General features: G+C 39.6%; 2 protein-coding genes across 2 annotated transcripts; both read left to right on the top strand.

Moving 5' to 3' along the window:
* Positions 1–7175: 7175 nt before the first annotated feature.
* On the top strand, positions 7176–28670 carry LOC142860247 (sulfotransferase 2A1-like). Its single transcript, XM_075991227.1, has 6 exons — positions 7176–7374; positions 8444–8652; positions 10413–10539; positions 17803–17897; positions 23949–24126; positions 28455–28670. The coding sequence occupies exons 1-6, from the start codon at positions 7242–7244 to the stop codon at positions 28565–28567; spliced, it is 855 nt and encodes a 284-aa protein (XP_075847342.1). The 5' UTR covers positions 7176–7241; the 3' UTR covers positions 28568–28670.
* A 31145-nt stretch (positions 28671–59815) lies between these two features.
* Positions 59816–119822, top strand: LOC142860240 (sulfotransferase 2A1-like). Its single transcript, XM_075991215.1, has 6 exons — positions 59816–59979; positions 61255–61463; positions 63124–63250; positions 72542–72636; positions 115841–116018; positions 118754–119822. Exons 1-6 carry the CDS (start codon positions 59847–59849, stop codon positions 118864–118866), a joined length of 855 nt encoding a protein of 284 aa, XP_075847330.1. The 5' UTR covers positions 59816–59846; the 3' UTR covers positions 118867–119822.
* The last annotated feature ends 24357 nt before the right edge of the window (positions 119823–144179 follow it).

Here is a 144179-nt window from a genome sequence, read left to right as displayed (position 1 = left end):
TAATTGAACATGAGGAGCTGCCTGAAACCCATAGCAATGTCGCTTAAATAGCATTAAAACTTTGGTAAGCTGTTTTTCTTTCACTTTCACTCCACTTCCTTTTAACAAGCATTTTAGCAACTGCACATATTGCTGCTCCTGAGATAAGAAATTCTTCACATCTCTGCCCAATCTCGGAGTCTCACTGAGCTGTGAATGTATTTAACCTCTAGTCCTGGACTATCTGTACACTTGATTTCTTTGAGCCCCATGGGGTACATGCCCATGTTTCATGTTGTTTCATGTGAGATGATGGAACAAAGAGAGACTTGAGGATACAATGCAACTTTGAAGGAACAAGGGCACAAACACAGTGGATTAAACACTGAGCATCCTTGGAGAAGTATTTTAGTAATTGTTACCCAAAATGTATTTTTAGCAAGTCAACTTCCACATACCCGAACTTTGATCTGACGTAGGAGTTATCAGGAGAAACATAAAACCCAATCAATTCTCAGCTATTACAAATCTTCTTAGTTTGCCAAGAATGTCTTGTGACTAAAGTCTTGCAAAACATCTGAAGCTCTGACAGGAAAAGCAACTCCATAAAACTCAGATTACTATCACTGCTTATTTGCAAAAGGTTGCTTCCAAGATTAGATGTGTCATTACCCTTGAGTTTACCCAAGGCACAATGACTCTGCTAAATTTGCCACAGTAGCCTGTATATCTGTTGTGATGTGACTACTTTCTTTAGGATCCTATGCCTTGACTTTCCCACAATAATATGCTGTATCCTGAAACTATAAACCCAACACACTCTTCCTCCTGTAGGTTACTTTTCTCAGGATATATTATCACTGCACAGGATATGAAAATGAAGGAGGTTGCTTGATCTTTATTAACTCCCACCCTCAGTCCAAAGCACTTGGAGGACTATAAGACTGATGCTACCAGATAGCAACTAAAATGAGTACTTTTAACAGGGCCTTAACTTAGACATCAGAAAAGGGGGGAAGAGTGCATGTGTTTATAAAGATGGGCACAGACAGAAAGGGAAAAACTGAGTTGAGAAAGGTTTGTGTGCTATTGTTCTTCTCATTCAAAGGGCTAGCTGGCTGGAAATTAGATGGAAGCAGGCTTTAGGGCATAAACTTGCTTTCTTTTCACATTGGTGGCCCTCAGAATACTACACAATGGAACTCTTTTGTTATAATGCCTGATCATGGGCAATTTGTGTTTAGAGGCTGTGTAGGTTACTTGTGGCCACACAGCTAAAAACGGTTTAGTAGTTTGTGCTAAGACAGTAAGGAAGAGCACGACTGTCGCCAGAGCTGGCAAGGCCTGGGTATGAGCTTGGAAGGTTCTCAGCTATTGCCTAGTGAATTTACTCAGTTATTGCAGAAAACAGCCAAAGGTTGTTGTATTAAGTAATTGCTAACTAACTCAGAAATCATTCTTCAGCATTTGTGAGCCTGAGTTCCTGACCCCAAACTAGAAACTCAATAAAAAGTACAAAGACATAGAAATGGAACATAATTTAAAATGTTTTCCAATAAAATTTTGCTTTCAGAATGGTTTCCTATATTCTTAATTATTATAGAGATCATGCAAAATGCTGTCATGTGCAATTATTTTTATTACACTGGTACTTGATTTTGAGAAACTCATAATGCCTTAGCTGCACTGTATGACTCCCTCCTCCCCTCTCCCAATCCAACATCTCCCATCCTTTCCTATATTTATGATTTTTTCTTTAATTTTCATGGCTACATATATGATTCTTTCTCTTTCAGTAGCTAATGCCCTTATGTATACCTTTATGTATGGGTAAGATCATGTAGAATTTCCTCACCCTTATTTGTATACCAGTTGGTGACATTACATTGGTGGTTTGGGTATATATACTGTTGAGTGTCCATAAGTGTACTTCCTTGTCAGGTCTAGGGGATATATTCTATCAATAGAGAACATGGATGTCTGGGGGCTTTCTGTCCCCTTTTCTGTAGATTCCCCAAGGCTTAGGCTGAAAGGATTCATTGCAGATGTAACAGTTGGGGTTTGGCATCTTACAGTCAATCACCACCTGCATTTTGACCAGCTGCAGGACCTTGTGAGAGTCTTCATATATTGCAAAAAGAAGTTTCTTTGATGAAGGGTGAGAACTATATTAACCTGTGTGTATAATGATAGGTATTTAGAAATCAGTAGAAAGTATTCTGGTTTAGTTAGCTGTCAGTAGTTAGTTCAATACATGTATCTATCTATGCCCTTTTCAGGCCCAAGTAGTTGTCTATGTTTACAGAAGTAGACATGGCTACCCCCTTGTTGAGTGGATCTTAAGTTTAATTTGATAGTACTTGAAGCACCAACATGAAAGTCTGACTATTGCACCATGGTGGACGTTTTGACCATTCAGTAATTGTTGTGGCTCACAGATATCACATCTGGATATATAGAGTGACTACTACTCTTTCTTGGCAGCTTATCTCTCTATGAAATCCACTTCTCAGAGAAGAGGTTCTAGGTCAGTTTCAGTTAAAATTTCCCAATTTCTGTGTCTGAAATGTTTTGAAATGCTTCTACAACAGAGTAGTAGCTTCAAGTTCTATGAGCCAATAAAGTACAATAATAGATGATACTGTTTTGGAGGTCTCTTGAGCTACCCTGACCAGCAACTGAGAAGATGTTTCCCATGCATGATACTGGGTTTTTCTTAAATATGATATTACACATGGGGGGGGGAAGTATTTTCACTATAAATGCCATAACATCTTTAAAATATATGTTAATATATACACATATACATCTATATTATATGTGATTTTAGGTAAATATGAGATAAGGTGATTCTCTACAAATATATATATATATATTCATATGTATGCATGTGTATGTATATGTATATATGACCAACATTTCCTATAATTAATATTAAAGATCTTTTGAAAAGCCATATGAAATGTACTATTTTAGAAGCTTACTAAAATAATTAAAATTGCATTATGACATATAAGGGAGACAATCCTCCAACTCAAAATAACATATTACCAGTAAAATCTCAAGTACCAGGAACTGGCTATATCTTGTGAATTGTTGGCCAAAGGAGTTCTAGAGAATGCCAACAAAACATTATAGGCTATTGCCAACACTATTGGTTACTGAAGAGAAACAACCTTTATCATTGAAGATGGAGAAACAAAACTTGTATCCAAGCTTTTTCTCCACTGATTTTCATCAATAATGCTGGAAGGTACTGTGCACACTACAGAAGGAGAAAGCAATCATCAGTCTCACACATTTAAAAATCCTGTTACCTACAACAGTGACCTAATTGTGAGATATATTGGTGCAAAAACATCATAAACATTATGGGTGTAATCAACAACTTTCTAATTGTATTTAAATCCAACTCCATCAGCTGGAACCCACACCTGACACTGATAATGAATGGTGAAGCTAAGGCCCTAGGTGTCATACAGTTGTGGCATACATCTTTAATGCCAGGATTTGTGAGACAGAAGCAGATGGATCTCTGTGAGTTCCAGAGCCTCCCTGGAATTACTTCCAGCTGTCATGGGGGTGACGTTCTTTCTGGGGGATCCTGTGAAAGTAAGATGATGGTTAAATTTCAGGATCAATGTCTTTTAAAATTGCAAATAGTCTCTGAGTATTTTGTGGAGATCTGGTCAGAATGTTGTACAAGATGTGCACCATTTCAGCTAACCAAGTTGGGATCGTCTTGTGCAGCTGGTACCCAAAACAGGTCTTGTAGTAGCGCTATCAGTATCATGACGTCATATAAACCAGGTAGAGTTGTTGTTGTGGGGCCCCATCTTCTTCCTGGAAACTTCAAATGTCACTTCAGGAAAAACTCATTGTTCATTGTGAAAAACTTAAACATTAATCATATAGACATATATAGACATATATATACATATATATATTCAATGAAAGGCATGATAGATATATTCAATGAAAAGTATGATAGATATGAAGAAAGGCAAAGATGTTTTCTAAACTCATATTTCTTTCTGTCCCATATCATGACTCTTGACATGAGACAGAAACTCCAGAAACTCTGGGTTTTTCTCTTACCAACAGGCTTGGAATTGGAGAGGGACTGAGCCAGAGTCCAACTTCAAAACCAGCTCTACATATTTATAAAGAAATGCTTAATAAGACATATATATATATATATATATATATATATATATATATAAAATTAATACTTACAAAATGTGTCCATCAATCAGTAATTAAATATTCAGGGTTCCTTAATTTCTTTGAAGATGAGTATTTTCCTGTGGAGATAAGAAAAGAACCCTGCCTCCAACCTATCTGTATTTCTTACCATCAGTATGCTCGCCATCCTTATGAAAGAATTGTTATTTATCTTTTCCAAGTGGCTTCTCTTCTTCAAACCAAACCTTTATTAATTTTGACGGTATCCACAATTTTTCCTCACCTGTGGAGATAAGAGCAAAACCCCTTCCCCAACGCAGCACATCTCCTGGCTTCCATTGTGAGGTCAGCACATCCTTGAAATAAACTGGTTGATTTAGTTCAGTAGACTTTTCCATTATCCAATCCCCCAAAATGTAACGGCGTAAATGAATGCAGACAGATTGTAATATATATATATATATATATATATATATATATATATATATATATATCTTTAATGGAGAAATAGACTTACAGAACCACCGTTCCCGCGGAGACCAGGAAAGCAGAAGCAAGCACTGCGAGCACACTCGCCAGATTTATAGGTAAACATTAGCCTGAGGCGAACACGCCCCCTAAGGGTGCAAGATCAGTGCAGAAACAAATCAGGTAGTGGTGGCTCACAACATTAATCCCAGTACTAGAGAGTTACACACCTTTACTCATCATTAGAGGGAATGTGAAATAGGAGAAGAGACAAGCTCAATCTGTTTAGTCTGTTTAGTCTGCACAGTCTGTGGTTATCCAGCCTTGGTAGAGGTAAGACTTCTCTAGTAGCTTGACTAATTTGCTTTCCTGGTCTTCAGGTTGAACCCCAATATCTAACTCTGGGTTTTTATTATTTGTGCTGTATTTGATTCCCAGTGTTTGGGGTATGAAGTCATGTTAAAACCATTTGCTTCAGGCTTTTTAACCACCATCACAAGCCAGGGCTTCATGTCAGCTCCAGTCCCACCTGGCTAGGCCTTCTTTTCTTTTTTCAGCATTATGATTTTGCCTTATCACTAAAAGTCAATTAATCTGAGTGCTAAAATACAGGCCTTGGAAAATATAATAAAACAGATCACAGAGAGGTATGAATCCAGACAGAAGAATTTAATGGAAGGCCAACTTTAGCCTTGCATTATAAGATTAGAGAGGAATAGCCTAACGTTTTCAGACAACCAACCATAATATATCTTGTAATCTTACAGGAATTGCCAAATGGCAAAGGCTCTGTTACAGTTAACTGGACTCCTGTGCTGTTGTTAGATTTACAGATATTCAAGGAAGCAGTAGTCTCATATGGCATGCCGTCAACTTTTGTGAAGCAAGTGTTAAACCTGCAGTCAATTTGTAATAGAATTATCCATTATGACTGGAAATATTTGGTTAATGTAGTTTGAGAGACTGGTACACAATTTCAATGGAGTATCTGGTTCAAAGAAGAGACTAAGATTATTGAACCATGGAATAAAGCCAGAAGTCAGGAATCTGCCTTATCTTGTTATAGTTTTCCTTGTTTACCAGATGTAGAAAGTAAGTTATGGAAGAAAATAGATTATGTACAAGACTTTGGACTCACCAAGATAGGATAGATAAGGAGTATTTCCCTGAATTTATCAAATGCAAATGGACTAGAAATTGTTGTTGTACTTATTGCCTGTATATATTGTATATAGTTATTGTACTTACTGTATGTAGTTTTCCTTATACTAGTTATAACCTTTTTTATTTTAGACAAGAAGGGAGAAATACACTCGTTATTGATGTTTTAATAAATAAAACTTGCCTAAAGATCAGACTGGCAAAGTTAAGCCCCTAGAGGTCACCCAATGGTGGCACACACCTTTAATACCAGGCTTGGGTATTAAAGATGGATCTCTGTCAGTTCAAGGCCACCCTGGGCTACACAAGATCAAATGCAGAAACAAATCCAGGAGATGGTTGTTACACCTTTCATTACAGTACTAAGGAGTCACCCACCTGTAATTCTAGCACTAGAGGGAATGTAAAATGGAAGTAGAGAGTCTTAGTATGTTTAGTCTGCTTTGTCTGAGGTCAACCAGCCTTGGTAGAGGTAAGACTTCTCTAGTGCCTTGGCTGCTTTGCTTTTCTAATCTTCAGGTTGAACCCCAATATCTGGCTCTGAGTTTTATTATTCCTGTTATATTGGAAAGAGGGCTAAATAATACTAAGGATGTTTGAAAAAACATAGGGAATCATATTCTATCAAAGAGAGTCACTGTGGGCACCCACACTAAATTAGTCAGCAAAATGGCACCAGGTGGTATTCAAATAAAAATGAGGAAATTCTACATGGTCTTATCCCCATATGAAGAAATACATCAGGTCAATGACTGCTAAAAGAGAAAGAATCAGCTGCCTCAGGAGGGGAAATCCCATATTGGCCGTACAATCAAAAGTGCTCATACAATCAAAAGTGCTCAGTTTAGGATACATTCACATACATACAGAACTAAATGGAATCCATAGGTTATATGTATATTTTACCATGTGCAAATAGCAATGAAAATTAAGGAACACATCATAAATGTGGAAAATGGGGGGATGAACGAAGGAGAAGAGGGAGATGGTGAAAGTCATATAGTGCAGCTAAGGAACATGAAAATTCTCAAAAAACAACCACTATTTTTTTTAAAAAATTGCAAATGACAACATTTTGTATAATCTCTGTAATTTTTCTGCACATTTGAAAGCATTCTTAAAGCTAAATTATATTTAAAAAACATTTTAAATTAATCCCCATTTCTATGTCCTGGTGCTTGTTATTGATTTTCTAGTGTGGAGTCATGAACTCAAGCTCAGATATGCTAAAGAATGATCTCTGAATGAGTTCACAGTTGCTTAATACAATAACCTTTGACCGGTTGTTACAATATCTCTTTCTTCCTATCAGTAGCTAGTTTTACAATAAACTATGGGTGTTAATAATTTATTTTCCCACACTATAAATTTTAGTTCTCAAGATTTGCTAGAAGCTGAACAGGTAGTTAAGTCTGGAATCATAAGAGCATCTACAAAAATTCTTTGCCATGTCAGACTACCTTTGGTTTGAAGGGATGCCTTTCCCTGGTTTGGGTTATACAAAAGAATTACTTGAAGAAATCCGTGATAAATTTGTGGTGAGAGATGAAGACACAGTCATACTGACTTACCCCAAATCAGGTAAGGAGTTAGTGAGAATGATCCTAAACTATATAAGGAAGGTTAGAACTTGATCCTCATTAATTTAGGCAATGAATGAAATGCTCTCTATATCTGATTATCTAATGTTTAAAATAATTTGTGGGCATGAAGAGCTATGTGTCAGCAGATTTACACTCAGAGAAAGAACTCTTGCTTGATCTGTGTGGTCAGAGGATCAGTTAAACCATGAGAGCAATGGCAGTGAAACCTAAGGCAGACTCTGGCATTGTGTCTCTGTGTGGAAGAGGGAGAAAGATGAGAATTAACAAAAGAAAGAGCATCAGAAGAAAAAAAAGGCCCGGATATAAGAATATGTGGTGGAGACTACAGTGTCATGCAGGTGAATCACCATGCTTGTTGTCCAGACAGTGTAAAGAGTCTTAAATCTCAAGGAACCAAAAGGAGGCATCATGGGTTTTGGGGAAGGGATGCTTGCAGAGTGGAAGAAGCACTGAACTTTGAGTATGTATTAGGTTGCTAACATGAAAAATACAATAATATAGAAAACCAAGGGCAGCAGAATGCAGGAAACGATTCAGACAGTAACCAGAGAAGAAAGTTGGAAAAATATCCACTGACAGATGAGCATTTAAACACAAATACTAGTGTGTGTGGTAAATAGACAAAAAGGGATTTACTTATCTTAAAAAGAAGGTGTATACATACACACACTGCAGCATGGATGCATTTCAATGGCATTGCATTTTAAAAAAAGGGAGTCAGTCTCAAGGACAGATTTCATGACTGCATCCTTTTGAAATATATAGACTACTCAAATTCACTGCACCCAAATGGAGAATGGTGATGGCTTAGAACTGCAAGAGATGTTCAGTAGGCAAGTAGAGTATATTGAGTATAGTCTTAGTTTTTCCATGTAAAACATTGGGAATTGCTGGATAAATATGTTTTGTACTTACACCATATGTACATGGTGAGCAAAACAGATCTGTGGCTTGGAAATGCTGCACTGTTAATTGTATGGTTGTGTATTCTATTTGAGTCTTTTTCACAAGTACTTTAGAAATGAGTGACCATCACTTCTTTTCAGGAACTAACTGGCTAATTGAGATGATCTGCTTGATTCAGACTAAAGGGAATCCCAAGTGGATCCAATCTGTTCCCATTTGGGAACGCTCACCCTGGATAGACAATGAAGAAGGATATCAGTTATTAATCAACAGGAAAGGACCACGCCTCATCACCTCCCACCTTCCCTTCCATATTTTTCCCAGGTCTTTCTTCAGTTCCAATGCCAAGGTCAGTGTCCAGAGGTTGAGAAATTCTTTTTTTAATTGATTTTTATTGAGCTCTACATTTTTCTCTGTTCCCCTCCCTGCCTCTCCCCTTCAAACCTCCCACAAGGTCCCCATGCTCCAAATTTACTTAGGAGATTTTGTCTTTTTCTACTTTCCATGTAGATTAGATCAATGTAAGTCTCTTTTAGTGTCCTCGTTGTTGTATAAGTTCTCTGGGATTGTGGGCTGGTTTTCTTTGCTTTATGTTTAAAAACCATCTATGAGTGAGTACATGTGATAATTGTCATTCTGTGTCTGGGTTACCTCACTCAAAATAATGTTTTCTAGCTCCATCCATTTTCCTGCAAAATTCAAGATGTCATTTTTTTTTCTGCTTGTAGTACATTGTGTAAATGTACCACATTTTCCTTATCCATTCTTCAGTCAAGGGGCATTTAGAAATTCTTGATCAAAGGTTCACTGAACCTAGTATACCATGACAGGCTCTGCAGCTCTTGCTAAAATACACTCTGATTTTATAGATTAGGGGAGGAAACTGAGATTTCCAAGCATTAGGTGATGCTGATGTGTCCCCTACTCAGACTGTATCAGAGTAAAAGGATGTCAACCACCACACAGAGATCCTGGGCAGATATATGAGAAAAATGAAGTATCACAGTAGAACTTTTAGGAGCTACATATACAGGCCAAGCAGAGTTAAAATCTTAATGTATAGTGATTATTACTCTTTTGCTGTCATGAAAGTCAATTAGCCAATTTTGATTCCACAAATACCCCATGCACAGTGGGTGAATTAACCAAGGCAGAGTTGCTCATGGAGGAAGCAGTCTGAACAGGCACCAAAGTTCTAACCATGGAGATGGTTCAACAATTATGGCTCATCTCTACCCATTATGTCTTTCTGGTCTAGCTGTTCACTGAGATCAGTAACCATAGGAATCATCACCCATGTCCCTGTTAGAGGAACTCCAGTAGATATCAGAGATATCCATGTTTTGATCATTAATTGTGGTTACACACACACACACACATTATATGTTATATGTGTGTGTATACATATACATATGCATACACATACACACACATACATACATACATATATGTATATTCCTAAACACTTAAGTACAACCTGATCAGTCTGTACAATGTTCCTTGAATGTACATTTTCAGGACTGAGCATTTGTTATTGTATACCCAGTTGTTATGATCTTCCCAGTGGAAATTATTTTCTCTAACTCTCTGCATTTCTTAGTTGCCTGTAGGTCTTTTTTTTTTCACCATCGTGGAATGACACATTGGCATTAAGCTCTGCACCATGATTTTTTGAGAGGTATATTTGGTAGTTACAGTTACAGAAACCAATAGGTTTGTCATGTTGCAGATAGATTTAGCACAGTACTCATCACTTTATATATGTAAGATGCCCTTTTCTAGTGGATAGATGGCTCCTTACCCTGAAAGACGTTGATCTTTACAACTTTAGAATCAGTCTTGGATTATTATTATTGTTGTTGTTTTGTTTTCTACAGTATTAGTCACCTTAGTCAATTGGCTATTACATTTTTCAAAGCATATAAAATTATCAAGAGGATTCTGACTACATATATTTTTATTATGTATATAAAAATAATAAATGTTTAAAAAAATAATAAATGTTTTAGAAACCTCATGGATATATGTTTGGGATTTCATAATAATTTTACCAGTTAAAAAGTGGTGAATGACTATAGTGACCTTCATGTACATGTTTTTCTATTTTAGATGATCTATGTCATCAGAAATCCCAGAGATGTACTTGTGTCTGGTTATTTTTTCTGGTGTAAGACAAATCTCGTTAAGAATCCAGAGTCACTGAGTACTTACTTTGAATGGTTCCTCAAAGGAAATGGTGAGTGTCCCATTAAATATAGGAACTGGGTAAGGCTCAGGGACATTTTTCAAAGACAAGGTGAGCTATAGATTAGGCTGGACTTGAACTTCCTATATAGCTGAGGAAGACCTTGAAACTCTTCTCTTCCTGCATCTTCCTCTTGTGTTCTTAGACTACAAGCACTTACTACCATGTTCTGTTTATTTTATATTGGAGTTCAAACCCAAATGTCATGTAAGTTATTTTACTTAGATACATCTTTAGCCTTTAGTATATTATGTAGTCTTCATCTCTCTTGATCATATATTTCTACAATCAACAAATCTGTGCATTCAAGTTTCATGACCATTTCAAATATAATTGTGAAGTCTTCCTGTTCTCACACATCATTGCATAACAGTGCACAGCAACATCTTGCCCCATGGCCGACTATTCTGGCAACATTTGGAATTCTTTCTAGTACTAATGTAGATATTATCATTTTTGGTGGTTTGAATGACAAATGCTCCAAACACTATTTCAAAGCATCAATTGCAATATTTTAGATGACTTATGAGGAACAGCCTTGCTGGTGGAAGTATATTCTGAGTGTGGGCTTTGAGAGGTTAAATACTTAAACTACTTCTAGTTTCTTCCTTCTGTTTCATGATTGTAGTTAAGGAGATGACTCAGAGCTCCCAGTTTCTATAGCCCTGCCTGCCACTTTTCTGCAAGTACCTACTTTACCCCATCTTTTATTTTAATTCTCTAAGCATATAAGCCAAAAATAAGATGTCTCTTCCTTAAGTTCCTTTTGTTCATAGTATTTTATCAGAGCAACAGAAAAATAACACGTGGTTTTATTCCTACAACTCTTCTTATTTGTGGATTTTCTTGTTTTTTTTCACGTCTTCCCATATATTAGCCTGACCATACACCATTTTGTTAATATGCAACTTTCCAAATATTTTAAGTCACATTTTCTTATTTGTCTCAAATGTTTTTCATAGGCAGGGGTTCTTTATACTTTATCCTTTTATAACTTTTGTTGGAATATATCAATTATATACAATAATGTTTTTCATAAATTATATTTCTACACATGTATGTATTTTGACCACAATAATGACACACTAATCCATCTTGTCCTGTTTCTATATTTGCATAACCTTTTCCTCTTTTCAACTATTTCTCCTTTCTACTTTCATGTTCCTTTTCTTCATGTGTGTGTGTTGTGACACAGTTAGCTATTGTGGTTGCTATAGGCACACAAGTGAGGAGTCATTTACAGAAACATGGACACCTTAACATAACTACTCTACTGAAAAAGTACTTCCCTTCTACCAGCAACCACTAACTACATATAGATCCTTAAGAGGGGTTCTCATGAACACTGGCACCCAAGTTTGCTTAACTGCTTATAAATCCAAAGGGAAGGTGTAGAATCTTAGAAGTATTTGTTATCTCCTTGATAGAATATTAAAGAACCCAGTCTTGTGTGGGTTGTGTGAAATAATCACTGCTACTATGAGTTAAAGTGTGCTATGGCCATGTTATGTCTAGAAGACAGCATTCCACACCACTCAATCTTTAAGCTCTTATATCATTACTGTATCTTCTTCATCCATGATTCTTAACCCTTTATTGGGTTATTCATTTATGATGATCATTAAAAAGGCACTTATTCTCAGCACTTGGACCAGTTTTGAGTTTGCAAAATTATTTCTGGCCACTATAAGAAGAATCACCTTTGACCATGCTGATAATAGTGATACATAAGAAGAAACACGTCTACTTAGAAGACAAGTTAATGTGCATGTCATGTCCATTTCACAGAAAACAGTGATGGCTTCTGCACTAGGACCTATTTCTTAGCATGGAGATTCACCTATATTGACTGTACCAAATGTTAACTCTTCTCAATCCAAAAATTATTGGCTACTCTGATACTACAACTGCCATTATTGCACCATTTGGCATACCTTGTAAGGGTATTTAAGTATAGATCACAGTTTCCATAGCTGAGTAATACTACTGACAACAATCTCCCACTAAGAACCTTCATAATTCCTTCTGGTACTATGAAGACTATTCAGCAGAAAGGTATGTTTCAGCCCATTCCCAGCTTGCTCTCTTTATGTACTGTAACAAGCATATGTGGATGTTTATAGAAATATGGTCTTACCAGCTCATTTTTTAGTGGGGGGCAACTGACAACAGTGACAATTGCCTTTATTATTTGGATACTCAGACCCTTCATAGGGAGCAACTCCTAGGATGGTATCCCAACACCAGCAATGAAGTTTTCTATGATTTCTATGATTACTGGGAGCAGTATTGTCCACTCACACAAAGTGCTTTGATTTAAACTTTCTAATATTTTTAAATGATCTTACAAACTAATATGAAACATGATCAATAAAAATTCTGAGAGAGAAATTGTAGTTCAACATAAAGATCTGAAAAGCAAAGCAGGCAGCCACTAGGTCTACCTTGATCTCAGTCCGAAATGGCAATCATGCCTCCAGGAATTTCTGACCGCTGTTTCCTACCATTTTATAATCCTCTCAAGGACTGTAATTAAAGGCATTCACCACTGGGATTAAAGGAATGCACTGCATAGTTTGTATTGCAACTAGTGTGGCTCCCGGGATTAAAGGTGCATGTTATTGTGGCTACTGGGATTAAAGGTTTATGTCATTTCTGGCTGTCCAGAGTGGCAATCCCCAGGCAAACTTTATTGAAATACAAGTGAAATGGCACTACACTAATGAGTTTCTGTAAGGAACTTTCATATATTCTTGGTTTTGGTTAATTCTACCCCTCATATTTCCATATCTCTCTCTCTCTCTCTCTCTCTCTCTCTCTCTATATATATATATATATATATATATATATATATATATATATATATATATATATATATATATATATATTCTTTGTATAAACACATTCAATCTCATATTTCCTCCCTTCACATTTATACCATATATATTCTGGAATTTCTCTTTCCTTGATGTATCTGTTTTTCTTGTTGTCCTTTTAATGGCCCATTTCTAGTGTCCTGTTCTTTATAAGCACAAGTTAAACACACTAGTAATTTGGCTATAAGCCAGGGGTTGTGGGCACATGCCTTTAATCCCAACACTTGGGAAGAAGAGGCAAATGTATCTCTGTGAGTTTGAGGCCAGCCTGGTCTACATAGTGAGTTCTAGAATAGCCTCCAAAGCTACAAAGAGAAACCCCATCTTGAAAAAAAAAGGAAATTGGCTATGATAGTGTTTGTCAATCTATGACAAGGTTACCTCATTAGGTAAATTTTTTAGTTCCATCTATATTACTCAGAATTTCATTTTTAAAACTGAATGAAATTTTATTGTATATACCTATTACAATTTCATTATCTATTTTCAATTGATGGTCATGTAGTTTGAATCTGTTTCCTATTGGTTAGAGAGCTGCAATGAGGACTGATGTTTGAGTACTTTTGCACTTGCATATACCTAAGTATATCATAAAATATACCTAATTAGTATGAGTATATACTTAACACCTGATAGCTGAGTCTTATGGAACTTGTGTTTTCAGCTTGCTAAAAAGAAAATCCCACAGTAATTTCAATATAAACTGTGTCAGTTTCCCTCACAGTCCTGAGTTCCTTGCTCGTGCTCTCTCTCCTTCTGCTCCTGAATTGGACCTTGAGATTTCAGTCCGGTGCTCCAATGTGGGTCTCTGTCTCTGTCTCCTTTCATTGCCTGATGAAAGTTAATATCCAGGAGGATGCCTATATGTTTTTCTTTGGGTTCACCTTCTTACTTAGCTTCTCTAGGAACATGAATTATAAGCCCAATGTCCTATATTTATGGCTAAAAACCAATTATGAGTCAGTACATCCCATGTTCATCTTTTTGGGTCTGGGTTACCTCACTCAGGATAGTGTTTTCTATTTCCATCCATTTGCTTGCAAAATTCAAGTAGTCATTTTTTTTTTTACCACTGAGTAGTACTCTAATATGTACATATTCCACACTTCATTCATTCTTCCATTGAAGGGCATCTAGGTTGTTTCCAGGTTCTGGCTATTACAAATAATGCTGCTATGAACATAGTTGAACAAATGCTTTTTCGTATGATAGGGCCTCTCTTGGGTATATTCCCAATAGTGGTATTGCTGGGTCCAGGGATAAGTTAATCCCAAATTTCCTGAGAAACCGCCACACTGCTTTCCATAGTGGTTGTACAAGTTTGCATTCCCACCAGCAATGGGTGAGTGTACCCCTTACTCGACATCCTCTCCAGCAAAGGCTATCATTGGTGATATGATTTTAGCCATTCTGACAGGTGTAAGATGGTATCCCAAAGTTGTTTTGATTTGCATTTTCCTGATTGCTAAGGAGGTTGAGGATGGCCTTAAGTGTCTTTTGGCCATTTGAACTTCTTCTGTTGAGAATTCTCTGTTCAGTTCAGTGCCCCATTTTTTAAAAATATTTATTTATTATGTATACAATTTTCTGTCTGTGTGTATCTCTGCAGGCCAGAAGAGGGCACCAGACCTCGTTACAGATCGTTGTGAGCCAATATGTGGTTGTTGAGAATTGAACTCAGGACCTTTGGAAGGGCAGGCAATACTCTTAACCACTGAGCCATCTCTCCAGCCCCTAGTGCCCTATTTTTTAATTGGGTTAATTAGCATTTTGATGTCTAGTTTCTTGAGCTCTTTATATATTTTGGAGATCAGACCTTTGTCTGTTGCGGAGTTGGTGAAGATCTTTTCCCAGTCAGTGGGTTGCCTTTTTGTCTTAGGGACAGTGTCCTTTGCTTTACAGAAGCTTCTCAGTTTCAGGGGGTCCCATTTATTCAATGTTGCCCTTAATGTCTGTGCTGCTGGGGTTATACGTAGGAAGTGGTCTCCTGTGCCCATGTGTTTTAGAGTACTTCCCACTTTCTCTTCTATCAGGTTCAGTGTGTTCAGACTGATATTGAGGTCTTTAATCCATTTAGAATTGAGTTTTGTGCATGGTGATAGATATGGATCTATTTTCATTCTTCTACAGGTTGACATCCAGTTATGCCAGCACCATTTGTTGAAGATGCTCTCTTTCTTCCATTGTATACTTTTAGCTCCTTTATCAAAAATCAGGTGTTCATAGGTTTGTGGATTAATATCCAGGTCTTCTACTTAATTCCCTTGATCGACTTCTCTGTTTTTATGCCAATACCAAGCTGTTTTCTATACTGAGGCTCTGTAATAGAGTTTGAAGTCATGGATGGTAATTCTTCCAGACGTTCCTTTATTGTATAAGATTGTTTTGGCTATCCTGGGTTTTTTGTTTTTCCATATAGCCTTGATTATTGTCCTCTCAAAGTCTGTGAAGAATTCTGATGGGATTTTGATGGGGATTGAATCTATAGATTGCTTTTGGTAGAATTGCCATTTTTACTATGTTGATCCTTCCAATCCAGGAGCAAGGGAGATCCTTCCATTTTCTGGTATCCTTTTCAATTTCTTTCTTCAAAGACTTAAAGTTCTTTTCAAATAGATCTTTTACTTCCTTGGTCAGTTGCCCCAAAATATTTTATGCTATTTGTGGCTATCGTGAAAGGTGATGCTTCTCTGAATTCTCTCTCTGCATCCTTATCCTTAGTGTGTAGGGGGGCAACTGATATTTTGGAGTTGATCTTGTATCCTGCCACATCACTAAAGGTGTTTATCAGCTGTAGGAGTTCTTTGGTAGAGTTTTTGTGGTCGTTTATGTATACTATCATATCATCTGCAAATAACGAAAGTTTAACTTCTTCCTTTCTAATTCAAATCCCCTTGATCTCCTTATGTTGTCTTATTGCTATTGTTAGAACTTCAAGTACTATATTGAAGAGGTATGGAGGGCGTTGACGGCCTTGTCGTGTTCCTGATTTTAGTGGGATGGCTTTGTGTATCTCTCCATTTAATTTGATGTTAGATGTCAGCTTGCTGTAAATAGCTTTTATTATATTTAGTTATGACCCTTGTATCCCTAATCTCTCCAAGACCTTTATCATAAAGGGTTGTTGAATTTTGTCAAATGCCTTTTCAGCATCTAATGAAATGATCATATGGTATTTTTTTCCTTCAGTTTATTTATATGATGGATTACAATGATAGATTTTCATATGTTGAACCAGCCCTGCATCTCTGGGATGAAGCCTACTTGATCATGATGGATATTTTTTCTAATGTGTTCTTGGATTCAGTTTGCCCTTATTTTATTGAGGATTTTTGCATCAATGTTCATGAGTGAGATAGGCCTGTAATTCTCTTTCTTGGTTGGTTCTTTTTATGGTTTTGGTATCAGGGTAACTGTAGCTTCATAAAAGGAATTTTGCAATGACTCTTCTGTTTCTATATTGTGAAATCCATTAAGGGGTATAGGTATTAGGTCTTCTTGGAAGTTCTGGTAGAATTCTGCATTGAAACCATCTGGTCCTGGCCTTTTTTTTGGAAGGGAGGTTTTTGATGACAGTTTCTAATTCTTCGCGACTAACAGGTCTATTTAGATTGTTCACCTGGTCTTGGTTTAACTTTGGTATATGGTACTTATCTTAAAAAATGTCCATTCTTTTGCATTTTCTAGTTTTGTGGCATACAGGCTTTTGTAGTAAGATCTAATGATTCTCTGAATTTTCTCTGTGTCTGTGGTTATGGCCCCCTTTTCATTTCTGATCTTATTTATTTGCGTGTTCTCTTTCTCTCATTTAATTAGTTTGGATAGGGGTTTGTCGATCTTGTTGATTTTCTCCAAGAACCAACTTTTTGTTTTATCGATTCTTTGGATTGTTTTCTGTGTTTCTATTTTGTTGATTTCAGCCCTCAGTTTGATTATTTCCAGTCTTCTACTCCTTCTGGGTGAGTCTGCTTCTTTTTTTTTAGAGCTTTCAGGTGTGCTGTTAATTCTCTAATGTGTGCTTTCTCTGTTTTTTTTAAATGTGGGCACTTAGTGCTATGAACTTTCCTCTTAGCACTGCTTTCATGGTGTCCCATAGGTTTAAGTAAAGAAACAGCAGTATAGCAAAAGACATTCTAGGGCCAAAGCCCTTGGGGCCCTCCTTATCTCTTATTCAACAATCAGAGCTTTGCTTGTTGGTGAACCAATATCCTGAACCTCTACTGCCACAGGTGCTTCTCTGACATGGCTACAAGCAAATGTCACACTGAATACTTTAAATATTGGTTTGATTTTTCTTAGTAAAAATTTGCAGAAAAGTGAAGAATATCAGACAAACCTCACCTTCGTTCTTTGTAATCAATACTTTTCTCCCCACCAGTGGCATATGGATCATGGTTTAACCATACTTGTGCCTGGATGTCCATGAGAAAAATGGACAACTTTTTGGTACTGAGCTATGAAGACATGAAAAAGGTAACTAGCATTCTCAAAGCAGCCACACAATCTTCAGCAACCAACCCTGTGCAACACCTCATATTCCTCAATTTCCTCACTCCACCTACTCTGTCAGTGTCAAGCTCATGAGGTACAGAGGGTTCTGCATGGTGGAACAGAATAAATTGGAGATTTCAAAATATTATTAGAAAATATCTAAAATTTTTCAAAATTAAGTAATGACATACATCTAAATAGGTTGATATGCCATTACCTTATTTGATCATTGCAGATTTTATTTGATTGAAACGCACAAGTGAATGTTATAAACATGTTTAAATACTATGTGTGTCTCTCAAATAGCTCTTATTTTAGAAACTAGAAAATATTCCTGGAAGGGTGTCACATAATTGTAAACCTAGTACTGGGAAACAGAGACAGATTCAGGGATCATCTTTGGATGTTGGGTTTGAGGTTAACCTTGGTTATAAGAGACATTGTTTCTAAAGACCATTGATAGAAATATTTTTAAGCTATAAGTGAAAGGTAATTGTTTATGTATTACATATAAAGATAACAATTGTACTTTTACTGAGCAAGAAAAAATTACACTGATCACAATCTCTATGGGAGAAAACATTTGACCACCCTTAGTAGTGTTCAAAAACTTATCTAAGGTGGAGAAGAAGCAGTCTTACAGCCACTTTTTACCTATAGAAATAGACTCTGGTGATGATGAAGGTTACTGATAGTTCTAGCTTCTTCGGTTTTGTTAAATTTTTTTCTTATTTTTATTATTCAAATCAATTTTTAAAATTTAATCATATTTTGATCATACTTTTTCCCTTTCACAATTCCTTCCAAATATTCTCTACCTCTTTACCCACCTAACCGTAAGATCCTTCTAAAAAAACAACAAACAAAAAACAATAAAACAAATCTCCCCTCACAAAATAAAGCAATACCTTACAAGAAAAAAATATAAAACCAGAGAACTATAACCAAATACATGCACCCATACACATACACACAAACTGTGGAGTCTATTATCTCTTCATCAACTACTCCTAAATATGAAGACTTCCCTGAAGTGGTTGATATATACAGTGCTACAGCATTGCAGAAAACTGATTTTCCCATTCCAAGAAGATATAAATGACAGTACAGATGTTAACCTTTACCTGGTGGCTAAATTTTCGTTTATTCATTTTTTTTGAAAAATATAACAAGTGAAATACAATATGAAGAAACAATAGTATCACCTCAGAGTTTAAACAAGGCAAACCAACAGAATGAAAACAACTTAGAGAAGGCACAAGCAAAGACTAACATGTTTACACACGTGAGTTCAGGAAGCTCACAAAAACACCAAAATTAAAGCACTAATATATAAGCAAAGGACTGGTGCAGTCTGATGTGATACTTTGCACGCTGCTAGAGTCTGTGGGTTCATATGAACTTAACCTATGTTGATGAGGAATGCCTTGTTTTCTTGGCGTCTTCCCTCCTGTCTGGCTCTCACACCCTTTCTTTCTTTCTTTCTTTCTTTCTTTCTTTCTTTCTTTCTTTCTTTCTTTCTTTCTTTCTTTCTTTCTTTCTTCCTTCCTTCCTTCCTTCCTTCCTTCCTTCCTTCCTTCCTTCCTTCCTTCCCCCTTCCTCCTCCTCCTCCTCCTTTTCCTTTTCCTCCTCCTTCTCTCCCCTTCTCCTCCTCCTTCTTCTTCTTCCTTTTCTCTAAGCTCTAAAGGGAGAGTTTTGGTGGATACTTACCATGTATGGCTGGTTGTTCAAAAGTATCTCAGTCTCTGTACTGTCTGTCTATGGATATCTATATTTGTTCCCAACTGCATTGGGAGAAAGCTTCTATAAAGCTGTCTGAATAAGCACTAATCTGAGTATACCAAAATATCTTTAGGAGTCATGCTGTCACTAAATTTTTAGACCAGTATTATTTGGCTTTACCCCTAGTTTCCCAGGTTATCTAGTCTCTGCTCATCAAAGCACTGTCAGGTATGGGTTCTGTCTTGAGAAGCAATCTTTAAATGAAGTCAGTTACTGGCTGGTTATTCCCATGAGCTTTGTGACACCATTGCACTCGTATATCTTGCAGTTAGAACACCATTGTAGATCAAAGGATTTTTGGCTGGTTTCATGTTTATATTTCTTTTTTTAGTAGCATGCAGAATACATTCCTGTAAGAACGATGCTGGAAAGTGTGAGTGAAAGGTTTATGTAGTCATCAGTCCAGCATCTCCATATTCAATGAGTTGTAAAGGTATTGTCTTCAGCCATGTGAACTTGCTGTCAGTTTTTTTGAAAACAACCTATAATCTCAGCGATAGCCTATGTTGTTTAGGGGTTCTCAGGGGATAACTTTGGCAAACAAATCAATTAGATCTAACCCAATCTCAGTACTGGATGCTTCCTTTGGTGATAAGAGATGGCCATTTGGGACCATCTCACCCAATACAAGTTTATATCCTTTAGATTTCCTTCGTGTGTGTGTGTGTGTGTGTGTGTGTGTGTGTGTGTGTGTGTACATACATACATATTTTAGGAAGTTTCTGTTGTAATAGGCTGTATATATGTTTTATGAATTGTTCCTTAACTTTAGCAGTCTAATTCCATACTCTGTTCCTCAAGTCTCTCTCCTTTCTCCCTTCCCACTTGATCTTCCCATTCTAGCCCTTAACTATCCATCCATAGTTTATCCTCTATGTTTAGATTTTTTATTATTTTGTGATAAGGGGATTTTCTTTACCTCTCCAATCTATTTGGTGTTCTGTAGGCTACTTTTACTTTGATAGGTATCTACTTCTTTAAGCAGGAAAATTTTCTTCTATGATTTTGTTGAAAATGTCTTCTGTGCCTTTGACCTGGGTTTTATTTCAACCTCCACTATTAAGTTATTAGGTTTGGATTTTTCATAGTGTAACAAATATTCTGATTGCTTTGTGATGGGAGCTTTTAGGTTTAACTTTTCCTTTAACAAATGTATCTATTTCTTCTATGTTGTCTTCAATGCCTGAGATTCTCTTGTTTTTCTCTTATAGTCTGTTCATGAAGCTCACCTATGAGGTTCCTGTTGTGTTCCTAGGGTTTTTTTCCAGATTTTCTTCACTCTGGGTTTTCTTGATTAATTCTGTGTCTACTTTTACGCCTTGAATTTTTTTATATTATTCCACTGTTGGTATTTTCATAGATTTCTTTGGACAATTTGTTCATTTCATCTTTTAGGATCTCTATCATCACCATACAGGCTATTTAAAGGTTTCTACTTGTTCTACAGCTATGTTGGAAAACTAGGAGCCTGCTGTAGTAGGGTGACTGGGCTCTAGTGGAGACATTCTGTCCTGGATATTATTAATTGTGTTTTTAGGGTGTTGCATAGCAGCTGGTATCGGGAAAATTGAAATTATAGGTGATGATATCTGGTCCTGTCTTTGTTCAGTTGGTGATTCTTTCCTTATTTTTTGTTGCCCTGACTGGTACTTAGGAGAGTGTTGTTGCTGTGTGTTGCCTGGTAGGACATTTTTTCTGGGATCCTAATAAGTGTGGCCCCTGGAGATTCCAGGTAAAATGTGTTTCTAGATATGGAAAGATGGCTCTTAGGAATGGAGATGGGCTAGGAGGGGGCAGAAAAATTAAGTTCACAGGAGAGAAGACATCTGAGTTTTCCATGAGATCTGCTTAGTTAGTCACTGGGGAAGAACACTGACAGGCTACAACAGAAGTTTTGTTATAAAGCTGTGAGTGAGACTGGGCTTTAGACTTGGAAGGATGGAGGGAGAGATGAAGATCTGTAGTTAACCTACTTGCTTTTCTAGTTAGAGTGGCCTATGCCTTCTTAGGGGGTGTCTTCAGGATTTTAGGGCTAGAAGAAAGCAATGGATAGGGAGAATAAACTTTGGAGTATAAGACTGAAGACACTCACTTGCAAATGGGGCATTTGAGGGAGGTCAGCTGCTTAAGGTGTTAAACATAAAGCTGGGAATGAGATTTAAAAACTGGATTTGGAAAAGTAAATGGAGAGATGAAAATCAGGATTTAACCTATGTGCTTCCTTGCCCAACTTGAGCTGTGGTTTCCTAGGGATGCTTGATGGAGTTGGGGTGTGGGACAAAGCAATCTGTTGGGGGTAGAGCTGTTACGAGGTGTCTGTGAGTTCCACTAGAGATGTAGTTCACTAATGCGGGTGTTCTGTTGTGGAGCTGGGGATCAGACAGGATCTTTGGACTCAAATGAATGAAGAGGAAATAAAGATTTCTAGTTATCTTAGTTCTTCCATGGCCAGAGTAGTCTCTGGTTTCCCAAAGAAGGCCTGTTGGAGTTGGGTTTTGGGATGGTGCAATGAGTTGGAGGAATAAGTTTAAAAGAAGATCCTTTGGATCCATTCTAGATGGGGGTGTTGCCATGGATTTTCTGTGACATTACTGGGGATGAGACTAGGGATTTATATGTGTAGGAGGACAGGGAATGTTCAAGATCTTCAGTCAGTCTACTTAACTTCCCTGGCAGGAATCATCAAAACAATTTTTAATGAAAAATATTTAGGAGCAACAAACCAGGAAAATTAGATTATTCAAAAGGAACTTGATCTTGTTTTTCTTCAAGGAACAGAAAATTTCCTTGCAAATAGCAAAAACAAAAACTTCTTTGCCTTTTGTCAAATCATTTTTCACTTAATAAAATTCAGTATTCCCCAGAAATCTTCATACTAAGCTGTCTGTGCTTTGTGGTAGTTCAGTTTCCCATAAATCTGTCCACCCATTCAATACATTATATTTTATTACCATCATGGTTGTTTACCTTCCCATGATATGTTGATTTAATTGGTAATAAAACATGTAATAACTATTTTGAGCCAATAGTACCTTTACGGGCCCAGGAAAGGGGCTAGAATTCAAAGCAAAGTCTTCAGTATTCCGAGATTCTGTCTTGTTATGACAATCTCCTACGATTAAGGCAGTTGTGCTATTGCACAGCTATAGTTCTAGTATATGGGTATCTGATGTAGGAAAATGGTGAATATGATGCCCATCTGAGTTATAGCCCAAGATCATACCTAAAAACAAAATAGTATCTCCAAAAATACCCCCCGTGATAATTATTTTTATTTATTTATTTTATTTTTTATAAATTTATTTATTTATTAAAGATTTCTGTCTCTTCCCCGCCACCGCCTCCCATTTCCCTCCCCCTTCCCCAATCAAGTTCCTCTCCCTCGTCAGCCCAAAGAGCAATCAGGGTTTCCTGCCCTGTGGGAAGTCCAAGGAACCCCCACCTCCATCCAGGTCTAGTAAGGTGAGCATCCAAACTGCCTAGGCTTTCACAAGGCCAGTGCGTACAGTAGGATCAGAAACCCATTGCCATTGTTATGCAAGTATTGTAAAGCTTTGTCATTCTCAGTTTCCCATAGGAGACATTATTGCATGGTGTAAACGTTAACCTCTCTCAAATTATTTGTGCACATTGCCATCAATCCAACTTATCATTGTCTACAAATACTTTTAGAAGTTACTTTAAACATCTTAGGGCAGGTTGGTTATGGTGGTGCACACCTTTAATGCCAGAACTTAGTAAAATCATGTAGGTTGATCTCTGACCTCTTTGAACTTGATGTCAATCTAGTCTACATAGCAAATTTAATACACCAAGGCAGAGCTCTGTAGTGAGACCTTGTCTCAAGAAAAAGACATCCCAGTTCATTTAGTAGGCATGTTGGCACACACGTGTGAACACACAGAGATGGAAGCAGAAGGATCAGATATTCATGGTCCTCATCTATTACCAAGTAAGTTTGAGTATAGCCTTAATTATATGAGATCCTCTCTCTAACGCCCTCTCCTCTATAGAAGAAATTCTAACCTCTGTCTTTTAGGGCCAGAGATCAACAAGTCCATACAATATATAAATGCTGTGCGTAACTCCTGTTCTTTCTACATGGCCTGTTTCTTTCCTAAACTTTCAATGTTTTCTCATTTCTTTCTTCATGTTCCTTTTTTCCATCCGCCATCTATATTTCCTTTCTGTGTATCTATTCTGTCAGTGTTTTCTGTTTATTACCCTCATTTTGGTTTCCTCTTCTTTTAGGACACAAGGAAAATCATAGAGAAGATCTGTGACTTCCTAGGAAAGAAATTAGAGCCAGATGAACTCGATCTGGTCCTCAAGTACAGCTCCTTCCAAGCAATGAAAGAAAATAAAATGTCCAATTTTAGCCTCATCACGGAAGATGACGTTACTAACGGATTGGTCCTCCTGAGAAAAGGTGAAGAAATTTTCTAGCTTCAAAATATGTCAGAACAGCCGGGCAGTGGTGGCGCATGCCTTTAATCTCAGCACTTGGGAGGCAGAGGCAAGTGGATCTCTGTGAGTTCGAGACCAGCCTGGTCTACAAGAGCTAGTTCCAGGACAGGCTCCAAAACCACAGAGAAACCCTGTCTCAAAAAACCAAAAAAAAAAAAAGTCAGAACAAGTAGAGGTCTTGTTGCTCCAATAAGACTCTAAGGAATACTTGGGAACGTTTCAGAACTCATTGTTCATTACATCATGTTTTTTCACAGACCATACTGGGGAATATTTTGGTGGTGAATATGTGGTCCTCAGGAACTCTGAAAAAACCGATTTTTTTCTGGAAGTACATATTAGGATTGCAGATGGTTGTGTGCAATACCAATACCCTCATTGTGAAACAAAAGTGTAGATATGTTGCAATGAGGCTTTGTAAGCCTCTGTGTATCTTATACCTCAACTCTAAAGAAAATGTTTAATACAGAGATCAAAGATATATCTAGGATGATGGCCACAGAAAACACTTCCATTAATGGCTGAAGAAGATGTTTAACATGCTAAGATTGCTGAAACACTCCCATCTGAGAATAGGTCTCATAAAGACTAAGCAAATTATTCACACAAGTGTTATAGTCTGAAGCAATTTGCCAATCTAAATTTGAATTGCTTTAGGCTTGGGAATACTCAGTTTATTCTAAACTGTCTCCCCTGGAATGGGATTAGCCAGCTTCTCTACATCTGGATATCCTGTCTGTGTGGGGAAGACTGTGGTTATGGTTTCATAGTTGTAAACTTGAGGAGTAACTTTGCCAGAGTGAATCACACCTGGAGTATCATCTACATTTAATTAGCAGATAATAGGTGATATGAGACTCAGGTTTAAAGAAGCATAAGTCAGATGTCAGTTCTTTGGGGATGAGTAAAGAACTTGGGTATAATCTGGCAGTGGTGGTGCATGCCTTTAATCCCAGCACTTAGGAGGCAGATGCAAGTGAATCTCTAAGCTTGAACCCAGTCTGGTCTACAGAGTTAGTTCCAGGACATCTAGGGCTGTTACACAGAGAAACCCTGACTTGAAAAAAAAGAAATTTGGGTATATATGTAGGAAGTGAAGAATAATGGATTGAATAATCTTCTCCCAGTAATTTGCATGCTTCAGCCTTAACCTTCAGTTCTCCTCCATCACACAGTGTGAGGTTTAGATCTTATAAGGACATCAGGGATAGATAGATAGATAGATAGATAGATAGATAGATAGATAGATAGATAGATAAGTTTAAGTGGTTAACAGGTTTCATTTAATCCATTACTCCTGGTGTCCTTACAAGAGAGAGTTTGGACTCAGTTTTGACAACAAAAACATGTCTCCTCAAGAATTTGGTCATCTATACACTGAAGACTGAGGCCTCTGGAAGAATCCACTGCTTTTGAAAGATAATATCCCATTCCTGTGTGCTGTACTCTGTGGAGACAGAGTTCTCTGAACTAGAAATGAAGGTCTTACATAAGAATTCTCTCATTTCCTATATCAGATTGTTCCCCTTTTAATCTTGAAATTATGAACAGATCAAATATTAATTCTAAAATTAATTCATTACTTACCATTATGTACCTAATTCCCTAGATCATAATACATGAAAAGCTGTGTTAAGTGTTATGCTGGCCTTAACCTGGAGGAATTCTGTAGACCTGTTTTCATTGTCCTTTAGTTGCATTTCTCGGGACATATAAAATACCTTCTCTTGCCTCTGAAGAGCTGGTCCTTACCTGAGAGACTAAACCATTTGACCGAGTGGGGTTAATCTGGTTTTAAACATCAAGCCATAATTTTCCACAAACAATTTTGTTGATTATGGCTCTATATTTAGATACTGCAGGAAATAAAGACCAGGAAGATTACCATCCTTGTTCACTGGTTAGTTGACAGAACTTTTATAAAGACATTGTCACAATCAAAATATGTGATAAAAAGTCTTCTGACAAACTTCAAATATTTTAGATTTTTCCATGACAGAGTTCTTGAGTCATTAATAATTTTCACTGGTGTCCTGAGAAGACATTAATCTGAGACACAGAGGGAAGAAGACCTAGGGAGAAGCCCACTATCTACAGGCCAATAAGAACCAAGGGATGGTCTGGATAGCAACCTTTTGTGATACCTGCAGTCTCCAGATCTATGAGCAAACTTCTTTCCAACAAGAGTTAAGTCACCACACATAGCTAGCCAGAGATTGAGGGAATTTTCAGAAAGAACAAATAAAGAGAAATGTATGCTTGTTAAGTGTACAGGATATTGGCAAAGTTGGACTCAGAACTTCATGTGTGTATCTGCAAAGACATGCTTCTCTCATCTGGACTGATACATTCCAGTGGGCACCATATTGAATTTTCTGAGATTCAGGTAGCTCAGCATCTAATCTGGCTTATCAGGCATCAGACATGCTTTGGGAAACAATAACAAAGTTTGCTCTAGTAATGAAGATAATGATGAAGCTGAGAGTGGCAATGGATGCTGAAAGATTCCCATTATAACAGATTATGGTCACATCAATCAATGAAATATTATTTGAATATGGTATACCAATAATTATGATTTAATTAAGAATATTTTATATTTTCTTTAATAATACTACTGTAAATTAAAGTTACCTTACATGATAAATAAGGAATGGAAGGTAATAAGGTAAAGCATGACTTCTATTGTCAATCTTTTTGGCTTCAAATTCACATTCATCATTATCACACTGGGTAACATCTCAAAGACTAATTTTTTTTCTCATGAACAAAATGAGGATAAGACCAGTATCTTCCTCACTAATTCATGAATGCTTTTGTTAGTTCCATACTGAGTATATGGTATTAAATGATATGATTTGATAAATGAAGCTTTTGGTGATATAAGTTTCTTTTTCAAATATATTAGATATTAGATAAATTAGTTATTTCAGGCTTATCTTATTTCAGGGTTTATCTTCCTGTTGTACATGTGAATGACTGAGTGTGGTCATATACAAAAAGAAAATGTGCCAAAGTATTACAGCTATGAAATAAAATAGAACAAGAATGAGGACTACAGAATTCTACTTGGAAGGAAGATAGGAAGAAGTGGTCACAGTGACATAAATAAGGAAAAATGTACTAAAAGCAACTATATGGAACACATCAACACTTTAGGGTGGAGGAACATACAATACAATGGAATGTGAGCAGTTGGATAATATGGCATCTCAAATGTCAAAATTAAAGGTATACTAGAATGGAGTGATGAATCATGTAAGTATTCATGCATTATCAAACACCAAACTGACTGAAGACAGTAATCTTGAAATGTTCTTGGCTTGCAGTATCTGGGTATCCTGCATCAGATGGAAGCATTAAATAATTTGAATGTAGCTCCCAACAGTGTGTTTCTCAAGTTCAAAGAGATCTAATGTAGTAGGAGCAGCAGGCTGCTTCCCGCCACCCAGCTAGCTTTTTATACCCAAAATAATTACACAGAAACTGTACTTTTTAAACACTGCTCGGCCCATTAGTTCTAGCCTCTTATTGGCTAACTCTCATGTCTTGATTAACCCATTTCTATTAATGTGTGTAACACCACGAGGTGGTGGCTTACCGGGAAGGATCTTAACCTGTGTCCATCTTGGAGAGGAGAGCTATAGAGTCTGCCTGACTCTGCTTCTTTCTCCCAGCATTCTGTTCAGTCTACTCCACCTACCTATGTTCTGACCTATTAGGCCAAGTAGTTTCTTTATTAATTAACCAATGAAACAACAGATAGATAGAAGATCCACCTACATCAATCTGATGCCTCAAATCTCTGTAGACACCTGCATTCACTTGCGCCTATACACACATAATTAAAATTAATGTTAAAAGATGTTTTAAAGTTGATTGCATGCTTTGCAGAATTTTTACACTTAATACTAAAACTTAGAAAGAACAATTGAAGTCTGCTTCGAAAATTGAGATAAGAAACTTTTTTGGGTTGGATAGTGTGATGGAAGCAGAAATAACTGGAAGCACTAATAATCTGGACATAGAGAAGTTAGAGCTATTGTTGATGTTGTTAACTTGTGTCATTGATAGGTTGGGATAAGAGAAGGTGAGACATTATTTCTGTAGAGGTAAAAGTCTGATGCACATTATTTCAAGGAATAAGAAGTGTGCTCCACAGAGTTACTGGTGGTTCCACTTTATTAACTATGGGGTCCTTGTCAAGCAGATGGTAACAGCATGTGAAGGAGTGAGAACCGTATTAAGAACATCATTAACTCATCTATGTGTTTGCTTCACATTTTCCAGGCATGACTGGGGACTGGAAGAATCACTTTACAGTAGCCCAAGCTGAAGCTTTCAATAAGAAATTCCAAGAGAAAATGGCTGGTTTCCCTCCAGGGTTGTTCCCATGGGAATAAGTTCTTAAAACTTTTAAATAATGTAAGGACAGTGGGGTTTATCTTCCTGTTGTTGTACATGTGAATGACTGAGTGTGGTCATATAATAAATAATGTTACTGTATTTTGGAGTATTTTTTAATAATTGGTAGTAGCAGTAGTAGTGGAGTAATGGAGTAGTGGCAGCTATATTGTGTGTGTGTGTGTGTGTGTGTGTGTGTGTGTGTGTGTACACAAATTTCTATGTGTAGTGTCTTTAAAGGCCAGAATATTGCATTGGTTCTCATGAAGTTGCAGTTACATGATGCAGTAACTCAGTTGCTTTGAGTACTAGGAACTGAATTCGGATACTAAATAAGGAAATAGCTCTTGAACTATGAGTCATCTCTCCAGACCTAATCATGCTTGAGCCATCAAATATTTGATTTGTTTTTATTATTACTGGTTTGTTATACTTTATCAGCTAACTCCAATTTTCTTTATGGAATTCTAGCTTTAAAACAATCATTGTAGTCAGGCGGTGGTGGTGCACGCCTTTAATCTCAGCACTTGGGAGGCAGAGGCAGGCTGATCTCTGTGAATTTGAGGCCAGCCTGGTCTACAAGAGCTAGTTCTGGGCCGGGCTCCAAAGCTACAGAGAAACCCTGTCTCAGAAAAAACAAAAGATAGATAGATGATAGATAGATAGACAGATGATGGATGACAAAAATCCTTGTAATATTATAAAAATAATAAAAGCTACATGAAAATATAAGTGATTTTTACTCTGGGATATTTAGGTTAAAAAAATAAATAAATTATATTTATAGAGAATTTAAAACTTCATTCATATAGCCTATGATGTAAGAAATTTATAAAATTACATTTATGTTCAGTATTTTTTACCTGTTTATCACTTTTTCCCCTTTTCAGTAATTTTTAGTGGGTGTGTAGAGGTAGGCTGCTTGTATGTTCCTGGCTGCCCAGAAGTGAAATGATCACACAGAAACTATACTAATTAAAACACTTCTTTGCCCAATAGCTAATGCATATTTCTAGCTCACTCTTATCTCTTAAATTAACCTGTTTCTGTTATTTTATATTTTACCATGAGGCTCATAGCCTACCTGGAAGTTTCCAGGTGGAGGCTTGCATCTTTTTCTTCTGGCAGCTCCATGGCTTCTCTCGAGTCTGCCTTCTTTCTCCCAGCATTCAGTTTAGTCTTCCCCACCTAACTCTTCTCTGCCCTATCACAGATCAATGCATATTTTTTATTCATTAACCAATAAAAGCAATACATATACAGAAGAACTTCCTATATCATCTACCCATTTATTTCTAAATAAGAAAGAAGGTTTTAAGTTTAAGATAATAAAATTACATATAACAAAACAGGTATCAAGCAAGTATTACAGTTACAATATTTATATCTACTTTATCTTTTATCACAACTAAGGAAAGCTATAATTATAACTATCTATTCTTCAACTCCATCAAAGACTCCAGAAGAATATAGTATTACCTAAGTAAACAGGGAGTACATTGTAAGCAAGTTCCAAAACTCTAGAATTGACAGAGACATCTTGCTGCCTGGACAGTCACCCACAGTTCTTCTATACTCTTGTGGCATCTTCAGCCTACAGACCCATATTATCTGGCAGACTTTTCCATGAAGCAGGAAATTTCAAAGACAGTTTCGTCTGCATTGGTAGCTTGTCAGTCACTTTCTTCTGTTTCCTGAAGACAAGGGGTAGCAGAGACAGAGCAAGAAAGAGAAGGGAGCCATATGGGCATCTATCTTCCTTTTAAAATCTCCATTGAGAAATTAGGTGTAATTATAATATGTTTGCCTTTAAGTATTACTTGGTATTTTTACATTTAAGCTTTCAATATAATTTCTCTTTTATGTTTAGTATTTTGAATATTATATGCCAAGGAAACATACTTTTTTGTTCCAGACTGCTTGGTGTCCTGTATGCTTTTTGTAATTTTATTGGCATCTCCTTATTTTTCTATGATTTTGTTGAAAATATTTCCTGTACTTTGATTTGGGTTTCTTCTTTTTCCTCTATTTCCATTATTCTTAGTTTTGATTCTTTCATGGTGACCCAGATATCCTGGGTGTTTTGTGTCAGGAGAATTTTAGATTTAAAATTTCTGACTTTTATAACCCTTTCATCTACAATGTCTTCCATGTTTGAGAGTCTCTGTTCTATTTCTTGTATCCCAATGGTAAAATAGCATCTGCAGTCGCGTTTAAATTCCTGAAATATATTTTTATAGATTTCTTTTAGTTTCGGTTTCCTTATAGATCCTATTTTCATTTTCAGATTTTGAACAGTTTTATTCCTTTCCTATCACTGTTTCTCCTTTCAAAGATTTCTTTAAGGAATGTATTCATGTCCTCTTTAACAAACTATCATGTTTATAAAGGCTGTTTTAAGGGTTTTTCCTTTTGCTTTAACTATGTTGGGTTTTTCTGGGTATTGTGCAAGAGAATTTCTGTGAACTAGTGCAGGCATATTGTCCTGGCTGTATTATTGTGCTTTTACATGAGCATCTGGGCATCTGGGATTGGGAAGATGGCAGCTAAAGGTGCTTACTTCTACTCTTGTATTTTTCGAGTAATTTTTTTGGTTTCTATTTCCTCTCTGTTTCATAGAAAAATGTTGTGTCCATGTGTTGCCAGTAGGAAAATATTTTGAGGCTCTTATAGTTATAGTCACTGGGGATTCTGGGTAAAATGTATGTGTAACTGTTATAACCAGAAACTTAGTAATGTGGAGGTCTGGCGTCAGTGATATGACTTCACAAGAGGAAGGAAAGCACTGTGTTCCACCAGGATGTACTTGGATACTCTCCTAGGTACAGGGTAGTGAGGAAATGTCACAACAGAAGGCTTGCTTAAGAGCTGTGGGTGAGACTCGGGGACTGATTTGGAAAAATTGAAGGAGAGGTAAAGATCTGCAGTTTAGCTACTTGCTTCCCTGGTACAGAGTGGCCTTTAGGTTCCTAGAGTTTGGGTCTGGTAAAAAGACAAAGAGTGGTGGAAATAAATTTTGGAAGGGATGATTTGCATGATCCACTGCAAATGGATGAAGGAGTGGAAGGAGAGTTGAAGCACATGTTCTTCTGATGAGAGAGAGTAAGTTTGGTGAACCCTATTTCGAGGAGCAAAGGGAGAGGTAAAGATCTGCAATTAGGCCTTGTGATTCCCTTCCCAGTATGGTTTGTGGATTCCCAGCAAGTGCCTCCCAAATTAGTGGGTTGGTACAAAGTAACAAATCATGGGTGCAATGTTAGGAAGTGAAGATATGTGGCATTCAAGGAGATGAGGTTTAGGAGGTCCCATTTATTCAATGCTGCCCTTATTGTCTGTGCTGCTGGGGTTATACATAGGAAGCGATCACCTGTGCCCATCTGTTGTAGGGTACTTCCCACTTTCTTTTCTATCAGGTTCAGTGTGTTCAGACTGATATTGAGGTCTTTAATCCATTTGGACTTGAGTTTTGTGCATGGTGATAGATATGGATCTATTTTCATGCTTCTACAGGTTGACATTCAGTTATGTCAGCACCATTTGTTGAAGATGTTTTTTTTCATCCATTGTATACTTTTAGCTCCTTTGTCGAAAATCGGGTGTTCATAGGATTGAGGGTTAAAATCCGGATTTTCTATTTGATTCCATTGGTCAACATCTCTGTTTTTGTGCCAATAACAAGCTGTTTTCATTAATGTAGCTCTGTAATAGAGTCTGAAGTCAGGGATGGTAATGCCCCCGGAAGTACCTTTATTGTATTGGATTGTTTTGGCTATCCTGGGTTTTTTGTTTTTCCAAATAAAGATGATTATTGTTCTCTCAAGGTCTATGAAGAATTTTGTTGGGATTTTGATGGGGAATGCATTGAATCTATAGATTGCTTTTGGTAGAATTGCCATTTTAACTATGTTGATCCTCCCAATCCAAGAGCAAGGGAGATCCTTCTGTTTTCTGGTATCCTCTTCAATTTCTTTCTTTATTTTCTTTCTTTATTTATTATTAAAGATTTCTGTCTCTTCCCCGCCACCGCCTCCCATTTCCCTCTCGCTCCCCCAATCAAGTCCCCCTCCTTCGTCAGCCCAAAGAGAAATCAGGGTTCCCTGCCCTGTAGGAAGTCCAATGACCACCCACATTCATTGAGGTCTAGTAAAGTGAGCATCCAAACTGCCTAGGCTCCCACAAAGCCAGTAAGTGCAGTAGGATCAAATACCATCTTACACCTGTCAGAATGGCTAAAATCAAAAACACCAATGATAGCCTTTGCTGGAGAGGTTGTGGAGAAAGGGGTACAGTAATCCATTGCTGGTGGGAATGCAAACTTGTGCAACCACTTTGGAAAGCAGTGTTTCGGTTTCTGAGGAAATTGAGGATCAACCTACCCCTGGACCCAGCAATACCACTCTTGGGAATATACCCAAGAGATGCCCTATCATACAACAAAAGTATATGACCAACTATGTTCATAGTAGCATTGTTTTTAATAGCCAGAACCTGGAAACAACCTAAATGCCCTTCAATGGAAGAATGGATGAAGAAAGTATGGAATATATACATATTAGAGTACTACTCAGCAGTAAAAAACAAGGACTTCAATTTCTTTCTTTAAAGCCTTAAAGTTCTTGTCAAATAGATCTTTCACTTCCTTGGTTAGAGTTACCCCAAGATATTTTATGCTATTTGTGGCTATCGTGAAAGGTGATGCTTCTCTAATTTCCCTCTCTGTTTCCTTATCCTTAGTGTATAGGAAGGCCACCGATTTTTTGGAGTTCATCTTGTATCCTGCCACATTACTAAAGTTGTTTATCAGCTGTAGGAGATCTTTGGTGGAGTTTTTGGGGTTGCTTATGTACACTATCATATCATCTACAAATAACAAAAGTTTGACTTCTTCCTTTCCAATTCGAATCCCCTTGATCTCTTTATGCTGTCTTATTGCTATTGCTAGAACTTCAAGCACTATATTGAAGAGGTATGGATAGAGTGGACAGCCTTGTCTTGTTCCTGATTTTAGTAGGATGGCTTTGAGTTTCTCTCCATTTAATTTAATATTAGCTTGCTGCATATTGCTTTTATTATATTTAGGAATGAACCTTGTATCCCTAGTCTCCCCGAGACCTTTATCATAAAGGGGTGTTGAATTTTGTCAAATGCTTTTTCAACATCTAATGAAATGATCATATGGTATCTTTTTCCTTCAGTTTATTTATATGATGGATTACATTGATAGATTTTCATATGTTGAACTAGCCCAGCCTCTCTGGGATGAGGCCTAATTGATCATAATGGATAATTTTTCTAATGTGTTCTTGGATTTGGTTTGCCAGTACTTTATTGAGAATGTTTGGGTCGATGTTCATGAGTGAGATTGGCCTGTAATTCTCTTTACTGGTTGAGTCTTTGTGTGGTTTTGGTATCAGGGTGACTGTAACTTCATAAAAGGTGTTTGGCAATGACTCTTCTGTTTCTATTTTGTGAAATACATTAAGGAGTATAGATATTAGCTCTTCTTGGAAGTTCTGGTAGAATTCAGCATTGAAACCATCTGGTCCAGGGCTTTTCTGGTAGGGAAGTTTCTGATGACAGCTTCTAATTCCTCGTTACTTACAGGTCTATTTAAACTGTTCACCTGTTCTTGATTTAATTTTGGTATATAGTACTTATCTTTAAAAATGTCCATTTCTTTCAAATTTTCCAATTTTGTGGCATACAGGCTTTTGTAATAAGATCTAATGATTCTCTGAATTCCCTCTGCATCTCTTGTTATGTTTTCCTTTCATTTCTGATCTTGTTAATTTGCATGTTCTCTCTCTGCTGTTTGATTAGTTTGGATAGGGGTTTGTCAATCTTGCTGATTTTCCCCAAGAACCAGCTTTTTGTTTCATTGATTCTTTAGATTGTTTTATGTGTTTCTATTTTGTTGATTTCAGCCCTCAGTTTGATTATTTCCAGTCTTCTACTCCCCCTGCATAAGTCTGCTTCATTTTATCTAGGGCTTTCAGGTGGGCTATTAAGTCTCTAATGTGTGTTTTCTCCATTTTCTTTATGTGGGCACTTAGTGCTATGAACTTTTCTCTTAGCACTGCATTCATAGTGTCCTATAGGTTTGGGTATGATGTGTCTTTATTTTCATTGAATTCAAGGAAGACTTCAATTTCTTTCTTTATCTCTTCCTTGACCCAGGGGTGGTTCAGTAGTTGACTGTTCAATTTCCACGAGTTTGTAGGTTTTCTAGGGTTAGAATTGTTGTTAAATTCTGACTTTATTCCATGGTGATCCGATAGTACACGGGTGTTTACTACAATTTCTTTGTATCTATGTATGCTGGTTTTGTTACCAATTATGTGTTCAATTTTTGAGAAGGTTCCATGCGATGCTGAGAAGAAGGTATATTCTTTTCTGTTTGGGTGGAATGTTCTATAGACGTCTGTTAAGTTCATTTGGTTCATTACATCTGATAGTTCTCTTATTTCTCTGTTAAGTTTTCTGTCGGTTGACTTGTCAATTGGTGAGAGCGTAGTGTTGAAATCTCCTACTATTAGAGTGTGGGGTTTGATGTATGCTTTGAGTTCTAGTAATGTTTCTTTTACATATGTGGGTGCTTTTATATTAGGTGCATAGATATTCAGGATAGAAACTTCCTCCTGATGAATTTTTCCTGTTATGAGTATAAAGTGTCCATCTCCATCTCTTCTGATTGATTTTAGTTTAAAATCAATTTTGTTAGATATTAGTATAGACACACCTGCTTGTTTCTTTGGTCCATTTGATTGGAAAACCTTTTACCAACCCTTTATTCTGAGGTAGTGTCTGTCTTTGAGTTTGAGGTGTGTTCTTGTAAACAGCAGAATGTTGGATCCTGATTTCATATCCATTCCCTTAACCTGTGTCTTTCTATAGGTGAATTGAGTCCAGTGATATTAGTGACCAGTTGTTGTTAGCTCTGGTTATTTTTTTTTGTGGTAGAGTTTTTGTGTTTCCCTTCTTTGAGCTGTGCTGGTGGAGGGTTGTCAGATGCTTGTGTTATTATGGGTGTTGTTGGCTTCCTTGGTTTGTGATTTTCCTTCTAGTATTTTCTGTAAGGCTGGGTTTGTGGCAACATATTGTTTAAATTTGTTTTTGTCCTGGAATATCTTGTTTTTTCCATCAATGGTGAATGCAAACTTTGCTGGGTATAGTAGTCTGGGCTTGCATCCATGTTCTCTTACTGTCTGTAGCACATCGATCCATGACCTTCTGGCTTTCATGGTTTCCATTGAGAAGTCAGGTGTAATTCTGATAGGTTTCCCTTTATATGTTACTTGACCTTTTTCCTTTGCAAATCTTTGTTCTTTATTCAGTATGTTTTGTGTTTTGATTATTATATGGCGTGGGGATGCTTTCTTTTGATCCAGTCTATTTGGTGTTCTGTATGCTTCTTATAACCTTCATAGGAGTATCCTTCTTTAGGTTGAGAAAGTTTTCTTCTATAATTTTGTTGAATATATTTTCTGGGTCTTTGAGCTGTAATTCTTCTCTTTCTTCTACCCTTATTATTCTTAGGTTTGGTGTTTTATTGGTGTCCCAGATTTCCTGAATGTTTTGTGACGAGAATTTGTTGGATTTTCTGTTTTCTTTGATCAGTGCGTTTATTTTCTCTATGGTATCTTCAGTGTCTGAGATTCTTTCTTCTATCTCTTGTATTCTTTTCGTAGTACTTGTCTCTGTAGTTCCTGTTTGCTTACCCAGAATTTCCATATCCATCCTTCCCTTGGATTGTGTTTTCATTACTTCCATTTCATTTTTCAAGTCTTGAACTGTTTCCCTTACCTGTTTGATTGATTTTTCTTGTTTTTCTTGGGTATCTTTGAGAGATATATTCATTTCATCTACCTTTTTGTTTGTCATCTCCATGTCTTTATGGCAATTTATTAACCTCCTGTTTAAGGTCCTCAATTATTTTCATAAAGTTCCATTTAAAGTTGATTTTCTCTATCTCTTCTGGAGTAGGGTGTTCAATTCTTATTGTTTTGGAATCCCTGGATTCTGGTGATACCATGTTGCCTTTCAGGTTGTTGGAGGAATTCTTGCATTGCCGCCTGCCCACATCTTCCTTCAAATGGAGTCAGGAGAGTCTTGGTGTCTTGGTCCAGTCTTTGCTGTGACTGACTCTCTGGGTGGATCTCCTCAGTGCAGAAGCAGGAACTGTTCCTGTCTGTCTGGATGGAACTTCTCAGCATTGAAACAGGGATGCCTGGTATCCCTAGGGCACCGTGGACAAAAAGGCAAACGTGGGGGCAAGGCGTTGTCTAGTAGAACACAGCATACCCTGCAGCACAAGCTGAAGGTGCCCGCACTCCCTTGCAGGGACCTTCAGGCCTGCCTGGGAGGCAGACACTCACCCCCTCTTGTTCTGACCTTCTTTCATAATGAGTAGTGATATGGAAGTGCAAGCCAAGTTTCCTCTATAACTGTATCCTCCACATGTTGCTTTGGAAATGGTAATTCAGTACAGAAATGATGCCCATAATTGTGAAAAAACTTTCTTTAGCAGATGATACTCTTGAAAATATTACTTTTCATGCATGCTGGAAAACTGAAAAAAAATAAGCTTAGATAAAAGCTCAAACAAAAAAAAATATTTAGTGACATTACAAGAGAAATTCACTAAACTAAGGAAACCAATGTACATCCAACACCAATAGACATTTTGTCCCCAGAAAAAAATAACCATAGAAGAAATTCTATATGATGTATTTGCATTAAGATTAGAAGTCTACATAGCAAGGAAGACATGGTAAAATTTAATGGAAAAACAACTTATTTGAAAAGGTAAGTCAAATGAATGATATCAGATTTCTTAGTAAAAACACTAAAGCTGAGTAGAGTATGGAATCATTTATTGCAAAAATAAAAGGAAAAATGAGTGCACACCAAAGCAGAGTTATCCTTTAAAGTCAGAGAATGGTAGACCTTCCATGATAAACACACTCTGAAGCACCACCACAAATAAAGTAGACGAGCAATAATATTAGATGGGCCCTATTCAGTGTAGGGGGAAGAAAACATTTAAGTATGAGAGCTCTGGAAAAAACAAGTTTCATCAAAGGAATTCAGAAAAAATTATATATATATATATATATATATATGTGTGTGTGTATGCATTTATCATATATGTGTATATATGTATATAAATACATGTGATAAATCATATATACATATATATGGGAAAACATGTATACATATACATGTAGAATACATATACTTACAAATGTGTATATGTATGTGTGTATGTGTGTGTGTGTGTGTGTGTGTGTGTGTGTGTGTGTGTATAGACAAGGTAATAGTGACAAGGCCTGGAGAACTTGAGATCCTGTGATCATATGAGAATTGTTTCCATTTTGATATCACTGTTTTCCCTGTCACATGGTGATTTGTGTAGCATTTGCACAGCTTCAGGTTTGTGTTTCCTGCTCATAAGCCCTGGCATCCTTGATTTAAAAAAAAAACTCTCCCTGTGTACAGAATTGAGTTAATTGCTCTTACATAAAGAGCAAAGCATATTTGTCAGTATTTAATGAGGCACCAATGTGAGGAACCAAAGTGGCACAGGATTGCTCGTGCTGTAGCCAATCATGTCTCACTGCCACATGGCTGCAACCGCAACACCTGCTGGCCACTGAAGATCATTAAATCTATAATAATTTACTGAAATCTCATAATGAATGTATATATTTGGTTAATAAATAAATCAATAAACTTTAAAGTTATATAATTGCAGACAATATTAATCGAGGAATTTAAGTCCAGGAATATAAATCCAGGAAGTTAATAACATTTTGTTTATACTATGGATGGTATTCTGCAAGGCATATATGGTTTTTCTGATACATCCATTTATTGAATATTGGGATTTAGTTTTCTTTTTCATATTATATCCTTATGAAAATGGTTTGATAACAAAGCCAAGAATCAGGCACTTTTAGATATGATACAGCTTTTACAGATGAATAATAAAGTGCTAGGTGACAGGATTAATATTAATAATAATTAATATCATTGAAAATCAAAAGTTAGCTGAAAAAATTAATGCCATTGAAAATGATAACATTAATTTGACAGACAAAATTCGGTCCATGTCGAAGGGAACTGAGATATTATCTGAAAGTATTCATACTGGTGAATTTGACAATCAAAATCTGTTAAAGCTTTATGATAGGTTAGCAGTTAAAGTATCTCTCCAGGAAGACAATCTGCAGGCTATCTTAATAATAAACAAGGATGAGATGTTAGATTTAAAGGAAAAACTTCATACACTGAAATCACATGAGCAGAATAAGTACCAGAGGCCAGGTGCCTAAAAGAAACCACCAGAAATATATTCAGGCCAAGAGATTCAGGATTTACAAAAGACAGTAATACAAAGATTTAAAATGATTGAGGAAATTATCAGAGCTGGTGGGCAGTGAGAGAAGGTAAAAGAACAGAGTTTAACATTGCCAGTATGTGTCAGAATCACAGATGGTTTATACAGGATTTTAGCTTCTTACACTGTAATCACCTCTGAAAAAGCATCAAGTTCTAAATGCCCAAAAGGATCCAAAGAATGTAGAAGGATACCTATAGGCATGTATGATCTAAAAGAAATTAAGCAAGCAGTAACATCTCATGTCTTGTATTCACCATTTGTTAAGGAGATGGTAAAGACATGGGCTTCCAGCAATAAGGCTACCCCACACAATTGCCTTCAATTATTTTCAGCAGTCCTGGAAAATGGGCCACAATTCCTGTGGAAATCCTATTGGTGAGGAAGCAAAAATTTAGAATGACAGTGAAAAGCAAAAGAAAAACAAACTTGAGGCTTCCCAAGATCAAATTCTTGTCAAGGGAACTTATGCTGACCCATAGATTCAACCAGGAACAAATCTTGTCCCTATGCCAGAAAGTAGCCTTAAATGTTTGAGACAGGATTCAGGAACTAGGAAAATAAATTGAATCATATATTATGGTTAAACAGGGTCAAAAAGAACCCTTTAGTAACTTTTTATAAAGACTAACTAAGGCTGTACAAATAGGAGTAAGAGACCAAAACTGGAGGAATACTTATTAAATCTCTGGCTTTTGAAAATGTCAACTTACAATGCAAAAATATTCATGAACCTTTAAAGGTTAGATCACCACCAATGGCTGAGTATATCCTGCATACAATGACCATTGAGATATTTGAATATAATATTAAACCTTGGGTAGGAGAAGCAATTTCCAAAGGTATGAAGAGACATCAAAATGCCAAATGGTTTAACTGTGGTAGAATAGGAAATCTGAGAAGGGATTGTAGACAAGGCATTCCTAGAAATAATGTCTTCTCTGGGAATGGCAATAATAAAAGGTGTCAACCTTCTGGATTAGGTAGGAGATGTGGCAAATGCCAAAATTGGACCAATCAGGAAACACCCTGCAGGGCCTCTTGCAAGCCCCAAATCAATCATGTTCCAGTCATTCCCAGTCATTATGGAGGGTCTCTCTCACCAGAAAAATTAAAAAATTCATTGTGGCTGTAAATAACCATACCATTATGGATGATGGATTAAACATGGAGGATGAATCATAAATTCCAAAAGGAAATAGGAAGCATATATTTTGGCAACTTCTATAAATGATCAAAGACCAAAGCTAAGAGTGCCTATAAATAACATTAGTTGAGGGATTCCTAGACACAGGTGGAGCAGTCAATATCATTACTCCAGAAACTTGGCATCTGAATTGGCCTCTTCAAGATGTAGATGGTCAATTCCTAGCATTGAAACCCTATCTCAAGTGAAACAAAGCACAAGATGGGTTGAATGCACAGTGCTAGATGGGCAGAGAGGAAGTCTGAGGCCATATGTGCCTAATAACGCAGTGAATTTATGGTGTCATGACCTGCTGCAGCAATGGAATACCCAGATTAACATTCCTGAAGTCCCAACAACTCATGTTTCTGGTAAGGATATTATAAGGTACTATACACAAAGGTCATCAGCCATTCAGGCTGTACAAGAACATGAAGCAACTGGCAAACATTTAGAGGTACCAGTGGACCTACATTTAAAATGGTTAACTGAAAAACCTATGTGGGTTAAACAATGGCCTTTGACAGAAGACAAACTGCAGGCTTTAGAACAACTACTACAAGAGCAACTAGACAGTCAGCATATTGAAGAATAAACCAAGGCTGGAATTGTCCTATATTTGTTGTTAAAAAGAAATCTGGAAAATGGAGAATGGTGACAGATCTAAGAGCTGTCAACAAAGTAATTAAACCTATCGGCCCTCTACAACAGGAATACCTCTGTCTTCTCTGTTACCAAAAGGATGGCCTATTATACTTATTAATCTAAAATATTGTTTCTTTACTATACCTTTACAAGAAAAGGATAGGAAAAATTTGCCTTCGCCATGCCTACTTATAATAATTCTCAGCCTACAAGGGTGGACCATCCTACCACAAGAAAGACTCAGTAGACCCATCATGTGCCAATACTTTGTAAGTCAGCTGTTAGAAATAATACATAAACAATTTCCTAAATCTGTAATTTACTATTACATGGATGACATTTTGATATCTGATTCAAATATAAATATTTTAGAAAGAATGTGTGAAAAAGTAAAGTAAGTTTAACCTAAATGGGGATTACAAATTGATCCAAAAGTAATACAACGAGGAGATTCTGTCAATTACTTAGGTTATAAAAATAGGTTTACAGTAAATTAGAACACAAAAGGCACAAATTAGGAGAGAACGATTGCAGACTTAATGATTTTCAACGATTGTTAGGAGACATTTCCAGTCTATGATTGGCTTCAGGGATAACACCTGATCTAATAATTCATTTAAAAAAAACCTTAGATGGTAACAAAGACTTAAATAGTGCCATGAAATTAACAGCTGAAGCTAAAAAACTATCTAACTGTCATTGAAGAGAAATTATATTAGGCATATGAGGATAAGTTGACTCCAAATTTTAATTGCATTCTAGTCATATTGCCTTCTAGAAATTTCCCTACAGGAATTTTAATACAGAGGAAAGGTATTATCTTAGAATGGATCTTTTCCCCACATAAACCAAGTAAAAAATTAAAAACTTATATGGAAAACGTCTCTGAATTAACTATAAGAGGAAACTGAGATTTTGTCAATTAGCAGAAATAGACCCAGCAGAGATTATAGTGTACATTACTGCTGATGAAATTATAAAGTCATGGAAAGACAATGAACCCTGGCAAAGAGCTTGTGTTAATTTTTAGGAGATATTAATAACAGTTTTCCCAAAAGTAATAGAATCAACCTTATTAAGAGAACTACTTGGAACCTTTACTGAATTGTACACACCAAACCAATAACTGGAACCTGTACAATCTATACCGATGCAAATAAATCAGGAAAGGCAGGTTACAAATCAGAATATATAAGTAAGGTGAATCAAAGCCCTTATAATTCTGTCCAAAAAGCACAATTATATTCTATTCTCTTGGTACTAAGGGATTTTGAAGAATGGCTAAATATAGCTACTGATTTGCAATATGCAGAAAGAGTCATCTTGCATATTGAAACTGCTGAATTTATATTGGATGATACAGAATTGATTTCATTATTGATTTACGTTCAAAATATAATTGGGAACAGGCTTAGTCCCATATACATAACATACATCCTATCCCATATGGGTCTGCCAGGTCCTCTAGCACAAGTTAATGCAGAAATTGACTGATTATTGTTTGGAAGTGTGATGAAGGTCTTAGAATTTCATAAATAAAACATCATGTCAATAGCAAAGGTTTTTAAAAAGAGTTTTCTATAACATGGCAACAAGCTAAGGAGATTATAAAGAAATGTCCTGCTTGCTCTTTCTATAACCAAACACCACTACCCACAGGGAGTAACCCAAAGCGTGCTCAAAAGAATAAAATCTGGCAGATGGATATGTTACAATTTGCTGATTTGGGAAAATTAAAATATATACACCACACCATTGGAACTTATTCACATTTACAATGGGCAACTTCCTTGAGGTCAGAAAGAGCTGCTTCAGTAATCATGCACTTATTAGAATCTATGGCTACCACATCAACTCAAGTGTCGTCTGCATGACATGACATACATCAGTATGTCAGACGGGAGGTACATGACCTATGGGACTAGGCTTTCTGGAGGTCAATGGCAGATGGCCCAGTATTGGCTGCCGATGAGGCATAGACAGGTTTCTAGATTAGCTGGCTATATGAGATATGGGCTTTGCACAATCTGTTTTAATAATGATATTCTTTATATCTACAAAACAAGGATTATCTCTTCAGGAACAGCTCTGGGATAGGGAAGCACAGTATGAGAATGTATAAGACTCCAACAAAACAGTTGTCATACATGGGGGTGTATGATGAGCAAGAGAATAGATGTATTCATGTTGATGGAGAAAGACTGTTATATTATATTTTGAATTTTATGGATAGGATTGCTAGATCCCGACTCCCATAGTGTCTGCTGCATAAGAAGTTACAAAAAAGTATATTTTGGCAGGTGCAGAGAGCTGTCAGGCATATTTTGTCACTAGATGAGATAAAGAAAAGGTTAGCCTGGCAAAATTGGGATCTTGGGGGTGGGGTGGGATGGGGGTAAGGGGAGATGGGGAAAGAAAAATGAGAAGGGGAGGATGGGGGGAGCTTGGGGAAATGGGATGGTTGGGATAAAGGAAGGGTGGATATGGAAGCAGAGAAGTATATATCTTAATTAAGGAAGCCATCTTACGGTTGGCAAGAGATTTGAACCTAGAGGGGCTCCAAGGTGCCCAGGGCGATGTCCCCAGTTAGTTCCTCGGGCAGCTGAGGATAAAGAACCTGAAATGGCCCGATCCTATAGCCATACTGATGAATATCTTGCATATCACCATAGAACCTTCATCTGGCGATGGATGGAGATAGAGACAGAGACCCACATTGGAGCAATGGACTGAGATCCCAAGATCCAAATGAGGAGCAGAAGGAGGGAGAACATGAGCAAGGAAGTCAGGACCGCGAGGGGTGCACCCACCCACTGAGACAGTGGGGCTGATCTATTGGGAGCTCACCAAGGCCAGCTGGACTGTGACTGAAAAAGCATGGGATAAAACCAGACTCTCTGAACATGGTGGACAATGACGGCTGATGAGAAGCCAAGGACAATGGCACTGAGTTTTGATCCTACTTCATGTTCTGGCTTTGTGGGTGCCTAGCCAGTTTGGATGCTCACCTTCCTAGACCTGGATGGAGGGGGAGGACCTAGGACATTCCACAGGACAGGGAACCCAGATGGCTCTTTGGACTGGAGAGGGAGGGAGAGAAGTTGGGGGAGGGGGAGAGGAGTGGGAGGAGGGGAAAGGAAATGGGAGGCTGGGAGGAGGCAGAATTTTTTTTCAATAAAAAAATTAAAAATTTTAAAAAAAGGAAAGGGTTAGAAAGAGGAGCTCTCTATTCTTAGATAAGATGAAACCACTTGTCTGAGGTTTACATTCCCAGGGACAAGAGTTCCTCTTCAAAGGATTTGTTTTATGTCTAACACCTGTTCCTGATAATATGCTCTTCTTAGAAATCACTGATGTGACTAAAAGAAGCTTTCATACTGTGCCAACAGATGATACATGACCTTCTGATTTGTTCTTTGTTTGAATACTATATAATGAAAACATGAATTTAGTAAAATTGCAGCAGATTCCAACCGCTCTTTTGTGTGTTGTGTCTGTCTGTCACTGCCGACTTTGTGCCTTCCTGAGTACCAAGACCCTGCTTCTCCCATGGTCTAGGTGAGCCCGTCCATGGTAGGTGGCGCTCAAACAGGGACTTTTGGACAGGTAATTTCTCTCTTTTCTTTTCAAGGTAATGAGTAGGCTCTTGCCAGGACTCTGCAGTTCCACTGATAAAGGATCATCAGTTAAGTGCAAGTAATCTTGAACTTAACCATGAGGTTCACTGAGTCAAAGCAGGAAGGAATGTTTTACTCAGTATTTAAACATATGTTGACAAGTAGAGGACTGAAAGTATCAGAGCAGTCTTTAGGGGATTTCTTCACCTTCATTAAGATGAGGTTGTGGTTCCCTGTGGGTGGTTCACTCACGTTACCAGATTGGATAACCTCTAATGCTGTCTTAGCATGGAGAAAATTATCCTCACCTGGAACCAAGGGAACTACCCTCTCAGGGATAAAGCAAACGAATGAGGAATCTTCTTAGGATCTTATCTCACTCCTTGAAGAGGCTGTCCAGAGAATGATGCCTCCTTCTGAAAGTACAGACATGCTCCTTAAACAATTGGCATGGAAAAATGCCAATGCTCTATGCCAGGACCTTATAAGGCCCATCAGAAAAACAGGAACCATGCAGGATTACATTAAAGCCTGTATAGACGCCTCACCAGCCATAGTCCAAGGGATGGCCTGTGCTGCAGCAATGAAGGAAAAGAAGTTCAGCGCCTATGTTAAGCAAACCTATGGAGGAGATCAAAAGAACCCCTCAGCTCCCACTTGTTATAAATGTGGGGAATCAGGTCATGTACAAAAGAATTGCCCTGGGGAAAGGAAGGAGGGCAAAAGAGGCCCTCCCCCAGGTAATTGTCCAAGATGTCAAGAAGGGAGACATTGGAGAAATGAATGTAAATCCAAGTTACACAAGGATGGACTGCTCTTAGATAAGAGTAAAAATGAAGAGAAATCAGAAAACTAGATCAGGGGCAGCCTCTCAGCCCCTTAACAAGAGAGGAGAAAGAACAAGAGTCTAAAAATCAGGGTTTGAATCCTGAAGCTCCAGAATTTACCATACATGATCTGCCTAGGGCAACCTCAGAAAGTGCGGGCTTTAATCTTGCAGTTACTCAAGACATTATTTTATCACCATGGGAAGGAGTCGCCCTTATATCTATGCTGGTTAAAGGACCTCTCCCTTCAAGAACCTTTGGACTTATAATAATAAGAAGCTCTAACTATAGGAAGAATTTTGAAGTAATACCAGGAGTATTACAGTCTAGCTAAAATAAAAATCATGATAAGACCCTTAAAAGAGACTGTTCAGCTACATAAGGGACAAAGAGTTGCCCAGATCCTATTGTTGCCCTATTTGAAGGTGTCAAATCCTGTTCTTGTTAAGAACAGAGGATCAGGTCAATTTGGATCCTCTGATGTCATTGCCTGGGTACAAGATATTAATTCTCAAAGACCTTTTAGAACTGTAAAGATAAATGATAAACCTTTACAGGGCCTTTTAGATACTGGAGCTGATAAAACATGTATAGCAGGGAAGGATTGGCCTTCTTCTTGGCCGAGTCAAAAGACAACTTGTTAGGATTAGGGATGGCTTCTAATGTAGCACAAAGCCCAGAATTGTTGCGATTGCAACTAGGAGGTAAGACAGGGTTGATACAACCATATATTTTCGCATCTTTACCTTTCTCTTTATGGGGAACAGATATCACAAAAGGAATGGAACTCCAATTAATAACCTCAGATAATCTTAATGAGCCGCATTTTTCATAGGAGCCACTGGGAGCTTTCTCTATGCAGATAAAATTAAATGGAAATCTGATGAGCCTGTATGGCTCAAACAATGGCCCCTTACAGAAGAGAAAATACAGGCTGTTCAGCAATTAGTTCAAGAACAACTACAAACAGGACATATAAAGTTTGCCTTAAATCAGCTCATACATTTTTCTCTCATCATCATCTTTTAGTTCATTCTCTGTTTGTTTTTAATAATCTCAATATGGATGAAAAGGGAAATTCCCCTTCTATGAAACATTGGGGAGGTTTGTCTAGTGAACAATTTTGTATGGTAATGTGGAAAGACTTGCTTTCCAGAACCTGGAAAGGACTGGACCTTTTAATTTCCTCTGGAAGGGTATATGCATGTGTGTTTCCACAAGATACAGACTCCCCAATCTGGATCCCAGATAGACTCATCCAACCAGTGCCTCTCAAAACAGCAGATTGCAACCACTCTCTTGTGTGTTGTTTCTATTTGTCATCAGCCAACATCGCGCCTTCCAGAACACCAAGACTCTGCTTCTCCCATGGTCTGAATGGCTCCACTGAGCTGGTCCATGGCATGTGGCCATCATGGGTATACCTGCACAAATAAAGACAAATAATGGTCCAGCATATGTATCTAAGAAAATGAAACAGTTTTGTCCTTATTATATTATACAGCATATTACAGGTTTACCAAACAATCCTACAAGTCAGGCAGTTATAGAAAGTTCAAATCAAACTATAAAGGATATGCTAAACAAACAGAAAGGGACAGACAATATCCCCAGAAATAGATTGCAAAATGCTTTATTAACCTTGAATTTTTAACACTAATGAAAAAGGAACAACAGCAGCAGAGAGACATTGGATAATAGAAATATCTTTTGAATTAAATCTGCTGGTGTATTTCAAGGAAGTGTTGATCTCACAATCGAAACCAGGAGATGTGCTATGTTGGAGAAGGGGTTTTGATCTTTTTGTCACAGGAGAAGAAAAGCTATGTATATCATCAAAATTGGTAAAGATTTGGTTTGAAAAAGAGAAACCTCTTGAGAAAGAGAAATGATGGCTTATCCACAGAGGTGACAACCATACTAGTGGTAAGGAAACCTTATACGGGTTGGACAGGGTTCTCGTCTTGTCTTTGTAGGAAAATACTCATCTTCAGTAAGTCAAGAGACCCTAAACATTTAGAAGCATAAAGAAGAAAAGATAACTATCCAGATAGGATCACCAAGCAAAAAGAATTCTGACTCACAAGGACAGATCATCTAAGGCTAAAAATTACTAAATAGATGAGAGAGAGAGAGAGAGAGAGAGAGAGGAGAGAGAGAGAGAGAGAGAGAGAGAGAGAGAGAGAGAGAGAGGAAGAATTCTACTGGGCAGCATGCATTCATATATGCATATATGGAGAGAGAATAATAGTCATGAATCACTTAAAAATCAAGTTGGCTGACAGAGAGAGAACACGCAAATAAATAAGATCAGAAATGAAAAGGGGGACATTATCACAGACACAGAGGAAATTCAGAGAATCATTAGATCTTACTACAAAAGCCTGTATGCCACAAAACTAGAAAATGCAAAAGAAATGGACTTTTTTTAGATAAGTACCACATACCAAAGCTAAACCAAGACCAGGTGAACGATCTAAATAGACCTGTTAGTCGCGAAGAACTAGAAACCGTTATCAAAAATCTCCCTTCCAAAAAAAGCCCAGGACCAGATGGTTTCAATGTGGAATTCTACCAGAAGTTCCAGGAAGAGCTAATACCTATACTCCTTAATGTATTTCACAATATAGAAACAGAGGAGTCATTGCCAAATTCCTTTTATGAAGCTACAGTTACCCTGATACCAAAACCACACAAAGACCAAACCAAGAAAGAGAATTACAGGCCTATCTCACTCATGAATATCGAAGCAAAAATTCTCAATAAAATACTGGCAAACTGAATCAAAGAACATATTAGGAAAATTATCCATCATGATCAAGTAGGCTTCATCCCAGAGATGTAGGGCTGGTTCAACATACGCAAATCTATCAATGTAATCCAGCATATAAATAAACTGAAAGAAAAAAACCATATGATCATTTCATTAGATGCTGAAAAATCATTTGACAAAATTCAACACCCCTTTATGATAAAAGGCTTGGAGAGATTAGGGATACAAGGGTCATACCTAAATATAATAAAAGCTGTATACAGCAAGCCGACAGCTAACATTAAATTAAATGGAGAAAAACTCAAAACCATGCCACTAAAATCAGGAACACGACAAGGCTGTCAACTCTCTCCATACCTTTTCAATATAGTGCTTTAAGTTCTAGCAATAGCAATAAGACAACATAAGGGGATCAAGGCGATTCGTATTGGAAAAGAAGAAGTTAAGCTCTCGTTATTTGCAGATGATATGATAGTATACATAAGCGACCCCAAAAACTCTACCAAAGAACTCCTACAGCTGATAAACACCTTTAGTAATGTAGCAGGATACAAGATCAACTCCAAAAAATTAGTGGCCTTCCTATACACTAAGGATAAGGAAACAGAGAGGGAAATTAGAGAAGCATCACCTTTCACGATAGCCACAAATAGCATATAATATCTTGGGGTAACTCTGACCAAGGATGTGAAAGATCTATTTAACAAGAACTTTAAGTCTTTGAAGAAAGAAATTGAAGAGGACACCAGAAAATGGAAGGATCTCCTTTGCTCCTGGATTGGGAGGATCAACATAGTAAAAATGGCAATTCTACCAAAAGCAATCTATAGATTCAATGCAATCCCCATCAAAATCCCATCAAAATTCTTCACAGATCTGGAGAAGACAATAATCAACTTTATATGGAAAAATAAAAAACCCAGGATAGCCAAAATAATCTTATACAACAAAGGATCGTCTGGAGGCATTACCATCCCTGACTTCAAACTCTACTACAGAGCTACAGTATTGAAAACAGCTTGGTATTGGCATAAAAACAGAGAAGTCGACCAATGGAATCGAATAGAAGACCCTGACATTAACCCTCAAACCTATGAGCACCTGATTTTCGATAAAGGAGCTAAAAGTATACAATGGAAAAAAGAGAGCATCTTCAGCAAATTGGGCTGGCAAAGCTGGATGTCAACCTGTAGAAGAATGAAAATAGATCCATATCTATCACCATGCACAAAACTCAATTCTAAATGGAATAAACACCTCGATATCAGTCCGAACACACTGAACCTGATAGAAGAGAAAGTGGGAAGTATTCTACAACACGTGGGCACAGGAGACCACTTCCTACTTATAACCCCAGCAGCACAGACATTAAGGACTTCATTGAATAAATGGGACCTCCTGAGACTGAGAAGCTTCTGTAAAGCAAAGGACACTGTGGCTAAGACACAAACGCAACCCACTGACTGGGAGAAGATCTTCACCAACCCTGCAACTGACAAAGGTCTGATCTCCAAAATATATAAAAATCTCAAGAAACTAGACCATAAAAGGCTAATCAACCCAATTATAAAATGGGGCATTGAGCTGATCAGAGAATTCTCAACAAAAGAACTTCAAATGGCCAAAAGACACTTAAGGTCATACTCAACTTCCTTAGCGATTAGGGAAATGCAAATCAAGACAACTTTAAGATACCATCTTACACCTGTCAGAATGGCTAAAATAAAAAACACCAATGATAGCCTTTGTTGGAGAGGTTGTGGAGAAAGGGGTACACTCATCCATTGCTGGTGGGAATGCAAACTTGTGCAACCACTTTGGAAAGCAGTGTGGCGGTTTCTCAGGAAATTCAGGATCAACTTACCCCTGGACCCAGCAATACCACTCTTGGGAATATACCCAAGAGAGGCCTTATCATACAACAAAAGTATATGCTCTACGATGTTCATAGCAGCATTGTTTGTGATAGCCAGAACATGGAAACAACCTAGATGCCCTTCAATGGACGAATAGATGAAGAAAGTATGGAATATATACATATTAGAGTACTACTCAGCAGTAAAAAACAAGGGCTTCTTGAATTTTGCATGCAAATGGATGGAAATAGAAAACACTATCCTGAGTGAGGTAAGCCAGACCCAAAAAGAGCAACATGGGATGTACTCACTCATATTTGGTTTCTAGCCATAAACCAAGGTCATTGAGCCTATAATTAGTGATCCTAGAGAAGCTAAATAAGGAGAACCCAAAGAAAAACATATTGGCATCCTCCTGAATATTAACCTTCAGCAGGCGATGAAAGGAGACAGAGACAGAGACCACATTTGAGCACCGGACATAAATCTCAAGGTCCAAATCAGGAGCAGAAGGAGAGAGAGCACGAGCAAGGAACTCAGGACTGGGAGGGGTGCACCCACACACTGAGACAATGGGGATGTTCTACTGGGAACTCACCAAGTCCAGCTGGTCTGGGTCTGGTAAAGCCTGGGATAAAACCGGACTCTCTGAACATAGCGGACAATGAGGACTACTGAGAACTCAACAACAATGGAAATGGGTTACTGATCCTACTGCACGCACTGGCTTTGTGGGAGCCTAGGCAGTTTGGATGCTCAACTTGCTACACCTGGATGGAGGTGGGGGTTCCTTGGACTTCCCACAGGACAGGGAACCCTGATTGCTTTTCGGGCTGAGGAGGGGGGACTTAATTGGGGGAGGGAGAAGAAAATTGGAGGCGGTGGCAGGGTAGAGACATAAATATTTAATAAATAAATTAATTTAAAAAATCAAGTTGGCTTTGGAGTTGGATGATGGCTCTATCCTTCTCTAAATCCAAGCATGTTGTTAAAAGAAATACTCAGAGTTTCTCTCATGTCAGGTGTCATCTGTTATGGGATATAAAGAAGAAAGAATTTGAGAAAATTTTTACATTTCTCCATACCCATTTTTGTCTCTGTCATATCTTTTGTTGAATATATATCTATATAAATAATGTTTAAGTCTTCAACAATGAAAAATAAATTTTCCTGCAGTAATCTTTGAAATTTCCAGGAAGAAGATGGGGCCCCACAACAACTACTCCACCTGGTTGATACAACATCAGGATACTGACAGCACTTTCTATAAGAGTGGTTTTGGGTACCAGATGCTCAAGAAGATTCCAACTTGGTTAGTTGAAACGGTGCACCTTCTTCCAATTGATATAATTTAGGATATATTTATATATTGCACTATACATTTCTACCTCTGACCAAGATACTTATACATTGTTTACATTTTGAGGACACTGTCCTCATTTGTTGCACAGTTGTTTAAAGATTGTTTAATATTCTAATATAAAATCTTAGTCTTTAAGATATGTAGGTATTAAGAATTATAGGTCAAAAGTCATACATATTTATCAGTTTCTTTAGATACATAGAGATTATATTCTGCATATATGAGGTAATCTTGTTTAAGACTTCCAAGAGCTGTAGACTATGACATTTAAATAGCTTAGGGTTCTCTTGGTGTGAGACACAATTGCTCCTGGCAGAACCAATCTATTCCCAAGAGAATGTTGAACACTGAAGACACTCAACTTGGAGCTTGTCTTTTTCTTGCCAAAACTGGCCTTTGGGCAAAAAAATGCCCATGCCTCAACCACTGACAAAATGCATAGTATCTGGACTGGACCAGCAGCATACAAGAAAAAAGACTGTTAAATCTTGCCAAGACAGAATAAGATGGTTTTGAAAAATTTCCTGCCTCTGAAAACAGTCTGTCAGTTACTCTAGGCCTTAGCCAAAGTTGGTTACTCCAAAATTGCAAATGAGACTTTGAATGATTGCCCAGGCATCCAGTTGTCTTTGTCATTTATTGCACATTTTGGAAGTTGTTTGATTGCACTTCTGTTTACTCAAGTATCATTTTTTCCCTTCTCAGATCTTTGATGGGGTTGAAGACTAGATAGTCATAGTTACTTTCTTTTCATGACCTGGCCAAGCTATTTCTAATACAAAACTTAGACTACTTAGAATAGGATAATTATTGACACATTTAGCATATGTTTCTTTTGTTTCTTGCCATATAATGTTTTATGCTGGTTGTAATTCTATTTTTTTTATTGATAAAAGGAGAATAAAAAAAATTTCCACCTCCTCCTACCCTCCCATTTCCCTCCCCCTCCTCCCACTCTTCTCCCCCTCCTCCCACCCTTCTCCCCCTCCCCCCACTCCTCTCCCCCTCCCTCTCCAGTCCAAAGAGCAGTCAGGGTTCCCTGCCCAGTGGTAAGTCCTAGGTCCTCCCCCCTCCGTCCATATCAAGGAAGGTGAACATCCAAACTGACTAGGCTCCCACCAAGCCAGCACATTAAGTAGGATCAAAACCCCGTGCCATTGTCCTTGGCGTCTCATCAGCCCTCATTGTTCGCCATGTTCAGAGTCCAGTTTTATCCCATGCTATTTCCGTAACAGTCCAGCTGGCCTTGGTGAGCTCCCAGTAGATCAGCTCCACTGTCTCAGTGGGTGGGTGCACCCCTCGTGGTCCCGACTTCTTTGCTCATGTTCTCCCTCCTTCTGTTCCTCATTGGGACTTTGGGAGCTCAGTCCAGTGCTCCAGTGTGGGTCTCTGTCTCTATCTCCATCCATCGCCAGATGAAGGTTCTATGATGATATGCAAGATATTCGTCAGTATTGCTCTAGGATAGGGTCATTTCAGGTTCCCTATCCTCAGCTGCCCAAGGAACTAACTGGGGACCTCAGCTTGGGCACCTGGGAGCCCCTCTAGGGTCAAGTCTCTTGCCCATCCTAAAGTGGCTCCCTTAACTAAGAATTGTGGTTCCCGGACTCTCTGAACATAGTGGACAATGAGGACTACTGAGAACTCAAGAACAATGGCAATGGGTTTCTGATCCTACTGCACGCACTGGCTTTGTGGGAGCCTAGGCAGTTTGGATGCTCAACTTACTAGACCTGGATGGAGGTGGGGGTTCCTTGGACTTCTGACAGGACAGGGAACCCTGATTGCTTTTCGGGCTGGGGGGGGAGACTTAATTGGGGGAGGGGGAGGGAAATGGGAGGCGGTGGTGGGAAAGAGACAGAAATCTTTAATAAATAAATAAATTAAAAAAAAAAAAAGAAAAAAAAACCCTCAGAGCCAAAAAAAAAAAAAAGAATTGTGGTTCCGTGCTCCCCTATCCAACCTTCCTTTATCCCAATCCTCCTGTTTCCCCAAGTCCCCCCCTCCTTCCCTTCTACCTTTTCTCTCCCCATCTACCCTTATTTAGGCTTAGAACTCTCTTATTTAAACAAAAGGAGGAAGTCCTGTATTAGCCAGTAACCTTTAAGATACCAGCCCACTTGGGCATGGCTTCTTATACTATAAATGCTGATGTAAAGTAAGTGTTCACTATCTCTTCTGGTGGACATATTTGGTTTTTGTGCGCAGAGGATTGTGATCTGTGAGTCTACCCCCAAATAAATAGACCTTTATTATACTCAATTCTGAGCTATTGTGGATTATTTTATAACTTCCATCATCAGCCTGGCCATTGACTGCATAGACATGTCTTCCTTGCAAATGAGATTTTTTTGTTATATTTCACTCTATAGATTGGGCTGGACACAAAATCACAGTGAATCCATATCTTCTGCCTCCTTGGTGCTGAGGTTGGTCACCCAATTTGATGGGGAAGGGCCTGCGCATCATTAGAACTTCCTGTCTCTCACTCTTTCAGCAATGGTGACCCCAACCAATCCATCTACCATAATCATTCATCTAGAATCTAACTCTGGTCCTGCAAGTCAATGGAATTCCAGGTATCCAGAGATGCCTCCTGGAAAGAGCTACATGCATAGGCCTGATGGTAGCTTACAGTCTGTTCACAGATTGGCCCCAAGCTAAATGGGTATGTAGTAGACAAGATTGATGGCTATGAGAGGAACTGACCTGTGTTTAATCAGTAACAACGAACCCTCAGTTCTCTTCCCAGGGTAAAGCTACTCCTGTTTTTATTTTTTTAAATTTATTTATTTATTAAGGATTTCTGCCTCCTCCCCGCAACTGCTTCCCATTTCCCTCCCCCTCCCCCGATCAAGTCCCCCTCCCTCATCTGCTCGAAGAGCAATCAGGGTTCCCTGACCTGTGGGAAGCCCAAGGACTGCCCACCTCTATCCAGGTCTCGTAAGGTGAGCATCCAAACTTCCTAGGCTCAATACAGATTCACCAACTGACTTTTTACTTATTCAGAAAGTCTGTGTCAGTACAGACCAAGTCCCAGAAAGCTATCTTGACATCTACAAATGATGTGAATTAACTACAAAGTCTGATGCAAACTTAACCAAGCAGTCCCAGGTGAGACTCATTGACAAAGCATTTGTTCACCTTCTTAAAAGATCAGTAGCTAAGACCAAGGACTTACCACAGAAAGGGAACCCTGACTGCTCTTTGGACTGGAGAGGGAGGGGGAGAGGAGTGGGAGGAGGGGGAGAGAAATGGGAGGCTGGGAGGAGGTGGAAACTTGTTTTTTTTCTTCCTTTTCTCAATAAAAAAAAAACAAACGATCAGAAGTTAAGCTCATTTAATGGTTCTACACACCAGGTTGTTACAGCATGTCTGTATTGACAGAAGTGGAGACAGGAGTATCAGGACTTGAAGGCCAGGCCTGCCTACAACAAAGCCGCTCCAAAGACTGTCTGGGTTACGGGAGACCTTACCTTCATAGAAAACAACTACAACAACATCAAGAAACAAGAGACAAAAATATTTACGTGAGTATCTCGGTGTTCAAATGAGAAGAATAATCCCACATTCTTAACATTATCAAAGGCTACATAACAGTCAGACCTGGGTCTAAAGACCTGTAATGATAGCTACTTAGGAAGTTGCACCAGCAGAGATGCACCTTCAAAATAGACTAGGCTACAGAGTGACTTTGAGGTCAACCAGAGAATTGTGACCAAAATTGTCATTTGATAAAAGAAAGCGTGCAGATGTAAAATTTCTAAGTTGGATACCACTTACCATTTTTACTACGGACAGGTATCTGGTTCAATCTCTAGTCTTGAGGAGACAAAGAGAAAGGAGAGAAAATGGCATAAAATTAAGTTATTATGTGAGGAAGTAATACCTTATGGCAATAGAGGGCACATATCTGGTGAGTGTGGAAATGAATCTTCAGGCCTCAACCTTGTTCTCATGAGTGAACCATACACCTCAGAGACACACCCAGTATGAGGAGAGTAAATTAAAACTTTTAAATTATGTTTTATCTCACGTAAGCATTGTGAATTCATAAGTAGATGACTGAAAATTTGCAGAATTATTTGTTCTGCTAATGCTGCCACCTGGTCAGTCCATTTGGGTTACACAGAAAAGTAATTACTGGCTTTAGAGTAAAAGATTTTATACAATATATTTTAATAACCTTAGCATATGGTTTACTTTTAATCATAAGATTCAAAAGACAGAAGCATTAGGAACTCTTTGACATTCTAGCTGCCATTGTCTACATTACACTTCCCTGAACAACTGGAGCTACACAGAAACAAAAGCCCCTAAATACTCACATGTGCATTTAGAGATGTGTATATATGTAATTTCATTCTTCCAGTCTCCCAGTTCCTCCCCACATTGTGTTCCCAGTTCTTCCCTAAACTGTGGTCACGCAACTTTGGGGTTTTTCTCCTATATAAAAATAAGTAATTGGGTATTGCATTAATAAATTCCACACACATACACATGCAAAATCATATGGAGTACAGTTAAGCCAACTACTTTTAACTTGAACATTGTGCCTACATTAAGTTATGATTATTTTTTCTTCAGATTTAGCAACCTGTAAGGGTCAGGTAGTAGTAGCACACACCTTTAACCCCAGCACTGGAGAGGCAGGCTGATCTCTGAGTTCAAGGCCAGACTATTCTACAGAGTGAGTTCCAAGATAGCTGTTGGGGACAAACCTCAACAAAAATATCTCTTTCCAGGGTAAAGGCACAGGGATTTAGAAAATATTAGTAAAGAATATGAAGATCCTAATGTAAATAATATAATGGAGAAACATATAGAATAGCATCAGGAGGGAGTTCCAGTGAGTACTGGAATTCACCCGTGTTTAATTTCCAATTGCTTAAAATAACCCTGACCCCAAAAGGTAGGAGTAAGATAAAAAACTACATTAACATTATACAAGAAAATGAACAAACCAGTGGAGTTTGCGGGCTACATTCATAGTTAAACATTCTGTTCCTAGAACAAATTAAGTCCTGCTCATACCCTAGACCAAAGCATTCTACAGGCACACCATTCCCTAGGTGGAATCCAAAGTTATCTCCTTAAGGGAACTGAAACTTTTTTGGGTCTTTAGACTTTTGTTTGAGGTAGTAACATATATATTTCTATATGCTCAAAATACAAGCTCTGGCTATTAGCCACATCTGTTGACAATAACCTTGAGAGAGGAGAGCTCTCTGATCTAAATCTAGGTGGGATCTTTGTATGAAGTAGAAGCACCTTGAAGAACTAGAGGTAAGTTCAAACTCTCTGATCATTGGTCAGTGTGGAAACATGCTCACATTGTTGGGCCTCCACAGACAGTCAGAGTTACACAGAGACATTCTGTCTCAGGGAAGAAAAACTTTTTATGGGATGTTAAGAGTAGAACTAATCTTCCAGGGGACCTGAGTTCAATTCTCCACACCGACGGTATCACCCAGCGGTTGGCAACTAATGCCTGGAAATCAGGCTGATTTCCTAGAAAAAAAACCCACAAACAAAACACAAAAATATTAAAATTAACTTATCTTTAAAAGGTGGTGAAAATTTGCTGTAAGGAACTCCAATAAAAGTCCCTATTCACAATTTGGATTCTGGTGCTAATGTGCTCTTTTTCTGTCACTAGTTCCAGGCCTGGAGTGAGAAGACATTGGTGTGCTGCATCTCTACAGGAAAAGTGTGGTCACAGAGAAAGATCTGATAGTAAGGTAAAATTTAAAATATCAAACAAAGTGGTGCACGCCTTTAATGCCAGAACTCAGGGATATAGAGGCAGGTGAATGGTGTGGGATTTCCCTCTCTATGCATAAATATGTTTTATTACCATTGGTTAATGAATAAAGATGCTTCAACCAATGGCTTAGCAGAGTAAATCCAGGTGGGATATTCAAACAGAGATATAGAATGTAAGTAGGCAAACTCAGGGAGATGCCATATAGCTGCCAATAAAGAAAGACATGTGGGAACTTTACACAGTAACCCACAGCCTCATATTAATATGCAGATTAATAGAAATGAATTAATTCACGATATAAGAGCTAGCTAGAAATATGTCTGAATCATTGGCCAAAAGAGTGTTATAATTAATATAGATTCTATAAGATTTTTCGGGGCACGAAGAACTTTGTGAATTGAGGCCGGCCTGGTCTACAGAGTGAGTTCCATTCCAGGACAGCTAGAGATACACAGAGAAACCCTATCTTGAAAAAAAAATAAAGAATGAGCATCCATAAAAAAGTGTGGTAACACACAAAGCTTTAATCCTAGTACTAGGGAGGAAGAGGTGAGTGGATTTCTATGGGTTCTATGCCAGCTTGGTCTACTTAAGAGTTCCATGAAAGCCAGGGATACAGTATTAAGGGGAGAAAAAAGAGAGATCAGTAAAATGGTCATCCATCCATGCTGAAATAGAGTTGGAATTAATGTCAGAAAATAACTGATATGCATGCAGTAGCAACTTCTGCTTTTTACCCTACTGTCTGGAAGGGGAAGGGAGGAGTGACAGTAGCTCTAAGAAAGCCCCACCCATATAAAATAAATAAAACCTCAGCGAGTGAACAATTAAGTCATAAGGTGAAAATTGTCTAAAGTACAAGTGAGCATTGAATCTCTTTACAAACCAAAACAAAAATATGATCAGTAGTATTTAAGATACAGGAGCACCCAATCATCAAACCCCACACATTCAGAAATCTCCTGAGCCTTGAATACATAGCTGCCTCATCCTTAAAATCAAGATTTTTTTTTAGCTAGAACCAAGGGTTCTTGTTCCATGGGTAAGAGGTGCTGTGTGACACCAGAAAGTAACTCTAAGTCTGCAAGTCCCCTGAAGGGTTCAATTTTCAAAGGTGTGTTTCTAGAGCTGCTCAGAAGATGGTTCCGAAAGGTGAGCATACTTCTTGACTGGTTCTAGAGCACCTGTTGCAACTGGAGCTTCAGCTAATGCTGGATCTTCAGTTACTGCATGGGACAGTTGGAACTAGAGTTGTTTCAAGTTAATCAGGCTCTGGAGCTGCAGATGGGTCTTGAAAATCAGGCATGTCCCTCTGGAGACAATACCTGGAACCCTCCCAGGTCTGATCACCATAGAGAAAAGTTTCCAGGCTGTGGTTCACTTTAGGAATAGAGCCCAGAGAGAATGTGCCTGGAGACATGGACTCTACACTGAGAGAGAAAGGGACACTTGAGCAACCACAGGGACAGATTGACCCAGCAGCTGTTTGTGAGCTTCCACTTATCTCTGGCAATCATTACAGAACACTCTGGAAATTCTTTTGTTTGTAATTATGCCTTGGTTCCAGAACTAGGTCTGCAAAACAAAAAAAGACAGTGGAAGACCTGAGTGTCCCAGACTTGGCCATAAGGTGAAGATATTGAATGGAAAAAATAAAACATGGTTACATCAGTACCTACACACACACACACACACACACACACACACACACACACACACACACACACACACAGGTCTGGAGCTCTTGATGCCAAGAAGGAGGTAGGAAGGAAAGTTGAGTAGAACTTAACACCAAAAGACTAGGGAAGCTTCAGCTAGAAAATTTGGGGGTTTCACTTGTATCTCTGATGTCTGGGTCCTTAATACTCTGTTGACACATTAATGAGGATCCATTTGTTACCCCATTGAAGAAGAAAACTACTACAGCCTCAGATGCACATTGTTCACTATCCCCAACTGTCCCAAGCTGCCTCAAGCACAGTAGATATGTTCAGGGTGGGACATTATAAATGTTCAGGTGACTTATGGAGGATATCTATTTCAACAACAGGAGAGAGGGACTAGAGACATACCAGGGTCTGGTACTCCATCACTCAAACTTTCATACAATATCCACATGTTTCTCCACGCTAGAGTGTATGCAAGAATTAAAATATTTTTGCACAAGGTGTTTTGTTCTTAGTTGTACACACTATGCTACTTTTACTGTTTCCTGGGACTTTTGAAAAAACTTTCCAAATGCTCAACTCAGAATACATTCACATACAAACAGAACTAAATGGACTCAGTATGTTATAATAACATGTGATTGTATGCTTGTTTCAATAAACATTAATGAACACATAAATATGGGAAATAAAGGGATGGTTGTATGGTGAGAGGGCGAGGGTTGGTATCATATATGCAGCTAAGGAAATATGAGTTTCTGAAAAGACAACCACTATTTAAAAAAGAAATTGCTTGTTGCAACATTTTGTATGATCTCTGTAATTTTTTGCACATTTCAAACCACCCTGAAAGCTAAATTGAATTAGAAATCATGATAAGTGAGTCCCATTTCTATGACCTAGCACTTATTATTGAGTTTCTGGTTTGGAGTCATGAACTCAGGCTCAGAAATGCTGGAGAATGATCTCTGTATGTGTTCACAATTGCTTAATAAAACAACATTTGACTTACTGTTACAATATCTCTTTCTTCATCTCAGTAGTTAGTTTTGGAATTCACTACAGGCTATTAATGATTTCCTTCGCTGTACTATAAATATTAGCTCTCAATATTAGCTAGAAGCTGTACAGGTGGCTAAAGGTGGAATCCTAACATCACCCACAAAGAGATCTTGGCCATGTCAGATTACCTTTGGTTTGAAGGAGTACCTCTCCCTGGAGTAGGGATTGAAAAAAAAATACTTGAAGAAATCAGTCATAAGTTTGTGGTTAGAGATGAAGACACAATCATATTGACTTACCCCAAATCAGGTAAGGACTGTTAGTGAGAATGATCTTGAACTGTATGAGGAAGATTGGGACATTCATCATCATTAATTTAGGCAATGAGTAGAGTGTCCTATATATCAGTTGTTTAAAATGCTTTGTGGGTTAGGAGAGCTTTCTGTCAGCACATTTACACTCAGAGAAAGACTTTAGCTTGCTCTTTGAGGTCGAAGATCAGTTAAGGCAGGATTATTAGGGGGTGGGGTGGGAGTGTGTGTGAAGGAAATGGTAGGAGGGGAGGGAGTGGGAATTTTGGTTGGTATTTTTCTAAAACATCTAAAAATTATTTTTTTTAAAAAAAAGAAAGAAAAAGAGCAATGTCAGTGGATCCTAAGGCAGACCCTGGCATTGTTGTGTCTCTGTGTAGAAGAATGAGTGAAAGAGGGAGAATCATGAGAATAAAGAAAGGAAATAACATCAATAGAAAAAAGGCATGGACATAAGAATATGTGATGGAGAGTAAAATGTCATGGAGAGAATTACCATGGTTCTTGTTCAGGTTGTAGAAAGAGTCTCAAACTCAAGGAACCAAAAAGAAGCATCAAGACTATTGGGGAAGGGATGTTTACTGGGTGGAGGAAGCATTGACCATTAGGAAAGTAATAGGTTGCTCACAAGGAATGTGCAATAACTTGGAAAGTGAAGGACAGTGGAAATCAGAATAAAGATTAAGACAATCGCTCAGGGAAGAAAGGTAGATAAATATCTACTGGCAAATGAGCATGCAAACATGGATAGTGTGTGTGTGTGTGTGTGTGTGTGTGTGTGTGTGTGTGTTAAATAGACAAGAGGGCATTTATTTACCTTAAGGACAAGCAGTACTCACAGACACACTGCAGGATGGATGCATCTCAAGGGCATTGTATTAAAAGAAGGGAGCTCATCTAGATTTTTTTCTAGCTAGCTAGAACAGATTTTATAACTTCATCCCTGTGAAATATCTGGGATATTCAAATTCACTGCACCAGAATGTAGACTGATGGTGGCCCAGGACTGCTTGGGAGGCAGGTGAAGTATACCGAGTATAATCTCAAGAGGCAGGTGAAGTATACTGAGTATAATCTCAGTTTTTCCAAGTGAAGCATTGGGGATGTGCTAGATCAATATACCTTGTGCTAACACCATGTAGACATTGTGAACACCACAGTTCTGTGTACTTGGAAACAGCTGTACTGTAAATAGTGTGACTGTAAATTCTACTTGACGCTTTTTAACAAATAATGTTGAAATTACTTACCATCAATATTCCTTCTTGTTCAGGAACTAACTGGCTGATTGAGATTGTCTGCTTAATTCACACCAAGGGGAATCCCAAGTGGATTCAATCTGTGCCCATTTGGGAACGGTCACCCTGGGTAGAGACTAAAATTGGATATCCAATTTTAACCAATCAGGAAGGACCACGCCTCATCAGCTCTCACCTTCCCTTCCATCTTTTCCCCAAGTCTTTCTTCAGTTCCAAGGCTAAGGTCAGTATCCAGTGATTGAGAAATGCTTGGTCAAATGCTCATTGAACTTATTCTACCATGACAGACCCTGGAGCTCTTGTTTAAGTGTTTAAGTGGACTCTGATTTTTTTTTTTAGGTTGAGATAGGAAAGCTGGGATTCTCATGCACTAGGTGATATTGATGTGTTCCCTCCTCAGACTAATTCAAAGTACCATGATGTCAATCACCACACAGTGATCCTGGCAGAGATATGACAGAAAGTGGAACAACACATTAGAGCATCAAAGAACTACACATACAGGTCAAATAGAGTTAAAATTATAGTGTACAGTAGATATTACTGTTTTTTCACCAAAGTAATTAATTAATTAATTAATTAGCTAATCTTCATTCTATAAATACCCTATGCACAGTGGTGAAACATCCAACACAGACTACCTCATAGGTGAAACAACATGAACAGGCATCAAAACATGTAGATGTTCAACAGTTATGGCTCATCTATATTCACTGTGTCTTGCTGGGTCTAGCTGTCCATTGAGATCCGTAACCACAGGAATCACCCATGTTCCTGATAGACGAACTATAGAAAGGATCAGAAATATTCATAGCTTCTTGTTAGTAAGAACATTTACTGGTAATCCCTCCACCACAGAACTTAATATTATTTTCTGCTTAAACTGCAAAGACACTCTTAGAAAAACCATCTCCTAAAAATACCACAGTTGAGTTATGACCATTCAAAAATATGTGTTTGTGTCTTATCTGAATTTGGCAAACTCTTGTCTGGAGAAATTGAGGCATAAAGATATATACTCTAGAATAATATCACAAATGCATTGGTTCAAAATATAAGTATCCTTTTATTAAATTTATTTACTTTTAACTTATTTCTTTTATTTTTGAGATTACAATTTAATTGGATACAACACTCTCCCAACCCCTTTCTCCACACTCATTTATATAGCTCTCATTTTCCAGATTCATGGTATCTTTTTCATTGATTTTTATTATATATGTATATTTATACATATCTACAAATGTATAAATACTTAAGTATAATCAACCAGCTCTGTCTGTATAATGTTCCTTGTCTGTATGTTTTCTGGGATGAGCATTCAGCATTATGTGACCCATAGTTATGCTTTTCCCAACGGAAATTGTTTTCTCTGACTCTTCCTTACTTAGTTTCCTGTAGGTCTTTGTTTTCACCACTGGTTAATGACACATTGGCTTTAAGCTCTGCACCATGACTGTTTTGAGGGTTATATTTGGTAGTTATAGTTACACAAACCAAAAAGTTTGTCATATCACAGATTGATTGAGCACAGTACTCAATATTCTGTGTAGATAAGTTACTCTTTCACAGCAGATGGATGATATTTTACACTGTGAAATATTGTTTTTTACAACTGTAGAATCAGTGTTGGATTTTTATTATTGTTTTTGATTTTTACACTAATAGTGACCTCAGTCATTTGGCTGTTATGTATTTGTAAATGAAATTAAAGTCTTAAAGAGGATCTTGACTGTATCATACTCAAGTATGGTTTTTCCAAATAAAATTAATAAATGATTTTAGAAATGTCATGATATTTGATTGACATTTCATGTAAATTGTAACAGGTAAAAGTGAAGAATGACTGTATTGACCCTCATATACATGTTTTTCCATTTTAGATGATCTATGTCATCAGAAATCCCAGAGATGTTCTTGTGTCTGGTTATTTTTTCTTTCATAAGACAAACCTTGTTAAGAATCCAGGTTCCCTGTTAGAGTATTTTGAATGGTTCCTCAAAGGAAATGGTGAGTGTCCTATTAAATATAGGAGTTGCTATTGGCTCAAAGGCATTTCTTTCATTTTATTACTTTAAAAGTTACCAACCCAAATTTCCACTTCCTCTCCTCCTCCCACTTCCCTTCCAGTCTTCCACACATCCTTCTCTCACCTTCTCCAATATTAAGAGAGGACAAGGCACCCTGACCTGTGGAAGTTCCAAGTCTCTCCCCACTACATCCAGCTTGATCGCGGTATACATCCAAAGAGAAAAGGATCCAAAAAAGCCAGTACATGTAGTAGAGCCAAATCCCAGTGCCATTGTCATTGTCCCCTCAGTCTGCCACAAATGTCAATCACATTCAGAGAGACTAGGTTGATGCCATGCTCATTCGCTGCCCGGTCAGTTGGAGTTGGTGAGGTCTCATTAGCTCAGGCACATTGTCTTGGTGGGTGAACCCCTCGTGGTCTTGATTTCCTTGCTCATACTCTCCCTCATTCCACTCTTCATCTGGACCTTGGGTGCTCAGTCCAGTGCTCTGATGAGGGTCTTTGTCTCTGTTTTCATCTGTTGTTGGACAAAAGTTCTATGGTGATATTAAAGATAATCATCAGTCTGACTACAGGGCAAGGGCAGTAGAGACACCCTCTCTATTGCTAGGGTCTTAGTTGGGGTCATCCTTGTTGATTCCTGGGAAATTTTCTAGAGCCAGGTTTTTTGCTGACCCCAACATGGCTTCCTCAATCAAGATATCTCTTATCTGTCCTTCCTCCATCTCAACTATGCGATTCTCTCAAGCTCTCCCCAACCCCCCCTTCTCCGCTCCACTTCTCCTTTTTTCCTTCCTTCTACTTCCTTCCCTCATGCTCCCAAATGTTATCAGGCAATGTTGTCTGCTTCCAATTTCCAGGTGATCTATATATGTTGGTCTTTGGATTCACCTTATTACTTAGCTTCTCTAGGATCATGAACTATAGGCTCAAAGTCCTTTTGTTTATGGCTAGTATCCGCTCATGAGTGAATACATACCATATTCATATTTTTGTCTCTGGGTTAGCTCACTCAGGATAGTGTTTTCTATTTCCATCCATTTGCACACAAAATTCAAGATGTCATTGTTTTTTTTTTTTTACCGCTGAGTAGTACTCTAATGTATAGATTGCCTCACTTTCTTTATCTGTTCTTCCATTGAGGATCATCTAGGTTGTTTCCAGGTTCTGGCTATTACATATAGTGTTGCTATAACATAGTTCAACAAATGATTTTGTCGTAGAATTGAGCAACTTTTGGGTACATTCCCAAGAGTGGTATTGCTGGATCATGAGGTACGATGACTCCCAATTTTCCGAGAAAACAGCACACTGGCTTCCAAAGTGGCTGTACAAGTTAGCATTCCAACCAGCAAAGAATGAGTGTCCCCATTACTCCAAATACTCTCCAGCATAAGCTATCATTGTTGTTATTTTTTTATTTTGTCATTCTGACAGATGTAAGATGGTATCTCAGAGTTGTTTTGATTTGCATTTCCCTGATAGCTAAGGAATTTGAACATGCCCTTAAGTATTTTTGGACCATTTGAAATTCTTCTATTGAGAATTCTGTTTAGTTCAGTACCCCAATTGTTAACTTGGTTATTTAAATTTTTAATATCTAATTTCTTGAGTTCTTTTTATATTTTGGAGCTCAGTCCTTTGTCTGATAAGGGGTTAGTGAAGATCTTCTCCCATTTATTAGGTTGCCTTTTTGTCTTATTGACTGTGTCCTTTGCTGTACAGAAGCTTCTCAGTTTCAGGAGGGCCCATTTATTCATTGTTGCTCTTATTGTGCTACTGGGGTCATACTTAGTAAGTGCTCTCCTGTGCCCATGCATTGAAAGCTACTTCTCAATTTCTCGTCTATCAGATACAGGGTGGTCAGATTTTTATTGAGGTCTTTAACCTATTTGAACTTGTGTTTTGTGCATGGTGATAGATACGGATCTATTTTCAGTCTTCTACTGGTTGACACCCAGTTCTGCCTGAACCATCTTTTGAAGATGCTTTCTTTCTTCCATTGTATTCTTTTACCTCCTTTGTCAAAAATTTGGTGTTCATAGATGTGTGGATTAATATCCAGGTCTTCAATTCTATCCCATTGTTCAACGTCTCTGTTTTTATGCCAATACCAAGCTGTTTATCCTTCCTATCCAAGAACATGGGAGATTTTTCCATTTTCTGGTATCTTCTTCACTGTCTTTCTTCAAAGACTTAAAGTTCTTGTGAAATAGGTTTTTCACTTCCTTGGTTAGTGTTAACCCAGGATACTTTATGGTATGTCTGGCTATTGTGAAGGGTGAAGTTTCTCTGATTTCCCTCTCAGCATCTTCAGCCTTTGTGTATAGGAGGGCTGCTGATATTTTTGAGTTGGTCTTGTATCCTGCCACATCACTGAAGGTATTTTTCACCTGTAGAAGTCCTCTGGCAGAATTTTTGGGGTCACTATCATATCATCTGCAAATAACAAATGTTTGACTTCCTCCTTTCCAATTTGAGTCCCCTTGGTCCCCTTATGTTGTCTAATTGCTCTTGCAAGAACTTCAAGAGATATGGAGAGCGTGGACAGCCCTTACTTGGTCCTGATTTGAATGGAATTGCTTTGAGGTTCTCTCCATTTAATTAGATGTTAGTAGTCAGCTTGCTGTATATTACGTTTATTATATTTAGATATATTCCTTGTATCTCTAATCTCTCCAATACCTTTATCATGAAGAGGTGTTAAATTTAGTCAAATGCTTTTTTGGCATCTAATAAAATGATCGTATGTTTTTTTTCTTTCAGTTTATTTATATGACTGATTACACTGCTAGATTTTCATATGTTGTACCAGCACTATATCTCTGGAGTGAAGCTTACTTGATCATAATGGATTATTTTTTTATGTGTACTTGGATTCGGTTTGCCAGTATTTTTACTAAGAACTTTTGCATATTCATGAGTGAAATTGGTCTGTAATTCTCTCTTGGTTGAGACTTGTGATGAGTTTGGGTATGACCCTTCTCTTTCTATTATGTAGAACACATTGAGGAGTATAGGTATTAGCTCTTCTTAAAGCCCAGGGCTCAAAGACATTTTGAAGACAAGATGAGATATAGTTTTGGCTGGTCTTGAACTCTCTATATAGTCAGGGGTGACTTTGAAGCTCTGTTCCTCTTGCATCTACCTCTTGATTTCTAGGACTACAAGCAACCACAACCATGTTCTTTTTTATTGAATACTGTGACTCAAACCCACAGTGTCATGCATGTTATCGAACTTGGCTACATCCCCAGCCTTTAGTATATTATTTAATCTTCAGATGGCTCCATCTTATTCCTCAAAACACAAACAATCTGTGGCTTCCAGACTCATAACCATCTTTATCCTGGTGATGTAGAATTTCTGTTCTCACACACCACTGCATAACAGGGTTCAGGAAGAGCTTGACCCATGAAAACCCATTCCGGCATCATTTGGAGAGTCTGGTCTTTCCAGCAGGTATTAACTTATGTGGTGAATGAATTAGAAATGATCCACGTGTATAATGGCATTTGAACACTTGTTTTCCAGTTGATGGCAGTTTCAAATTTATGAGGCACAACCTTCCAGGCAGTAATACATCATTGAGTGTGGGATTTGAGAGGAAATAAATTCTTTTTTAATTTGCTCATTTACTTTATATCATGACCTCAGTTTCCCCCTCCTCATCCCATGCCCTGTTCCTACCTATCTCCCAACTCTACCTCCCAATCCACTTCTCCTCTGTTCAGAAAGTGACAGGCCTCAGCATGGGTGTCAACATAGAATGACATGGCATGTTGAGGTAGGACTAAACTTCTCTCCTTATATTAAGGCTGAGCAAGGCAACCCACTATGAGGAATAGGTTCTTAAATGTCAGCCAAAGCAATAGGGACAGGCCCAACTTCTACAACTAGGAATCCAAGTAAATCAAGCTACACAGTGTCAAACATAAGAGGCCCTAAGTCAATTCCATGCAGTCTCTCTGTCAGTCCATAAGCCTATAAACCCATATAAGTCATTTCTGTGGATTTTCTTGTGATAACCTTGACCCACCTGACTCATCTAATCCATCTCATTCTCTTCAGGTGAATTCCTATAGTGAAGCCCAGTGCTTTGCTGTAGGTCTCTGTATCTGTTTCCATTCATCACTGGATGATGACTCTGATGACAAGGTGGGCTGTTATTGTCCTGATTACAAGAGGTGGCCAGTTCAGGCTGTCTATCCACTGTAGCTAGTCCTTGATTTGAACATCCTTGTAGAAGCATGGGAGTTTCCCTAGCAGTAGGTTTCTATCTAACCCTAAAATACCCCCATCAAGATGTATCTCAAATACTCTCCCATTCCATACATTCTCCCATTAAAATCCGTCATGTTCCCACCCCTGCCAGCACCCAGTTAACTCATTTTCCCCATTTTAGGGACATATCCCTTTTTGCAATCCTTGCTACCTTGCCTTCTGGGGCTGTTGATTGTTGCATGGTTATCCTTTACTTTACAGATAATATTCACTTATGAGTACATACATACCATATTCGCCTTTCTTATTCTGGGCTTCCTCACTCAGGATGATTTTTTTAATTCCATCCATTTTCTTTCAAGGTTCCTGATGATGTTGTTTTTACCAGGTGAGTAGCATTCCATTGAGAAAATGGACCAAATGTTCTTTATCCATTCTTTGGTTGAGGGGCCCCTAGGTTGTTTCCAGTTTCTGGCCATTATGAAACATGCTGTTATGAACACTGGGGAGAGGATTGAAAATATGGGGCATTTATGGGTCAGGTAAATCCTTGCACAAGAGAATCTCACAGGAATCTATAAGGAAGATCCAGCTTACACTCCTAGCATATCAGATATGTAGCCTGAACTGGCCATCTCCTATGACCACAATGGTTCCTAGCCCGACAGTAATCAGAGTGACATCATCAAGTAACAAATGGGAATAGATGCAGATCCATAGCCAACCATTAGGTGGAGTTCAGAGAATCCTGCAGAAAATGACGAGAAGGGATTGTAGGTGCCAGAAGGGTCAAGGACACCAGAAGAAAACTCATAGAATCAACCTAGTTTCAAAGAGCTGACAGACCCTGAACTGAAAACCAGGGTGCCTAGAGGGGATTGACAAAGGCCCTCTTCTTATATGTTACAGTTGTATACAGTGGCTCTCTTATGGAACTGCTAACTTCTTATAGAATGTCTCTGATTCTTTTTCTGGTTCTTGGGGCCCTACTCCTTGTACTGAGTCACCTTGTTCATCTTTAATACATGGGGAGATGCATAGTCTACTACAACTTGATATGCAATGTTTTGGGAAGTTTTTTGGGTTTTTTTTTTTTTTTTTGGTTTTTCGAGATAGGGTTTCTCTGTGGCTTTGGAGCCTGTCCTGTAACTAGCTCTGTAGACCAGGCTGGTCTCGAACTCACAGAGCTCTGCCTGCCTCTGCCTCCCAAGTGCTGGGGTTAAAGGTGTGCACCGGGCAGATGTGCAACATTTTGTTGATATTCATGGGAGACCATCCCTTTCCTAAACAGAAATGGAAGAGGAATGCTTGGGGATGTTAATAGAGGAGATATGTGGTGAGGGACTGGGAGGAAATGAGTTAGGAAAAACTAAGGCTGGAATGTAAAAGAAAGATAAACTTATTTTGAAAACAAAGGAAAAGCAAGCAAAAAATCAAACTATTTCACCCATCCCTCTGGGCAAATCACCTGCTCCTCTCTCAAAGCCAATCCTCCCTCATACTCATTACATCTGCTGTGTCCAGTTTCAGTATACTTGTAGTGCTTTGCTACTCCATCATTCTCACCTTTCCATATTTGTTCATCATAATAGCATTGGGAGCTAAGATATGTCATGAAGTATACCCTTTTGCCCAAACAGCTTTACCTATAAATATTCATTGCAATGAGCTGTGTTCGCATTCAGGGTCTCTGGCTTCTGCTACACCATCAATACTGGACCCCCATCTAGATGTGGATGAGGATATTATTGGATATCTTGGATATTCTATTATTGCTCAGACGCATGATTATCCAGTGGCTATTGTTCCACAGGGCTTGTCCTTTCCACCTTCTCCAGAGCTTACTGATAGTGTCTATGTTGAGGTAAACCACTCAGTGCCCTGGATCTGGACCTCAATGTTAGCTGAGTTGTTCAGTCCTGGTCTTTGCTATTCCTTCTCCTAATCCAAAAATGGTGGGCAAGGGGCAGGGTCAGGACTGATAAATTTTAAAGTTTATTTTATTTTATGTGTAGATGTGTTTTACTTGCATGCATTTGTCTTGCTGCATATGTGTCTGATACCCACAAAGACTGAAAGAGTACACTGACAACTATTATGTAGATACTGAAAACTGAATCCTGGTCCTGTAGAGGAACAGTGAATGCTTTTAACTGCTGAGCCTTCTCCCCACGTATACTGTTTATTTTTTAAACATTTTAAACATTGGAGCACCAGACTGAGCTTCCAAAGGCCACATGAGAAGCAGAAGGAGGGAGAACATGAGCAAGGAAGTCAGGACCGCGAGGGGTGCCCCCACCCACTGTGACAGTGGGGCTGATCTATTGGGAACTCACCAAGGCCAGCTGGACTGGGACTGAAAAAGCATGGGATAAAACTGGACTCTCTGAACATGGCAGACAAAGAAGGCTGATGAAAAACCAAAGACAATGGCACTGGCTTTTGATCCTACTGCATGAACTGGCTTTGTGGGAACCTAGCCTGTTTGGATGCTCACCTTCCTAGAATTGGATGGAGGAGGGAGGACACTGGACTTCCCACAGGGCAGGAAACCCTGACTGCTCTTTGGACTGGAGAGGAAGGGGGAAAGGAATGGGGGGAGGGGCAGAGAAGTGGGGGGAGAGAGGAGGAGTGGGGCGAGGGAGGAGAAGTGGGTGGAGGGATTGGGAAACGGGAAGTGGGAGGAGGCAGAAATTTTTTCAATAAAAAAAGAAATAAAATATTTCCATATGCTTTAGATTTTCCAGTTTGGTGGAATTTCTTAAGGTAAATTCTAATAATTTTCTGAATTTCACTGGTGATATTCATAGTGCTCCATTTCCATGTCTTATTGTATTAGTTTTGGAAATTGTTCTTCCTTTTAGTTAGTTTACCTAAGGTTTTTCAATATTGTTTACATTTTTTAGGAATCACATCTGTTTCATTGACTCTCTGGTTTGTTTTGCTGTTGGGAATCTTTCAAATTTTTTATTTCATTAATGTCTGTGCTTACTTTACAGCTGCTGATTTTGGCATTTGACTTTTTCTTTTTCCAGAGAGCCCTAAAGTGAACCATTAACCCATTTATTAGATATCTAACTGATTTCTTAATGTAGGTACATTGACCTTTAAACATCTCTCTTACGTTTGTTTACATTGCATCACACAGATTTTAAACTCTGTTGAAATCTCAGTTCTAACAGATCTTCTATTACATTAGACTTGGTGTTTTTCTCTTGACAATTTCAATGTGCTTTCTTTGTTTACTTATACAATTCTGTGGGAAGGTTCTTTTTTGGTCTTTGTGGTGCCCCACTTTCCAACTGTATCTGAGTTGGCTTCTGTTCCAACAGAAAGCAACTTATAGAGATGTTGTGGAATATCATTTTAAGATGTGTTACAGTCATTTATGTTGTAAAACATTTATTTTAATGTTTCAAAGATGTGTTGCATTCATTTATGTTTAATTTGTATAACTCTGTGAAGCTGTGAATCTTTGCCTTTCTAAAACACATGATGATCTAATAGAGAGCTAAGCAGGCAATATTGAGGCAGGAAAAAAGATAGGCAGGGCTGGTAGGCAGAGAGAACCTAGTTGAACACAGCCACTAGGTCTCATAACTTGATATATATAAACTAAAGTGTAAAAAATAATATATCCAGGCTGAGTAACATGGTAAAAGCCTTCACCCATGACATTTATGGGTGGATACAGTGGATCAATAGTTCAAGTAATCCTTTTCTACAAAACAGACAAAGACAGCCTTCTTGACATTTACTTTGTAATCCCAGCCTCCAAATAAACACATTATCTTAAAAAATGACCTCTAAAGCAAACCAAATGTTAATTATCAGCAACGTATATGTTGTTGGCTTATTTTTGATGCTCTCACTAACATGCTTTTGGTTTTTTGCTTATTTTCAGACATGATCAGGTGTATCTCAAATTGGCCACTAATTCACAATGTAATGGAAAATGACATTGAAGCTCTAGTCTTCTCTTGACTCTAACTCTGAGTTTCAGTATTATAAATGTGTGCCACCACTTCTGGCTTGGCTTTTATTAGTCTTTTTTGATGGGCATAGGTGTGTGTATCCATGATTGTATAGAAACAAATGTGTGACTATGTCTGTTCTTGTGCCAAAGCTTGAATGTGGAAGACCAACAACAACATTAGGTGTTGAACCTTAATTTCTACTTCGTTCAATAGTTCCTGAGGATTCAAACTCAGGTGCTCACACTTATAAGGCAAATGCATTCCACTGAGCCATCACCTGAGACCAGCTTTCAGTCTATTTAAGTGACATAATTCTGCCAATACTTGTGGAATTCACTTTCTCTCTACAACTTCCCGGTAGGACATTTATCCTCAGTTTTCAATTAAATCTTAGAATCCTTGAATTCATATATTCTACTGCTCTTACCCTGACTTAACTCTTACCTTCTTTCCTGATTTGATTCAGTTATTTCTTCAGATAATGGGTAACAGTGCAAGTGTGAAATGGAGGCTGAGACAAGAAGAGAGTGCACTAGACCAGGATCTATTGTGAACACATCACAATAGCCTTAGAATGTAAATGAAGTTTGGATGTAAAGGTGGCTGTCTATGCTTGGAAGGTCTCTACTTGTCTGTGTTTTGGAGGCTTGGGTGTTGAAAAGTGATATTGAGTAGTGGGGGCAACTTAGAAGGGGAAGCCAATAGAAGGTGATCTCCCTCATAATTACTTAAGATAGTTCTTCAGACCAAGCCGAACCATGTCCAGAAACCTCTGGCTTACTGTATTGGTGTGATTGCTTTCCCCAACACATGCCTCAGTCATTGATACCCAACAGGAGGATGTCTCCTCATAGCATCAGTGGTAAAGCAGTGGGGTGATGAGCTTACTAGTGTTTTTGATTTTATCAGCTCATTGTAGTGTATGTATCATTTGTTACATTGAATATTGTAAATGTCATTTTGATTTTTCTTAATAAAGGTATCTACCATTTGCTCAAAAGTGAAGAATATCAGGCAGTACTCACTTTTGTTCTTTGTAACCAACACTTTCTTCCTCCCTTCACACAGTTTTATTTGGATCATGGTTTGAGCACACCCGTGCCTGGCTGTCCATGAGAAAAAGGGACAACTTCCTGCTTTTGAGCTATGAAGACCTGAAACAGGTAACCAATATTCTTATTTCCACCCCAAACCCCCTCACACACCCACCCCATGGAGCACCTCACATTCCTCAGTGTTGCTATGTCAGTGTTAGGCTCATGAACACTCAATGAAAGTTAGATTATTGCTTATGTTCTTTATTGACCTGCATCTGACATTTCCTCTCCAGCCTCTTAGTCCATTTTCCATGTCTTCTTTATCCTACTTTAGCTTGAGAAAGGGAGAGGTAGCTCACACTTGCACTACAGGTTTTTAATTCTATCTAGGCAGGACATTAGATACATCTGATAATGCAGTGGTCAGTGGTTAGTGGGGATAGTAATGTTATTTTACTGTTGTGCCAAAATGTATGTCATCTACCCTTGACTGCAAAGAAGAAAACTATCAGTGAGTTCTAGGAGAATATAAGTGCTGGAGTGTAGGGGAAACTCTGACCAAGGGAGGGCGTGTTTGCCTCGGGCTAATGTTTACATATAAATCTGGCGGGTGGAGCCCAGCTGGCCTCTCATTTTTCCCTCTCCTGCTCATCGCTGGATCCCTGGTGTTGTAAGCTATTCCTTCATTAAAATTTGCTGTTTCATATTAAGCTAGCCTGGTTATTACGCCACCTACACTGCAGTCACAGGAACAGTACAGAGTGCTACACAAATCTGACTGGGCATCTACAGGGTGCAGACAGTCAGGAAAGATGTTGTCCTGTGCTCTGCAGTACAGGAGTTCTTTAGGATGGACTAGATTACACTACAGATTTCCAAAGTCTTAATAAAGAATATTTAAAATTTTTCACCATTAAGTAATGCCATATATTTAAATAGATTGGTGGACTATACATTTACCTGATCATTGAAGGTTTCATTTCATTAAAATGTCCAATTGAGGGTATAAGTATGTTTAAGTACTTTGGGTGTGTCTCAAATATCTCTTATTTTAAAAATTAAAAAAAATAACTCAGCAGTGTGTCACTTGACTGAAAACCTAGCTCTGAGACATAGAGTCAGATTCAGGGGTTCTAGATCATCTTTACTTGTATGGTTGGTTTGAGGTCAGTGTTGGCTACGAGAGACATTGTTTCAAAAGACCATTAAGAAAAGATAATTTTGTGTATTTTATGTTCATTTAGTTAAAAATACTTCCTCTTGGGCGCCAGGCTTCCTGCGCGCTCCTAGATACCATCCCCCGCTTGCTCCATTCATCCTGTTGGCCCTGGATCATTGGGCTACTGGCGGCCCTGTTTAGTTGCTGAGGAATCCCATCAGGACGGGTGAGTGTGTGCTATCCAGGGGCAGACTGTCCCGGAAGAGAGCACAAACCCCCTCCCCCAGCTCCTTCTGCAGGGCTGTCTTTCTTTTGCACGACCCAGCCCCCCCAGCACCCCTGCCCAACCCTGCCCTGCTGTATGCTAGGACCATTGCTCAAGTACAGTTTCAAGCTCCTAAACTAAGGCGACCCACCCAGAGCGGTGAGTGCCTGCCTACCAGGCAGGCCTAAGGGTCCCCTGTAAGGGAGCCAGGCACCTTCAGCTCTGGTGCCAGGCTTCCTGCGCGCTCCTGATACCACCCCCCCACCCCCCCCTGTTTCTCCATTCATCCTGTTGGCCCTGGATCATTGGGCTACTGGCGGCCCGGTTTAGTTGCTGAGGAATCCCATCAGGACGGGTGAGTGTGTGCTATCCAGGGGCAGACCATCCTGGAAGAGAGCACAAACCCCCTCCCCCAGCTCCTTCTGCAGGGCTGTCTTTCTTTTGCACGACCCAGCCCCCCCAGCACCCCTGCCCAACCCTGCCCTGCTGTATGCTAGGACCAGTGCTCAAGTACAGTTTTAAGCTCCTAAACTAAGGCGACCCACCCAGAGTGGTGAGTGCCTGCCTACCGGGCAGGCCTAAGGGTCCCCTGTAAGGGAGCCGGGCACCTTCAGCTCTGGCGCCAGGCTTCCTGCGCGCTCCTGGATACCATCCCCCCCTTGCTCCATTCATCCTGTTGGCCCTGGATCATTGGGCTACTGGCGGCCCTGGTTAGTTGCTGAGTAATACCATCGGGTCGGGAACGGTTCCTACTTCTACACTGAAGAGATATACCCAGAGAGTCAATCACAGCAAAGACTGGACCAAGAGACCAGGCCTCTCCTGGCTCCATTTGAAGGAAGAGATGGGAAGGCGCCAATACAAGAATTCCTCCAACAACCTGAAAGGCAACATGACACCACCAGAAACCAGGGATCCAGAAATAAGAAGAATTGTACACCCTACTCCTGAAGAAATAGAAGAAATTGACTCAAAAGTTAACTATATGAAAATAATAGAGGACCTTAAACAGGAGGTGAAAAACTGCCATAAACAATAAGAGATTACAAACAAAATGGTAGAGGAAATGAATAAATCGCTCAAAGACACACAAGAAAACCAAGAGAAACAAGAAAAAGCAATCAAACAGGTTAGGGAAGTGGTTCAAGACATGAAGAATGAAATGGAAGCAATGAAGAAAGCACAAACCGAGGGAAGAATGGAGATGGAAAATCTGGGTAAACGAACAGGAATGACAGAGACAGGTACTAACAACAGATTACAAGAGATAGAAGAAAGAATATCAGACACTGAAGATACCATAGAGAAAATAAACACACTGATCAAAGAAAACAGCAAAACCAACAAATTCTCATCACAAAACATTCAGGAAATTTGGGACACAATAAAAAGACCAAACCTAAGAATAATTGGAGTAGAAGAAGGAGAAGAAGTGCAGCTCAACGGTACAGAAAATATACTTAATAAAATTATAGAAGAAAACTTTCCCAACCTGAAGAAAGAGGTACCTATGAAGGTTCAAGAAGCATACAGAACACCAAATAGGCTGGATCAAAAGAAAACATCTCCTCGCCATATAATAATCAAAACACAAAATATACAGAATAAAGAAAGAATATTAAGAGCCGCAAAGGAAAAAGGCCAAGTTACTTATAAAGGTAAACCTATCAGACTTACACCTGACTTCTCTATGGAAACCATGAAAGCCAGAAGGTCCTGGATAGATGTGCTGCAAAAACTAAGAGACCATGGAGGCAAGCCCAGACTACTATATCCAGCCAAGCTTTCGTTCACTATAAATGGAGAAAACAAAATTTTCCAGGATAAAAACAAATTTAAAAAATACGTAGCCACAAATCCAGCCTTACAGAAAATTATAGAAGGAAAATCACTAACCAAGGAGTCCAACAAAGACCTCAATAACTCAGACATCTAGAGACCTTTCACCAGCGCATCTCAAAGAAGGGAAACACACAAACCCTACTATTAAAAAAGTGACCGGAGTTAACAACCACTGGTCATTAATATCACTTAATGTCAATGGGCTCAACTCACCTATAAAAAGGCACAGACTAAGGGATTGGATACAAAAACAGGATCCAACATTCTGCTGTCTACAAGAAACACACCTCAACCACAAAGACAGGCACCTACTCAGAGTAAAGGGCTGGGAAAAGGCCTATCAAGCAAATGGACCTAAGAAACAAGCAGGTGTGGCCATACTAATTTCTAACAAAGTTGACATAAAACTTAAATCAATCAGAAGAGATGGAGAGGGACATTTTATACTCATAACAGGAACAATTCATCAGGATGAAGTCTCAATTCTGAATATCTACGCCCCTAATATAAAAGCACCCACGTATGTAAAATAAACATTACTAAAACTCAAGGCAGCCATCAAACCACACACACTATTAGTAGGAGACTTCAACACTCCTCTCTCACCAATGGACAGGTCAATCAAACAGAAACCTAGCAGCGAAATTAGAGAATTAATGGAGGTAATGAAGCAAATGGACTTAACAGACATCTATAGATTATTCCACCCGAACAGGAAAGAATATACCTTCGTCTCTGCAGCTCATGGAACCTTCTCGAAAATTGACCACATACTCGGTAGAAAAGCTAACTTACACAGTTACAAAAAAATATTAGTAACCACCTGCGTCTTATCAGATCACCATGGATTAAAGTTAGAATTCAACAACAATGCTACCCCCAGAAAGCCTACAAACTCATGGAAACTGAACAGTCAACTACTGAACCATACCTGGATTAAGGAAGAAATAAAGAAAGAAATTAAAGTCTTCCTTGAATTCAATGAAAATAAAGAAACAACATACTCAAACTTATGGGACACTATGAAAGCAGTGTTAAGAGGAAAGTTCATCGCACTAAGTGCCCACTTAAAGAAAACAGAGAAAGCTCACATTGGAGACTTAACAGCCCACCTGAAAGCTCTAGAAAAAAAAGAAGCAGACTCACCTAGGAGGAGTAGGAGACTGGAAATAATCAAACTGAGGGCTGAAATCAACAAAATAGAAACACAGAAAACAATACAAAGAATCAATGAAACAAAAAGCTGGTTCCTGGAGAAAATCAACAAGATTGATAAACCCCTATCCAAACTAATCAAACGGCAGAGAGAGAACACGCAAATTAATAAGATCAGGAATGAAAATGGGGACATAACCACAAACACAGAGGAAATTCAGAGAGTCATTAGATCTAACTACAAAAGCCTGTATGCCACTAAACTGGAAAATGTAAAAGAAATGGACACTTTTTTAGATAAATACCATTACCAAAATTAAACCAGGACCAGGTGAACAATCTAAACAGACCTGTCAGTCGCGAAGAATTAGAAGCTGTTATCAAAAACCTCCCTACCAAAAAAAGCCCAGGGCCAGATGGGTTCAATGCGGAATTCTACCAGAACTTCCAAGAAGACCTAATTCCTATACTCCTCAATGTATTCCACAATATAGAAACAGAAGGGTCATTACCAAATTCCTTTTATGAAGCTACAGTTACTCTGATACCAAAACCACACAAAGACTCAACCAGGAAAGAGAATTACAGGCCGATCTCACTCATGAATATCGATGCAAAAATCCTCAACAAAATACTGGCAAACCGAATCCAAGAACACATCTGAAAAATTATCCATTATGATCAAGTAGGCTTCATTCCTGAGATGCAGGGCTGGTTCAACATACGAAAATCTATCAATGTAATCCAGCATATAAATAAACTGAAAGAAAAAAACATATGATCATTTCATTAGATGCTGGAAAAGCATTCGACAAAATTCAACATCCATTTATGTTAAAAGTCTTGGAGAGATTAGGGATACAAGGGTCATACCTAAATATAATAAAAGCTATATACAGCAAGACGACAGCTAACATCAAATTAAACGGAGAGAAACTCAAAGCCATCCCGCTTAACTCAGGAACACGACAAGGCTGTCCACTTTCACCATACCTCTTCAATATAGTGCCGGAAGTTCTAGCAATAGCAATAAGACAACATAATGGGATCAAGGGGATTCGAACTGGAAAGGAAGAAGTTAAACTTTCGTTATTCGCAGATGATATGATAGTGTACATAAGCGACCCCCAAAACTGCACCAAAGAACTTTTACAGCTGATAAACAGCTTTAGTAATGTGGCAGGATACAAGATCAACTCCAAAAAATCAGTCGCCCTCTTATACACAAAGGATATGGAAGCAGAGAGGGAAATCAGAGAAGCTTCTCCATTCACGATAGCCACAAACAGCATAAAATATCTTGGGGTAAATCTAACCAAGGAAGTGAAAGATCTATTTGACAAGAACTTTAAGGCATTGAAGAAAGAAATTGAAGAGGATACCAAAAAATGGATGGACATCCCTTGCTCTTGGATTGGGAGGATCAACATAGTAAAAATGGCAATTCTACCAAAGGCAATTTATAAATTCAATGCAATCCCCATCAAGATCCCATCAAAATTCTTCACAGATCTGGAGAGGACAATAATCAACTTTATATGGAAAAACAAAAAACCCAGAATAGCCAAAACAATCCTATACAATAAAGGATTGTCTGGAGGCATTACCATCCCTGACTTCAAACTCTATTACAGAGCTACAGTAATGAAAACAGGGTGGTACTGGCATAAAAACAGAGAAGTCGACCAATGGAATCGTATAGAAGACCCGGATTTAATCCCACAAACCTATGAACACCTCATTTTCGATAAAGGAGCTAAAAGTATACAATGGAAGAAAGAAAGCATCTTCAACAAATGGTGCTGGCACAACTGGATGTCAACCTGTAGAAGAATGAAAATAGACCCATATCTATCACCGTGCACAAAACTCAAGTCCAAATGGATTAAAGACCTCAATATCAGCCCGGAAACACTGAACCTGATAGAAGAGAAAGTGGGAAATACCCTACAACAGATGGGCACAGGTGATCGATTCTTAGGTATAACCCCAGAAGCACAGACATTAAGGGCAACATTGAATAAATGGGACCTACTAAAACTGAGAAGCTTCTGTAAAGCAAAGGACACTGTCACTAAGACGCAAAGGCAACCTAATGACTGGGAGAAGATCTTCACCAACCCCACAACAGACAAAGGTCTGATCTCCAAAATATATAGAGAACTCAAGAAACTAGACTTTAAAAGGCTAATTAACCCAATTAAAAAATGGGGCACTGAACTGAACAGAGAATTCTCAACAGAAGAAGTTCAAATGGCCAAAAGACACTTAAGGTCGTGCTCAATCTCCTTAGCAATCAGGGAAATGCAAATCAAAACAACTTTGAGATATCATCTTACACCTGTCAGAATGGCTAAAGTCAAAAACACCAAGGATAGCCTTTGCTGGAGAGGCTGTGGAGGAAGGGGTACCCTCATCCATTGCTGGTGGGAATGCAATCTTGTGCAACCACTGTGGAAGTCAGTGTTTCGGTTTCTCAGGAAATTCGGGATCAACCTACCCCTCGACCCAGCAATACCACTCTTGGGAATTTACCCAAGAGATGCTCTATCATATGTCAAAAGCATTTGTTCAACTATGTTCATAGCAGTATTATTTGTAATAGCCAGAACCTGGAAACAACCTAGATGCCCTTCAATGGAAGAATGGATGAAGAAAGAATGTAATATATACACATTAGAGTACTACGCTGCGGTAAAAAACAATGACTTCTCTAATTTTGCATGCAAATGGATGGAAATAGAAAACACTATCCTGAGTGAGGTATCTCAGACCCAAAAAGATGAACATGGGATGTACTCACTCATAATTGGTTTCTAGCCATAAATAGAGGTCACGAAGTCTACAATAGGCGAATCTAAAGAAGCTAAGTAAGAAGGTGAACCCAAGGAAAAACATATAGTTATCCTCTTGGATAAGGGAAGTAGACAAAATTGCCGGGGAGAAAAGTGGGATGTTGGGGGTGGGGTGGGATGGGGGTAAGGGGAGATGGGGAGAGAAAAGGTAGAAGGAAAGGAGGGGGGACTTGGGGAAACAGGAGGATCGGGATAAAGGAAGGTTGGATAGGGGAGCACGGAACCCCATTTCTTAGTTAAAGGACCCACTTTAGGATGGGCAGGAGAATTGACCCTAGAGGGGCTCCTAGGTGCCCAAGCTGATGCCCCCAGTTAGTTCCTTTGGCAGCTGAGTATAGGGAACCTGAAATGACCCTATCCTAGAGCAATACTGACGAATATCATGCATATCATCCTAGAACATTCATCTGGCGATGGATGGAGATAGAGACAGAGACCCACACTGGAACACTGGTTAGAGCTCCCAAGGTCCCAATGAGGAGCAGAAGGAGGGAGAACATGAGCAAAGAAGTCGGGACCACGAGGGGTGCACCCACCCACTGAGACAGTGGAGCTGATCTACTGGGAGCTCACCAAGGCCAGCTGGACTGTTACCAAAAAAATCATGGGATAAAACTGGACTCTCTGACTGTGATGAACAATGAGGGCGGATGAGACGCCAAGGACAATGGCACGCGGTTTTGATCCAACGCAATGTACTGGCTTGGTGGGAGCCTAGCCAGTTTGGATGTTCACCTTCCTAGATATGGATGGAGGGGGGAGGACCTAGGACTTACCACAGGGCAGGGAACCCTGACTGCTCTTTGGACTGGAGAGGGAGGGGGAGAAAAGTGGGAGGAAAGGGAGAGGGGTGGGAGGAGGGGGAGAAGAATGGGAGGAGGGGGAGGGAAATGGGAGGCTGGGAGGAGGTGGAAATTTGTTTTTTTTCTTTCTTTTCTTTATTCTCCTTTTATCAATAAAAAATTATTTTAAAAAAATACTCCCTTTTGATGATGGAAGTTACAAAATAATCCCACATTAGTTCAGGATTATGTATTATAAATGTTTATTTATTTAGGGGTAGGATCACAGATCACAGTCCTCTGCACTAATGGGAAACAGGAACTGAAGATTGGAGATAAAAATAAGAGTCCAAAGAGAGAGAGAGGCAGCGCACTTTTTACAGTTGCATTTATACTATGAGACCATGCCCTAGTGAGCTGGTATATTAAAAGTTATTGGATGAAGGATCTCCCAAAGTACCTCCCCCTTTTGTTTAAATAAAAGAGTTCCAAACCTAATACAAAACTAAGTACAATAGGAACAGATATCAAGTATAAAATTAGAATTACAACCAGCATAGACAATATTAAGCAAGGAACATATCCTAATGTTTTAATAAACATTCTATCCTAAGGAGTCTAAGATTGTAGTAGAAATGACTTGACTAGATCATAAGAGGATGGTAATAATGGCTATGTAGTCTTCAACCCCATTGAAGACTGGAGAAGGGAGATAATATTAACTTGAGTAGGCAGGAAGCACAATCAAGCAGCTTCCAAAATGTACAGTAGATGACAGAGGCAACTGGCTGCCTAGGCAATCACTCAAAGTCTCATTTGCAATGTTGAAGCAGCCAACTTTGGCTAACACCTAGAGTAACTGACAGACCATATTCAGCGGCAGGAAATTTTGCAGAACCATCTTACCCTGTCTTGTGAATGTTCGGCAGCATTTTTTCTTGTATCATGCTGGGTCAAGTCTGGTAATTGTGCACATTGTCATTGATCAAGGCATAGGCAAAAAGCCAGTTTTGCCAAGAAAAATCAAACTCCAAGTGGAGTGTCTTTGGTGCTCAACACTCTCTCAGGAATAGATCAATGATTGCCAAGAGCAATCATGTCTCACATTAACAAATTCCCAAGTTGTTTAAATGCCATGTTCTACACATCTTTGAAGTGGTTAAACTATACCTAGCTATGTGGATAGATACAATCTATCTCTATGTATCTAAAGAACCTGATTAGTTTAACTGTATGTAGACAAACATGGATGACTATTGACGTATAATACTTAACACCTGCATAACTTAAAGACTAAGACTTCATATTAGAATATTAAACAATCTTTAAACAACTGTACAACAAATGAGTACATTAACCTCAAAATGTAAACAATGTATAAATATCTTGATCACAGGTAGAAATATATACTGCAATATGATAAATATATCCTAAAATTGTATCAATATACAAAATGTCTTAAACACAGGTAGAAGCATGTATGTATACAATCTGACAAAATAACTTTGCATAGGTATACAAACACACAGATAAATATACAGTTAAGCATAAATCAGAGCATATTCAATATAACAAATAGAATTTGAACTTATATCAATATACAAAAATTTATACCAATGTAAATTGTCAGTAAATAATAGCTCTCAAGTATTCACTCTATTACTCACTATTATTATTATTAGTGTGAGTAAGTTCACACTAATCTACCTATCATCCCATTCAGTTTTCCTTCTTTATTTTTTCTGGATTTTTTTTAATCTTTGAGGCTACATGATTTCCACCCCAACTCCCCACGCTATATGAATTATAATCTTCCCCAAAATGGTGTCCCTAACCCTAAGGACAAAGTTTCTTGGGGAAAGGGGATGTCATCTTCTAGAGTTGCTTTCAGCTTTCATGGGGGCAATGTTCTTTCTATGGGATCCTGTAAAAGTAAAATGACAGTTAAGTTTAAAATTACTGCTTTATATAATTGTGTAAGGTCTTTGAGTAGTCGATAGGGTTTTTTTTAAAGTTCTTATTTGAAGTTCTGACCAAAGCATTGTAAGAAGGCTCACCATTTCTGGAGCTGGTCCCCAAAAACTGTTCTCATAGTAGCACTATCAGCATCATGATGTCTTAATTAACCAGGTGGAGTCATTGTTGTCAGCACCATCTTCTACCTGGAAGTTTCAAAGATTATTGCAAGAAAATCTAGTTTTCATTGTTGAAAACTTAAATATTATTCATATAGACATGTATTCAATGAAAGATATGATATACACAAAATGGGCATGAAGAAAAGTAAAATATTTCCTTCAAATCTATCTTCTTTCTGTCCCATACCAAAAGGCTCCTGACATGAGACAAAAATTCTGATTTTTTTTTAGCAACATGCTTGGATTTAGAGAAGGATAGACATTGTCCAACTCCAAAGTCAGCTCTTATTTATAATTAGAGATGTACACATGTCTGGATAATCAAATTTTACCATGCAAATGATGTCAGATTTCTTTAAGCTTGGTGATTCTTTCTGCATAGATATCTTTTCATCTTTAGGCATCTAAGTGTCCAAGTTCTCTTGATTCTATGAAGATGAGTATTTTCCATTTTTTCATTTGTTTATTTATTTATTTTGAGTTTCTTTTTTGGTTTATTTTATTTTATTTATTTATTAAAGATTTCTGTCTCTTCCCCTCCACTGCCTCCCATTTCCCTCCTCCTCCCCCAGCCAAGTCCCCCCCTCCTCAGCCCGAAGAGCAATCAGGGTTCCCTGCCCTGTGGGAAGTCCAAGGAACCCCCACCTCCAACCAGGTCTAGTAAGGTGAGCATCCAAACGGCCTAGGCTCCCACAAAGCCAGTATGTGCAGTAGGATCAGAAACCCATTGCCATTGTTCTTGAGTTCTCAGTAGTCCTCACTGTCAGTTATGTTCAGAGAGTCCAGTTTTATCCCAGGCTTTTTCAGACCCAGGACAGCTGGTCTTGGTGAGTTCCCAATAGAACATCCCCATTGTCTCAGTGTGTGGGTGCACCCCTCCCGGTCCTGAGTTCCTTTCTCGTGCTCTCTCTCCTTCTGCTCCTGATTTGGACCTTGAGATTTCAGTCGGGTGCTCCAATGTGGGTCTCAGTCTCTGTCTAGTTTCAACGCCTGATGAAGGTTAATATTCAAGATGATGCTTATATGCTGTTCTTTTTGTTCTCCTTATTTAGCTTCTTTAGGGTCACTAAATATAGGCTCAATGTCCTTTGTTTATGTCTAGAAACCAAATATGAGTGAGAATATCCCAAGTTCCTCTTTTTGGGTCTGGCTTACCTCACTCAGGATAGTGTTTTCTATTTCCATCCATTTGCATGCAAAACTCAAGAAGCCCTTGTTTTTTACTGCTGAGTTGTACCCTAATATCTATATATTCCATACTTTCTTCATCCATTCTTCCATTGAAGGGCATCTAGGTTGTTTCCAGGTTCGGGATATTATAAACAATGCTGCTATGAACACAGTAGAGCATATATTTTGTTGTATGATAAGGCCTCTCTTGGGTATATTCCCAAGAGCGGTATTGCTCGGTCCAGGGGTAGGTTCATACCAAATTTCCTGAGAAACCGCCACACTGCTTTCCAAAGTGGTTGCACAAGTTTGCATTCCCACCAGCAATGGATGAGTGTACCCCTTTCTCCACAACCTCTCCAGCTAAGGCTATCATTGATGTTTTTGATTTTAGCCATTCTGACAGGTGTAAGATTGTATCTTAAAGTTGTCTTGATTTGCATTTCCCTGATCGCTAAGGAAGTTGAGCATGACCTTAAGTGTCTTTTGGCCATTTGAACTTCTTCTGTTGAGAATTCTCTCTTCAGCTCAGTGCCCCATTTTATAATTGGGTTGATTAGCCTTTTATGGTCTAGTTTCTTGAGATTTTTATATATTTTGGAGATCAGACCTTTGTCAGTTGCAGGGTTGGTGAAGATCTTCTCCCAGTCAGTGGGTTGCGTTTGTGTCTTAGCCACAGTGTCCTTTGCTTTACAGAAGCTTCTCAGTCTCAGGAGGTCCCATTTATTCAATGAGGTCCTTAATGTCTGTGCTGCTGGGGTTATATGTAGGAAGTGGTCTCCTGTGCCCACGTGTTGTAGAATACTTCCCACTTTCTCTTCTATCAGGTTCAGTGTGTTCGGACTGATATTGAGGTCTTTATTCCATTTGGACATGAGTTTTGTGCATGGTGATAGATATGGATCTATTTTCATTCTTCTACAGGTTGACATCCAGCTTTGCCAGCCCAATTTGCTGAAGATGCTCTCTTTTTTCCATTGTATACTTTTAGCTCTTTTATCGAAAATCAGGTGTTCATAGGTTTGAGGGTTAATGTCAGGGTCTTCTATTCGATTCCATTGGTCAACTTCTCTGTTTTTATTCCAATACCAAGCTGTTTTCAACACTGTATCTCTGTAGTAGAGTTTGAAGTCAGGGATGGTAATGCCTCCAGATGATCCTTTGTTGTATAAGATTGTTTTGGCTATCCTGGGTTTTTTGTTTTTCCATATAAAGTTGATTATTGTCTTCTTCAGATCTGTAAAAATTTTGATGGGATTTTGGTGGGGATTGCATTGAATTTTAGAGATTGATTTTGGTAGAATTGCCATTTTTACTATGTTGATCCTCCCAATCCAAGAGCAAAGGAGATCCTTCCATTTTCTGGTGTCCTCTTCAATTTCTTTCTTCAAAGACTTAAAGTTCTTGTCAAATAGATCTTACACATCCTTGGTCAGAGTTACGCCAAGATATTTTATGCTATTTGTGGCTATCATGAAAGGTGATGCTTCTCTAATTTGTCTCTCTCTTTCCTTATCCTTAGTGTATCGGAAGGGCACTGATTCTTTGGAGTTGTTCTTGTATCCTGCCATATTACTAAAGGTGTTTATCAGCTGTAGGAATTCTTTGGTAGAGTTTTTGGGGTCGCTTATGTATACTATTATATCATCTGCAAATAAAGAGAGCTTAACTTCTTCTTTTCCGATATGAATCCCTTTGATCAACTTATGTTTTCTTATTGCTATTGCTAGAACTTCAAGCACTATATTGAAGAGGTATGGAGAGATTGGACAGCCTTGTCGTGTTCCTGATTTTACTGGGATGGATTTGAGCTTTTCTCCATTAAATTTAATGTTAGCTGTCGGCTTGCTGTAAATAGCTTTTATTATATTTAGGTATGACCCTTGTATCCCTAATCTCTCCAAGCCTTTTATAATAAAGGGGTGTTGAATTTTGTCAAATGCTTTTTCAGCATCTAATGAAATGATCATATTGTTTTTTCTTTCAGTTTATTTATATGGTGGAGTACATTAATAGATTTGCGTATATTGAACCAGCCCTGCATCTCTTGGATGAAGCCTACTTGATCATGATGGATAATTTTTCTAATGCGTTCTTGGATTTGTTTTGCCAGTATTTTATTGAGAATTTTTGTGTCGATATTCATGAGTGAGATAGGCCTGTAGTACTCTTTCTTGGTTGGGTCTTTGTGTGGTTTTGGTATCAGGGTAACTGTAGCTTCATAAAAGGAATTTGGCAATGACTCTTCTGTTTCTATATTGTGAAATACATTAAGGAGTATAGGTATTAGCTCTTCTTGGAAGTTCTGGTAGAATTCTGCATTGAAACCATCTGGTCCTGGGCTTTTTCTGGAAGGGAGATTTTTAATTATTTATTTATTTTTTTATTCATAAAAGAAGAATAAAGAAAAAAAACAAATTTCCAACTCCTCCCAGGCTCCCATTTCCCTCCCCCTCCTCCCACTCTTCTCCCCCTCCTCCCACCCCTCTCCCCTTCCCCCCACTCCTCTCCCCCTCCCTCTCCAGTCCAAAGAGCAGTCAGGGTTCCCTGCCCTGTGGTAAGTCCTAGGTCCTCCCCCCTCCGTCCATATCTAGGAAGGTGAACATCCAAACTGGCTAGGCTCCCACCAAGCCAGCAGATTGCATAGGATCAAAACTGCGTGCCATTGTCCTTGGCGTCTCATCAGCCCTCATTGTTCATCACAGTCAGAGAGTCCAGTTTTATCCCATGCTTTTTTGGTAACAGTCCAGCTGGCCTTGGTGAGCTCCCAGTAGATCAGCTCCACTGTCTCAGTGGGTGGGTGCACCCCTCGTGGTCCCGACTTCTTTGCTCATGTTCTCCCTCCTTCTGCTCCTCATTGGGACCTTGGGATCTCAGTCCATTGCTCCAGTGTGGGTCTCTGTCTCTATCTCCATCCATCGCCAGATGAAAGTTCTAGGATGATATGCAAGATATTCGTCAGTATTGCTCTAGGATAGGGTCATTTCAGGTTCCCTATCCTCAGCTGCCCAAGGAACTAACTGGGGACCTCAACTTGGGCACCTGGGAGACCTTCTAGGGTAAATTCTCCTGCCCACCCTAAAGTGGGTCCCTTAACTAAGAATTGTGCTTCCGTGCTCCCCTATCCAACCTTCCTTTATCCCGATCCTCCTGTTTCCCCAAGTCCCCCCTCCTTCCCTTCTACCTTTTCTCTCCCCATCTCTCCTTACCCCCATCCCACCCCACCCCCAACATCCCACTTTTCTCCCCGGCAATTTTGTCTACTTCCCTTATCCAAGAGGATAACTATATGTTTTTCCTTGGGTTCACCTTCTTACTTAGCTTCTTTAGGTTCGCCAATTGCACACTCCGTGACCCCTATTTATGGCTAGAAACCAATTATGAGTGAGTACATCCCATGTTCATCTTTTTGGGTCTGAGATACCTCACTCAGGATAGTGTTTTCTATTTCCATCCATTTGCATGCAAAATTAGAGAAGTCATTGTTTTTTACCGCAGCGTAGTACTCTAGTGTGTATATATTCCATACTTTCTTCATCCATTCTTCCATTGAAGGGCATCTAGGTTGTTTCCAGGTTCTGGCTATTACAAATAATACTGCTATGAACATAGTTGAACAAATGCTTTTGACATGTGATAGAGCATCTCTTGGGTAAATTCCCAAGAGTGGTATTGCTGGGTCCAGGGGTAGGTTAATCCCGAATTTCCTGAGAAACCGAAACACTGACTTCCACAGTGGTTGCACAAGATTGCATTCCCACCAGCAATGGATGAGGGTACCCCTTCCTCCACAGCCTCTCCAGCAAAGGCTATCCTTGGTATTTTTGACTTTAGCCATTCTGACAGGTATAAGATGATATCTCAAAGTTGTTTTGATTTGCATTTCCCTGATTGCTAAGGAAAATGAGCACGACCTTAAGTATCTTTTGGCCATTTGAACTTCTTCTGTTGAGAATTCTCTGTTCAGTTCAGTGCCCCACTTTTTAATTGGGTTAATTAGCATTTTAAAGTCTAGTTTCTTGAGTTCTCTATATATTTTTGAGATCAGACCTTTGTCTGTTGCGGGGTTGGTGAAGATCTTCTCCCAGTCAGTAGGTTGCCTTTGTGTCTTAGTGACAGTGTCCTTTGCTTTACAGAAGCTTCTCAGTTTTAGTAGGTCCCATTTATTCAATGTTGCCCTTAATGCCTGTGCTTCTGGGGTTATACCTAAGAATCGATCACCTGTGCCCATCTGTTGTAGGGTATTTCCCACTTTCTCTTCTATCAGGTTCAGTGTTTCCGGGCTGATATTGAGGTCTTTAATCCATTTGGACTTGAGTTTTGTGCACGGTGATAGATATGGGTCTATTTTCATTCTTCTACAGGTTGACATCCAGTTGTGCCAGCACCATTTGTTGAAGATGCTTTCTTTCTTCCATTGTATACTTTTAGCTCCTTTATCGAAAATGAGGTGTTCATAGGTTTGTGGGATAAAATCCGGGTCTTCTATTCGATTCCATTGGTCGACTTCTCTGTTTTTATGCCAGTACCACCCTGTTTTCATTACTGTAGCTCTGTAATAGAGTTTGAAGTCAGGGATGGTAATGCCTCCAGAAGATCCTTTATTGTATAGGATTGTTTTGGCTATCCTGGGTTTTTTGTTTTTCCATATAAAGTTGATTATTGTCCTCTCCAGATCTGTGAAGAATTTTGATGGGATCTTGATGGGGATTGCATTGAATTTATAAATTGCCTTTGGTAGAATTGCCATTTTTACTATGTTGATCCTCCCAATCCAAGAGCAAGAGATGTCCATCCATTTTTTGGTATCCTCTTCAATTTCTTTCTTCAATGCCTTAAAGTTCTTGTCAAATAGATCTTTCACTTCCTTGGTTAGATTTTCCCCAAGATATTTTATGCTGTTTGTGGCTATCGTGAATGGAGAAGCTTCTCTGATTTCCCTCTCTGCTTCCATATCCTTTGTGTATAAGAGGGCGACTGATTTTTTGGAGTTGATCTTGTATCCTGCCACATTACTAAAGCTGTTTATCAGCTGTAAAAGTTCTTTGGTGCAGTTTTGGGGGTCGCTTATGTACACTATCATATCATCTGCGAGAAACGAAAGTTTAACTTCTTCCTTTCCAATTTGAATCCCCTTGATCCCATTATGTTGTCTTATTGCTATTGCTAGAACTTTCAGTACTATATTGAAGAGGTATGGCGAAAGTGGACAGCCTTGTCGTGTTCCTGAGTTAAGGGGGATGGCTTTGAGTTTCTCTCCGTTTATTTTGATGTTAGCTGTCGTCTTGCTGTATATAGCTTTTATTATATTTAGGTATGACCCTTGTATCCCTAATCTCTCCTAGACTTTTAACATAAATGGATGTTGAATTTTGTCGAATGCTTTTTCAGCATCTAATGAAATGATCATATGTTTTTTTTCTTTCAGTTTATTTATATGCTGGATTACATTGATAGATTTTCGTATGTTGAACCAGCCCTGCATCTCAGGAATGAAGCCTACTTGATCATAATGGATAATTTTTCGGATGTGTTCTTGGATTCGGTTTGCCAGTATTTTGTTGAGGATTTTTGCATCGATATTCATGAGTGAGATCGGCCTGTAATTCTCTTTCCTGGTTGAGTCTTTGTGTGGTTTTGGTATCAGAGTAACTGTAGCTTCATAAAAGGAATTTGGTAATGACCCTTCTGTTTCTATATTGTGGAATACATTGAGGAGTATAGGTATTAGCTCTTCTTGGAAGTTCTGGTAGAATTCCGCATTGAAACCATCTGGTCCTGGGCTTTTTTTGGTAGGGAGGTTTTTGATAACAGCTTCTAATTCTTCGCGACTAACAGGTCTATTTAGATTGTTCACCTGGTCCTGATTTAACTTTGGAAAATGATATTTATCTAAGAAAGTATCCATTTCCTTTACATTTTCCAGTTTTGTGGCATATAGGCTTTTGTAGTAAGATCTAATGATTCTTTGAATTTCCTCTGTGTCTGTGGTTATGTCCCCCTTTTCATTTCTGATCTTATTAATTTGCAAATTCTCTCTCTGCCGTTTGATTAGTTTGGATAGGGGTTTATCAATCTTGTTGATTTTCTCCAGGAACCAGCTTTTTGTTTCATTGATTCTTTGGATTGTTCTCTGTGTTTCTATTTTATTGATTTCAGCCCTCAGTTTGATTATTTCCAGTCTCCTACTCCTCCTAGGTGAGTCTGCTTCTTTTTTTTCTAGAGCTTTCAGGTGGGCTGTTAAGTCTCCAATGTGAGCTTTCTCTGTTTTCTTTAAGTGGGCACTTAGTGCGATGAACTTTCCTCTTAGGATTGCTTTCATAGCGTCCCATAAGTTTGAGTATGTTGTTTCTTTATTTTCATTGAATTCCAGGAAGACTTTAATTTCTTTTCTTATTTCTTCCTTAATCCAGGTATGGTTCAGTAGTTGGCTGTTCAGTTTCCATGACTTTGTAGGCTTTCCGGGGGTAGCATTGTTGTTGAATTCTAACTTTAATCCATGGTGATCTGATAAGACACAGGTGGTTAGTAATATTTTTTTGTAACTGTGGATGTTTGCTTTGTTTCTGAGTATGTGGTCAATTTTCGAGACGGTTCCATGAGCTGCAGAGAAGAAGGTATATTCTTTCCTATTTGGGTGGAATGTTCTATAGATGTCTGTTAAGTCGATTTGCTTCATTACCTCCAATAATTCTCTTAATTCTCTATTAGGTTTCTGTCTGATTGACCTATCCATTGCTTAGAGAAGTGTGTTGAAGTCTCCTACTAATAGTGTGTGTGGTTTGATGTCTGCCTTGAGTTTTAGTAATATTTCTTTTACATAAGTAGGTGCTTTTATATTAGGGGCATAGATATTCAGGATTGAGACGTCATCCTGACGAATTGTTCCTGTTATGAGTATAAAGTGTCCATTTCGATCTCTTCTTATTGATTTTAGTTTAAAGCCAGTTTTGTTAGAAATTGATATGGCCACATCTGCTTTTTTCTTAGGACCATTTGCTTGAAAGACCTTTTCCCAACCCTTTATTCTGAGTAGATGCCTGTCTTTGTGGTTGAGATGTGTTTCTTGCAAACACCAGAATGTTGGATCCTGTTTTCGTATCCAATCTCTTATCCTGTTCCTTTTTATAGGTGAATTGAGACCATTAATTAAGTGATATTAATGACCAGTGGTTGTTTACTCCAGATATTCTTATTGTTTTTGGTAGTAGAATTTGTGTGTCTCCCTTCTTTGAGTTGTGCTGGTGAAGGGTCGATATATGCCTGAGTTATTGTAGGCAGTGTTGGCAATGTTGGATTCCTTGGGTTGCGATTTTCCTTCTATTATTTTCTGTAGGGCTGGATTCGTGGCTACGTGTTGTTTAAATTTGCTCTTATCCTGGAATGTCTTGTTTTCTCCATTTATAGTTAACAAAAGCTTGGCTGGGAATAGTAGTCTGGGCTTGCGTCCATGGTCTCTTAACTTCTGCAGTACTTCTATCCAGGACCTTCTGATTTTCATGGTTTCCATAGAGAAGTCAAGTGTAAGTCTGATTGGTTTACCTTTATAAGTTACTTGGCCTTTTTCCTTTGCAGCTCTTAATATTTTTTCTTTAAACTTTATATTTTGTGTTTTGATTATTATATGGCAAGGGGAGGTTTTTCTTTGAACCAGCCTGTTTGGTGTTCTGTATGCTTCTTGAATATTCAAAGGAATATCTTTCTGTATGTTGGGAAAGTTTTCTTCCATAATTTTGTTAAAAATATTTTCTGGCCCTTTGAGCTGTGACTCTTCTCCTTCTTCTATTCCTATTATTCTTAGGTTTGGTCTTTTTATTGTGTCCCATAATTCCTGAATGTTTTGTGATGAGAATTTGTTGGCTTTGCAGTTTTCTTTGATCAGTGCATTTATTTTCTCTATGGTGTCCTCAGAATCTGAGATTCTTTCTTCTATTTCTTGTATTCTATTGATTGTGCTTGTTTCTGTAGGCTCTGCTCGTTGACCTAGATTTTCCATATCCAACTGGTCCTCAGTTTGTGTTTTCTTCCTTGCTTCCATTTCAGTTTTCAATTCTTGAACTGTTTCCATTACCTGTTTGATCGTTCTTTCTTGGTTTCCCAGGGTATTATGTTTGTATTTACTCATTTCTTCAAACTTTTGGTTATACTTCTCATCCATTTCTATAAGGGCATTTTTCACATGTTGTTTAAGGGACTCTATTGCTTTCATAAAGTCAATTTTTTTCCACTTCTTCTGTGTTAGGGTGTTGAAGACCTTCTGTTGTAAGATCCTTGGGTTCTGGTGTTTTCATGCTGTTTTTCAGATTATTGGGTGAATTCTTGCCTTGGCGCCTGCCCATCTCCTCCTATCAATGCTATCTGCTGGCCAGGGCCTCCTCTTACAAATTCCCTTGTTCTCTTTCCTGGCTCCTGCCGGGAGCCAAGATCCCTCTCACCACTCAGAAGGGTCTTCAGGAATAGGACCCGGCTCCTCCTTTGCCAGGGACCTTGCCAACTAAAGGCCTACCTCTTTGATTTAATTGTAGTGGGGCGATCTGCTCTCGGTGTTGCGAGCCGGTCCCTGCAGCCTGCATCTGCTACCACGACGCTTCCGGTCACCTGTGGCCTGCGTCCTCTGCTGCTGCAACAGTCCCAGCTGGTCCCTGCCAGCTGTGTATGGTGTTCTCCATCTGCCTCCACTGTCCGGGTCCGTCTGCCTCCGCCATCCGTGTCCGTCTGCCTATGCCGTCTGAGTCGGTCGAGTATTTTCCTTAAAGACAAGAACAGAACTCTGCCACAACCATTATGAAGTTTTCTTATGATTGTCTCCTCTGTGAATGAGCTGCCATTTCTCTTTCTCAAGAGGTTTCTCTTTTTCAAATCAAATCTTTATCAATTTTGATGGTATCCATAGCTTTTCCTCTCCTGCAGAAACAAGTGCAAAAGCACTTCCCCAATGTAGCTCCTCTCCTAGTTTCCATTGTGAGGTTAGCATATCCTTGAAATATGCCAGCTGATTTAATTCAGAAGTTTTGTATCAACAAACAAAGATCCATACCAATGCAAATCTCTATAGCATATCCCCTTTTAAATGTAAAAACACATTTATAGGCAATGTTGGGAATATGGGCATAGTTCTGTCTAAACTTCTACCTGCTGTTTATTGGGTGAAGTAATTTTTGAGGGGTGTTTAGGACAACCTTTGACGGGGTCTTGGTTCATTAAACAACATTAGCCTGGAATGAATTCACAAGTTCTCATCCTCTGTGGAAACAAACGAAGAATCTCTTTTCCAAAGCAACATATCCTTAGACCCAAATTCTGAAGTCAAGATACCTTAATAATATATATGCTAATTTAGCTTATGAAATGTCTGTGTATTAAGCTCTTCACAGTCAAAAAATTCAAAGAAAACAATTATATACATAATCCAGATTCTCTGATTATATTCCATCTTTATGTTGCTCTGATTATATTCCATTTTTACTCTATTACTTTTTCATATTTATTTCATTATCTTTACTCCTTTAATCTATGACTGTCTGTACTGTCTCTTTAAAAATATTGTTTTATTTTTTTAAAAACCATTTACTTTTTTTTATAACAGTCTATACTTTCTTTTCTTTCCCAAGCCTATGTACATTTATCTAACATTGTGGCTCACTTAGAGGTCTTTCATGTCTGAATGTGTCCTATTGTGAATCTTTAATTCTGTGGTGTTCAGGAGATCTTAAAATGCTAAGTGCTTCTTGAAATCTAAAGCTTCAGCATTCCTTAAATATATACGGTACTTCCGGCTGCTCTGCACAGTCCAAAATGGTGGAAGTCCCTTAGTGCCTGAGACTGCCATCATCACCATCTCAACTCTGATAACCAATTGGCCCATGCTGCCACCAAGTAACTTGCAGTACACTATCCACAAACCCCATTTAAATGTTCAATAGTCAAACTTCCCAAAAGAGCCAAAGCCATTCATGCTGGCAAACTAGGAACCTGCTATTTGTTGTTATTTTTTTAAAGAAGTCACACAGATTTTACTGGTCCCCATGACACCTTACTCACTGCAAGCACATCTAGAAAAAAAATGTGGATACCAAGAAACTGTGCTAAACTCTGTTCTTTTATGTTGAGAATTCCTTTTAAAGCTCTCTCAGGTTTTTAAGTAGATTTAGTCTGCCACATTGGTGCACCAATTTGTAGGAGGGAGGCTGCTTGTTTGTCCTTGTGGTCCAAAACTGAAATAATCACACAGAAACCGTATTAATTAAATCACTGCTTGGCCCATTAGCTCTAGCTTCTTAGTGGCTGACTCTTGCATATTAATTTAACCTATTTATATTAATCTGTGTATTGCCACATGGCTGTGGCTTACCAACTAAAGTTCCATCTGGCTCTAGTAGGGCTACATGGCTTCTCTCTGACTCTGTCCTTCTTTATCCTAGCATTCAGTTTAGTTTTCCCTGCCTAGCTAAGTTCTTTCCTGCTTTAGGTCCAAAGCAGTTTTTTTATTTGTTAATGGTAATCACAACAAAATGAGGGAAATCCCACATCACTCGCTTTGATTTTTCTATAACTAATTGACCTTTGAGATTGTTTGATATACCTGTAATATACCTTATACTATAATAAGCAAAAAACTATTTCATTCCTTAGAGACATATTCTGAGTCATTATCTGTCTTTATTTGTACATGTATACTAATGATAGCCATAACTTCTAACAAATGTGTGATTACTAAAGAAGCCTTTCCTGAGCTAAAGGCAGTTGCCCATAGAAAACCTGAATAAGTGTCAATGGTGTGGTGTACATATTTTAATTTTCCAAATTCTGTAAAGTGGAACACATCCATGTGCCAGATCTCATTCCTTTGAGTACCCTTTGTGTTACTCCCTGCAGGTAATGGTATTTGGTCATAGAAAAAGAAATTAGGACATGTCTTTATAATCTCTGTAGCTTGTTGACATTCGGGATCTTATTATCTGTTACTGTTTCCTTTGTTTTTCCTGGCATACAACACTGAAGGGTGAAGCTACTGGGGGCACACAGGATCCCACGTGATCTCTGTCACCAACAGTGCTGAGATCAGGAGCTGTACTAAGGCAGCTGCGGCCCAACTGCATAAAAGCAAGGAGTTGACATCCACTGGGCATTGACCCATGGCTTCCACCTGTACCTGGAAATTTGGGGCTTATAGCAGTGTGACACCACACTTGATGAAAGAAACTGAAATTAAGTGTGAAAAGTTGGAAATTAATTTTTTATTAACAAACAATATATTTGAAACAATAGTGAATATAAACAATGGATAAACTTTGAAAATTATGGAACTAATAACAAGAATAAATAACATCAAAATAGCAAAACCAAAACCAAATGAACCATAAACAAACATTTAAAACAAAACTCAAACAAAATAAAGCTAATAATAATTAGCATTTATCAGTAAATATTGATAGAACCTACTACACCTACTACAGGCAAGTGCTTGCCTTGGAGAAACGCTAGGAAGATAGTCACAATTTTAATGGCTTTTTCAAGATTCCTGGATTCATTCCACATAGTAGCTTATATGTCATGTTATCCCAAGGTGGAGTCCACTTGCTGGTAAATGTAGGCTTCTGAGTAATCTTTGTCTCAGGATTTCTGTATCTCAAGTATATTTTTGATGCGTTCTTCTCTTTTCGAGAACTGAGTCAGCGGACACATGAATCAGATTAGGTGTGATCACCTGGAGATCAGCTGGAATTTCCTTCACCGCTGAGTTCCCAGCTACAAGGGGTGTCTTTTAGTCTGTAGGCCTTGATCCTAATTTGAAGAACATGTGTAGAAGGTGTTTGTGGCTTACTTTGGCTTCCTCAGGTCTCTCAAGTGGTATGATCAAAAAAAAGAAAAAAAAATAATAATCTAGGTCCAGAAGCAGCCATGCTGGGTCACTGGCTAGGCAAACAGAACCTATGACACAAGGGTAACCAGAACTGAAGAAGAATATATGTCCTTAGAATTCAGTATTGCTGGGGATGGGACTCAGCACCTAGTTCTTCCTGGAGATCCTTCTGCTGGTGGCTCTCGTCCTGGGCAGTGGCCTGTTCCAGATGAGTCTGTGGAGTTTCAGACCTGGAAGAGAAAAGCAGTTTAAAAAAACAGACCTGCCACATTAGCTGAAGATGCTTCCTCAGTTCACCTCAGCTCTGCTGGACAGTGAATTTATTCTTGTGACTGATATCTTTGTTGTTACTCACAAGGAATAAGATCCCAGAGTAGACGGGCCTAAAACTTTGCTCAGTATTAAACTGAAGTCATAATTTCAAATAAACACTGTTAGTGTGCATTCTACTAGACAGAAAAGGGTGTTCTCCTATAATTCAGGGATATCATTTTGTAAACAGCAACAGCATATTGACACTATAGTCAACAGCACGTGAGAAATGCATGAGTTGTACATGAGCTATTCATCATTTTATAGATAGCCTTAAACTGCCTGCAGCTCAGGTCCCTGCACAAGGGCGTGTGGCTAGCTCAGTCCTCATGCCCAGAAGGAACCTTGAACATGTACAACATGCAGATAGAGCCTGTCGTGTTAGAGCAGCATTTCCTGAGATGTGTGCCTGAGAACGTTGTCCCTGTCGGTCCTCAGGGACCAAATAAAAACTGGTGCTTTCCTAGGGACTAGAGCTGGGAATCTGCATCCTGGCTTTGGGAGTCGGTTACAGAACACACCCGAGAAGGTTAGGATCTTCCCTACAGCCGAGTCATCTGCCTGGGTTCATCCTGGGAAGTCCTTAACCAATTCTATCCAGAGAGCACTTTTCACAGGAAGTTGGCAAATGTTACACAGAGCAGTGTTAAAGATGGAAATCTCTAATCTTCATTGGATTTTTCTAAATAAAAACGCGAATTTTACCATGCCCCTTGAAGCACACCTATAAACCCAATATCTTGGAAGGCCATAACAGGCAGCTCTCTGTGAGTTCAGGGAAAGCTTTGGGAGAACTCTGTTTTCAGAAGGAAGGTATAGAGAATAAATTCTACAGACACACTGAATATCAAACACAATATATGCTGGACGGAATTTCTTGTTACTGGACCAGCTCAGTTCTCTGAGGTCTTCTGTTCCCTGCTCTAGCTTGTAGCCTCAGAGATGGACAGAATTGATATTGTCCCCAAGTCCATGGGCCCCCCTTGGCTCTACCTCCTCTCCCAGTCTGGCTCCTACCTCATCTGAGAGACCTGAAAGTGATGCTGCAGCTTTTGGACCAAGTGCTTTTCCTGCATGACCATTTCCCTCTGCTTCTGCAGGAACTGAGAGCTTTCTTCCAATCTCTTCAGCTCCTGTTTAAGAGAAAATTGTGTTCTTTGTTGAGGGTCAGAGACAGTCATACATATCTAAGCACAGAGAAAGGATCCCAAGAACTTGCTGGTCAGCTAGGCAGGTTAAACAAAAGCATCTGGGGAAGTAAGAACTCCAGGATTCTGGTACAGACTGATAGCAACACAGTGGTCTGAACTGGAAACTGCACATGTTTGATGCACCCCAACACCCACATCCTTACACTACTACACACATGTGTGCGCTCACACACATGAAAAAACACATGCATGCAATCACACTCAAACCCACAAGGAGTGCGTGTTAAAGAGAAATATGGAAAAAAGGAGGTCGCAGAAATAAACATCATGGTCAATGTACAGTTGAGTTTAGAATAACCACACCAGTTCTTTCAGAAAAGTCTCACAACTCAGCCATAATTCCTTGGGGACTAAAATTATTGTGAGAAAAGTGATTTTCTTAGACTATATTGATGTGATTACAGAAATTCTTCCGCCATAGGACCAAATCTCCCACCTTCCATCACCAGCTTGTCAAAAGCCCCGAGATGATCATCCAGTCAACCACACATTTTAGTCTGGAAGGGAGAACAGTCCAGCACAACTCTCAGAAAACAGGGCTGACAAGCTGCTATTCAAGCTTCTGTCACTGTGAACCAAGAATTCAGGGAAGCAAAGAGAACACATTGGGATGCAGGCAGAAAGGGGAAGCCAACAGGCCACGCAAATCCATGAGTATGAGAAGCACTCTGTTGGCCCTGGCACAGGGATCTCCACCTTATAAACTGCTTCCCACCTGCGATGGGACATGAGCCCTGCCAAACAAAAAAGCAGCAGGACCAAGAACTCACTCACTCTAAGCTCTGTGCCTAGAAGGTTACCCATCATAAATATAAGTACATGTGTGATATGTTATTGACCCATTTCCTTCTCTGAATTGCAGCTTCGAGCAGAGCAGAAAGGAAGGCTTGCCTGTATTTCAGATCTCCATAAGACAAAAGCTTCCCAGAAGTCCTTGTGCATGGACACTGAAGGGAATGTCTGGAATATATGAGGTCCGTGGCTGGCAGGGAGTATGGGTGAGTAAGTTGATGGGTTAAACACTGGTGGTTGGATGGGTAGAGAGGTAGTCAAATGGGCAAATAGTACCAGAGCTTAGCCTGACTTGTTGCCGGCCCCTACCTGTTGTTGCTGGATTTTGAGGTAACTGATCTCTTCGTCTTGGTCATTAAGGATCAATTTCAAATCCTCCAGGTGGTACTTCAGCACAGTCCAATCATTCTGCAGTTTCCTTTCCTCCTGCCTCAGCTCATCCACCTTCTTCTTTAGCTGAGTCCTTTCCATCAGTAGTCGGCTGTGCCGATCCCTGCAGACAAACTCTGCATAGTAAGGCCCTGCAGGCCTCCTCCTGCTACCCCTGATTTCTGGGAAACAGCACCCCAAAAGACCTCATGTTTCCTAGATTAGGTAGCTAAGAGTCTGATATAGTCATGACACCTACACCTCAGAACCCAAATGAGAGAACAGGTAATGCCAGAAATTATCAAAGTACTATTGAAAACTCCAACACCTAAAAGGATCCATGTCCCTTCAGTAGAAGGAGTAGTTCCCCAGCTGGCCTATCTATCTGTGGTAATGGGGAAACATCAGCATGTAGTGGGCAAACACAATCAAAGGGAGGACAAGTTACTCAAGGTGAGTACAATCTATCTACAGATTCAACAGCCCCAGACCTGTAAAGAATGGGCCTGAGCTCCAGAAGTTCAAGGCTGCCTGACATTCCCCTGAGACTGTAAATACCTTTTCTATCTACAGGCTCTTGAGGCCCTAGGACAAGGTGGCAGGGGCTAACAGTCTCTTTCACACTTAGCAAAACTGAATCCAAGAGACACAAGTTTAAGAGTTGCTTACATAGAAGCAAAAAAGCTCGAACCAGAGATGAAGTCACTCCATCCAGAGAAAAAGGAAGTCAGAGATGGCCATTCCACAAGTTTTGTTATCCATGTCCAGATGGACACTTACCGATAGAAGACTGTCTCCTTGCTCAGCAACTTGAAATTTTCCAAGGTCTCGGTGTTTTCACTCACAAAATGGTTTAGCTCCATCATGATCTCTTTGTGATCCATCTTTACCTTCTCATACAAAGCATTTGGCTTGTGGTTCTTGTAGGGACTAGAAAATGGGAGAAAAGACCCCATGAACATAGGCTTCAATGATCACAGGAACTGAAGTTGTATCCTGATCTACCATAGTACAGCAGATGCAAGATTCTGGTGCCTATGTAGTGGGACCTCCTGGTGCTTTTAAACTTGTTATTCTGATCCCAGCACAGCTGAGGCTAAACTTGAGATGGAAGCTGCACTGACTGCATGAGCTCACTCAATACGACTAGATGGTAAGTCAGGTTCTCTATGCTACCAGGAGGCTCTGTCACATGTCTCCGTTCACCAGACATTGCAATGACATCTCTCCTGTTTCAGAACACTGATTTTGGGTCCTGGTTGACATTCACTGAACAGTTAGAGCACATCATTATGGTTTGGAGTCTTAAGAGAAGGAAGTGATATAAACTCCCCTAGGGATTCCTAGGTGCCACCAAGGTGAGCATCTAGGACACAAGCAGTCCTGCTTTAAGTGGGGCTTCCAGAGCTCAGCACTGGAAACTTCTGGAAAGTGGAAAAAGGATATCATGAGAAACCACGGCAGATCACTGACTCCCAGAAATCAGGAACACACAAATCTCCAAATGTGTGTGTTCACACATATCCACAAGAGAGTAAGAGAAAGAGAGAATAAAGAGAGCTAGAGAGAGAGAGAGAGAAAGAAAGAAAGCATCATATATATATATATACAGAGAGAGAGAAAAAGAAAGCATCATATATATATACATACATATATATACATACATATACAGAGAGAGAGAGAGACAGAGAGAGACAGAGAGAGAGAGCGATCTATTGTCTAATGGAAGTCTGCACAAAACTAGAGTACCTGTGATGAGACCCAGCTCTTCCAGGTAAACACTGAGATGTTCCAGGCAAACCAGGCCCCTCCAGCTGCTACCATGGGCTTCTAGCACACAATCACATGCTAGGAAAGTAGAGCCTCCACACAAAATAACAGCAGGTAGTAGTACCTCATGCAAGCCACCGCCTGTCAGCTCCTTTCCAAATGCATGCTAGGAACTACACATTACCTGCCTCAATCCCTGATTTTTGTGTCTGAGACCAGAAGCCCTGGTTTTCATTAGGAGAGAACAGAAAAGGTAGAGGCCTCATCTCATGGCCACGGTCATTCAAGGTCTGCCTGTCCCCTGAGAAGAATTTAGGATATGAGGTTTGGCACAGCCTCCTACAAATCGAGAGTTCAAAGGCAGAAGGTGAGGTTGACATTGCCTACAGCCCCATGAAGTTTGAAACAATGGATACCTATTGTCCACGACTCCATCAGTGAGGATCATCAGCCGGTCTTTCAGGTCATTTCTTTCCTTGGTCATCAGTTGCAGCTCTGTGGTCAGCCTCTCCTCTTCCTTCTTTATCTGCTTCTTGCTCAGGAGCATTGGATGGGATGCTGGCCCTGTAGAGGTTTCTGTGTATAGGTATAAAACAGGTGAAACTGCATAGTCAAAAGGCATAGGAGAATGACAGACCATCCTCAGTCCCAAACAGAAAATTGTGTCTGAAACCTAGTGACAACCAAAATATACTAGGCCAGGTTGACAGGCCCATGTGTGGTTCTCAAATCTCCCATCACTCTAGAGATGTGGCTCTGTAGGCATCCACAGCTTATTTTGGCCTCCCTATAATTCTTCAGGTGACTACAGAGACCACCTCTTCAGGAATATTCACAGAAGAACAGGATGCAGCATGGTCCAGAGCCCTGAAGCCTGCTGTGATTTAGAAGCCAGGAGAAAAATGGCAGAGTGGACAAGCAGTCAGGTGTATTGAGGAGGCCAGGTCTCATTGCTGGTTACTCATGGCCCATGACTGTGAATTGGAAAGTCAGGCAGGGCTCCATCATGGTCAAGAGTCTCACCCAGTCACCCATTGACAGCCCAGATCATTGAAGCTGACATTCAGTAGCCATTCTCTGCCCTGGTCCCATAACTCTGACAGAAGTTTGGTCACCCTGTGATCTAAATGCCATCTTCAACTGCTGATTCAGAACCCTAAGGGGGTCACTGTCAGGGAAAGGAGGTCAGAGGAATTCTGCTGAGCAGACTGCTGAACACTCTAAGGCTTAAAGGTCTTAGCCAGGAGTACATTGTCTCCATGAGGACCGTATTAGACAGAAAGTGAACCTAAAGGCAACTACTACAGGTGTAGTGTAGTGACGCCTTCCCAAAGATGGGGACACATTAGTCCCTCCCTGCCTCCTGCTGGTCTCTTTCTGTCTCAACATTACACCCCAAACCACAGCAAAGGTAAGAGCTAATTGGTGGTCCCATGACAACAGCCTTTGCTTTCTCAGTCTCTGGCTCACAAGATGGACAAGCTAATATTCTGGAATCTTTGACTTTTGGGAAGTATGATAATCAGGGATGTCCATTTTCTCCTCTGAGGCTCCAGTTCCTCAGCCCATTGCTGGGTAGCCCACCTCAAGTGCACATCCTTGGTAATCTCCCCATTTCCTGCCCATGACTCACTGGGTCTTTGCCAGAAGTGAACGGCAGCTTTCTTCTGCCTCTCTCTGGTCTCTGGACCTTCTCCATTCTGTCTCCCAAATACGCGACGCCTCAGTCTTGAGAACATGACTGGTGCTCTACCCTCTAGAGACTGAGGAATGTCCTAATGGCAGTTGGTGTTGCTACAACAAGGTGACATCACGGGATTCCAAGAGATCTCCAGGATACTATGGAATGTCCAGAGATGCGACCGCTGATGTCATGGCTAACTGCTTTTGACACCCTGCTAAGTAGCTTTTCAGTACTGACCAGAAGACCAGCTGACTTTTCTAGGAGCCTCTCTGGGAAGACAGAGGAAACCAATCAGCACCTCCCCTTCTAAACCTGGTGTTTCCTTGGCTTGACTGAAAGACTCATAACCTTTCCCATGTTGAGAACTAACCTAATATTTCAAAAGATTGCTGAGGTATGACTCATTCCTTCTCAAAGTCCATCAATATGAGGAATTAAATATTCATGAGAAACGACTTTATGATGAACATAAATGAGGAAAGGTCACCCTTCTCAAGTCAGTGTTAGAAAGCACATTAAGGAAGAACCTACAGGCTGGTTACAGTGTGAGCCTTGAGAGAAGGGTACAGTCATGGAATCCACATGCTTAACTTTAGGAAATTGCCCCTGGATTACTAAGCACGTAGAGAAAGAACCCATCAGGGTGTTGGCAAAAGTGTGATGATCGATTGGCACAGGAATCTAACATAGTGGTGCCCCCAGGAGAAAAAGCCCACAGGCTGAGTGTTGTGCTCTCCACTCTGCTCCAAAGAGGAAAATGCAGGATAGTTGCAGGCTTTGGTGAGTTACAGTGAAATTCTGGATAGCGGGAAAATGAAGTCAACAGATGTAGACATACCTCAGATGCAGAGTGGCTGAATAGCATGTAGCAAGTCCTGGGTTCAATGACCACTGCTGTCTCACTGGCCTTGGTGGCCTCAGATGTAATTTTAGCACCTGTGACGTAGAAGCAGGATGACGTAAGCTCAAGGTGAACCTGCAAAGCCAGTGTGAGGACAGCTTGGGCGATATGAAACCCTGTCTCAACAAATAAAACACTAATCTACCCTACCTCCAAGGCCTCACCTAACAATCCTTTCTTTCTGTATTGGTATTTCAGATGGACTTTATGTAACCCATAGTCTCTATTTTACCACCCAACCATAGCATCTTGAGTGCTGGACTCGCAGGAGAGGACTGATCCCCTGGAAGTCAGCTCCTTTGCCGTCTTCCTGAGTTTTAGTCAGAGAGGTAAGAGCGAGCTTCTCACTGTACCCAGATAGAAAATTGAGGCCTCAATAGATTCATGCCTTCTAAAGTGTTAAACACGTGGCATGGCCCAGAGATGTTGTTATATCCTTGCCTGGGGCAAAGTCCCGGGTGGTTCCTGGTTGAGTCCAGCCCTACCTGCCCCATGGTATAGCTCATAGCTGTGGCTGTGTGGCGGCCCAGGTACACCCCAAGTCTTCCTGTGTTCATGATGCACTTATTACATCTCATACCCTTCCCCACAACACATCCATTTCTTCTACTGTGAATTTTCTAAGGCATACATCTATTGTTGAAGAACAAGTTTGTGGCAAAAGACTGCCCAGAAAATTCAATAAAGAAACAAATATGAAAGGTTCAGGGCTCGTTTACATCACTAATGCATCTGATCACCTTAGACAGGCGTTGTCATTGAGGAAGAGCACACCAGGAACAGGCCAATGATGTTCGAAAAATACACTAAAGTCTAAAGGAGAGGCACATTCATCTTCCCATCTTTCTCCCTTGACTCATTTTCCCCATCTGCACTTGTTATACTCCTTCTCCTTAATTGTGTTTGTGATTTGTCCCCTGGCTATTTTTGTTTTTGAAAGACAGGTTATCAGGTAGTCCAGGCTGACTTCCAATTTGCAACTAAGGATAACCTTGAGCTACTGTTCCTCCTGCCTCCACATCCTTAGTGCAGGCATTCTGGGTGTGTACCACTATACCCAACTTACATGGTGCTGGGAACCAAACCCAGAACTTCATCACACTAGGCAAGGACTGTACCAACGAAGGCACATCTTTAGACACTCACTGGTCATGCACTAGTGTCCAGGAACATGTCTGCCATGACATTTGTTTCTGTTGTGATTTCAGAGAGAACTTGTTGATTTGAAATATTGTAAATGCATGTAAAATACTATGTAACATTTTAGAACGAGCTATTATGGTTTATATCTGTTAAGCCACTTATGAGCTAAAGGCTTTGTCTGCTGGAGGTCCCTCTGAGTGCTGTGATTATGAATAATGAATAGAGAATTGCCTTGGCAGAGTGATAGGGGAGAACTTGTGTAGGCAGGGAAGACAGAACTGAATGCTGAGAGAAAGAAGGCATAGTCAGTGAGACACCATGGAGTCATCAGAGTCAGACTTGCCAAACATTTGCCAGTAAGCCACTGCCATGTGGTGATATACAGATTAACAGAAATGGGTTAAATTAAGACGTACGAGGTTGACAATAAGAAGATAGAGCTAATGGGCCAAGCAGTCTTTTACTTAATAGAGTTTCTTGTGGTTATTTTTGTGCTAAGCTAGCTGGTTTGCCAACATGAACAAGTAGGCACTTCTCCTGCAAAGAAGTTCTGGAAACTTCAGAAGGTGTGGCCTAACTAGAGGAAGTATATCTTTGAGGGAATGTGTTTGGTGGCTGGGTCTTGGACCCTTGGAAACTTCTTCTTTCTTCTTCTTCTTCTTCTTCTTCTTCTTCTTCTTCTTCTTCTTCTTCTTCTTCTTCTTCTTCTTCTTCTTCTTCTTCTTCTCTCCTTCTCTCCTTCTCTCTCTGTCTCTCTCTGTCTCTCTGTCTCTGTCTCTGTCTCTGTCTCTCTCTCTCTCTCTCTCCCTACCTCCCTCCCCTCTTTTGCTTCCCGTCTTTGGTGAGCAGATCACTTCAATTTCACTGTGATATAATTAGTTCTTACAAGATGAGGGACATGGAACCATCTTATCAAGGACAGCAATCCCCAAAGCTATAAATTGAAATTATTTCTGCCTCTTTAAGTGGTTTTCTTGGGGAATCCTGCCACAGTAATATGATGTCAAACCAACTAACATGACTGTAGTGAAAATTCATCAAAGGCTTCATTTTGAATGCCCAATAATAAACTCCATAGGACAAGAAAGTAAGTGGGGAGTCCTCCTGCAGTTCAGGACACTGGAGGATTATAGAGATTAAACTGATTGTCCCTTTATCAAGCTATGACAGGACACAGATCTGCTTTGTTTTGTTTCTTAATTTTTTGTTCCTAGTCAAATGAATACATTTGAAAGCCTAGTGACCCATGAAGAATATGTCATTGTTCTCTTTAGTCTGGGCAGAGTGCTGGGATTCCTCAGTCCACAAGGCTGAGTGAACCATCTGATCAGCTCTGTCACCAAAGGAATATACCTATATATGATAAAGGAAATATACAGCAAGCCAATTGCCAACATCAAAGTAAGTGGAGAGAAAATCCCAGCGATCCCACTGAAATCAGAAATAAGACAAAGTTGTCCACTTCCTCCATATCTATTCAGTATAGTTATTGAGATCCTAGCTACAGCAATAAGACACCAAAAGGAGATAAAGGGGAAAAAGTCAGAAAAGAAAAGTAAAACTCTCATTGTCTGCTGATGATATAATAGTTTACATAAGCGACCCGAAATGTTCTACCAAGGAACTTCTCCAACTCACAAACATGTTCAGTAATGTATCAGAATACAAGATTAACTGAAATCAGTAGCCCTCCTGTACACAGATGATAAATGGGCTGAGAAAGAGATCAGAGAAACATCACTCTTTACAATAGCTACAAATAACATAAAATATCTTGCAGTAACTCTAACAAAACAAGTGGAAGACTTGTATGACAAGAACTTTAAATCTTTGAAGAAAGAAATTGAGGAAGATACCACTAAGTGGAAAGATCTCCCATGATCTTGGGTAGCTAGAATTAACATAGTAAAATGGCAATCTTACCAAAGCAATCTACAGATTCCATGCATTGCCCATCAAAATCCCACCAAAATCCTTCACAGACCTAGAATAATGGTATTCAACTTCATAAGGAAAAGCAAAAAACTCAGGATAGCCAAAACAATTCTGTACAATTAAAAACTTCTGGACGCATCACAATCCCATATAGTAGAGACTTAAAACTCTACTATTGAGCTTCACTATTGAAAACAGCCTGGCATTGGCATAAAAACAGAAAGGAGGTACAATGAAACTGAATCAAAGCCTTGGATGTTAAACCATTCACCTTCAAAAACCTGATTTTTTTTACAAAGAAGCAAAAAAATAATCAAATGGAATAAAGAAAGAATATTGAAGAAATGATGCTGATATAACTGGATTTCAACATGTAGAAGAATAAAATTGATCCATATCTACCACTATGCACAAAACTCAAATCAAATTGGATCAAATACCTCAATATAAAACCAGTCACACTGACCATCATAGAAGACAAATTGGGAAGTATCCTTGAACGCCTGCCACAGGAGACCACTTCCTATAATTGACCTTACTAGCATAGACATTGAGAGAAACAATTAATAAATGAGAACTCCTGAAAATAAAAAGTTTAGTAAAGCAAAGGACACATTCAACAAGACAAAAGGACAGCCTACAGACTGGGAAAAGATCTTCACCAACTCCACATCAGACAGAGGTCTGATCTCCAAAATATACAAATATCTCAAGAAATTGGTCATCAAAAGAACAAATAATCCAATTTAAAAAATGGGGTACAGACCTAAACAGAGAACTCTCATCAGAGGAATCTAAACTGTTGAAAGACAAGGAAGTGCTCAACATCCTTCGTCATCAGATAAATGCAAATCAAAACAACTCGGAAATTCTATCTAAAACCTGTGAGAATGGCCAAGATCAAAATTACTGGTGACAGCTTATGCTGGAGAGATTGTGGGGTAAAGGGAACACTCCTTAATTGCTGGTGGGAGTGCAAGCTAGTACAGCCCCTTTGGATATCGGTGTGTGTTTTCTTAGAAAATTAGAAAAGAACGTCCTTGAAGATGCAGTAATACCACTTTTGGGTATATATCCAGAGGATGGTCAATCGCCCCCAAAGGACATGTGCTTATGTATGTTCATAGCAGCATTGTTTATCATAGCCAGAACCTGGAAACAACTTAAATGCCCCTCGATCGAAGAATGGATAAGGAAAATGTGATACATTTACAAAATGGAGTACTGCATAGCAGAGAAAAGTAACAACATCTTGAAATTTGCAGGCTAATGGATTGATCAGGAAACATCATTTTAATAAGGTATCCCAGACTCAGCAACACAAACATAATATGTACTCACTCATAAATCATTTTTAAATGTAAAGCAAAGAAAACCAGCCTAAGAATCACAATCCCAGATAATCTAGACCCTAAGAGAGACACATATAGATCTAATCTACATGACTGAGGTAGGAGGAGCGCGGGCCCCTTGTTCCATTCTACTGCCCGGCTAGCTTATAGCTGAAATAACCACAGAGAAATTAATTAAATTACTGTCTGGCCCATTATATCTAGCCTCTTTTTGGCCTACTCTCACTTCTGATCTAACATATTTTTTTAATGTGTGTTTACCACGAGGTCGTGGCTTATTAGGAAAGATTCAGCCTGTCTGACTCTGGTGACTCCGTGGCGGCTCCAGAGCTAGCAGAAATAGTACTTCCACCATTTTGAAATTGGAGAGAGGTGGAGCCAGCATCTAGAGCGGCTGCAACCAAGCTGCTTAACATTTTAAATGCTCTTCAAGGCGGTAGAGAATCTTCAATTACTCCCAGTGGTATACTCAAAAAAAAAGGTAGGGATCTGAACAGAGAACTTTTGAGAAAGAAACAACTAAAAATATATCTCAAAAAAGTGTTATATATCACTTATACTCATGAAATTTCAATTTAAAACTGCTTGAGAATTCTTTTCCCACCAGCCAGTATGACAAAGAGCAAAAGAAACAATTGACAACACATGCTGATAATGATGGGGAACTTTCATTCACTGTCAGTGGGATAGTAAGTGATGAAGCCACTATAGAAATCATGTGAAAATAGTCAAACATAGAGAAATATATTTACCATATGACACAGCAAATGTCATTTACAAAATATTCATCACAGCAGGGTATGGTGGCACGTGCCTTTAATAAAACATATAGGAGGCATAGGAAGGTAAATCTCTGAATTTGAGCCAGTCTGGTCTACACAGATAGTAGAGTTAGTTTCAGCAATGGCCAGACCTTACCAAGGAAAGGTTGTCTCATATATATTACCAAATACCTATTTTTCTAATGGTAAATATCAGTAACCTTTGCAAGACAATCTTGGAAATCCATATGCATATTTCCTTTCACATGGTAAAAAGGACTGAAATTAGTAGTTAAAGAATGTTCTTTATTTCATTTTTTAAATTTTATTTTATATTCCAACCAATCCTCTGCCCCATTGTTGCCTCCCCTCAGCCCACTCCCTGGCCCCTCCCAAAGTATAGGGTTTCCCATGGGGAATCAATAAAACCTGGCATATTAATTTGAAGCAGGGCCAAGCTCATTCCTCCTCCCATCTTAAGGCTGAGCATGGCATTCCACTATAGGGAATGGGCTCCAATAAGCAAGTTCATGCATCAGGGATAGATTCTGGTCCCTCTGCCAAGAGCTCCTGAGATAGGCCAAGCAACACAACTTTCTCGCACATCCAGAAGGCCTAGTTCAGTTACATGGAGACTCCACAGCTGCAGGTCTAGAGTTCACAAGTTTTCACAACCTTGGTTCAGCTCTCTCTGTAGACTTCCTTCTCACCTCTCTTGCCTATACTATAAACCCTTCTGTCTCTCTTTGACTGGATTCCCGGAGCTCGGTCTGGTGCTTGGTTGTGGATCTCTGCATCTGGTTCTATCAATTACTGTATGAAGGCTCTACGATGGTAGTTAGGAGAGTCACCAATCTGACTACAGTGGAATCTACTTCACTCACCCTCTCCACTATTGCTAGGAGTCTTAACTTTGGTCATCCTTGTGGATTCCTGGGAATTTCCCTAGGACGAGTTTTCTCTCTTCAATTCAAAGAAAAATGGGCTGTTTATTTCTTCCTCTAAGAAGAAATTTTATTTTGGGCAGAGAAGAAAAGGATAAGTCTCTTCTGGGGGATCAAGTTCAATTAGAAAACTGTCAGTTTTGAAGTGTTGGACTTTATTTTCCTGTTTTTATGCATGTGATATATATTGGAGGATAATGTGTATGCATGCGCCCATATTTTTGTGTATGCACAGCGTGTATGCTCATGCACATACTATGTACCAATATTTATTTGGATATGTTTGAAGGCAAAATATTGATAAATTAGATTAACTATGAAAATTTAACCAACAGAGATAAATTCATTAAAAACTGTTTTGTAGGACAGCACAATCATATTTACATTGGATTAAGCATAACATAAATTGCTTTCTTCTGAATAGTTGGAAGAAGGTTTCTTGTGAAAAATCGAAATGAGGAACATGTTCAGTTTGAGATATAAAGGTATTAACAGAAATAAACAAGAGTAAGTAAAAACAATGTCCACAAATGAAGGAAATTTAACTTTTGTAAACAAGCTTATGATATTTTAATTCTATATTATGATGATGATTATCTTTGGAATTATGCAAAGTTATATTTACACCCACTAAGAATTATGGGGTTACTCAGTTCAGCTTCCAAATTTACTACTGTAAGCAGACTATAATTGAATAGTTACATTGTACTTATGTAATAAAAATGTTATATCTATAAAAAAGACAGGAGAAAATTAAAGACAAGGCAAATGGAGAGATTCAGACATAAAAGACCTCTAAATTGGTCAAAGTGTTAGATAAAGTCGTAGACTTGGGAGAGAGAAGAAAAAGACTATAGAAAGTCATAAAGTTAATGCTTTAATAAAAGGGTAAAGTCTTTAAAGAGACAGAGTACAGATAGTCATAGATTAAAAAAATAAGCCACATAAAAATGGAAAATTCACAGAGAGTCTGGATTCTATATATTATTGTGTTTTCTTTGAATTTTTTTACTGTAAATGTGCTAAGTACTGATGCGCATCTCATTGTGTGGGCTTCTAAGATGGACCAGGATGTATGTTATAAAGGCATCTTTTTTTTTTATTGAGAAAATGAGAAAAAAAAACAAGTTTCCACCTCCTCCCAGCCTCCCATGTCCCTCCCCCTCCTCCCACCCTTCTGCCCCTCCTCCCGCCCTTCTCCCCCTGCCCCCACTCCTTTCCCTCTCCCTCTCCAGTCCAAAGAGCAGTCAGGGTTCCCTGCCCTGTGGTAAGTCCTAGGTCCTCCCCCCTCCGTCCATATCTAGGAAGGTGAACATCCAAACTGGCTAGGCTCCCACAAAGCCAGCACATTATGTAGGATCAAAACCCCTTGCCATTGTCCTAGGCATCTCATCAGCTCTCATTGTTCGTCATGTTCAGAGAGTCCAGTTTTATCCCATGCTTTTTCAGTCACAGTCCAGCTGGCCTTGGTGAGCTCCCAATAGATCAGCTCCACTGTCTCAGTGGGTGGGTGCACCCCTCGTGTCCCGACTTCTTAGCTCTTGTTCTCCCTCCTTCTGCTCCTCATTGGGACCTTGGGAGCTCAGTCCAGTGCTCCAGTGTGGGTCTCTGTCTCTATCTCCATCCATCACCATATGAAGGTTCTATGATGATATGCAAGATATTCGTCAGTATTGCTATACGATAGGGTCATTTCAGGTTCCCTATCCCCAGCTGCCCAAGGAATTAACTGGGGACCTAGGCTTGGGCACCTGGGAGCCACTCTAGGTTCAAGTCTTTTGCCAACCCTAAGGTGGCTCCCTTAACTAAGAATTGTGGTTCCGTGCTCCCCTATCCAACCTTCCTTTATCCCAATTCTGCTTTTTCCCAAAGTTCCCCCCTTCCTCCCCTTCTCCCTTTTCTCTCCCCATCTCCCATTACCCCAATCCCACCCCACCCCCAAGATCTCAATTTTCTCCCCGGCAACTTTGTCTACTTCCCATAGCCAAGAGGATAACTATATGTTTTTCCTTTGGTTCACCTTCTTACTTAGCTTCTTTAGGATCACCAATTGTAGGCTCCATGTCCCTTATTTACGGCTAGAAACCAATTATGAGTGAGTACATCCCATATTCATCTTTTTGGGTCTGGGTTACCTCACTCAGGATAGTGTTTTCTATTTCCATCCATTTGCATGCAAAATTTGAGAAGTCAGTGTTTTTACCACAGCATAGTACTCTAATGTGTAGATATTCCACACTTTCTTCATCCATTCTTCCATTGAAGGGCATCTAGGTTGTTTCCATGTTAATAGATAATCATAATAGTCAAGTTTGTAGTCATGTTAGTTAAGATTTTCTAGATGTGCATAGATATATTTTAGATAGGCATTATTCATATCTTTCAAAGATTATAGATTATGGCATTTTAAATGTTTTAATAACTTAGGACTTTTCATGACAATGAGACACTCTGCTCCTGACAGCACCAATCTACTTCAAGAGGAAGATGGGCATCAAAGAGGATCCTTATGGAGTTTGATAGCCATTTGGGCAAGAAACTGCTCTTGCCTGGACTATTGCATAAACTGGAAACAGAGAACCCAGAGAGAGAGGACTACTGAACTTGCCTAAAGGTGAGATGATCTTTCGGGGTTCCTGATTCATGAAGGAGTCTGCAAGACATTCTGCAGGACACAACAGATAGTGACTGAACTGACTTTGAATTTTCCTGCTTCATGGAAATGTCTGCTGGAAACTATGGGCCTGTCAGCCGAAGATGGATGCCCCAATGGTACAGAGGAACTTTGGGTGACTGTACAGGCAGCAAGATGTCTCTGTCATTTCTAGAGTTTTAAAAGTTGCTTACTTTTTGTTTGCCTAGGTAATATTTTTATCTTTCTGGAGTCTTTGGAGTTGAAGAATACATAGATAGTTATAGTTTTCCATTGTTATGATAAAAGATAAGGTAGATATATATATAGTAACTGTAATTCTTGCTTAATAACTTTTTTGTTATATGTAATTTTGCTATGTTAAGGTTAAAGCCTTCCTTTTTTGTTTAAACAGAAAAAGGGGAAGTGATGTGGGAGTGTCATATATCAATCTGTTTATTTCATTGGCTAAGTAATAAACAAACTGCTTGGGCTCATAGCTTAGAACATAGGTGGGTGGAGTAAACAGAACAGAATGCTGGGAGGAAGAGGAAGTGAGCTCAGAGACTCGACAGCTCTCCTCTCGCGGGCAGACTCCTCAGAGAGATGCCATGCTGCCCGCTCCTGGGAAGACACACGTGATGAAGCTCCGACCCAGGATGGACGTAGGCTAGAATCTCCTTGGTAAGTCACCTCGTTGGCTACACTAGAAATGGGCTAGTCCAGGTGCGAGAGTTAGCTGAGAAGAGGCTAGAGAGAAATGGGTCAAGCGGTGTTTAAAAGAATATAGTTTCTGTGTAATTATTTCGGGTAAAGCTAGCCGTGCAGGTGGCCAGGTGGCAGGGACGCAGCCTGCTGCTTGTATCACTACACAAAAGGGGGAGATGTAGGGTTAAGCCAGCCCCTTAAGGGCGGTCTTGCCTCAGGCGAATGTTTACTGATAAATCGGGCGAGCGGCAGCCCGCCATCCCTTTTTGTGCTTCCTGTGCTATGCAGGACCCTCGGTTCTGTAAGTTTATTTCTCCATTAAAGCTGTATATATTTTCTTGACTATCTGCTTGCATTTATTTACTTCGCTACAACCTGGGAACCCCAAGTATATTGCCAACCCTAAAATGATTCCCTTAATTAAAATATCTTCTTCCCTGCTCCCATATCCACCCTTCCTCCATCTCAACCATCTCATTCCCTCAAACTCACCCCAATCCTCCCCTTCTCTCTTCTCTCTCTTTGTCTCCATTTCCCCGGCACTATCCCAACCCCTGTGCTCCCAACTTCTGCCCGATGATCTTTCCTACTTCCAATATCCAGGAGGATAAATATATATTTTTCTTTAGTTTCACCTTATTATTTAGGTTGTCTAGGATCATGAACTGTTGGCTCAATATCCTTTGTTTATGGCTAGAATACACTAATGAGTTAGTACATACCATATTGATCTTTGTGGGTCTGGGTCATTTCACTCAGTAAAGTGCTTTCTATTTCCACCCATTTGCATGCAGAATTTAAGATGTCATTGTTTTTTTTGCCAGTGAGTAGAAATATTATGTGTATGTGTGCCACACCTTCTTTATCCATTCTTCCATTGAGGGGCACCTAGGTTGTTTCCAGGTTCTGGCTATTACAAATAGTGCAGCTATGGACATAATTGAACAAATGCTTTTGTAGTATGATTGGACATCTCTTGGGTATATTCCCAAGAGTGGAATTGCTGGATCCTAAGGTAGGTTGACTCCCAGTTTTCTGAGAGACCACCACACTGATTTCCAAAGTGGTTGCACAAGTTTACAATCCACCAGCAATGTATGAGTGTTCCCCTTACTCCACATCCTCACCAGCATAGGTTATCATTGGTGTTTTTTGATTTTAGCCATTCTGACAGGTGTAAGATGGTATCTCAAAGTTGCTTTGATTTGGATTTCCCTGATTTCTAAGGAAGTTGAACATGACTTTAAGTATATTTTGGCCATTTGAACTTTTTCTGTTGAGAATTCTCTGTTCAGTTGAGTACCCGATGTTTAATTCGGTTAATTAGAATTTTAAAGTCTAGTTTCTTGAGTTCTTTATACATTTTGGAGATCAGACCTTTGTCTGATGCAGGATTGGTGAAGATCTTCTCCCATTCAGTAGGTTTCCTTTTTGTCTTAATAACAGTGTCCATGCTTTCCAGAAGCTTCTCAGTTTTAGGAGCTACCATTTATTCAATGTTGCTTTTATTGTCTGTGCTACTGGGGTATATGTAGGAAGTGGTATCCTGTGTTCAAGTGGTGCAATCTACTTCCCACTTCCTCTTCTATCAGGTTCTGTGTTGTCAGATTTATATTGAGGTCTTTGATCCATTTGGACTTGAGTTTTGTGCATGGTGATAGATATGGATCTATTTACATTCTTCTAGAAGTTGGCATCCAATTATACCAGCACCATTTCTTGAATGTAAACCTGCCCAGTGGGTCAGTTATTCCAGGGTCCCGAAGAGGCACTTTCTGAAAAAGACATGGGCAGGAGGGAGAAATGGAGACCAAGCAAGAGCCAGACAAGATTCTGTTCTCGATTTGTCAAGGTCTCACTTTATTGGTGAAACGGTTATGGTTTACATAGCCCTTGAATGAGGAATTTAGCTTGGGATGGGGGCAGGGGCATGGCAAGGGCAGGAAGGGATCTTGCTGGGGCAGCAATGGTTATGACTTGACACACCTAGTGTTCTCTATGCAAGCGGGAATCGTTCCTTTTGTGATTCCAACAACAAACAATTCTCTATATAGTTGGGATGTGGGGCGGGTTTGCTAGCAGATAACTCTCAAGATAGTTGGGTGTAGGACACCCCACAAACATTCTTAGGACAATAGTCCATGCTATACTTTTTGTGGAAATGGCTCCTGACAGTTGAAGATGGTTTTTTTTTCTTCCATTGTATAATTTTAGCTCCTATGTGGTAAATCAGGTGTTCATAGGTTTGTGGGTTGATGGCCAGGTCTTCGATTTGATTCCATTGGTCAACATCTCTATTTTTATGCCAATACCAAGCTGTTTTCAATACTGTAGCTCTGTAATAGAGTTTGAAATCAGTGATGATAAGGCCTCCAGAAGCTCCCGTATTGTATAGGATTGTTTTGGCTATCCTGGGTTCTTTGTGTTTCCATATAAAGTTGATTATTGTTCTCTCAAGGTCTGTGAAGAATTTTGTTTGGATTTTGATGGGGATTATGTTGAATTTATAGATTGCCTTTGGTAGAATTGCCATTTTTACTATGTTGATCCTACCCATCCAAGAGCATGGGAGATCTTTCCATTTTATGGTGTCCTCTTCAATTTCTTACTTCAAAGCCTTAAAGTTCTTCTCAAATAGATCTTTCACATCTTTGTTAGAGTTACCCACAGGATACTTTCTGCAATTTCTGTCTATCTTGATAGGTAAATTATGATTCCAGCTTATGGGTATCTGAAGCAAGAAGATTATGTATGTGATGGATATATGAGTTATAGCATGATAACCTAACTCAAAACAGAATAAAAGCTCTCTTAAATACCCCTTAGTAATGAATATTGATATCATTCTTATGAAAGTGCTACAAAACTATATTATTTTAGTTACCCATAGGAAACAGTATTACATGGTATAAACATTAACTTCTCTCAAAATCTTTGTGCACACTGCCTTCATTCCCATGTATCACTATCTGAAAGTAACTCTTGAAGTCTCTTTAAATGCTCAGGCAAGTGGGGTATGGTGGTGAACACCTTAAATGCCAGCACTTAGAAAGCAAATTCAGGTGGTGGATTACCTATTTGAGCTTGAGGTCAGTCCAGTCTCCATATAAAGTTCCATCCCACCAAACAAGGCTGCATAGTGAGACCCTATCTAAAGGAAAAAATATGCCAGTGCATTTAGTGGGTGTGTTGGCATGCATCTGTGAACACAACTTTACAGAAATAGAAACCGGAAGATCATATGTTACAGGTCTTCATCTACTACAAATTAAGTTTGAGAACAGCCTTGGTATGTGAGATGCTGTCTCTAGTATCCTCTCCTCCCTATAAGAAATAAGTCTCTGTCTTTTAGGTCCAGACATCAGACACATTGCCAGCCCCACTCATTACAAAATGCTGTGTGTGTGACTTCTGCCATCTGTAAATGCCCTGTTTCTTTCCTCAAATCTTTCAATGCTCTTTTCATTTCATGGTGTCATTTCTTTCTCCATGCCCCCTTTCCAGTGTCCATCCACAGTTAACTTCTCTGCATCTGTTCTCTCAGATCTCTCTGTTCATTAGCATCTTTTTTGTTTCTTCTATTTTAGGACACAAGAGGAACTATAGAGAAGATCTGTGACTTCCTAGGAAAGAAATTAGAGAAAGATGAGCTGGATCTGGTCCTCAAGTACAGTTCCTTCCAATTCATGAAAGAAAATAAAATGTCCAATTTTAGTACCATCTCAGAAGATTTGATTAATAATGGTTTGAAACTCATGAGAAAAGGTGAAGAAAAATACATCTAACTTCAAAATATGTCAGAATATGTGGAGAGCTTGTTGTTTCAATGAGACTATAAGAAAGTTGGGAATGTTTCAAAAGTCATTGCTCATTACAACATAGTTTCATACAGACCTTACAATTTGAGTCTTTCCATGTTGATGATGTGGCTTTCAGGAACTCTGAAAAAGAATTGACTTGTTGTGGGAGAGTATCTTGGCATTGCATCTGTCCAGTACCCTCAATATAAAATGAAGTGCAGACATGTTGCAACGAGGCTCTGTAAGGCTCCCTGTATCTTAGAACGCAACTCTAAAGAAAATGTCAATGCATGGGACATACATATACCTGGGATGATAAACACTGAAATCACTTCCTTCAAAATGATTTGCAAAGCTGTTGAATATGTCAAGATTACTGACTCATAACAAGCTGACTCCAGACCCCATAAAGACAAGGCAAATTATTCACCACTGCTACAATATAATGGTTTTTTCCAACTTAAATTTGAATTGTTTCAGACTCAGGGCTACTCAGTTGGTTCTGAATTGTCTCTCTTGTAATAGTAATATCTATCTTCTCTATGTCTGTGCTACCTCTCTATGCTGGAAAGAGATTGTGGGCATGGTTTCATTGCTTTAAAATTAAGGAGTAACTTTGCCAGAGTGAATAACACCTGGAAACTCACCTACACCTTTCTAGCAAATAATTAGTGAGATGGGAGTCAGTGTTGAAGAAGGAATGAGTCAGATGTCAGGTCTCTGGAGATGAGTAAAGAACTAGGGTATAGATGCAGGAAGCATAGAACAATGGATTTCATTTTCTTCTACCAATGATTTAGATACTTCAGCCTTAACCTTCAAGCTTTTTCCATCATAGAGTGCTGGAGCATGAGACCAAAATAGGATTTTAGCTTTTTCTCTCCCCAAATATAGTATGGCTCCTGTATCATATGTCTCAGTAGGATATATTTATATTCATTTACATACACATATACGTGTATGTGATTGTATGTGTGTATATGTGTGTTTGTGGACAAATGTCTAAGACATTAATCTTAAACAGAGACAGAAAAAGAACTACAAGAACAAAGAAAAAGACCTTTTAGAACAAAATCTTTTTCTAAAAGTGATGATAACAAACAAGCTAAGAGTAGAAAAGGATACTTATAAGTTTCCACCATAACAATGGCAGTATTATATCCATATCAAATAGTGATACATTATTTGAATATGGTATATCAATATTTACCAATTATGAATTCTTCATATATTCTTTAATAAATACTACTAGAGGCTTAAAAACTTACATGATTCTTCCAGAAAATAATGTGATGTTCTGGAGATATGACTCAGAAGTTAAGAACAATGACTGTTTTTCTAGAGATCCTGAGTTCAATTCCTAGCAACCACATGGTGACTTGCAACCATGAGTAGTAAGATCTGGTGACCTCTTCTGGCTTGCACAGATACATGCAGGCAGAATGTTATATACATAATTAACAAACAAACCTTTAATAAAGAATGCAATATGATAAGGAAAAGGCTGACCTTTATTGCAAATCTTTTTCGCTTTACAAGAATTCATCCATATTATGTTGGGTAAAATCTCAAGGACTAATTTTTCTGCATCAGCAAAATGGAACAAAGCCAATAGCTTCTTCACTCATTCAGGAATGCTTTCAACAAACCCATGTTGAGTATGCTCCCTTTGCCTGATGTGCTTGATTAAAGGAAATATTTTACAATTTACGAATCATTTTATATATCAGATATATTAGATTTTGTGCATACTTACAAATCGGAAATGAGTAGAGCAGGTCAAAGTATCACAACTATAAAATAAAATACAACAAGGATAGGGGATTCAGAGTTCTGCTTGGAAGAAAGGAAGAAATGATTACATTGGCATTACTAAGAAAACAAAAGAACGACATTATTGTATGGAATATATGAGCACTCCAGTGTGAAGGTACACACTATGCAGTGTGAACAGTTGGACAATTTAACATTACAACTAGAGACATCTTATAATGCAGTTATCAAAACCAAAGATTGTAAAAAGGACAGAGGATGAAATAATGTAGGTGTGCATACATTACCAAACACCATACTGATTGAAAACAGGAGTCCTGGGATATTCACTGCTGACTGTTTCTTGGTCTCTTACATCTTTACTGTTATGTAGTTCACAACTGTGTGTATCTCCAGCTCCAAGAGATACACTGCCTCTAACTTGAAGGTACCTGCTTTCATGTGCACCTATACACATAATTAAAATTAACTTTAAAAGATGTTTTAAAAGTTGCTTGCATGCTTTTCCAAACTTCTCTAAGTAAACACTAAAATGTAGAAAGAACAATTGAAATCAGCTTGGATTATTAAGATAAATAACTCTGTTGGGATGAACAGTGTGGTGCAATCAGGTATAGTGGGGAGCAGAAATAATCTGGCCATCTAGAGTGTGAGCTAGTGTTGATGCTGTTAGATTTTGTAGTTGACAGGATGGGACAGAATAAGGTGGGTCAATATTTCCACAGAGGTAGAAGTCTGTTTGCATATTATTGCAAGGCATAAGAAGAATTATCTAGGGAGTCACTGGTAGTTTCACTTTATATACTGTTTGTTCCTTGTCAAGTATGTTAAAAGAGGATTGAGAGATATGTTAAGCATTTTAAGTTAAGTAGTGATAGTGTTAAGATCATCATTAACCCATCTTTGTGTCTTTTTCACATTTTCCAGGCACGACTGGAGACTGGAAGAATCACTTTACTGTAGCCCAAGCTGAAGCCTTTGATAAAGTGTTCCAGGAGAAAATGATTGGTTTCCCACCAGAACTGTTCCCATGGCAATAAAGTCTTAAAACTTTTAAATCATGTATTTGTACTGTGAATGACTGTGTGTGGTCAAAAAATAAATCCTATAATTGAATTGTGTAGTTCTTTAATAAATATTAGTAGCAGTAGTGATAATAGTAGTAAGAGTAAAGTAGTGCTAGCTTTATTGTGTGTGTGCTTACATGTAACTTGATCGAGGCCTACTTGTTAGGGTTTTTGTCCCACCTGGTACCCAACAAACAGGAAGGCCCAAAGAAAATCACACAGAGATCTCTATATGTTATAAAGCTGATTGGCCGATTAGGTCAGGCTACTTAATAGCTCTTGTAGCTTATGTTACCCCATTATTCTGATCTATGTTATCCATGTGGGTCAACGTTTTTCAATGGGGCAGATCACATCCTGTTGCTTCCGTGGTCTGGGCAGGAGTGGGACGGATCAAATTCCTCCTTCCCAGAATTCTTTTGCTCTCATTGCATCACCTCTACTTCCTGTCTTGTTTTCCCACCTATACTTCCTGCCTGGCCAATCATCGTTTATTTAAAACATGATTGACACAATACAGACAATTGCCCCGCACCATTTACACATTTCTGTGTGTAGTGCCTTCAGAAGCCAAAAGAATGCATTGATTCTCATGGAATTGCAGTTACATGATGCTGTTAACCACTAGCTTTGTGACCTAGCAACTGAAATCAGATTCTATACAAGGGTAATACAATGCTCTCGACCTCTGAATCATCTATGCAGCCAAGAATCTTGGTGTCTTGAGTCATCAAATAGCTGTTTTTCTTCATTTATTACTGGTCTGTTATACATTGTCAGCTAACTCCAATGTGCTTCATGTAATTAGCTTCAAAACAATCCTTGTAATATTTTAAACATAGAAAACCTAGAATAAACTGTACTTTTTACTCTGTGACTTTTAGGCAAAAGGAATAAATAAATTGTATTTATAGAAATTTTCAAACTCATTCAAATAGCGTATGGTGTAAGGCTTTTATAAACTTACATTTACTTGGAATATCATATTTGAATTTCACTTTTTCTTCTTTTTGATGAAAATGTTCAGTGGGCATATAAAATTATTGACTTAATTATGTAACTCTGATATATACATGCACAACATTGTAATTTATCCAGTATTGCTCCTCCACTGTCAAGTCCCATACTTTTGTTCCTATTATTACATTCTCTTCTCACACAGTACCCTTCTACTTGCATGTCATAAAGACACTTATATTTAAATCAGAATGTGAAAATGGAAGAAAGAATACAATTTTTTTATATTTTTTATGGTTAAGGGGAAGATTTTCCTGATAGGTATAATGGAGAATACAGAAAGAGGCATCTGGGAATGTCTAGAACAGAGAGAGAAAGGAGTAGACTTAACATGACCAGCAGAATTGGCCAGACCATGATTTGGGGAGCAAGAAAGGAGGATCAACAGAGAGGAAGCCAAGAGAGCAAGAGTCACCAAGAAGACCAAGAGAGTCAAGTGAATAACAGAGTTATATAGGAATCAGAATCTGAGGAAAGGAAATGTATTACCTGGAGAAGTTTGGGGTAGAAGATAGAGTAAGAAGACCTGAAAGGAGCCATGACACTGAATATCTCTGTGGACTCTCCAACAGGCACTTGGCCAGAGAGCTTGGAGGTCAGCATGCACTGTGGTATGCTAACAGGCACTACAATTCCTTATTTGTCCTATATGTATTTTGGCCTTATGTACCAGTTTACTGTTGATGATAAGGGCCAATGTAATATATTCTGTAACTTGCAGAAATTAGGATGTTGTCTGTACCAGGAAAGTTTGGAATTTGTTTGACCTGTGACATGTGAATCCAAGTCATGACTCCTTGAAGCTTCTATGAATCTTTTTAAGTTTCCAAAAAGAGGTAAAGGTTTTAGATATGTTAGCAATAATACTGTTTATAGTTTGTACTGAAAACCTGGGTCCTGAGTTCACCTGGAGAGATGAGTGACTGGGATCCTGGCTGGAGGGTCCTGCTCATTAATCCCTAGCCCCCAAAGCAGATCCCAAACCCAATTCCAAACACTGAAGATCCAGAAACCTGCTAGCAGCCTCCCCCAAACACCTCCCCCATTGTTCTCTGCAACCACCAGAGCCTTGACCTTGACGATACCTGGAAAATTGAGTGTCTGGGTTCCTGGATAAAGAGCCCTCCTCTCTATGCCCTAGCACATTCTGCACCCCATTCCCTCCCACCAAGACCCCAGAGACCTTCAGCCTCCCCATGACCTGAACCATCCCCACCACATCTGTGATTTGCAGAGCTTTGATGCCCCTACTTTCAATGCTCTAGACCCTAAAGCCACATGCCAACCCCCACCCCTACCCACAGACACCCCAGAAACATGGGTTCTGCCTCCCAATGCCCCAAAGCATCCCCCACTACAATTGTGACCACAAGAGAATTGACCTTGACTGCACCTGGAGAGGTGAGTGTCTGGGTTCCCAGTTGGAGGGCCATCTTCTCTAGGCTCTAGCCATTGGAGGCACACTCCAAGCCCCACTCTCAATCACCAAAGTACCAGAGACCTAAGAACAATCAAAACACACTTCAAACAATCACTCACCACATCTGTGATCACGACTCTAGGCTGGCTCCTACAATTGGAGGAGCAACCCTGGGGCCTTGGCCCTGCATACACATGGGTGAGTGACCACCGGAGCCTTGGCCCAGGGTACACGTTGGGAAGACCTAAGCTGCACTGGTCACCACCAGCAAGGCCATGGAGTAACCTGGAGGAACAGCAGTCTCCTAATCCACAGGCCCCAGCTGTAGCCATTGGAAGAAGAAATGGGTAGACAACAGTATAAAAATACATTCAGCAATATAAAGAGCTATATGGCACAGTCAGAAACTAGTGGCTCTACACCAGCAAGAGCCGAGCATCCCAATACAGAGAAAGCCAAACAAAATGAGCTAAAATAAAACTTCATGAAGATGATGAAATGAAAAGTTCCCTTTAAAAAAGAAGAAATAAGAGGAAAAGACAAACAAAAAATTCAAAGAAAACAATAGATCTTTAAAAGAAAATCAAGAAAGAACTATCAAAAAGCTGAAGGAAATAGATCAAGATTTGATAACTGAAATATAGACAACAACATAAAAACACAAACCAAGATAATTCTGCAAATGGAAAAAAAGATAGCATCTTCAACAAATGGTTGTGGCATAACTGGATGTCTCCACGTAGAAGAATGAGAATAGACCCAAATCTATACCCATGCACAAGATTCAAGTCCAAGTGGATTAAAGACCACAATATAAATCCAACCACATTGAAGCTAATAGAAGAGAAAGTGGAAAGTAGCCTTTAATGCATGGGCAACACATGGGCACTTTCTAAATATAACCCTAGTAGCACAGGCACTGAGAGCAACAATAAATAAATAGGACCTCCTGAAACTAAGAAGCTTCTGGGAATATTGCATATTGTGACCTTTAATGAAAGGCCTTGTTGGACAAAAAGCAGTTGACCATGGGGCGTCCAGCTCAATGTATATATAACACATATATAAAAAAATTAACTTTAATTACACATATATGTGATTAATAAAATCCAACAAAATAAAATATTCAATAAACAATAACAAGGGCATTGATGGGGACATAAATATTTGTTCTGATGCACTGACATCTGACTTCTCCTCAATTCCCTGACATTCTAGATGATCTTGGGGATATTCCTGAGAGTATGTTATCCTCTGGTCCCTGAACCACACCTGGAGAGAAAAAGAAGAATTGGAGAGGTCAGGAAAAGCTGCATCACACACCAGTCTATGACCAGATATGAAGAATCCAGCTGGGGTTAACTTGGGGAATGGAGCCCACAGTGGCTGTGCCTGGAGACATGGACTCTGTATTGGCAGAGGCAAGAACAGGTAAGTTACCACGGGAATAGGTTGACCCAGGAGCAACCTTAGATCTTCCGCTAGATTCTGGCAGTCCTTCTTGAATTTTCTGCATATTTTTCTGTTTGTATTTGGCATGGTGGTTCTTGAACCATATCTGGAAATACACAAAAGATGTCAGAAGACCGGTATGTCTAAATGGAAATGCTGTGTGGAAATCTTGTTTCTAGTAACTATGCACATAAACACAAAGGTCTGGGGCTCTAAAAGAAGATAGGAAGGTAGGAAGGCTTACCACTTAACACAGAAGGACTAGGGAAGCTTCAGCTAGAATTGCTACAAGCCACAACATTATACAGTAATTGTTCATCCATCTTTTCATGAGCACCAAGGGATCTGGTACTGGCTAAACCAAAAGGCAAGACTTTTGAGCATTATTGCTTTGGGAATAAAGTGGCTGTCCTTTGCTGTAGATTTTTTCACTGTGGCTAACTCCCATTTCTGTTACACATTTGGGAATTAATTCCCACAGTTCAGAACTGTTTCGTGAGAACAGTTTCCCACTGCTAGATCTTGTTCCTCTCTCCTAGGTAAACACAAAGATCTGCCTTTCCACAATTATCTTTATCAATGCTTAGGATCCAGGCATAGAACACCCCATCTAAGATAGTCAGAGATCTCCAAGGACATAGAATTACTACCTTCCCAAGCTGCCGCTCTGATTTTAAACCACTCCTTTTGCTCACTTTCACCTCAGTTTACTGGTGATTTTAGTTCAGGACTCTCAAGGACAGCAGAAGAGATCATTAACTGTAACGCAGAAAAAGACTCCCAACACCCACGATCAGAATGGCTGATAACAGCATAGTCCGGAACTGATAATTTAAAGGCCTGAGTCTCTTCTTCACTTCGAGCAGTAAGTCTACCTCCAGACCTAGGTCCCTAAAAACTATCATCTGGTGCTATCTGACCAAGAACCATCAGCTCCCCTTCAGTTACCTGGTTACCTGGTAGCTTCTATGCCTCGTAGAAGAGAAGTGGTGCACTGATTTAAAGAACAATCCATGCCCTATTTATGATTTTAATGAAAATAAAACTATTAGCTCTTTTATCTACCACCTTATGAAGTAGCACACTAACCTTCCCCATTAAGAATCCCAGTGATTTATTTCTTTTCTTAACTATAACTTTCCCCATTAAGGAGTTCACAGGGTATGTACTAGCCACTCCCATGGATCTGGTGTGTGTGTGTGTGTGTGTGTGTGTGTGTGTGTGGGTGTGTGTGTGTGTTTGTGTGTGAAATCCCTTATCTGTTTTCCAGAGGGCAAAAGAATTCCTTCCTTGGGACCTGTTAGGGCTGGGGAATAGCTGGTTTATGACTGGGAATATTTGTAATGTGTAGGACAAGGAAGAACAAATAGAACTAAGAACAACGTAGAAGGATGTAGAACTAAGAATATTCTAAAACAAGGAGAACAAGTTATGAGTGGAACAATGAGTAGTGATGGAGTGAAGAGAGAAGAAATAGAAATAGACATGGACAGACGATTCCCATTGTAAGTAGAATTCTTTACCCTTAGATTTCTAGATCCACTTTAGCTATTTGTGGCATCTTTACTTGAGCCCCATCACAGAATATCTGGGGTTGTACAAAGGTTCCTTTTGTCTGTGTCCCTGAGACCCTGCCAAGGTGACAGATAACATGGCTCCATAGTAGTACCCCTGATTGAAGCAGAATAAACAGGTTCAGGCATGAATGCACATAGATCCACCTTACAAAACTCTCCCAAATTGCCCTAATCATTGAGGAATTGTGGAGAGTGTGGGATTCTGGTAAGGACTGAGCTGCCATGGCTATTCTGGGTCAGGAGACAGAGACGAGAGAGGAGACAGACCTTGATGTCATACTTGGTCACACCAATCTCCAGTGCCAGCTCCACACGTTCCTTCAGTCTGGGGTATATGCACTGATCAAAATGTTCTTGGAGGAGGAGCTTCTGTTCCTTACTGTAAACCGTGTGCTCCTTCCGTTGCCTCCTAGGACCTTCAAGACAAAATTGCTGATAACTATATTTATTTGAAGTAACATAGAGCCTAGGAAACCTTCACGGCCAGAACTCACTGAGAAGACTGAGGGTATTTGTTGAATAGGGTACACTGAAACAGTTCTCAGTGTTGGGGAACATGGATGCACCGGGAGATTTGGTTCTGGTGATGGTCCTGGGGTCACCTGGGGACATAGGCTCCTTTCAGTGTCTAAGTGCAGTTGGAGACTTGACTGCATTAGCTTTCCTGGAAGAAGTAGCAGACATTGAGACATTTGAAAACTAATTTTGCTTACATAGGATGGTTGATTTTAGAGGCTTGATTGCATTGGAATTTATAAGTGCACTAGAGGACTAGAAGACATATGCAGACTTAATTTCCTTACAGGATCATGAGGCATCTGGAAAACTGTTTCCAAAGGTGTATACGAATGCAATTGGAAATCTGAATGAAATTTGTGGAACTGGGGAATACAGAGACTTACATTTCTTGGTTTGTCTGGATCTTTTTGAAGAACTCCAGGCAGTGATGAATGTGGAATCATACCTATGTTAACCTATTGAAGTACTGACTTCTACTGGAGATCCTAGGAAAAAGAAAATGGATAAAATAGCTCCACAGTTCTTAGGGTTTAGTCATCAAGTCTTGCCAGCATTTGCAAATTTGTTCCGAACTTCCTGTGCAGCAGAGATAGTGCCTTATACTTTCTCTCTACCTGTCATATGTTTCTCAAGTCTCTAGTTTTCTAAACAGTGGAATAAATATACAAACAACTACTGTGTTAATGCAAAACTGTCAATCCAAGTAGGCTGGCAATGGAGAGGACGCTTACCCAGAGTATAAAAACTCAGGTCCCCCCTGTCCAGGGAGATGTCCCCAGTTAGTTCCTTGGGCAGCTGAAGAGAGGGAACCTGTAATGGTGCTATCGTATAGCCATACTGATGAATATCTTGCATATCACCATAGAAACTTCATCTGGCGATGGTTGGAGATAGAGGCAGAGACCCACATTGGAGTACTGGACTGAGCTCCCAAGATCCAAATGTGGAACAGAAGGAGAGAGAACATGAGCAAGGAAGTCAAGACCGTGAGGGGGGCACCCACCCACTGAGACAGTGGGGCTGATCTACTGGGAGCTCACCAAGGCCAGCTGGACTGGGACTGATGGAGCACGTGATCAGACCTGACTCTCTGAACGTGGCTGACAATGAGAGCTGCTGAGAAGCCAAGGACAATGGCACTGGGTTTTGATCCTACTGCATGAACTGGCTTTATGGGAGCCTTGCCTGTTTGGATGCCCATCTTCCTAGCCCTGGATGGAGGGTGGATGACTTTGGACTACGCACAGAACAGGGAACCCGGACTGCTCTTCAGATTAGAGAGGGAGGGTAAAGGAGTGGGGAAAGGGGGAGGAAAATGGGAGGCGGGGAGGAGGCAGAAATTTTTTCAACAATAAAAAAAAAACTCATGTCCTCTGTGTTTTCCTGGTGCCTTCTGTCTCCAACCAGAGTGAAGTGACCCAGGGGCATGCAATCACAGACTTCCCTAACACTCACCATTAACACAGGATCGATTTTGGCCAGTTCACCCTGGACATCAGCAGGGTCTCCCATTTTGACCAGATCCTTCCAGGAGTTTGAACCTCTACTCCAAGAACCTGACATTAAATGTCTTCTCCATCACAGCTCCTCCACCACCCTTTATCCCATCACAGCCAGCAGACATCCCACACTATGGCCACACCTAAGGATCCAATTGAGGACATCTTTCATCAGGTGGACAGATAAACTATATGATAGATTCCCAGGGAGCCTACAAACTACAGGGCCTTGGCCAAACCATGGGAATGGAGCTCTCTTGAGGATCCAGTCCAGAAATTAACTGGCCTCCACTTACTGCTGTCCTGTTCAGGAGATGTGTTTCTATTTAGGAGGCCTCTACTTTCCTTCCTATTGCTGTCATCCAACCATTCATTCTTTACATCTTGATTGCTTCCTCATTTCCTTACTTCTTTCTTTATTTCTCTCTATGTGCTCGCTTGCTTCCTGGCTTACCTACTTTCTTCCCTCCTTTCTTTTTCCTTGTCTAATTGATACTAGATTCCTCTGCATAGCCCATGCCGCCCTGTATCTCACTCTATAGACTGGGCTGCACTACAAGTGAGAGAACCCACTGCCTCTGCCTCCTTTGTTCTGAGACTGATCACCAAATTTTGATAGGGAAGAGCCTGTTCAGCCTTAGACCTTCCTGGCTGTCACTATTTCAGCAATGGTGACACCACGCAGTCATCTACCTGGGTCATCTAGGGCCTCAGTCTGGTCCCCTAACACAACGGATTTCCACCTACCAAGAATTGCCCCAAATCTCCTGCAAAGAGCTTAATGCATAGGTCTGACAGTGGCTTAGTTCCATTCACAGATTGGCCCTAGGCTAAATGTGTACTCATTAGACAGGGCTGGTGTCTTTGTGTGAGGAACTAAACTGCATTTAATCAGCAGCAAGGATATCTCAGTTTACTTCCTGGGCTACAGCCACTTCCATCTATAGAAACACAGAAATTCCAACTGACCTTTAATTGTACAGGAAGTCTGTGTCAGGGAAGACATCTGTTTACTGGGCCAAGACCCAGGAAGATTTCTTGACACCTAAAGGTAATTTTAAATTAGCTATTAAATCAAATGCAAATTTAGTCAAGCAAGCCCAGGTGAACCTCATTGTTGGGTTACTTGCCCAGCTTTTTGTAAGATCCTTGAGTCAAGCACCAACACCAGGTAATAAAGAAGAAAAAATAAAAAATAGATTGAAAAAAATGTTACTACATGTCTTTTGTTGCATGTGTTATTGGTCACAAGACTGCCAGGGTCAACATGCAGTGGTAAAAGAAATTGGGAAATAATTTTCCCCTTCTGCCATGTGAACCATAAAAACAAAAATCATGTTCTCAGGCTTTGTGACAAAGGCCTTGGATGTTCTATAATCCAAGTTTCTGTGATCTTGAAGGGTTCAATCGCCAGAAAGAGTAGAGGCTGAGACCAGGAATCTCATTTGAACTACAAACATAAAACGGGGGCTGTAGGCACTTCCAAATAAATGCTCTTTACAATTAATTACTAGCTCTTTGCGTCGTTTTAGTAGTTGGTCCCATTTAATGACTCTAAACACCAGCCTGATACAGCATGCCTGTATTGCCAGGGGTGGAGAAAAAAAGAATCAGGACTAAAAGGCAGCTCTGACTTCACAGCAGCTCCAGTGACTGTCTTGGTTACAGGAAATCCTGCCTCTGAAGGGGGGTGGGGGTTCAAAAAAATCAGCAAGAGAGTATCTAGGTGTTCAAATGTGAAGAATAATGGTCACACTTACTGTTATCCAGGGTTACATAAGAGCCAGACATGAGAGACAGAGACCTATAATCCCAGCTCCTTAAGTAAGTTACACCACAAGAACTGCAAATTGAAGGACAGCCTGGGCTACAGAGTGAACTTGAGGTCAACCAATACGTGAATAGAACTTTTCATTTGAAAAAGGGGATGGAGACAAGAAATTTACATGAGTAAGGCACCTCTTCCCATTTTTACTATGAACAGGTCTCTGATTGAATCTCAAGTATTGAGGAAACAAAATAAAAAGAGAGGAGGGAACAGCACAGGATTCAGCTATGTGAGGAAGTCATGGCTAGAGGTAAATCAGGACAAATGTCTGGAAAGTGTGCAGATGAATCTTCATGCCTCAACCTTGCTCTCGGAAATTCACCATGAGCTTCAGAGAAACTTACGGTACAAGAAGATTTAAACGTTTTAAATTACATCTTATATCATGTAAGGGTTGTGGAGTCACAAGTGAATGAGCGTGCACAAGTTCTACTTCTTGTTCTACAAGCAATTTATCTGGTCAACCAAATTTTCTGATACACTGAAAAGTGATTACTAGCTTTTGACAAAAATATTATATACATAATATTTTAATCACTTTGGCATGGGGTCCACTATTAAGCCTAATACTCAAAAGGTAAGGGTATTAGAATTTCTTGGACTTTGTGGTACCCTTGTCTACATAAAACTTTCCAAGAAAACTGAGCTACACAGAAATAAATGCTCCTAAATATTTATATGAGCACACATGGATATAAATATATATATACATTCTCATTCTTTTCACTCACTCATCTTTTCCCCAGATTGTGGCCATGCAAACTTGGGTATTCCTGTTTCATAGAAATAGATAAATATTAATCAATGTCACATACATACACAAATGAATTGTTATGGCGTCCATTTAAGCCATTTATTCATGACCTGAACTTGAGGCCTACACTATGTTGTGATTATTTTACTCAGGTTTAACAACTTGTAAGTGCCACATGGTGTCGATGCACACCTTTAGTACCAAGACTCTGAAGACAGAGGTAGGTGGACTAGGAATTGCAGGCCACTCAATTATAAAGAGTGAGTGTCAGGAGATACAGGGATATGCAGAGAAACCCTGTCTCGGGGGAAAAACATTATTTGGGCTGCTCTTACAGAGAACCTGGACTCAATTCACAAAACTCACAATACACTTCACAAATATTGGTTTGGGGGACCTAACACCAACACTCAGACATAGACACAAGAAATACACCAGTGAAAATAATCAAATAATTTTTAAAATAGTTTTTAAGAAGCTGTAAGGAAACTGAAGAAATTGTATTTTGGGATATCTGTTCTTTATTTCTGTCACTGGTCCTCTAGGATGAGTAGATATTTGTGTACTGCATCTCTACAGGAAAATGTTTGTCAGAGAGTAAGATATGCAACATTGGGGTAATATTTAGAATATACAACAAAAAATTTAAATCAATTGTAAGTACAAACATACCTTACATGGTGTGGTGACATGCATGCCTTTAATGCTAACATTAGGGACAAGAAGGCAAGTGAACCTCTGCGGTCAGGGCCAGTCTGGTCTACATAAAGAGTTCCAGGAAAGCCAGGGATACTAAAAGAAACTTGATTTAGAAATGAATATATTATAGAAAACTAGTAGTTAAAAATGGAGTATAAAACTAAGAGAAATTGTCAAGAAATAGAACACAAATGCCTGAGCAAATATTTTGGAATCTGTTAAACAGCCTTGTGTGGTAGCTTACTCCTTTAATCCCATCACTCAGCAAGCAGAGGCAGGCACATCTGAGAGTTCATTGCAGCTGGGTCTACCTAGTTTACCAGACAGCCAAGACTACTGTAGCCCCCCAAAATATGCATACACCATATTGAGCAATAAGGTCAATACAAACTAAAACTACTTTGAGAGTTTATTTTACCTAGTCAGAGTGGCCAAGATCAATAAAATAATGATAGCTCATGCTGGTGAAGATATGGCCTAAAAGCAACACCTATTTCTTGCTAGAGGGAGAGCTTCCTGATACAACCACTATAAAACCAATGTGGATATTCCTCAAAAGATGACAATCCAGGACTAGGGTTGAAGGTCCACAGGTTTATATTTTATTAACAGTATAAATTACTGTTTATACTGTGCAATAAAATATTAATTTATACACATTTATGTATATATATATATATATATATTACACACACATATGGATTTGGAAAAGATCAGGGAGTGGTATATTGGAAGGTTTTGTGGGAAGCAGGAACTGGGGAGACAATGTAATAATATTGTAATCTAAAAAATAAGGGGAAAAGTATCCAGAATTGGAGCAGTAGTACAGAGGTAAGACATTAGGGTCAAATACATAAGACACAGTGTTAAAGCCTCAGTAATCACAGATAAATCAATAAAAATGCCACCTGGAAGTGAGCATCACGAAAGTGAAGCATTAGAAGTGACTGTAGAAAGATGTGCGCAGGGCAGTCAGGAAGAGGTCTATGGTGAGGAAGGACCCAGAGGTGGAGGTTGGGGCTCATGGTAAGAGTCAATAGTGACTAACTATGAAATTACCATACTGAGGGGCTGTAGAGGGTGTGCTTCCAAAAAACCTGGGTTTAATTCCCAGTATGGAAGATCATAATTGTCTGTAACTCCATTTCCAGGGATTCTGATACCTTTGCACCAATGCACAATAAATACATTTGAGTAAATAAAACAATAAATAAAAGTGAATACCATAATGAAAATATTACTTTGAAATTTGGTTTTCTTGTATTGAAACAATCTCCTATGACATTGCCCTGACTGGCCTGGAACTAGCTGTGTAGACCAGGTCATCCTTGAACTCACAGAGATCCCCCTGCCTCTGCCTCCCAGATGCTAAAATTAATGCAAGTATAATGCCACACCCAGATCCTTTTTTTCCCAGTAACTAAGTCCAATCAGTGCTGTCTCTGTGTTAATAGTAAATAATAAATTACTAAAAACAAAGTTTAAAGATAAAATAAAGCAATGGGGGAAGTGTAGGACCTTAAAGGATATAAGACACCAATCACACAAAACTTTGTAAAACCTAATGTAATTTCCTGTGGTCTGCTACTATCGTCCAATGACTTGGGAAATGTAGGAGAGACCCAGCCAATCACCTTACTTGTAGGACCGGGTCCCCCGAGGATATTTTTTACTTATAAAGATTGCAGGCACGCTCCAGGCAGCCCCTTCTGCTCTCCTGTTCTCCTCTGGAACCTCTGGTTCTATAATTCTATTTCCCAATTAAAGCTGTATATATTTATTACAATTTCTGTCTACATTCATTTACGCCAGTACAGGGAAATAGAGGAACACAGAAACAGGAGGAAGATGAAATAACGGTCATGCTCAGTTTCAGGGTGGCAAGTCTGGGCTGCCTGAGACCTTTTCTAGGAAAAGACAAAGAGAAACATTTAACTTTTTTCAAAAATAATTTATTTTAATTTTATGTGCATTGGTATGAAGGTATCAGATTTCCTGAAACTGAGCTACCCACAGGTGTGAGTTGCCTGTGAATACTAGCAATGATTGAACGTGGGTCCTATGGAAAGGCACCCAGTGCTCTTAACTGCTGAGCCATCTCTTCAGTTCCACAAGTAACTTTTTAAAAGGAAATTCAAATGCTCTAATAAAACAATACATCTCATAAAAATGGTGTTATTTGTTTTTTTAGTTTCTCTTTTTCTTTATATTTATTTTTTTGTCCAAAAATATCCTTAGTCATCTCTCCAGACAAAAGAATATTTTTTAAAGAAGATATTTTAAAAACTAATGATTTGGGTGGATGTTAGAGAACTCTCGTTAAACCCATGACAAACTATATGGGGAGGATGAACCTTAAATTTTTGATCCTCTGGAAAACTGCCCAACCTCACACAGGATTGGATCCAGGACTGACCTGGAAGCCTCCTCCCTAAGAACTGCTTTTCAAAGTTGAAAAGTGCTGTGCAAGCTGCCAAGGGAGGAAAAGAGGCAACAACAGTCCTAGACAGCTGTGAAGACACTGAGCATAGCAATGTTAAGCTGTTGGGTACCAGTGTCCTCTACTAGGGTTCTCACCTGTGGGTTGTGACCACCTGTGGGGGGTTCAAATGACAATTTCACAGGGGTTAACTAAGACCATAAGAAAACAAAGCGTAGAACTTTAAGACAATTCTGAGGCCATTTCTGGGCCCTCTAAGACTCAGTGCCTTAGTGTTCCTCCTCCACCCCTGGGAAACAAGGACCTAACAACTATACATACACATACTGAAATGTTAGGAACTTTCCATCTCCCAGAGTCCTTGTGAGTGTTCTCCATATAGAGCTCCATTCCTGGAATTGGGACAAGATAACCCACAGATGTTTGGACTCAGTCCCTGGGAGGGGAGGCAACGTGACCCTCAGATGTTCCCTCCTACCTCACCTGATCTGGCAACGGCTCTCCAGCCAATTATTGGTAATAGCCCTTTGAATAAGCCAATCATAATAGTTGAAAACAACCCCCGGACTCCCCACTTGTTTCTGTGCTTTTTGCATTAAAAGTAGCCTTACCAGCTATTCGGGGTCTTTCTGGCTTCTCAAATGCTGAAAGGTCCTGTTGCAACAGAATTAACTAAATCCTCATACTTTTAAATCAACTGTGGCATGTGGGTGGTCTCTTGGGGTGGCGCCTTCTTGGTGATTGGATTCCAGGGTCCAACAAAAGATCTTTGCATTATAAACCATAACAGTAACTACCAATGAGAATAATTCTATGGTTGGGGGTCAGAACAGCATGAGGAACAACATTAAAGGTTCACAGCATTAGAAAGTTGAGAAACACTGCTTCAGATGAAAACCTTCTGTCTTGAGGAAAACTCGTGACAGAGAATGATAAAAGAAAGGAAAGATAACGGATTCAAACAAGGGAAGTGACCAGAGTTGTGGTGCATGACTTTAATCCCAACACCCAAGACAGAACTTTGTTGACGTTGGAGGTGAATATAACCACTTCCAGGCCAGTCAGAGCTATATAATGAGACATTGTCTCAAAAAGGGGGAGGGGTGAGGAAATGGAATACTAGGATATTTGAAGGAGAGATGAAGTTCCCAACCTGTAGGGAAGTTCCTTAAGCTCAGTAGAGAGACATATCAATAGTTCCCTAAATCACTAAAACTGACCATATTTACTAGGCTTACTCATCTCCCAAGTAAGATTCAAAGTAAGTACTGCTAAGAGGCACTAAGACAAGTCAAGCTCCCTGGAAGAAGCACAGATCACCTGAGAAACCAGGACAGGACCCTGTTGTGAAATATTCATTTCACCATGTAAAGGTGTGTTGCATTGGTTAATTATGTAGAGATGTGTTGCTATTTTAACTTCCCTGGCTATATCACTGTCTATTAGCAAAGGAGGAGATAGAGGTGGGACTACTGGGCCAGGAGAGTAAGTAGGAGAAGGAATAAGCTATGGAAAAGAAAGAAAAAGAGATGCCAGGGTCCAGACAGACAGACAGACAGACATAAAGGAAGCAGGAAAGTGGGATATACAGATTTTTTTTTAAAAGGTAAAAATCCTGAACTAAAACATAGATGAATAGAAAGAGGGTAAACAAAAAGAACTACTGGGAAAAGTCTAAGCTAAAGCCAAGCATTCATAATTAACAAGTCCCCATGTTTTATCTGGGAGCTCGATGGAAGCACAAAGGAAATTGCAGCGACAGGACACTCTTCACACTGTCAAGCACTGCCTGTGTGCTATGCAGTGCACTCCAGGTTTTCAGCTTTCATGAGCTGTCACACTAGCTGGGGACAGCTGGGCGATATAGCTGTCTTTGAGTTTTGAGTGATTTCTGCTCTTGTAAGAAAACCCCTAACCCATATTCCTGTGAGTATTCCCAATAGAAGTCATTGACAAATCGAGCTAGTCTTTGGTGATACCTGCACTTTGGTTATTTGTCCATACCATGGGTGAGGAGACTTTTGTTCATATTTCCCCAGGAAGAGTATCACATAACACAATCATGGCAAGATATCCCTAAGGGTGCAATAGTGACTCTTCAACTTCGGGAGAACCAAACAGCCTTCTAATTTGACTTCAGATCTGAGAAATAGGAGGATATTGATGTCTGGGTAAACCTAACAATTTATCCAAGGCTGCTGAGCTCATAGACCCTAGGAGAAATTATTCCTGCCACTTTATTCGTAATGCCTAACTTCATTCTAAATCCCTATACCCACTAAAAAGTTAGACTTCAAGTCTCAAACATTTTGCAATAAATCAAGACCACTACAGAAAAACCACAACTAATAGAAATACTGAGAAAGAGAGACCATGAAGTATACAGACCCAGGAAATCCATCTTTAACACAACTCATACACCCAAGGCCCAGGGAAACATTGCAGACTGAGAACATCATGAAAGCCACAGGTGTTCAAAATGTGGATGACAGGGTTCAATGGAGTGCCCAGCTCAAGGTATATATGAAATGTGAATGACGAGGTACAATGGAGTGCCCTGCTCAAAGTATATATGAAATGTAGATGACGGGGTACAACGGAGTGCCCAGCTCAATGTATATATGAAATGTAGATGACGATGTACAACGGAGTGCCCAGCTCAATGTATATATGGCACACGTAAAAAATGAAAAAAAAAAAAAAAGCTGGCCGGTTGTGGTGCTTGCCTTTAATCCCAGCCCTCCAGAGGCAGAGGAAAGTGGATCTCTGTGACTTCCAGGGCAGCCTGGTCTAAAAGAGCTAGTTCCAGGACAGGCTCCTGAGAAACAGCTACAGAGATACCCTGTCTCAAAAAAAAAAAACAAAAAAAATGATTTTAATGACACAAGTATGTGATTAATAAAATTAAACAAAATAAAATATACAATAAACAAGAAAAACCAGCCAGGACAGGAGTTATTACTTAAACTATAAAACTTAAAAATTGGGAACTGGGGGGTGGGGTGTAATGGGGAAAAGGGTAGATGGGGAGAGACAAGTGAGAAGGGCAGGATGGGTAGACCTTGGGGGGATGGGATCGTTGTGATAGTGGAAGGATGGATATGGAAGCAGGGAAGTATATATCTTAATTAAGGGAGCCATTTTAGGGTTGGCAAGAGCCTTGACTCTAGAGGGGTTCCCAGGCATCCAAAGAGATGTCCCCAGCTAGGTCCTTGGGTAGCTGAGGAGAGAGAGCCTGAAATGGTCCTATCCTATAGCCATACTAATAAATATCTTGCATATCACCATAGAACCTTCATCTGGCGATGGATGGAGATAGAGACAGAGACCCACATTGGAGCAATGGACTGAGCTCCCAAGGTCCAAATGAGGAAAAAATGAGGGAGAACATGAGCAAGGAAGTCAGGACTGTGAAGGGCGCACCCACCCACTGGGACAGTGGGGCTGATCTATTGGAAGTTCACCAAGGCCAGCTGGACTGGGACTGAAAATCATGGGATAAAACAGGACTCTCTGAACATGGCAGACAATGAGGGCCACTGAGAAGCAAAGGACAATGGCACTGGATTTTGATCCTATTGCATGTACTGGCTTTATGGGAGCCTAGCCTGTTTGGATGCTCACCTTCCTAGACCTGGATGGAGGGGGAAGAACCTTGGACTACCCACAGGGCAGGGAACACTGACTGTTCTTCAGACTGAAAAGGGAGGGGTAGGGGAGTGGGGTGTGGGTAGTGGGGGTAGGGAGGAAAGGGAGGCGAGGAGGAGGCAGAAATTTTTAATAATAAAATAAAATAAACTATTTCTGAGTGACAACACTAACCACCCAAGGAAACCCACATATGAGGACCTGGTTGAGCGCTGGGAGATACTATCAGCAGGAAAAGCAGCTGTGCCCACCCTCTTAATAGCTGGTTCAAGAAATCCAAGCACTTACTCCCATGGCCTTCAAATGAAATTGGGGCATTCATGGCCGAATGTTAACATCAACTGGTGCTAATTCTAAGAAAACAGTGAATAACCACATACAGCAAGTTGGACACTGGTGGATGCAGAAACATAAACAAAGCCAGGGCTCCACCCTGTAAACTTCAGGAATAAGCTGGCACCACACATAACCATTCCTTCTACAGAAACGTCCTGGGCCCACCTTTCTGTAATTCCACCTCTTCTTTGTACACTAATTTCTTGCCAAGGAAAAAGTTGCTCCTAGAAAAAAAAATCATCTTGAAATAATTAGGACTGTGCAAAGACTGAAAACTGCATACTTGGAAAACAATACAGTACTGTTAACTAGATCTGAACCCTGATGTGGTCTGGGAATTCAGGTGTGCTGAAAGCAACATTTCCATGTAGGGATGGGACTGTGGCTACAGGCTGCACCTTTGGTGAGAGCTTGAGGTGCAGCTGGATCTACAAAGGGGAAGGGGCTTTATAGCTTTGGCTGGAACTGCATTTTATCACTGCAGATGAGTGTGTGGGGTGCCTTGCCCTTTTATGGTATTGGAGGGGGTGGGGTAGCAGTGGGGGGAGTGGGAGGAGGGAAAGGAGCGGGAATTATGCTTGGTATTGTTTTAAGTAATGAAAATAATAAAAAAGAAAAATAAAGAAGTCTTACCTCTACTAAGTTGGGCAACTGCAGTCTAAGAAGAATAAGCATACTGAACTAACTAAGCCGACACAGCCTCTCTCTCTTCCTATTTTATATTCCACTAGTGCTAGGAGAATAGATATGTGACTCCCTAGAACAGGGATTAAAGATTTGAGCCACCACCACCTGGATTTGTTTCTGCCTTGATCTTGTGCAGGCTAACGTGGCCTTGAATTCACAGAGATCCTTCTGCCTCTGTCTCCGAAATCATGGGATTTAAGGTATGTGTCACTCCCTGACCTCTTTTGGCTTATATTTTCCCTTCTGATATTCAGACAAGCCTTATGTATTAAAACAAAAAGAAAATATCACTATTTGCAATTAATCATGAATGCTGCCAAACTGAGCAACATAGGGAGTATGAATACTTTCTGGCCTTCAGCACCAAGAGGGCAAGGTCCTCTTAGTTTCCAATTTTCAAAGCACTCTACCATGCCATAATAATTTGGAAAACAATCATTAAACCAACCAATGACCTTTTGGCCCACTCCTTAATGCTACTACTCAGAAGAATGAAGCAAGGTAATGTCTGTGAGTTTGAGTACAACCTGACGAAGATAGTGAATTTTAGAATAACCTGGGCTAATAGAAAGACACTGACTTAAAACAAACAAACAAACAAAAATAATTTGATTGAATTAGCAGGATTAGGCCCAGTGTGACGGCTCTAGTACTGAGGAATGTAAAATGTTGGGTGTGGGAAAGGGATTAGAAGGCCTGCGAGGTAGGAGGAGCCAAGGAGTGGGTGGAGCTTATTAAGTTTTGACCTTGGAGAAGGTATTTAAGCACTGGTCCCTGGAGTAGTGATCCCCCAAAACAAGAATCTGGCAAGGTGCAACAACCTACAGATTTCTTGGTGAGTTGAGGCCACAAGGAAGTGTGTATATGATTTGTAGGTTGGGGGGCCGCTTTGGTGAGGGAGAGAAGAGGTTAAAGATGGAAGAGCCTTGGTAACACCCGAGAGCTGGTATATATGCTTAGAATTTGAAGTTCCTCACATTTACAGCATAATGGGTAGAGAGAGGCTTCTTTGAAAATTCAGGAGCTGCTTGCAAGTTTACCTCATAGATGTGACCACTGAGAACCAGATGAGTGCAGAGATTGGGGAAGCCAGGGGAAGAGTGCTGGTGAGACCTCAGGGTGCTGGAACAGCTACTATTCTTTTAGCAGTGTCCTCCAGCAAAGGCACAGGCCAGAGCACAGTGATGGATAACAAGCCTGAAATAGTGATGGAGCTAGGGACTGTGGGGATTCTCTGATCTATGTCTGTTTTTAGTCCCAATTTCTCCCGTGGAGAAAGATCTAACAATCAGACCAAATCCCTCTGTTGACTCCAGAATCTCAAGTTTCCCAGCTATTACCATTGGTACCTGGTATGAAAACGATGGGAGACTACAGTGTCCTTCCAAGTAACGAGAGCTCTAGTTCTCCAGTGAACCCAGACTTTCAAGGTTCTTCAAGTACCTCAGTTCTACCATGTCCACAAGGTCTCCTGACTTCTCAAGGCCCTCCAAGGTCACAAGCTTCTATCAGTGACCTGAGGAAGCAACTGAGAAAACGCACAGTATTTAGCCAGGAACAAAAGCTGGTCCTGCAAGAACATTTTGATGAATGCATGCACCCAAGCCAAGAGCAATGCATGGCACTGGCTCAAAGACTTGGCTTGAAGGAGTCCCATATCAAGGTATGTCCCCTTTCATGCCTCTCTTCCTCTAGTCAGACAGCCTCTCCCCCAGAACACACCTGTACACTTTTCCTGACACTTAGACTTGAGGTCCTTAGCCCAGTAGCAGGTTGTAGAAGGGTAACAATGGTGCATTCAAGGTTGGATTCAAACTGCCCCTAATCTATATATGCAGAACCCTGGAGGGATGCAGAGGGATAATGTTATCCATAAATGTGTTATCTGCCTAGACATTTGGCCTCCCCTCTAATCTCCCACCTTCTAGTAGAAGCTCCTTTAGTCTGTGTGTTTCTGGTCCAGCTCATCCTGCCTTCCTTCTGGGGTCTAGGAACCTTCAAGATCTGTAATAGGTGCTGGGTAGAGACCAAGGTTCAGGGTCTTCATTGAGCAATTACAGATTTGAGACATAAATGGAGCACCTGGCCTATCCTGACCTTTTCTTTCCTTTGTCTCTCCAGATTTGGTTCAAGAACAGACGAGCTAAACAGAATCGGAAGAATTCTCAAGAAGTTCCTGGGGAGCCTGGCTCTGGATCTCATGATAGGCCTGCCTGCCCTCAAGGTTCTATCCCACTTGGAACCTCTGCCAGTGCAGATTCCTTGCGCCAGAGCCCTGAGCTCCAAAACCACCCATCCACTGTAAGCGAACTGAGTCAGCAAATGTCTCAAAGTCCCCTAATTCCACCAGGAGTACTAATGCAATCAAGTCTCCAGAGGCACTCTAATCATGAAAGAATTCCACGTCCCCATGTGTCCCCAGACCCATCAACGAAACCGAGTCCCCAATTGCTGGGAACGGGAACAGCATACCCTAGACACCAGGTTCCCTTAAGATCCTCAGTGAGTTCAGGTTGTAAGGGTTCCCAAGTCCCTATTGCTTCTTCAGATAAATGTGATGACCAGCAATTTCACCATGAAGCTCCAAGGAAGCAACGGAAAGAACGCACCATATATTCCAAGGAACAAAAGTTTCTCCTCCAAAGACATTTCGAACAGGACAAGCACCCAAGCGTGCAGAAACGCATGGAGCTTGCACAGATGATTGGTGTGACTGAGTATGAGATTAAGGTTTGTATTGCTCTTGTTCCTGTTCCTTGCAGTCAGAATAGCGTTGGTAGTGTGCACTTATCAAAATCCCACTCATTCAGTGATTCCTCAATGCTTAGGGCAGCATGGGACAGTTTTGTGTAAGGTGAACCCTTTTGCAGCCATGGCTATAACTTTTTATTATGTTGTTTATCTATTGAAGGTACTGCCATGGAGCCATGCTATCACATGGCAGCGTCTCAGTGACCTAGAATTAAGGGAACCTTGTAAAACCCCAGACAATGTAGCTTCCCTAGTCATATCCTGTCTGCTCTCCTGCCTTTTTTTCAATATAAAAACTGGAGATTGTACGAAGATCCTATGCATAGTAAAAACAGAAAGAGGCATCTGTCCCACTCTGATAAACTTCCAGTGTTTATTCCTTTTGTTTTGCTCTTTTTGTTTTTTGAGACAGGGTTTCTCTGTAGCCTGGGAACCTTTGCTAGAATTAGCACTTGTAAACCAGGTTGGCCTTGAATTCACAGAGATCTGCTTGCCTCTGCCTCTCAAAGGCTGAGATTAAATGCATGTACAATACCACCCAGATCCCTATTTTTCGTTTTATTGTTTTTGTTTTTTTAATTCTAATGAAAAGTTCTGGTCACGTATCCATGGCTGATCTCAATGTCACTCTGTAGCCCAGACTGTCCTTGAACTTGCATTTTCCTAGTGCAGTTTCCTAAGTAGCTGGGATTACACATCTATGGCCCCAGATCTGGCTTTTACTCTTAATTTTAGTTCTTGACATCAAGAGTGTATGATTAATTCTTCCCCTTTGCATACCTGGAAGCTCATGGAGAGATTTTGTCTGCTGGTGCTTGATAGTTTCTTCCTTTTGATACAAGGTCTCCTGTAGCCCAGGCTCGTTTTGAACCTACTATGTAGTCTAGGCTGGTTTCAAACCCAGATTCTACTTTTTTCATCTTCACTAAAAACAGGGCTTCTGTCACAACTTGGCATGTAGAAGCAATAGTGGTTTTAACTTCCATAACTGTTTCAAGATCTGGCAATTTCTGCATGAATAATGAAAACCCAGAGACAGATATTGAGGTTCAACATGAAAACAGAAAAAGTAAAACAGACAAGCCACTATAGAAGTCTTACCTCTACCAAGTTGTGGCAACTGCTGTCAAAAAGTCTAGGTAGTCTATGTTAACTAAACAGACACAGCCAATCTCTCCTCCTATTTTATATTCCCACTAGTGCTGGGATTAAAGGTGTGTGACTCCCTAGGGACTGGGATTAAAGGTGTGAGCCACCACCACCTGGATTTGTTTCTGCATTGATCTTGTATAGCCCATCGTGGACCTCTTGAACTCACAGAGGTCCATCTGGGTCTGTCCCTCAAATCCTGGGATTAAAGGTGTGTGCCACCACTTCCTGACCTTTTTGATTTAGCTTTGCCCTTCTGATATTCAGGCAACCTTTATTTATTAAAACAAAAACAAAACTTCACTAGTGTCAATGAATTGTAAATGCTGCCAACCTGGGCACGATAGCCACAAATAGCCTAAAGTATCTTGGGGTAACACTAACCAAGGAAGTGAAAGATCTGTTTGACAAGAACTTTAAGGCTTTGAAGAAAGAAATTGAAGAGGACACCAGAAAATGGAAGGATCTCCCATGCTGCTTTTTAGGTTGTTGGAGGAATTCTTACATTGGCACCTACCCGTCTCTTCCTTCAAATGATGCTTGCAGTATGTTGCATCTTGGTCCTTGCAGTGGCTTAGTGTTTGGGAATTTTTCTTGGTCTGCACTGTACTGTCAATGTCTGTCTCCAAAAAACCCCTGAAGTCTCTATACGTCTACTCTCTTGGTCTTCTCTCCTGGTTAATGCTCTTGGTGCTTTTCCTTGTCCCCTCGGTGTTGTTGAGAGCCCTTGGACCCCTCAGTATTGTAGCAAACTCTGAGCTCTTAGGCAGGCTGTTGATAATAGCTTGTGGTGTCCAGAGGATGGGATTGAGTTATGAGGCATCCTACCCATAGGAACCTCCCTGCTGGCTGGCTAGAAAAGCCAAAGGAGTTGGGGGAGAGGGCCTGGGGTTTTGTCCCACTGTGGAGGTCCTAGTGTGTGGAGTGTCCTGATGTGTGGTTCTTCACTCACCTCTTAAGTCCCCTCAGTATTGGAGCAAGCTGTGTTTCAGAGTTCACCAAGGTTGCTGAAGGATAGGTTGGTTGGGGGTGGGAGAGGCTATCTTTTATGTAATCTTGACAGCATTAAGTGTTAGTGATTATTCTGGCTTTTAATCCCTAGAAACCCTTGGAGAAAATATGTTGTTGTTTCATGCTTGTTTTCCGTATGAGCCACAATCTCCAGTAGTGTAAGCAGGATTTGGAGATTCTGTGTAATTTGTCTTGTCTGGTCCTAAATCCCTGATCTGCCTTTGTGCTCCTCCAAGATCAAATAGCCCTGTTATCCCAACCTGGCACGTAGAAATAATAAATGCCCTTAAAATAAATAACCTTTCAAAGAATCAGCATTTAATTGCAATGGCAAACAAGCTGAACAACATGTCAAGCCCCAATTTCTTCTGTTTTAGCACCAAGAGGGCATGGCCTTAGTATTAGTTTTCATTTTCTACACAAACCTGTCACTTGATAAGCTTTCAGAAAACAATGATTAAACACTTCGTGGTCCAGGTTATCCACAACTTTAATGGTACCACTCAGGAGGGTAAGGCAATGCAATCTCTATGAGACTGAGGACTGACAGCCTTGTTAACGTAATGGATTCCTGATTAGCCTGGGTTACTAGAGTAATCCTGAAACAACAACAAACAGGACAATTATGATTGAGTCAATAGGGTTCTCAGGTGTGTGGATGAAATCTGAGTGGCACCAAAGCCTGGGTGTAGGTAAAGGACTTGAGCATTGGTAGTGGAAGAGTCATAGAGTGGGTGGAGCTTCTTGAGTTTGGAGAAGTTATTGAAGCCCTGGTCCTTGGAATAGTTGGTGTTCAAACAGAGGGATCTGAACAATGTGGAAAACGTATAGATTTCCTGGTGAATTGGGTGTTTATAGGTCAGTTCAGAGCTGCCTTGATGGGGTGAGAGGGTGCTAAAGAAGCAAGATCATTGGTAACACTCTGGAGATTGTATGACTGTTTGGAGTTTGAAATTCACCACATTCCCAGTTTGATGGCTTGAAGGACCTGTGAAAATTCAGGAGATGTTTGCTTGTTTACCTTGTGGATGTGACCACTGAGAGCCAGATGAGTGAGTGCAAAGATTGGTGCAGTGAGGGTCAAGTGCAGTTGAGACCCTGTGCTGTCCCAGCCACAATGCTTTTGTGCAGTGTTCTCCAGTCAAAACACGGGCCTGTGCACGGTGCAGTATAACAAGCCTGGAACATTTGATGGTGAGACTTGAGTGTGGAAGCTGGGGACTCTATGGCTTCTCTGATTTCTGATTTTTGTCCCAAGTTCTCCAATCTACAAAGATCTCACACTGGAAACAAATTCTCATATGATGCCAGGATCTCAAGTTCCCCAGGATTTTCCATTGGCACCTGGTCTAAAAATGATTGGAAGCCCAATGTGCATCAGAGTTACAAATCCTCTAGCACGGCAGTGAACCCCGTCATCCAAGTTTCTTCAAGTACCTCAGGTCCACCATATCCACAAGATTCTCAAACCCCTCCAAGGACACACATTTCTCCCAATGATGCGAGGAAGCAACAGAAGCGCACAGTGTTCACCAAGGAGCAAAAAGCTGGTCTTAGAAGCACACTTTGATAGGGGAATGTACCTGGACCAAAAGGAATGCAGGGAACTCTCTGAAATGTTAGGCTTGAAAGAGTATGACTTCTCTCCTGACACTCTTTTCTCTAGTCAGATGGTCTCTCCCCGAGAAGCCATCTGCACAATTCCCCAGATGCCTGCATGTCTTGTGCCCCTCCATTACTGTGACTACTTGGCAGAGTAAAATGTTGTCGAAAGCTGATGAAACTGTTTCCGAGGTTGGATTCTCATTCTCTTTAAACCCCTAGTACAGTAACATGATGTGATGTAGAAGGATAATTGTGCCCATAGTGGCTTAGTTGCCTTAACCTCAGGTATCCCCTTTAAAAATCCACCTTCTATTAGAGGCTTTCTTCGTCTCTGGGTTTCAGGTCCAGCTCATCCTGCCTTCATTTTTTCTGTGTCTGTAACTCTTACAGTTCTCTGATGGAGGTCCAGCCTTTTCTTCCAGCATCTTCAAATTTATGATTTAAATGGGACACCTGGTCTCTAATGATCTCCTTTTAATTTTGTCTCTGCAGATCTGGTTTAAGAACAGGCGAGCTAAAGAGAATCTCAAAAAAGCTCGAGAACCACCTGGAAAACCTGGCTATGGATCTCATGACAGAACAGATTGCCCCACAGGCCTTGTTCCTCTTGTTCCATCTGCCAGTGCAGATCCCCAGTCTCAGAGCCCTTGCAGAATCAGCTCTACTCCTCACCTTAGCTCCTCAATTAACTCCTCAGACCATGAACCCAACTTCTCCACTGCTGATCAGATGTTTGAGGAGGAATGCTTCGCGAAGAGCCCAGTTAGGGAGAGGCAGCAGAGGCAGAAGGATATAGAACTAGCTGAGAAGAGAGGCCACCAATCACATGGGAGGTATGGACTTCTCGAATATTGTATCCTTCCTGATGCATCAGCCCCTTCAGATTCTAGGCCT

The sequence above is a fragment of the Microtus pennsylvanicus genome, chromosome 1 (assembly GCF_037038515.1).
Source record: "Microtus pennsylvanicus isolate mMicPen1 chromosome 1, mMicPen1.hap1, whole genome shotgun sequence".
NCBI classification, from domain to species: Eukaryota; Metazoa; Chordata; class Mammalia; order Rodentia; family Cricetidae; genus Microtus; species Microtus pennsylvanicus.
The sequence above is the reverse complement of the archived record's forward strand: the minus strand, read 5'-3'. Positions and strand labels throughout refer to the sequence as shown.

Coding starts and splice junctions, on each gene's coding strand:
- LOC142860247 (XM_075991227.1), top strand. CDS start 7,242: ATGTCAGACTACCTTTGGTTTGAAGGGATGCCTTTCCCTGGTTTGGGT. Junction 17,898..23,948: donor GCTATGAAGACATGAAAAAG/GTAACTAGCATT, acceptor CTCTTCTTTTAG/GACACAAGGAAAATCATAGA. Junction 24,127..28,454: donor ATTGGTCCTCCTGAGAAAAG/GTGAAGAAATTT, acceptor CACATTTTCCAG/GCATGACTGGGGACTGGAAG.
- LOC142860240 (XM_075991215.1), top strand. CDS start 59,847: ATGTCAGATTACCTTTGGTTTGAAGGAGTACCTCTCCCTGGAGTAGGG. Junction 59,980..61,254: donor ATTGACTTACCCCAAATCAG/GTAAGGACTGTT, acceptor CTTCTTGTTCAG/GAACTAACTGGCTGATTGAG. Junction 72,637..115,840: donor GCTATGAAGACCTGAAACAG/GTAACCAATATT, acceptor CTTCTATTTTAG/GACACAAGAGGAACTATAGA.